Source organism: Mesocricetus auratus, unplaced genomic scaffold (assembly GCF_017639785.1).
Source record: "Mesocricetus auratus isolate SY011 unplaced genomic scaffold, BCM_Maur_2.0 Super-Scaffold_100031, whole genome shotgun sequence".
Taxonomy (NCBI): Eukaryota; Metazoa; Chordata; class Mammalia; order Rodentia; family Cricetidae; genus Mesocricetus; species Mesocricetus auratus.
This window is the reverse complement of record NW_024429212.1, coordinates 9,895,896-10,040,074: the sequence shown is the minus strand read 5'-3', so window position 1 is coordinate 10,040,074 and position 144,179 is coordinate 9,895,896. Positions and strand designations below refer to the sequence as shown.

General features: G+C 44.8%; 1 long non-coding RNA gene across 1 annotated transcript; it reads right to left on the bottom strand.

Moving 5' to 3' along the window:
* Positions 1 to 33,544: 33,544 nt before the first annotated feature.
* On the bottom strand, positions 33,545 to 34,382 carry LOC121135186. Its single transcript, XR_005872402.1, has 2 exons — positions 34,054 to 34,382; positions 33,545 to 33,978 (listed from the first exon to the last, which is right to left on the bottom strand). It is a non-coding gene; the product is annotated as an uncharacterized LOC121135186 (long non-coding RNA).
* Between the last annotated feature and the right edge of the window lie 109,797 nt (positions 34,383 to 144,179).

Genomic DNA, 144,179 nt, shown 5'->3' with positions numbered 1-144,179 from the left:
ATTTACATTACTCAAGTTTTAGGGTAATTTATTATTTACCATTGAATGACTAATGTACGAGCAAACTGATTTGCAATATATTGGCTTCCGGCTGTAATTTGAAATGAAGGATGCTAGTGCTGCCCCCCTCCCACCCCATTCATGGAGTAACAGGAGACGTCAGGGACCCAAAGGAAAGCACTTTGGTGCTTTGTCAGCCTGAAGTCCTGGCGATGATGTGTTGTGAAACTGGTTTGACATCCAAGGGACTGGTACTAGGGTGAAAAATAGGCAGAAATGATACCATGTAGCTGAGGAAGGAGTAACAGGTCCAGATCCTTCTCCAGTAAGATAAGATCATGTGGAAATACATAGATTTATAGGAACAGGTTGATAATTAAGATAGAGCTAGCCACTAAGAACCCTAGCCATTGGCCAACAGTTTTATAGTTAATGTAAGTCTTTCTGTGTTTATTTGGGACTGAAGGGCAATGGCACCAGGTGGGACAAGAAACTCCAGCAACACTAGGCCATACATCTTTGCAATTCCTTACCTGAATCAACGTATCTATTTTTGCAGTAACAGAAGATTTACTCTTTTGCCTTCCAGCTCCTTCTGGTACACAAACCCTGCTTGCCTTTATAATCAGCTTTTTATACCAGGCCTATTTTAAAACACAAAGCATTCTACATTTGTTTCTTACCCAGACTTGTTTTTGGTTTTTTGTTTTGTTTTATTTTTTAGATCTGGACAATTTAAGTCTGTCTATTCAGACAGAAACACCAAGTGGGATGATCAGGCAAGCACAGTGTACTGTTTCCGACAAGGTGGAAAATTCATCTGAAGTGACAGTCGTCCTGGGTAATGACGAATCTCTGAGGACTGTGTGTCACAGCTAACTAGCTGATTGGTGTGTGCAACTGAGCTACAGTTTAGTATCAATACTTATTCTCCCTTTTGAATTGAAAATAAGGCAATTAAAAGTTACTAAATCCCGTGTTTTGAGTTGCTTCTGATCCCTTTGGGCTTGTCACAGGCCTGATTTCACCTCCTATTTTGGGAAGGACCATCTTGCAAACCTGAAGTGTATAGACTTTATTTTGAAATGGCCTGCATTCCAGAAATAGGTTTTAACTTTATTATTTTCCACTCTCTCTCAGGACACCTTGACAAAAATGGCAAACCAGAAGACTTCCCGAAGGTTAATCTGTTCTCTGGGTCACATGATTCTTTGTAGCTTTCATCTGCAGAGGGCTCTCTGACAACAATAGGTTTGACTGCTGGTGAACTAAAGAAAATCCCGTTGCTTTACCATGAACAATGGGCAGGATTTGAGTGCAGTCAGGGTATTTGCTTAATACAATGGGAGTTGGTGCAGACTGGACTTGCAAGTGTCAAACAAACTGTGTGGGAAAAAAAATCTAAATTACCACAACTGAGTCAACAAACACTTTGGCCTGCAGGAATGCTGACTGGGTAGCAACAAGCGATTTGATTAACTTCATTTCAAAGATTTAGCTGGACCAAAAACCCAATCCAGACCAAACCAAACAACAAAACGCTATAAAGCAGTAGTTAAGTATTTATAAAGCAAGAGGGAGAAAGACTCGTGAAATGAAACATTAGGAACACAAACCATTTGCAATTAATAACACCATCCCAGAAGCAGGCCCCTTCCAAGGCAGAAACCCCTGAAAGAATGGATGATCAAAAGAAGCGGCCGAAATCTCCAATCTCATTGCTCACATGCATTGTGAAATGCAAAACAAACAGAGGTCAGATTGCAGAGCCATCTTCCAGCACTAAATCTGTTGAGTAAACAGTTTCCAAGTAGGTGTGACTCCTCTGGAGCCCGGTGCAGCTGAGTTGAGTGACCGGCACAGGCTTCCAGATGGGACTGGAATGTTGGACAAAACACCACCTTCTGTCCACAAGAACCCAGCCCAGCGATACCGAGAAGGCTGTTGGTCAAGGATGAGGAGTCAGGACACAGACTCTTGGGCTACCTGAGCAATGGGAAGGTCCATGGGATGCCACAGGTCCGTATTTCATTCCTGATGAATACATCCTCTTTTGTCAGGATTTGAACCTAGGGCCTTGAGTGCTAGACAAGAGTTCTACCACTGAGATGCAACTATGGCCATCTCTTATTTTATTTGGAAACAGGGTCTTGTTAGGCTCAATGGGCTGGGCGAACAGGCTTTCACTTTGTGAGCCTCTGGCCTCAGTCTCCAGAGGAATGGGAATACTTGCTTTACAATGCTGTTCTCCATTGTAAATTAAAACCTGCCCCCCCACATACACAGAGAGAGAGAGACAGAGACAGTCACAGAGAGAGACATACAGAGAGAGAGAAGATACACAAAGAATAGGATTTAGCCAACTGAACTTGATCAAAACAATGCGTATTATTATTATTATTATTGCCATTATTAGTTAAAGGATATCACTGCTGTATTTCTGTAAAATGATCCTGGACTTCTTAGAGGTTTTCATCCTCCATGTTGCTGGCTGTCGGCCACGGCTCTAAAGAGGATGAAGGAGGAAGGGTCTGGCAATAATATATAGGAGGTCAGGGTGAAATGTTATATTCTATGCTCTTATTTAGTCATTAACATGGAGGAAATCTGTGATCTCTCATCACTAAAACTTGTGCAGAGATTCTCCCTCATCAACGACCATATTAAGAGCTCTATAGAGAGATGCTACTAGCTGGAGATGTCATCTGGTGAACTCATTTCTGGCACCATATCTATCCTGGAGATGGCGGTGGAGGGCTCAGCCCCTCCATCAGACACCAATGACAGGCTATAAACTGTTCTGATTTATAAATTGTAAACCCAACTTGCTAAGACTGGAGTCCTTCTTTGGGCTCAACTGATTTGCCTAGACGGTTAATAATATGGACGGCGTTATGTTACAAAGGGAACAGGTCAAGAGGTGTGCACAGCAAGGTATGTAGGAAGAGGCCTCTAGGCAACCTGCTCTCCAGAAACCTCTTTGAAGCTCCTAAACTCAGTCCTTCTGTGTCTTCAATGAAACCTCACTGTATAGGCATAATTGACTGAATCATTAGTCATTGATGATTAACCTAATGTTTTCCTCCCCATAAATGGTACAAAGACTGAAGTATCAGACCTCTAGCCATGTCTTACTCTTTCCTACATCCTGAAGCAACCTAGTGATAACCAGTCAGCTTGTCAGCTTACAAATAACATTCATTTGGGATAGTTCGAGGATTATAAACGCCACGAGCCTGGAAAGTGGGATGAAGACCAAATACATATTTCACAACCACACAAAGGAATTAAAGGTGGATTTCATAAATACCAGGTGTGACAACCTCTTTAACACCTGTGAGTGTATCTATTGTGGATTCCTGTGGGATACTTGGTAAGGACTAAGGCAAAAGTCTCACCTCCTATGCACGGCAGAGCCACTGGCGAATAACAAACAGTATGTGTCCTGTGAGTATGGCTTGGGTCTTGAGTAACTACAAGTTCAGGTCCTGCTAATGGGAAGGTAGCTAAGCTTTGGTCAGTCACTTAACATGACTTATAAGTTGTTTCTCTGCCTTTGATCTGACAATGGATGTCATTGATCATCACGGGAATGAAGGAAAGCCCTCACCTGCCCATCACTCAGTACAGCTCTGACGATGGGGATCCTAGCCCTGGGAATCACTGACAGACTGGGTCCTGTGATCATCTACAGTAATGCCTACCTGGACGTTTTAGGGTATTGAGCAGCACCTAGAGTCCTTCTATAAACTCCTTTCACACCTGAATTTTCACAACAAAAAATGCTTCCATTTTGATTGTTCCCTTGGGTTGCAAAACTAAAAACCGTTGTTCTAAAAATGTTCTTGAAAATCATTGGAGGTCGGTGACTTACAGTGTATACATGCAGCAGCGAGTGGAACTCATATCCTGTATGCAAATTCTACATCAACAAAAGGTCAGCAACAAATTAAAGTATTTATAAAGCAGTTTCAAATTCGTGTATGCTTCGAATAGTGGTAAGAGTATTACCTTCTTATTAACACAGTATTTTATGTTTTAATCGATGAGCAAGCCATTCACTTACCGTTAACTCTTCTCTTAGATCTACTTCCTTCCTAGTAATATCCTGAAATAGAATAGCAAGAAACAGAGTAATACTACATAAAACCAAGTATAATAAGGTGTAGTAGCTAACATTTTTCCTTCACATTTTATGCATCCAAGAGGGCTTCACCCTCTGAACTGGCAGGGGCTTGTTAAAAAGAAATGAAGAAGTTGGGTGTGTCGGCACACACCTTTAGTCCCAGCACTTGGGAGGCAGAGTCAGACAGATTTCTGAGTCTAAGGCCAGCGTGGTCTAAAGAACAAGTTCCAGGAAAGCCAGGGCTACACAGATACATCCTGTCTTGAAACCAACAACAACAAAAACAGCACAGAGATGAAGATGAGTGGGTCTCCATTCTTTACACATCTCATAGAGTGGGAATGGAGCTGATTCAGACACATACATCTACATGTGTACATGGTGGGTGCACCTTCCTCCTCACAAAGTTCAAACTAGCTTTGAACCTCGCAGTGTGAGCTTATATGGAACTATGGCCACTACAGATGTCACCGAGTCGGAGAACAGGAGATATCATCATCCCAAATTAGGGTAGAATCTAAATTTAGCCACTGTTCTCCTTCCAAGAAGATCACTGGGGCCAGAGACATGGGCAATATGAAGACCAAGAAGGCTACCTGATGTTTCTGGAAGACAAGTAATGCCAAGGGTGACCTCTGACCACCAAAAGCAGGGGGAGATGGATGGAGTCAGTTCCCCAAGTACTATCAGAAGAAACCAATCTCCCGACTTTTAATTGCTGGCCTCTAAAATGGAAATGAAATGAGCTTCTGTTATTTAAGCCATCCAGTTTGTGGCAATCTGTTACAGCACCCTGGGGAAGCTAGTGAGCAGTATTTGTGGATATTGGCATGGCTTCTATTACCAGGAATTCCTGTGATATTAATTGAATCCTTACGTCTTTGATCAGTCTAGTGTAGTTTTGTTTTGGATCACCCATCTGTGACCAGAGTTAATGAACCATTCAGCACAGGAAAGGGATAGGATCCACCTTAGACATGAAGAACAGGGGATGGCTGAGGAGATGGAGGACTTTCCACACTAACTTGAAGACACGAGTTCAGATTTCTGGCATCCAGCCAGGTGTGATGTGTTCTGGTCCAGAGAGATAATCAGAAATGGAAATCTCGTTCCTCAGTTGTGGTCACTGGGGAGACTTCACCTTGAGGGAAGGGACATCTGTACCTAAGGTCGTACAATTTTGAGAAGTGGGAATAAGCAGCAGGGAAGGAGGTGGTAGGTATTAGAGAAAATAAAAAAAGGAATCACTGCGTAAAGAACTCAGGAGCTGGACCGAGGGAACGGAGCCCAGAGACAGTGAGCTGCAACCAGGCCCTCATCCTGCATCTTCCTTACTGATGGACAACATGAAGTCATAAAGAGCAGGCGTTCCCATCTGTGGATAATGCCTTCTTGTGGGGGTTCTTCCTTAACCTGGGATGTTCTGGACACTCATGTTGCAATTTGGAGGAGACTGGTTACTCCCGAAGGACTCCGCGGTCAGGTGAGGAAGTATAAAAAAAAACAACGGTAAGAAATTCAGAGGCAAACCTCAAAGTCAGTCTTCAAAGGGATTGCTGGGAAGGCCCATGTACATGGGTGTGACTGACTCTCCTGAGGGAATGAGAATTACAGGGGACTGGGTCAGCGGTCACTGTGGGCACACCAAGATAGTAGTCTATCCACTAAGTGATTCAATTATAATTAAGAAAGTGGAGAGGAGAATGATACTTTTTTTTCCTGTGTATGTGCACACATGTGATAGTTTGTGTACACATCTGGATACACATGTGTACACATGTGCTAGTGGACATGTGTTAGGTTGCTTCTTAGTTGATGACAACATTATTATTATGCATGGTCTCTCACCGGGTGTTGGTGGCACACACTTTTAATCCCAGCACTTGGGAGGCAGAGCCCGGTGGATCTCTTTGAGTTCGGGGCCAGCCTGATCTACAGAGTGAGTGCCAGGACAGGCTCCCAAAGCAATAAACAGAAACCCTGTCTAGGAAAAAAAAAAAAAAGGACATGGTTTCTCTTTGACTTAGAACTATCTATCTAAGTAGGTTAGGCTGATAATCAGTGAACCTCAGAGACCCTGTCTCTCTTGGCCTTAGGCAGGCATTGATATTACAATTATGTACCACCACATTTGCGGTGGTGGTCCTAGGAGATTTAACTCTGGTATTCATGTTTGCGAGGCAATCACTTTGCTGACTGAGCTCAAATTTTATTCAGAAATGAACACTCTCTTTTAAAGTCTTTGGCATCTTCAGGAAACAGAATCTAACGTTTGCCCATTTATCCTTACAATAGCTGTGATGGTCAATTCTGGTTGTCAACTTGACAGGGTGTAGAATACGCTACCCCCACCCCCACCCCCCGCGTGTCTAGATGGATGTTAGTCGTCACCTTTAGGCGTGTCCACAAGGGATTGCCTGCATTAGGTCAGCGGAAGTGAGAAGACCCATCCCAGATCCGGCCAGCACCACTCCCAGGCAGGCTCCAGCGTCCCTTGCTCTCCTGCTTCCTGACCCCAGATGTAACGTGCCCAGTCGCCTCAGGCTCCTGCTGGCGCAACATGTGCACCACACCCTGGAACTGTGGAGCAACATACATCTTTTTTTAAAAATATAAATATGTACTTAATTTTATTTGCAATTAGGATTCAATAAAAGTTTCCTGTGTTCCTCCATCCTTGGGTGACTATCAATGATATTCGATGCTATATGGAAAACAATATATTTATTTACCAGAGAGAGAGAGAGAGAGTCGCACAAACCAGGAGTTAGAAGCGTGGCTGGCTTCCAGGAGAAAAGGGAGGTTCCTTTTCCTTTCACTTCCTTTTATATCTACCTGTGTCAGTTTACATGTCCCCACCCTCATGGGCGGATAGCTTTGTGGGGTTCACTCCTACAAGTGACAATATGTTTACAATCTGAATTGGGAGACAATATTTTAATTATGCAACGTTTCTAATAATCTTATTATCTGAGCACTGGTGAGATGTCTCATTTGTGAAAAATTAGCCTGTTGCGTTCAAGGCTGGCAACCTGACATTGATCAACATATAGAGGTCCAAAACGATCCCCCAAAAGTTTTCATCTGGTCCCCACGTATCTGCCATTGCCCGCACTGTAAAGGGAAAGCCTTTTCCTTGCTGCTGTTTTGGTTTATCCCCCGCCAGTTTCCTGGGCTCTGCCGCGTTGTAGTCATCAAATAACATGCAAGACGCTGTATTAATTATGAAGCTGTTGGTCTTGCTTGTTTCTTACTGGCTAGTTCTGACTTAAGTATTTATCCCATAATTGCTAATCTAAGTATTTCTCTCACCGGAGAGGTTTCCGGGCTTCCTACCCCATGGTGTTACATCTTGACTCCTTGTGTTTCTCCTGTGTTTCTCCTACCCAGAGTCTTCCTGGATTCCTAGTCCCACCTACCTTGGTTCTCTATGGGCCAACAATGCTTTATTGACATATACACAGGACTTCCCCATCACCGCACCATCCATAACCACTGCAAAATAAATCTTTCTTCTTTAAGTTGCTTATGCCCAGGTATTTTACCACAGCAGGCAGGTAACTAACACAGCAGCTAACAATAAACAAGAGACAAGTCAAAATAATAAGAATTTAAATTATAATTTATAGTCTTATTCCAATACCCAGAAATTGAAAAAAAATATAATGTATCTGTTTTCCTGTGTTGCTCTCTAGTGATATATAAGGGGGCTCAGCTGCATCTCAAAGTCAACTTAGGAGGGGTTTCTTTCTTTATCATCCATCTATCATCTATAATCTATCATCTATTTATCATCATCTAACTATCACGTATATATGTTAAAAAATTCTTCACATTTCTTTTGATTTTCTCATTTGGGTGTGTGTGTGCCTACATGAGCACACATAACATGTTTGTAGAGGTCAGAGGACAACATATAGAGTCAGTTCCCTCCTTCCACCATGCGGGTCCCCGGTATTGAACTCAGGACACCAGGTTTGGTGTCAGCCACCTTTTTTCACAGAACCATCCTGCCAGTCGTGGTTTCTCAGGCTTAGATTACAATAAGACTGCAGAAAACCTGGGCAGTTGCAATGAAAACATCACAGTGCACTGTGTGAAGGTAGATGAAGTTGTGTTCTCTGACTCTTGTCAATAAGATGCACTCCCAAACCCGTGCTACTCTGCAGAGAGAGTGAGCAAGCCATGTCAGCATTGTAGTGATGAGGACATTTCCAGACATAGTCTGCCTGCGCTCCTAAAGGGCCGGAACTGATGAACGCTTGCTTTCCACGCAAAGTGCATTTCTGACAAGCAGTCCTCTGGATTCAAAGAGAGAAGGCGCTTTGCCAAAACAGGATTGGTGCTGGACACATCGTGAGGGAAAAGCTCAATTTCATTCATTTCCTCTTTCTCTCTATTAAAAAAAAATGTTAGCTCAGCTAGCTTTTTTTTTTGGTGCACAAAGAATATTCAGGGTTTTTTTTTCCCTTCCTTTTCTCTTTTTGTTCTGTTAGTTAGTTGACAGGACCTCCAGGTAAAAGAAATGTTTTTAATAAAATATATTCCCTCACACAGTGTGGAGTAGAAGGTAGCTGAGCAAGAATAAAGATGTTATTTCAGGCTCCTTGGAGACGTCTGCAACGTTTGCTTTAATCTATTTGATCATCCCTGAATGGCTGATTGCAGCTCTATTCTCTCCAAGGCACCAAAGAGCAACTTAATATATTTATACGTGTACATATGTAGACTGTGCAGCCCATGGTAGGCAGGCTCATTTGCTTCCTCTTTGACCTCTCCCTGGTTCTGCCTGTCCTTCTGCTGTGAGCTGAAAAATGGAAGCAATTTGCCGCAGTCATTCCTAAAATTCTCTCTCCCGATATCTTGAGTTTTATAATTGCTGCAATATTTCACTCACGCCCGCTGAAGTGAGTGAAAGCCGTGAGTGGGCTGCCGTGGGGGGTGCCGGGCTGTTGACGTGCCACAGGCGGTGACCTATACATATGCATGTCCCTGTTCTCCCTGGACAAATGTAAACAGCAGCCACTCCAGTGCCCAGCAGAGACATGTAGGCTTGGTCACATGATCCCCTATATCCTCCGGGACCTAGACATTACTGCGCATTGTTCAGATTGCTCTTGAGACAAAAATGAGTACTACAGGCTAATGATCCTTCAACCCCTCGCCCCTGCACAGAAACCCACCAAGATGGAACGATACCTTGGTTGTTATGAAAATAAACCATCCACTTGAGTATAAATGAGTTTAGCCATCCTGACTAAAATGTTGTGATGAAATCCACTGTATTTCTTGCTGCACTATCTGAATTGGTGGTTTGCTCCAGTTCTACAGTGCTCTTCATTACCGGGGGTTGTGCCGTACCTTTCTCCCTTCCCAGATCCATAGCCGCTCAAAAGTCCCTGTGTTGAGCTGCTCCACAAGGTACATTTATTTTCTGCTAGTTTCCGGCAAGTTGACGCTCATCACTATTTAATTAATGTGTCGACAGCTCCCCCAACTACACTTTACTCTACAGACAGTCCCTGGCCCGTCATCTCTCTGTCATATGGAAACCTGCTTGATCAAGAAGACTGCATTTCCCTCGATCAATAATGTAGTGCATCTCGCCTAAGACGAGCGAGCATCAGATTCCACTGTAAGTTAGCCAGCCAATCCCCACGAGTAGCTCCAGACATCTCGCTGCGTACCATGTTTTCATGACATAGGAAAGTTCTAGAAGTCTCCCTGCTCCTTCAAAAGAGGCTTGTATTTTTTGATATGTGGGAGCAATTTGTCTTCATACATGTATGTGTACCATGTGTATAGCTGAGGAGACCAGAAAAGGGCATCGGATCCTCTAAAACTGGAATTACAGATGGTGTAGCCAGCACACGAGTGCTGGAAATGAAACTCAGGTTCTCTGCAAGAGCAACAAGTGTTCTAAACCACTGAGCTCTTTCCAGCCCCTCACGAGGTTTTTTGTTTTGTTTTTATTTTATTATTATCATTATTATTTTTTACCCCAGCATGCTGAACTGCAGCCTGGTTGCTCCTGTTATAGAAGTCCCAACTGAAGTATGGTATTTATTTCAGATGCATGGGTGTCCCAAAACAATAGATTAAAGGCCAGTCATGAATATCACAAGTAAGAAAGCAAGACAAACATATTTCATATTTGCAAATACATGTAGGAAATCATACCCAGCATTATGTGTAAGCTGTTCATATGTGTAATGGGCTCATCATAGTAGGAACCCAGTAGGCTCTTTAGTGAGTATCTGTTCTTTGGCATTTTTTATGTTCTGGTTGAGATAAAGAGGATTTTATTAGGGGAAAAAGTAGTTTGTGTTTTTCTTAGAATTTGCATAGCAGAGACAGCATACGCATTGTATTCTTGAAGACATTTGTAGTGTGTGTCGGATATTGTTTGGCTTACACAGGTTCACTCTTGATCTGCTTTTCTGTTTTGTTCCACAGTTGAGCTTTCCCGTGAGCTTCTGTGTCCTCCTCACGCTTCTCAGTTTCTGCTGGCTGAGGCAGGGGTCAGACAAGTGTGAAGCAGAAAGATGGCATAGCTAAGCTGGTCACATGGTGGGACACAGGCATGTGCGCACAGGCCAAATGGAGAGATTCTCACGTGTGACAGGCATTCCTGAGACTCAGGGGCCAGGAGAGTTTATTTCAGAGGTTGTACTGTCCACACCCTGGCCTGTGGTCTGAGGCCGTTGTTGATTTCTCTGGTTTTCAGTTTGTTTCTAAGGACAATGATTACTTTGTAGATTTACTATAGGATCCCTACAGACGTGGTGGTCACATCTACAGTGCTAGCATGTGGGAGTCTGAGGCAGGAGGACTGCTATGAAGTTGAGGTTATCCTGGTTACATAGTGAATTCCAGGACATGTATCATGAACTACAGAACGAGAACCCAAAAAACAACAAGGAAATGAGAAAATACTGGGTATCACATACCAAATGAATAAAGGATGACGGAAACATGCTAGATACTGGGTGTTTCTTTTTTCTTTTACTTTGGTTTTTGAGACAGCGTTTCTCTGTATAACAGTTGAGGCTGTCCTGGAACTCACTCTGTAGAACAGGATGGCCTCAAACACAGAGATCCACCTGCCTCTGCCTCCCAAGTGCTGGGTTAAAGATGTGTGCAGTCACTGCCTATTTTACTGTGTGTTTCTTAAAGACAGGGCTCACCTCACTTTAAAACCCATTTGGGTCAGGGCTCCTGTCAGGAATTCCCTGAAAGGTCTCACCTTCCTATTACTGTTCTAGAAGGATGGTGAGCCACACAGTTCCATGGAAAATTGCTCCCGGTCAGGCAACTTTTGGACTTAGCTATTTTTAAATTTTAAAAATGGCAAAATAAATTTTAGGAAAGTTATATAACTTGACAACAGCAACAACAAAAGGCAAGCAACAGAAAAAGAAAGACAATAGAAGAGAAAGGTAATAAATAAAACACCACAGGGCGAATGGCATGAAAATTCAAGGAAGAGGAAAACGCTGTATACAATGCCTACTGACTTGAAGCTTCCTGTAGGTAAAGCAAAGAGGGAATTAAGCAATGCGATTTACTCTGAGCAGTTGACTGCTGGAGTTTGAGATGTTTGCATACCTACTTGATTTACCTCGGTCTTTTGTCTTGTTCAGCTGTCCTAGAGGTTGACACTGGATCCCGACCTAACCTCACCAAGCTAGAGTGACCTCTGTTGTCTTCTGGGTCAGGCTCTCACCCACCCTCTAGGCCCCACACTGTCAACCGGGACCACTGAAGCCCAGCAGCGTTGTTGCTGGCACTTCTTGTGTGTGTGTGTGTGTGTGTGTGTGTGTGTGTGTGTCTCTCTCTGTCTGTCTGTCTGTCTGTCTTTCTGCTTCAGACTCATCCACAGTGAGCCTCCTTCCCCCAAGGGCGTTTTCCTCTGCTCACGGCTGTTGGGCTGGGGGTTCCACCAGCTCAGGATTCCTGACCACACTTCAGTAAAACTGCTAATCTTGGGTCTACCAAAGACCGTCCTTGGAGATTTGGGGATCTTGACTTGAGGTCTTACAAATCTAGACATTGGTGCCTAGGACACCCACATAGAAAGAAGTGGGAACAAAATGAGTAACAACTCACCCAGGGGCGGCCACACAGTAGTAAAAAAAAAGTTATCACCTGATTGAATGGAGCATGGGGTAGGTGGGGCGATTCAGTAGCTAGATAATTACTGATAATCACTGCTGTGATTACTGCTGATTCCCAGCCCTCACCTCTGTGGCCTAGGCTGACAGAGACACTGCTTGCAGGTCTGCAATTAAACCAGAAAAGCTGGCAAGTGCATGAAGAGGCCCCTACCTTCTCACTCAGGAATGCTTCTGGGGCTCAAGTCAGCTGGAAGTAAACAACATCCTTAATCCTATGTTCTAGCACTCTGGGGAGGGGGCCATGAGTCAGATTGTCTCGGAGTGGATGCAGTTGAGTCTGCCATGGCCCTTGTTACATGATGGATGGATGGAGACAGGAAGCACCCACAGAAACCTGACAGAAGAGAAGATCTCTTGAAAATGCATTTTATTTAATCTAGTAATCTAGTCTGGGATTCCCTTTCAGAAGCATCTGTGTTGAGAGAGCTGCTACTAGTTTCATATTTGGAGTCAAAGTCAGGATGGTTACACACACACATACACACACACACACATACACACACACACACACACACACACACAGCATCCTTTAGCAATCCCAGCCTCCAGGAGCAAAAGGAAAAAGCGTGGTGAGTTCCAGGCCTGCTTTTCTATCTAGCAAGACTCTGCTTAAATCCAAGACAATCAAGCAGCATCTGGGGAGTGAACGTTGCCTGGTCCACAGAATATGAACCAAAGACATCAATCTGATGTTCACCAGCATTTCTTCAGTATTGTTTCATTTAGTTAATTTTTTATTTTATTAAATGCGTTTTCCTCTTAAAAATGTACTTTTTGCAACACAAGTGTCTCATTGAAAAAACTATGAACAATACAGAAGTCTGTAAGGTAGGATGGGAGACTGGACCATAGCCTTTGCTTTCTTTGTTCATTTTTATCCTTGTTCTGACATCAGAGCATACTTACGGTTAAAGTGGCAGGCATCATTCCCTAGCAAACAGCAGGCAGCTTTCTGTCTACCTGCATACACACCCCTGACTCTTTATGCTGGTATCGCAGTGTTCCATTGTAAATACTTAACCCAGTCACTGTGGATAACTGTTTAGATTGTTCTTGATTTCAGTATGATGTCATCTTCACAGCACAGGCATAAGAAAATAGCAAAACTGAGTGATTTCACAGAAATGCTTCTTGCCTGGATGCTGAAGGACTAGACTCAAGGTCAGTGTGGATGAGTCCCCTCTGCAGGCTCTGGGGAAGCTTTCCTTGGCTCCTCTCTATTTTCCAGTAGCTGTAGTGATTTTTGGTGTTGGTGGTTAGACGTGTCGTGTGACTTTTTCTATGGAGATGTACCATAGAGAGCACACCAGCTGACCAAAGCATTGGAATATAATCCATCCAATTCCAGTTTGATGAACCTATGAGTTTACTGGGACTGCCTTCATGAGCACGAATGACTCAGGCATATGAACCACTGGGGAGTCTCCTGACAAATCTGGGCAGCTGTGCTCCTGAAGAGGCCCCCAAGGCAAGTTGTGGCCAGCTGTGGTCCCCTAGAGTCCTACCCATAGCCAATGTTTTATGTCTTATACAACTTAAGGGAAGAGAGAGAGTGTCATGTGACAGTTTCTGGGCCTGTAATCTTCATGAACCTCTTTCTCTCAAATGGAAATTGTGTGTGTGTGTGTGTGTGTGTGTGTGTGTCCGTGCACGTGTGTGTGCACGTGTGCATGTTCACACACATCACACATGTATCTGGAGGTTTATATATTTTCCTTCTGTGGTCTTTGATGGAGTTAAAGACAGTTATAGTTTTCCTTAGTTATGATAAAAGATAAGTTACATATAAGACTTTAGACTCACAAATATAGGATAGATGATATTTTCTTTATTAAATCTTGCTAAATGTTAATGAACTAAATATTGTATTTGTAGTTCTTGCTTAATAACTGCCTTGCTATATATCTTACTATGTTAAAGTTAAAACCTTTCTTTTTATTTAGACAGAAAAGAGGAAATGATGGGGGAAGTCCTTCTGTGTGTATGTACATAAAGCACTGTCAGCCAATAGGGAAGCAAAATAGGTGGGATTAGGAGTTGAAGAGGATTCTGGGAAATGTAGTCAGGAGTAGCGAGTTGCCATGTGATCCCTCAGGAGGAAAGGACGTGTCAGGAGGGCATACTGGAAAAGATAAGTCCTTATAAAAATATATATTAGTAATTATAGGTTAATAATTAAGTCAGAGCTAGCCATTAAGAAACCATAGCAAATGGCCAACAGCTTCATAATTAATATAGTATTTCGTGTATTATTTGGGGACTGAGGCAGCAGCAGGATCCAGGCAGCTGGTAGGAAGGGTACATGTTACATACTGGTCAGTTCACACCCTGATGTTTCCTGGTTGGTTCATACTCCAATGTTGTCTGGTGGGTTCACACCCCAAGATTCTGCAACAGACCTGAATCCAACTGAGTTCACCAATTATACATAAAGCCCAATGGATAGAAGACAGGCAAACATCTGATTAGTTCCTAAAGGAAGGCTTAACTCAGGTTAAAATGTGTCATGTTTCCAAGGCTTGTTACATGTATCTCTAGAAATTTCTCCTGAAAGATTGCAAGCCCACAGAAGAGTGTGAGTGTTTTCTCTTCACTGCTGTTCTATGCCAGATGTTGTTACGTCTAAGCTGGATGTTAAGAATAGCTTCACCTTTCATTTTGAATTCTCTGGTTGAATGTTAAAACAAAAAAAAAGTTCTTGGTCATTTGTGTCTTTTTAAGCAATGTTTATTTTATTTTTACTTTGTGTGTGTGTGTGTGTGTGTGTGTGTGTGTGTGTGTGTGTGTGTGTGGAGTGCCTGCGTGCATGCATGTGCAACCACGGGCATACCTGGTGACCTCAGAGAACAGATTCTCTGGAACTGAGTTACAGGTGGTTGTGAGCCACCATGTGGGTGCTGGAAACTGAACACAGGTCCTCTGATGCAGTAGCAAGTGCTCTTAAGTGCTGAGACATCTCTCCAGCACCCATTGTATTCTTTTACAACTTTACTTATTAGCCATTATGCTAAAAACACATCTTTCTCTCAATATTTATATTGAAACCATTTAATATATCACTTCATATGTTAAAGGTTAGTATTTAAGGTAATGATTAGATTAAGGATATTTATGTACATTTATATACACACATATATACATATATATGTATACACACATACACATATATATTCACACATGTACATACACACACACACACACATACATGCACACACACACGTATGTACTTGGGATTAATCCAGGGCCTTGTGCCTGCTAAGCCAGCTCTCTACCCCTGAGTAACATGTTTGCTTTTACTTCTTGTTTTAAGGCTAAGTCTCACTAAGTCACCTAGGCTGTGCTTGAACTCACTCTGTCACCCCATCAGCCCTTGAACTTGTGATCCTCCTGCCTCAGCCTTTGGAGATGTTGGGACCTCAGGCCTCTGTCACCAGGTACAGAACACGTGTTAGGACTTTATCTGCCTTGGACAGTCAAGATGGCTCAGAGAGTAAAGGCATTTTGTGCACAAGTCCGGTGTAGAACCAGGATAAAGGTCAAAGGGAAGAATTAACTCCACAAAGTTACTCTCTGACTTCCAGTGTGCCAGCAATAGCAAATACAACTAAAGATTTTATGTCTTTTATGGAGCAATGATGTTTCTTACTGCTTTTCTTTTTTTCTTTCTTTCTATTTTATTTATTTTTATTTTTTTAACAGGGTCATTTTATGTAGTCCTGGCTGTTCTGTGTCCTGAAACTCATTATGTAGCCAGTTGGACCATAAACTCACAGAGATCCTCCTGCCTCTGCTCTCTGAGTGTTGGAATTAAAGGCATGAGTCCCCATACTCACTGACACTTTTATTTCATAGAAATGCGTATATTTAATGTGAAGCAAAATATATTCTTCTTTTTTGTTCTCTTTCCAGGAGATTTTCCCCCCAAGTTTCTGTTAGGAAAAAAGAATCCAGCTAACTTTCCAGTTTCAGCTGACCTTGCTTGTTTTAATTCCTGGAAGCAGCCAAATAATGCAGGAGGAAAAGTCATCCCCCACCCCTTCATGATTCCTGGGGCCTGTGTGTCTTGGATATTCTTCAAGGTTTGGGTCCCTTGATGGAACTGTGTTCTGCTTTCCAGGGTGGAATGGATTTCTTCTTTTCCTTTTCTTAATATTTTTTCTCTGATCTGTCATTGCCGTGCAACTTAAGGAAAGTGTTACCCTGGACTCGGTGCCATCTGGTAAACAGAGGCCGAGAATGTTAAACAATACACATGGGTAACTGCTTCTGGCCTGGGAAATGGATTTGTGTGGGACTTGTAGACTTTATTTGCTCTAGCGGAATTAAGTAAATTCTTCTCTTTCCATTTATAGTTTTGGAAGGGCTTAATGGGGCCTTGCAAATCTGGACTCTTCTTTAAAAATAAAACAAACTTAATAAACAAACACAGAATCCTGGTTAGGATGGTATTACAGGCTCTCAGTTGGGAAATGCAAGCTTCCATTTAGTCCTTAAAATAATAGTTGGCTCCACAGTAAGTATCTGGCTTGGCTTCCACTACATGAAGTTAACTGCCTACCAAAATGCTACTGTCATGTGCTTTCAATATGACCCGGCTTACCCATTCTGCAGCTCCTACTCAGAGGGTTTACAGCCTAAGCCAAGCAATTTCTGCTTTTACTTTAATTGCAAATCGGATTATGTCATACCCTGCTTCACCTTTTAATGGTTTCCTACAGCTCTTAGGCTTCAGGATGGATACCCACGCCTCCTCCCTCTCTCTCGCTCTAGAGAGCCTTTCTGAGGTGACTACATCTTTCTCTGGCTTTCCAATGCTTGACTCTGCATCAACAGCTCGTGACTCCTATGCTGGGGAAGCTTTTTGCCACAGTCTTTGTAAGCTTCCCGGGGTGGGCTCTCAGGCACACTTGGATTCTCCCTTCAGGGACCTTTCCTGGGAAACATCTTTGGGAAAGTCTTGCCAGATGTCCCCAGGCCGGTTGGAGTAGTTCATTATCTACACTCTTCCACCCTCCTCGCTAGCATTTATCAAAAACTAAGGAAGTTAACTATCTGAATGCCTGGACCAAGGTCGTGAGAGCAAAGGACGTTCCATCTTCGCTCCAGAAAAACTGCATAGCGGGCAGTGCAGATTCACAGATGTTTCGGAGTTAATAAAGGTAACCTAGGGAATAGAAGGTTGAGCCAGGATGGTTTCGTGTGTGCACACTCCTCCCCCGTGTGTTTTTGTGGGTGTGGCTGTATGTTGTATTGAGTGAGAGACAGTTAAATATTAAATATTCCAACCAGGTCTTCCATCTCGTTGAGTCGTTGTCAATAAGCCCCCTTTTCTCACCTTCAAATCACACACTTTCTCCCCGCTAAAGGCTTATGAAGGCCTTCCATACAAATACAAATAACAGAAGTTGGCATTTCCCCCTCAATATTCCTTTGTGTTCTCTCCATGGAAACATCTTCATTTCAGTATGAGTTACATGTTTGTACAATTTACTTCAAAAATCTATAGCTTTTATTTTTTTCTGAAAGTGCTTCCAAGAGCGTGTTTGGCACACCTGGAGGAGGCCGCGCTTGGCCTCCTCTACATGGCCACATCGCCAAACGGCTTTCTCCACAAAGACTAAGAGGTCACACAGCAAGCGAGAATCAGATAAAGATGGAATGTCTGGACTGTTGCTAATGACTTAGGCTTCCATAAGGAGCTGTTGACTCGTGGCACAGATCGGTCCCTCTTAGGGTTACACACGCAACATGGGAGTGAGGGGACGCATTTGGTGTGCCACCCCTGCTTCTGATCCTTCTCCCTGTCTGCACTGACCCCGTGCTAACTTGGGTTTTCCTGTGACAGCTGATGCCATTGCTCAGGAGTCATGGTTAAGCAAGGAATTGTGGCACATGGCTATAATCCTAGTACTTGAGAGGCTGAGGCAGGAGGATCATTCATGGGTTCAAGAGCAGCCTGGTCTGTGCCATGACTTTGAGACTAGCAAGTGAGGTCCAGTTTTACAGAAACAAACAAACAAGCCACAGTTCGTTTTTTTTTTTTTTTATTAGCTTTGAAAACCTGGTGATACTATTTTGGCCACATGAACTTGGCCACACTGAGAAACTTCACCAAGACAGCAGGCACATACCTCAAGCCAGAGCTCCCACAGCACCCCCAGGGCAAAGCTGGCGGTTGAGAGGAACTTGTTTGCTTGCTGATTGGTGCATGTGAGGTGCTGGGAGATGCTTCCAGGGTCTCAGGTGATATCAGCGCGTGTAGAGCGTCTTGATTCGAGTTACTGTTCTACATACATTTTCATCTGAGCCTTAATTTTAAATTCCAGGCCACGTGGAGACCTGGATTGTTTCTTGAGTGTGCATCTTTGATTCTGAGCCTTTGTTCGAGAAGGTCCTCGGGTGAAGATGCTGTAGGTCCTGATTCTGCAGCCTGGAGCAGGTTACCCGTCCTCCTGGGTTCTCAGTCTCATCATCTCCAAATAGAGACAGTGACTGCGTCTTTTCAGAGTTTACAAAGATTGTTTGAAATTACTACAGACACACACATATACACACATATGTGTAAAGTTGTGTTCATATTAAGCTTATAGTCATCAGTCAACGTTAACTACGATTATTCTTTTTGGAGTAATTTTAGATCTGCTGGAATGGTACCAGAAGAGGAGACTCCCTACATGGCTGTCACTCACTTTCTTCTAGTGTGGATACCTTCCAGAATTATCATTCATTCACCAAAACCAGGACATTAACAACTCTGCAAACCAAACCCCTCATTCTGGTAGCTTCTCCTGAAGGATCACCTGTTCCTCAGTCTGCTGATCAGACCTCTTAGTTAGGAGGGTCCATGCAGGCTCTGGAGTCTTCCTTTGTCTTTCATGAACCTGACACTTTTCTTAAGTAAGTCCCTTAATTTGATTTTGTTTTTTCACTACAAGATGGAGGTTGGGTATTTTAAGGAGGTTAATTACAAATCCTTTCTTGATGCCTCATATCACAGGGGAGGAACCTGATGTGTTACAGGATAGACTTCTTGCTGCTCTGGTTCAAAACCTGTCCTTCCCGTTTCTCCACCACAAACTAAACTATTATTCCCTTTGAAATTAAATAGCATTTTGCATGGAGTATCTTTCTTGAGAAAATTAGATATTCTTTTTGTTTATTAATTTTTACTTAAATTAAAAACAATCTTATTTTATATACCAATCCCAGTTCCTTCTCCCTCCCATCCTCTCATTCCCTCCACCAGCCCCTCATCCGCTGTGTTGCCCTCCTTAGCTTTCCACGCTGGCCTCTGGAGCCAAGAGGGCAGAGATGTAGGAGACCCTGTGTTGCCCTCCTCAGCTTTCCACGCTGGCCTCTGGAGCCAACAGGGCAGAGATGTAGGAGACGCTGTGTTGCCCTCCTCAGCTTTCCACGCTGGCGTCTGGAGCCAAGCCTGGAGTGGCATTTGCAGTATTTAGCACCAGGACTCCCCTTTGTTTCCATTCTGTTTACTGCAGACACAAACACATCCCACTTAGGCTTAGCAAACCAGAGGAGCGGCATGGTAACCTATGAGCTAAAACGAAGGTTTCCTAGATCCCTCATACTCTTCTGTAGCAGAGCCCTGCCCCAAACACGCACTTCTGAAAAGGTTCAGAGTGTATGGAGAAGATTCCAAGAGGCATGGAAACTCCAGGTCTCTTATTCTCTCCTCTGCCTCCCAAACTCCCAGCTCTGTCCTAATAAGAACAAGAATTCCATTTTGTTCCCCCGCCTCCCCATTACAAGATAACCAATTAAAAGTGAAAAACTGCTTGGCTATGAAAAGGTTCCAGCCCGTGCAGAAGAGAAGCCAGAACGAAAGGCCTCCTTTGTTCATCTTTCGTTTCTCTGGGAAAGCTACCTTTAAGGGCTGCAAGAATACAGCATGCAATTATTCTAAAAGGATGTGCCTTGAGATTTTTAATTCATTTTAATCGCCCTTGTATTATGAAAGCTATACTTCTTTTTAAGGCTTTCAGACAACCAGCTTAATTTTCATATTGATTCATTCGGGGACAAAACAAAACTTCGTATGAATTGAATGGAAAATGACTCTTTTGTGATGAACTGTGCTTGCATTTAATTACAATGCATGGAAGTGTTCCTCCCTAATTAAACATTTAAATGAAGAGGGGGTATAAATAGAAAATTTAAAAACAGAGTGAGGAGGACATAGTTCATGCATCCCAGGATGAGGGTCTTCATCTGTTTTGTTTTCGCCACACCCAAAGCAGTGTGGCTATGTGGGCTTCCAAAAGCTTGCCTACCCATTTTAACAGGAAAAAGCCATTATATTGTCAATTACTAAATTAACAATGCTCTTCACTTCTACAGACTTTACCAGGATAGGTTAAAGTGCTTTATTATCTAATTAAGTCTCACAACATGATGCGATTTTATTAATACATAAAGTGTGAGGTTTGGCTTTATTGCCTATGATGGAAAATGGATGAGAACATAAACTTGAATTGGGGAATGACAACGTACTTCTGTGGGAGGGCCATCGGCGGCCCCCATCTCGTCACACATGGGTTTCTCTTTGTTAGACAAGCTGGGACTGCTCTTGGAGGCTCGAGCCTCTAGTTCTACCACTCAGGAAGCTGAGGCAAGAGGATTGCTAAAAGTTTGACCTCATCCTGGAATAAATAATGAGTTCTAGGTCAGCAAGAGTGGTACTCCTTCAAAAAAGAAATCCCAAGATAAAAGAAAACTTTAGTGCCTCCAGCTTGGATTACGGGAACACGAACTTCTCCACAGTCACGAGCCAGGAAGAGACCAAAGCTGGTTCTCATCTGATTTTGTCTTTCAACTCAGATTGGGACCCCGGCACATGTGGAGGGGATGCAGAGTGGTTTTCCCCTCTTCCATTAACCCTCTGCGTGAACACACTTACAGACACACCCAGAAGTGTGTCCCATAGGTGGTTCCAGACCCTGACACGTTGACAATGAAGAGGAACATCCCCGTGTGCTGGGGGGACCGATTACCACCATCTGCCTCTTCTCCTGGCCTTTACATTCTCCCCAGGCTGTGATGGTTGGATCGGGTCTGTGATGTACTGAGAGACACACCTCTGGGTGGATCTGTGAGGGAAGAGTGAGCTGAGGTAGAAGGCGGGCCCCCAGAGTGGATGTTTCTTGGAGGCAGCTGGACCATGAAGATGCCTGAGGACAAAGTCGTGTCACTTCACAGCTTTGCTGGTGAGCCCCTGCCCTATCTCAGCTTCCGTCCTTCACCAACGCCGGAACCCAGCTTCTCAGCCTTCCAATATGTCCTAGAGACTAGAACAGCTTTCCAGAACCCTCCAGGCCTCCAGTCTCAGGTCAGGACTGCTGAGGCATCCGGCCCTGTGGACTGAGTCCGGGTTCTCGCCTCCCCAGTTTGCAGACGGGCATTGTTGGACTACGCAGACCCCCACTGCATAAACAGTCTAACACGTCTCCTTCATAATGTATATTCATTCAGTCAGTCCAGTTCTAGAGAACTCTGATGAACCACGACTTTTAGGGGAAGAGAGATTGGTCTAGGACCTCTGTTTACCAGACTGATGTTTGCTATATTCCATAAGAGGAGGATATATAAATCTCCCTCCCCTTTAAGTTCAGAGGTGTTTGGTTCCTGAAGCAGCGATCACATCCGGCTCCTCTGTTAAGCTCTTCCTTTCACCTTCTGCAGAACTCAGCACCAGTTGGAAAACTTATTTAGTGTGTGTGTGTGGGGTGTGGGTGTGTTTGCATACCCACACCACCCACAGATGCCAGGGTGCTGGGTGCTGCAGCTGGAGTTACAGGTGGTTGTGAGCTACCTGGTGCTGATACTAGGACCTGAACTCAAGTCCCCCCCCCTCTCTCTCTTTTTTAGACTTATTTATTTATTACATATATGGGATTATACCTGCAGGTCAGAAGAGGACACCAGATCTCATCATAGACACTTGTGAGCCACCATGTGGTTGCTGGGAATTGAACTCAGGACCTTTGGAAAAGCAGCCAGTGCTTTTATCCTCTGAGCCATCTCTCCAGCCCCCTCAAGTCCTCTCTTAACTGAGGAGCCTTCTCACCAGCCCCTAAGTGATACACACTGAAAGTAATGAAAGCCTTTCACAGAAACATCTAGGGGATGTGGGAGCCCATGTGATTCACCAGGTGGGAGACCATTCGTTTTAGTGTTCCACTCTAACCATGCCTAAGGAGTTCACCAAAAACCCCCAGTCAAGGGTTACTATGGAACGCGTTCAGAATGAACAGGGCAAGAAATGGCTCGTGTGTGTGAAAACCCAATCTACCTACCAACTGGTGCCACCACCGACACCTAGCTCCTCAGTTGCTTCAGATATAAGTTCTTGGATACATGAATCCAGTCAAGGAGGTCTTCTCTTCTGTGCCGTATATTCAAGGGCAGAAGGGTGTGATGCCAGCTAGGCTGGGGAATATGGACTCTTACCTCTGTGGTCCCTCACCCTTGAGCTGGGTGATCCAGTCTTGTTGAGGAAAAGAGCAATGGAGTAGGATTACACTGCCCTCTGATACAGCCCAGCTGTCTATTCTGCTATGTTCTCTCGGACAAAACAGTAAGGAGAGATTAGAGGTGTAGACGTAGAATTCAGCTCTTGTAAGAAGGGAAGACCAGGAACACAGGCAGAATTCCTCAGCTATCGCCTTCGGCATAGGCGTTTTGGGTCAGCCTGGGGAACTGTCCATCCAACAGAGGAAACAGGGAAGCTTCCAACCCTGAATTAGGGAAATAGCTGTAGAGATGGCTCAGATACTAAGAGCAAGTGTCTGCTCCTGCAGGGAACCTGTAATTCCAGTTCCAGGGGGGACTCGACTCCTCTGCCCTCTGAGGTCACTTGTGTTCATGTGCACATACACAAATATTAATAAAAAATCAAATTAAAAACCTTTTAATAAAACCGAGAGTAGAAGGGAAAAAACCCTGGGTGTTCTCTGTTGGGAGTATAGCATGGAGGTCCTTTCACCCAAGATCTCCAGGGAAAACCAGGAATGTTAAACACAGGATTGTCTTTTCCAATGGGAAGATTAAAAACCTGTTCTTTCATCCAGAAAACTGAGAATTGGAAGTAATTAATGGCCTGGTGATCTGTGTTATCTGTTGGGCCAGGCCATATCAGGCTCCCACAATCAGGACGGAGGTAGCCAGTAATCTAAATGACCCTGATAGCCAGGAGCAGAGGTGGCTAATAGCCCAAATGACCTCTAGGCTATCTGTATGACCAAGACCAGGCCAGACCTTTAGGCCCTTAAGTTAGTACAGATAGCATATCTCTAGAATCCATCTTCTTGGAGGGAATGACATGTACCCTGAACTGAGTTTCAATGTAATTATACCTCTTGGTGCACCCAGTGCACAGGGGATTGTATTATACCAGGAACCTTTTTTTCTTTCCCAAATGGTACTGGGCTTAAATACTCTGGGAATAACTCGCCTGGCATTAGACTCCCTGAAGTCTGGTCCAGGTTGATGAGGTCAATCTGCTCCAGGTTTTCATTCTTATCCTTTCCTGAGGTTCACTTCCCTTGTATGAAACCAGCAGGGACCCCCCCCCAGTTCTCAGGTTGACAGTCAAGATTGACCATCGAGGATGATTCAAGTGCCTATAAAAACGTGAGCTCATGTCTCCTAGGAATGTCGGAGACTACATCCATAAGGTCTCACTAGCATGGCTGCCTAAACATGACCTGAACAAGGACAATGACAACAGACATGGATGTGTGTGTGTGTGTGGGTGCTCCTGAGGCCTCAGAGAAAAGCAGGCAGCTAAGAAAGGCGGAGAGTGGGGGAGATAGTCCTTGCTCTCCCTCCCCCAAGACCATACCAGTTGACAGCAGACCAGTCGATTGTCCAATACCAAACTGTCAGCCCCCGGAAACATACATGCAAATTGAGCACGTTGTACTTAAATATTTGATAATACGTGATAACAGCGAAAGAGAGGATGTGAATCTGAAAGAGAGTCAGAGGAGTATATGGGAGATCTTGGAGGGAGGAAAAGGAACAGAGAAAATCACGTAATTAATTATAGCTTCACAAGAAAAGAAATACATAAAGTGGAGTTTAGAAAATGAAAAAAGTAAACAACCAAAATTTGGAGAAAAATGCATACAGCTACATCCATAATTCACATTTTCCTAGCTACGTAGCTGCAACAGATAAATTAAAGCCTCCACAAGGAATCTAAGGGACTACTGGGGAGATACATAAAAGGAGAAATAATAGTTTTCCTTTAACACACGAGGAAAGAAATGATTAAAACACATTGACGGGAAAGGATTTCACCTTCACACGGCTGATGTTTCCATGCTGCCAAACACCCAGGATGCAGCAGTGACTGTTCACTGTGGCGGTATCCTTCGAGGCTGAGGCTCCATCTGCAGACTACATGAGTACAGTTATACTGGTTAGGAAATAACTGGATGTAAGTCTTCTTCCAAGGGGTAATCACGCCTTTGCCTTCATCAGATGCCAGTTTGTAGCCGGCAAAGGGAAAGTTTCATTTTTCCAAACTGGGGGACAGCGAGGTGTGTCTACAAGACATGTTCAGCGAGGCTTGTCTGTAAGCCAGGTTTTTCGAGGAGTACCTGTAAGCCGTGTTTTTTTAAGGGGGTGTTCTTGGGTATTTGACGTCTTGTAGAAAAGCATTCTTCTTATTTTTAATGCGCTGTTTTTTGTAATCTGTAAGATTACAAAAGTAAAACACACACCACACCACCCTGTCCCATTTGCCCAAATTAATGAAATATGAATATCTTCCAAACTTAGTTGGTTATTCCCAGGGAATCATGCTTTTTTCCTACTTTTTTTTTTTTGGTCATCAAGGGCATTGTTCACAGTCTGGAAACAGCAGTTTTTGATCAGCTGTCTTATTCATCATCTCATTTAATTCTCATTATAGTAGCTTTTATATACCTGGACTTTCATAGGACAGAACTGAGACTCAAAAGTTAGCAGTCTATCCAGGTTTGTACACATAGACCATGGAAGAGGCTATAATTCTCACTGGGACCTTCCTCCCCACGGCATCATCATCTAGATTGATCATCTGTTTTCATGTGCACACATGATGCGTGTGGGCACTCCAAAAACAAGTTTTCAACTCTAAATGTAATTCATTTTAATAAAATTAAGCAGAATGCAATATTTTGTGATATCCTCTAAAACTTCAGTGATAAATTGAGTTTCCCTTCAAAGCCAAGGTGGATCTGAATAACCGTGAAACTCCTGGGGGACATTATCCCATTGTTAAGTATAAGATATTTTAATGTGAAAGTCAGCTCCCTTTTCCATGAGCTGGAACAATAGACTGAAATGGGGATCCAAGGGTGGTTTGTACCACCAGATGTGTATATGTAAATATATATGTAAATTATTCCTCGAGGATGAGCAAGACGATGTGAAACGACTTGATCCTCACACGACAGCACATCCGGTCTCTACTTCACCAGCTCAGAAAATGGATTTCACGTGTGGTGGAGAATAAGCCAGACAGCATTATAAATGTTGGTGCTTCCTTGCTGTATCTTTTTTAGAAGGGATGAGAACTTTTCATCTGCAAATGATTGTATGTCTTGGGCTGGCCCCATTATTTTCCCCACCAATCAGGAGTTGGGAGCCTTCGACAAGAAGGCTAATACGCTGGGTGGTGGTGGTGGTGGCACACACGGACACCTTTAATCCCAGCATTCCGGAGGCAGAGGCAGGAGGATCTTTGTGAACTGGAGGCCAGCCTGGTCTACAAAGCTACACAGAGAAACTCTGTGTCAGAAAGAAAGAAAGAAAGAAAGAAAGAAAGAAAGAAAGAAAGAAAGAAGGGATTGTAATGCTGTCTTCTCTGAGAGAAGATCTTTAGGGAGTTCTCCTTTCTACATTTCAAGTAGACAACTGGTAACTGTACACCCGCCTGCCCTCCTACCCTCCCTCCCTCCCTCCCTTCCTCCCTCCCTCCTTCCCTCCCTCCTCCCTCCTTTCTTTTACCTGTGGATATATCTATCTGTAGAAACAGCACCGAGATCTCTCTCATCTCTCTCTCTCTCTCTCTCTCTCTCTCTGTGTCTCTCTCTGTCTCTCGTGTGTGTGTGTGTGTGTGTGTGTGTGTGTGTGTGTGTGTTGGTGTTGGCCATATACCCTAGGGCCCCAAACATGCTAGGTACCTGCTATAACACCTAACCAAAACACCTCCAGCCAAAAGAACGTTTTTTTCATATGTATGCATGCATGGTAAGCTCTCACATATGCTGTTCATGTGTAGGCACCTGTGTATCTGCCTACGCACGGAGGCTAGGGTTAATGCTCTCCCACTTATTCTTTGATGCCTAGGTCTCTCATTTGAACCCAGAGCTCGCTGATATGACTGATCTACCTGGACTTACCCTGTGTAACTCCCGTCTCCATCTTCCAGTCACCACAATCACCTCAGCCAGTCAGCATTCCTATGGGTTCTGGGCATTGGAATTTCATTTCTCATACTTCACATTATCCGTTGTACCGTCTCCCTAACCCCACTTTTCACTGTGACATCCACAAAGTCAAATTAACTTCATACAATGACTTTTAAAATGTAAGATTCAACGTTACTTCAAGTAGAAACACCACGCAATTGTATTGAAGGCTCAATCCTGCTACGGTTCAAACAATATAGCTACTCATCTCCCAAAGCTTGGTGCGGTGGATATTGAGGTTGTTTGTCATCAGATACCTTCTGGCTCCCAGAGGAAGGGCATCCTGGCATCTAGGGATTATTTCCAGGTAGTGAAACATTTGGCTGTGTAACCACCAAAGCAGTACCAGTAGGAAGATTTTTCTGTCACAAACCTCTCAGATGCCTGAAGGGCTTAGAGAATAGGCAGATATCACTTCAAGCATCTTCTTACTTTTAAAAGACAATTATCTTCGGCATTTCTGGAGACAGAACCAATGCTACGGTGCTTCTTAGCAACAGCCCTTACATATTAACGAGCAGGATCCTCAGCGTGAGATGCATTTGCACGCTCCTCTGAAAGATTTGTGTGTTAAGTGTCTGTCTGCAGCACCCTCCTGTGTCTCATGGCGTGTGTGGGAATGGGGTTGCCAGGGGGACATTTCCTGAATTATCCTGCAAAGCCAGTGATTACCAGGAGCTCACCTAATCAGCGAGTCGTCTCTGCAGCCCGTTGCGTTTTGCAAATCACTAGCTCACAGATTTCAATTTGCTCCCATCATGAAAGAGGAAACTCCTGTGGACTTGAAAGGGAGGACGTCAGATCCAGGATGGCAGTGTTGAGTGATAGGGAACATTAGACCCCGAGCGCTGAAAATGAGAAGGCATTCCCTTTCGACGCTGTGTACACAGGCTTGAGGTGTTTAGCAAAACACATGATTTGTGAAGGGTACAACTGTGCAGCCATCAGCATGCTAGGATTTCATTGTCCGGCTCAGGTTTCAAGGGCTGGGGTCCTGGACTTTAGCCCCATTGCTTCAAGAGATTAGTTCATTTTATAAAGGACCCTGGGAGTAGTCAGCCAAAGTGTGGGACTCTGTGTGTGTGTGTGTGTGTGTGTGTGTGTCTCCATGGTGATGGTATGTAGAAACGGCAGGACCCTCTCCTACCAGGTTCTAAGCATGTCTCTCCTCTTCCGTGTGTGTGTGTGTGTGTGTGTGTGTGTGTGTCTGTCTGTCTGTCTGTCTGTCTGTCTATCTCCATGGTGATGGTATATAGAAACGGCAGGACCCTCTCCTATCAGGTTCTAAGCATATCTCTCCTCTTCCATTGTTCCTACTTGTTGCCTGGCTTCAGGACCGGGGAGTTTCCTAAGCCCCAGTAACTGACTTGGTTGCTTTCATCTTTCATTTCCTTCCCCTTCTCCTTTCCTTACCTCAGTCTAAGCAAAAGGACAGTGACAGGAAGAAAAAGGGAAACACACACACACTTGTATGCATGTGCACGCATGTACATACACATGCACACACATGTTCAATCACACAAATGTACACACACATGTACACATACATGCATGCACATTCTTGTACATGTACATTCATGCACGCACACACATGCACATGTAGACACATGCCTACACGCATATACATGTGACACACTTTCACACATGCATGCATGCACATGCACATGTACATACACTCAAATGCACACACACACATGTTTTCATCTGTGGCCTTTCTATTCTGTTAAAGCAGAGCACCCTTCACTCCATGTTGTCCTCTCTTTAAAGGAGACCAGAATGAGGCCGGTAGCTCAGTGGTAGGGTACTTGAATAACAAGCATGAGACTCTGGGCCTCTTCCCCAAAAAGAAAGAAAAGAATTAGGAAAAAGTAAGCAAAGAGGCTTACAAAATGAATTAAAACAGTGTTGGGTATTTTTAATTGGGAGGAATCACTCAGTTCCATTTTGCAGTTGAAGCCTCCATTACCCCACTGCTCCAGCATTTTCTACCTGTTGACCTCACTTTTGCACTGAGCTGCCCAGGCTTTGATAACTGCAGAGGCAAATAGTCACGTCCAAGAGTACACTAGGCAGGGGTCACGATGATAACCTCTTGGGTTCAAACTTGCATTTAACTTCTGCTATTGAGAGCTATTGAAAACAGGAAATATTTAACATGAACGTAGCCAGGCTTTGAGCCATAAAACGATAATAGATGCTATTCCTTGGGTCTACATAATACACTTGTACTTTTTGTGTAGAATATCCCATTAAATAAACTTTATGCAACAGGTGATTGTTGTGCGTATCTCACAAATAAAAATGAGGCCCGAAGAACTTCAAGTTTCTACAAAGTTTGCACAGTCTGGGTCTGTGAGTGGTAGACCTGTTCTACTTGATTTTGTCCGTCGTGGGTGTGAGCTTGCTGCCCACAGCCTGGACAGCTGTGCTAAAGTAAAACATTGGGAGGCAGGCAGTTTGTCTTTCTCATTGTGGTGACAGAATACCTGACCAAATAACTAAAGGCAGGGTACATTTTTGACCCAAGTTCTGGTGTGATAGAATTCCTGATAGCCTGGAATGGCCTGGTGGTGGGAACAGATAGAATGACTGAACACTGTCTGCTGCAGCTTGTATTTTGGTCTAGTACATCATGGTGGGTCAGGATGTAGAGAACTCTTGTAGGAAGCTGGGTCTAGCTATAACCATCAAAATCCACCTTCCAACAAACTGCCTCCTCTAGACTGGCCCCATCACCTAAGGGCACCATGGTCTTCCAACACAGCAGCATCACCATCTGGCAGCCAACTGTCCTCAAGCATGAGTCCGTGAGGAATATTTCACACTTGAGTGATACTCAAGAATTGCCCATTTGGGAAACTGTCCAGTGCTGGGGTCATCATGCCACAATGTGACATCTCGGCATTTGAGAAAACAGGACAGAAGATCACGTGCCTCCAATCACAGCACAAACATCTGCAGGAGCTATGCACTGTGAAATGCGGGGCAAGTTGCTGTTCTCTGGATCTGATCCCACCTTGAAGGAATTCTACCATAAATGGAAGATGACTTTAAATGCCACGTTTTACGTATTTATTGGATATGAATTGATTTTGTGTCCATTTTAAAGTTGACTTCAACATTATTGATCGCCAATGCGTGTGGGTATATATACTCTTTAAATTTATTTTTTTAACTTGACACTTGACTGGCTCCCTCTTTTATTAATGAGTTAAATAAAATCTTTAATGGTTTGTTTTATATGTGCATAAAAGTGACGGTCTTGTGTTGAAAGGCCAAGTGGCCTCATCATAGCTTTCTCAGTATGGTCCTGATGATACCTGAACTTTGCAGTAGTCCAGTGGGAAATGGGCGCATTCTCCAAGTTGCCTGTGAGGCTTGTATCTTTCCTCGAGTGGTGCATGGAATTACAGAACATAGTTAAGGTAGAGTTGAAGACTAGCGCTGGGAAATAAATGGGAGTCCTTCTCCAGATGTTTGAGTGGGCCATTTCCATCCTGTCTTCTTGGATTAGCAGTTGTCGGGCTCTGACTTACATTTTGTTGCTGTAAGAACGGGGCATCTTGTGTCTTCGTTTTGTCCATCGTACCTGCCGAATGTTGAGAGCCTGATTAGGTAGGGTGGCTTGGCCCTCTGAGGCACAGGAAACATGCTTGATGAGGAGAGGTAAGTGCTTCATGTGAGGCCTTCTGTTATTTTCTGGGCTCCTGTCTTCAGGAAGGTTGTTTAGACAAATATAGAGACAGTCTCATTTAGCTGAGGAAATGCCTCATGAATTAGAAACAGAAGCAAATCCACAAATCAAGAAGAACCAGAGTTGAGTCACATGATGACTGTTTGGAAACCCTAGAGGAAGCCTGAGAAACAGCAAAGGCTTTTCGAAGATCTGACATACGAACGCCATCCAAGTCTTACACATCTGACAAGGTGTAATGGACCGTAACTCTCATCAGGGTCTGTTTGGAATAGTTCTGGAGACCAGAAACTGTAACCATTAGCGGTTCTCAAATAGCACTTCCCATAGAGATGGGTCTCACATACCTCTGATATTCCTCAGACTGCCCAGAAAGCCTGTGAGTAGAGCTAGGGGCAGTTCATCAAGAGTTCACAAAAGTTCCCTTTAAGCCAGAGATACCTTAGCTACACTACAATTTTTCATTTCATTACTGTGGTCACTGTAATGCCAGCTGTAGGAGATACAACTAATGCAGAGATTTTCAAGCATGCCAGGTAGGAAGGAGTAGGAGGAGGAGGAGAAGGAGGAGGAGGAGGAGAAGAAGAAGAAGAGATACCAATAATATTATTAAAGTGATTATTACAGAAATTGGAAATTAGAAAAGTACTCAGGATGTGGAGTGAAAAAAAAGACATGACTGATTTATTGAGATTTCGGAGCCACTAAGAAAAGCAATGTGAAACCAAGAGGCTCTTACGGGTTGAAAAACCAGAAGGAAAGGTAAAAGGGTCATTTCTTTTAACTTAATTGTTTCCTTTCTATTCTTTAAGTTCATTTTAACAACACGTTATTTATATTTGGAGACAAAGAGAGGAAAAAAAGAAAAATAGGGGGAAAGGAATGAAAAGAAGACAAAAAAGAGGAGCCTCCCTTTTTAAAACAACAAAAAAGGAAGCTTCGACTAGACACAAAAGCACAAGACTCAGACAGAATGAGGGGCCTCTGTCCTGCAGGCCTTTGAAGCCAGAAGCTGCTGGAAGGCGTCTTTGCTGAGTGCAGGTGTCCACCCATTTGCTGGACCTTCTGTCCTTGAGATCCTGCGTAGCAGGGAAGGATCTGTTGTCTCTTTCCCCTCCTGACTGCAGTGTTAGCCCTCCCTAGGAAACCTTTGTCTTAGCTGATTGGCTTGTCTGAGCAGACACAGGCAGAAATCCAACCCTGAAGAGCCATCAAAAGTGACGCAGAGACGAGGCAGGCGAGGGTGGGAGTTCCTTCCCATCAAAGAAGCTTAGGTAGCATGGTAAACTCCACCTGCAGTGGGCTGGCAAACGTCTGCCCTGTGAAGTGTCTACACACTGGAGAGCTATTGCAGGGCCCGCACAAGTCAAAGTAATTACTGCATCTAGGAGACAGCAGCGAGGCGGGGGTTGGGGGGGGCTTTCTAGAACTTTATGTCTCACCAGGTAGTTACAGGTAGAGACTCCAAACAAAAAATTCCATATGTGTGCAGGTAATGGCATTTCAACTCCCTTCCACCCAACACTTGCCAAGAACTGCAACTGGCTGACAGGGCAGTTACAGTATTTACTGACTACGATTCCATCTTGGCAAGGCTGATTTTTAAATCCCTTGTTTGTTTTGGTGAGTAGTGCAAACTTCAACGTAGAGTCCTTGCAATTCTCATGGGAGACAGCACCAGTTGTAGTCTCTACAGTAGGAAGCTACTCTAGGGTATGATGCTGATGGGGTCAGAAAGAGGCCATCACCTAGGAAGCCCCTGACTCAAGAGGAGTATCCCTGACACTTGATCTAGCATTGTAACAGATGTGCGCTTTACAGTGAGCTGTTCAAGGTTTAGACCGAAGACCGTCACGTGGGGCGTCCAACAAACAGAATTTGCTAGTTAGCGACTATTTTCACAAAGGCATTTCAACAGCTGTGTCAGTGAGGCTTTTCCTTATCATTTTGCTACATAGGTTTTAATAGTCTTTTTTATATATGACACATGCATCTATATGCCTGCATTGAATAATGGAACAGAATATGAGTAGGCACTGTTAGAAACAAAATAAATAATAAGTTCCCCTTCCTCCCTCCCTCCTTCCCTCCTTCCCTCCCTCTCTTTCCTTTTTTTGCCAATAGAAGAAAGAAAATAGCCATCTACCTTCAAAGCTCAGGGAGCACATGGAAAATAGGGTGGAAAGAATATAAGACCAGGGGATGGGGAGACATCTTCCGGAAGTGACACAGCCACTGACTCAGGAACTCATTGCATTGAGGCTACCTGCACAAGACCTGTACATGATCATATTGAGCCCCTCAACATTTCATCATAGATGGCAGGTCACGAGGTCCCACCCCTCCCTAAGGGGCTACTGGTAGTTAAGGGTTGTTTGATGGGAGATGTCATTCTGAAATCTGTCTCTTATTGGTTGTTGAATAAAGCACTGTTGGCCAATAGGGAAGCAAGATAGGTGGGACTGGGAGTTGAGGAGGACTCTAGGAAGGAGAAACACAATGTAGTCGCCATAGGGGTAAGAAGTCTGGATCCTTTCTCCAGTAAGAGAAATACTTAGATTAACAATTATGGAGTAAATATTTAAGTCAGAGATAGCCAGTAAGAAACCAAGCAAACAGCCAAGAGCTTCATAATTAATACAGTCTCTTGTGCATTATTTGGAGACTGCAATTGTGGCAGGGCCCAGGCAGATGGCGGGGTAGGTTGCTCTCAACAGTTGTTGGACGAGGATGTCATTTTCTTTAGTGGTATAGCTACTGATAAGTAGCTATCACTCCACTAAATAACCTAATCATGCTCAACCTACAAATGACAACTGCACATAGTGGGCCATGCTTATGAGGGGTGGGGTGACACCTTAGCAATTAAGAGTACTGCCTGCTCTTCTAGAGGACCCGGGTGGATTCCTATCACCCGCAGGGTGGTTCACGACCATCTAAAGCTCCATCCAAGAGGATCCAATGCCCTCTTCTGACCTCCACTAACACCAGGCACGCAAGTCACGTACAGGCAAGACGCTCATACACATAAAATAATAAAATTAATATGTCTAGATATATTCACATGTAACAAAAGAAGATTTTATTTAAAAATATAAATTTATGAAATAGGAGAAAGACATTGGACAGGAGAGGAACTGGGATGAAAGAGGAGGTAAACATTAAACTACCAAGCAACAAAAATCAAAGCAAAGAAAACCAGAAAAAGGGAAAAATAATAGAGGAATGTGTCTAACAAGGATGCTGAGCAGTCTTTCTTAGAAGGCGCAAAACTTTTTGAAAAAAAAATGTAACATTACTAGAGATTATGCCGAAAATGTGTTATCCCGTTTTGTCTTCTATGCACTATGGGAAGGTATCGTCCTCACATTTGTCAAAGAAGAAAACGACTCAATGAGATTTATTGTCCAAAGCAAAACACCGGAGTGAACAAGGGTTCCAAGTCAGAGCATCAGTTTTCCAAGTGTAGATCCCAGGACTTCAGAAGCAGGCTCGTGAAACCTACGGAAGCATGTACGCGTTAATAGCGCACAGCACCACACACATAACCAGAGAAATATTTCCATGAGAACTTACTCATTCAAAACTAATCCAAAAATCACGGCGATGGGTACAGCTCCCACGGGGCTGCAGGGAAAGGAGGCTGCTTGCTCGCATCTATGAGGATCGGAAGGAAAGCAGAGGGCACAGGAAGCCTGGGGAGCCTGTGCACCTCAGGGCTTGCCACCTCCCTCCAACAGCACACTTCCTCCAGGTCAGCCCCACCTCCTAAAAGCTCCAGAACCTCCCCCAAATAGCGCCACCATCTGGGGGAACAGGTGCCCAACTACACAAATCCCAGCAGGGTATTTGGCACCCAAACTGCAGCAACTGAGAACATAAAAGGGGGTGCACGGGAGAGCAACTTCAGATACAAGTCTTCGGCAGCGGGAGGGGCACCCACCGAGACAACACGGAGGCTATTTAATGAAGTGTTGCCTCTGGGGAGCTATTTCAGGGCCTCGTGCATGCTCAGCAAGGGTTCTATCAGCCCAGTCACACCCTGAGCCGTCTTACGCAGATGTGACGTCATCTAGACTTAAGAGCACTGTCCTTGGGTTCTAAAGAAGGCCCTCTGCAGCCCGCTCTTCAGCTTCCTCACCAGTGACAACGCAGAATTCTGGCAGTCAAAGCGTGTGTCAGACGTCACCGGTTCCGACTGTGCAGTCTTTATTGTAATCATCCACAGTCTGTGTTTATGGCATTTGCCTATATATAATCTGATAACAGATCACAAAACAATGCATATTTAAATGTGTTATAAATGTTATCCAAATACACTAAAAACGTTTGACAGTTCAGCCCTGCTGGATTTCTCTTCTCTTTGGACTGTTATTATCAGTGGCCTTAGGCAAGTCACTTCTGATTCAGTTTTCAGTCAAACACAGCCTTATGTAGAGCTATAAATGACTTTTCACTAAGTACTTCCCTATAGGCAAACTAGAAAATAATAATACTTTACAAAATTGAGGTCATAGGTATTAATTATTTCAAGTTCTAAGCAGGGACGTGGCCGTGCTCTGTTTCTAGGACAGGATGCTTGCCTGTCACAATGCTTTGTTCTCCTTGGTAATTACATATCATTTAAAAAGTATATTTTAAACACGACTTTTCTAAATACCATGTTCAAAGGATAACAATTTCATTATGGAAACATGGCTTTCTCTATTATCATGTTCTTTCCTGCAAATGCTGGCTTGTGAGAACCTTGAATTCATTCATGAATGTTACTATTCAACATTCATTCTGTTCTACACCACTTATTATTATTCGTGATTTTTGTCAGTTAATATAATGAGGTTGATTTTGAAAGGCTTACTCTCTTGTAGGTGTTGTTTATTTCTTTTTGGTACAGTGTTGGCATTTTCAATAGCTACCACATTTCCTGTTTCTATTAGGATAACCCAGGATTTTCAGTTAACATAAGCTGCCAGCCATGGATAATTTAGAACATTTATTAGCTAATTCATTTCATGCTACTTAAAAACATTTAAAAACCCTTGGCTGCTAGTATCTTCGGTATAGAACTAACATTTGTAAATAGCGATGTTTTTACTATACTAAAAAACCTAGAGAGCTGGGAAGCCCTGAAGCATTAATCACGGCCCCCAAGGGACATGACCTGGTGTTTGCTTAACCTTTGGGCACCCCAGCCCACCTTTTCCTGGGATTGTCTCTTTGATACTTGTCCTGCTGTGTTGGCTCATGGGACTAAGAAAAATACTCTCTTACTTCTGACCAGGGATCCCTTAATTGGTTGCTTATCTAATTACTCCACAGAACTTAACACATTACTGTTAGTTTTGGGGATCTTAAGCCCTCTTAGGAACTGGCCACATCCTTAAGCACCTTCCTTCCTGTTTTGTCTTATCTCGTTGCTGTGTGGGGGAGACACCAACCTGGCTCACTGGAACACTGGCACCCTAGCAGAGGCTCCACCTTGACAGCAGTACAGTTAGATACAGTTGCTCTACTGCCCCTGGCCCCGCCCCCCAACTTCTCTGAAAGGACACTGGGAAGGGCATGGTTAGAGCACCTTCAAGTGTTCATAGGGATTCTAGGCGTGTGAGAGAGTACCATAGCTGTCATGTGATTCAGAATCCAGACCGGTTGGGAGGATCTTCCCAGTCAGTTTATTTTCCTGAAAAAAAAAAAAAACATAACAAATTTTTCTTATGAGACTCTATCAAGGACTGAGTTGCAAAAGAATTGTCAAATGCTCATTTTAAAAAAAGCACTCTATTAGCAAAAAAAAAATTTGAAAAGCCCAAACTCTTACTCAAGTACAGTCACATATTTTAGACATGTGGTCTCTGGGATTGACAGAGACAGAGTTGTGAGGCTCAGGTATCATTCTCCAGGTCTCACCTTCATGGAGATGGATGAAGGAACCCCCTTCTTACCAATTACATCTTAAAAGAAACTTGAGTAACCTCATGTGATCTCAGCTCTTTCTGGCAGAATGGGGATGTAAAAGATTCAGTGTGGTTACCAACCTTTCCCTGATTCATTATGTTAAAGAGAGACATGTCTCCACAACCAGCTTGTGGGATGAGCAGAGTGGGCATTAAGCAACCCCCACAACTGAAAATCAGAACACGTCTTAGACCTTTAAGGAGAAAGGAGGCAATTTTTCTACAGTGCCCCACCAATGCCCTCAGCTCTGACTTCATCCTCTCGGTGTTAAGGAAGTAGACACACGAAAGAAAGAGAGTCAATTAGGACATACGCCTTTTCCGAGTTAATAGATCAAGGAGTATAAACCCAAATGCGCCATTCTTAGTGTCTTGGCTGCATCATTAAATACGTGATCCAAGAAAGGAATCCGGGAAGATCAGAGGAGGAAAACTGAACCCCAGGGACTGGGAAAGCCTGCGGTGGCTGCCTCTGGCACCCTCGTGTCCTCATCCAGAGGAGGCAGCTCACTGGCTGGATGTCCTCCATCCACCCAGATCCTGGGAGCACTCCCCTGTTGTTCAACCTAGCCTCATGGCATCAGCTCCATGCAGGAACAGACCAATCCCCAACTAAGGCTTCCATTCAAGAAATCCAGACTCCCTTAGCAAGGTCTGCCCTGAATTGTTTTGTTTCTAAATGCCTGACTTTGCTACTGACTGTCTTAAAGGATCAGAGGACTTGAGAGGAGCAACTGGGGTCCTTGTGCCTCCTGGCTCCGAGCTGTGTTTGGGAGCCCTGCAGCTCCTCTAGGGAGGGGCCAGGTGCAGAGGGATGGTTCGGTTACTCTTCTTCCTCCATGTTGACTGAAGGCAAGCTGAGGTCCCTTCTAGCCACACTGCCCTCACCCCAGCTTGTTTTTAACTTCAGGAGAGTGGAATTTTCTGTTTGGTAATTTCCTTTCTTGTTCAAGGGTTGTCCTTTTTATTTATTTATTTTTTTACAAGGTTTTACTTTCTTATCAGCTCAGCCACTGTTGCTGCTACTGTAGCTCACATGTTGACAAGGAGGGTGGGGGCAGGACTCTCCAAAACAAAACCACAGAAACAATGTGAAAGTTTTTTTTTATTCTTCTGGCATGTTGCCTTCAAGAGTGCAGTTATGGGTAACAGGGAAGCAAGCAAGTCCCAGGGGCACAGAGGGAGGAGAGAAAGGATGCACTGACTTTCATCTTTTTGAAACTAACTGGAAGATGACTCTAAACGCCTGAAGTTACTTACAGGCTCAGGGAGCAGCGTCCCGGAGGAAAGAGCCGATTGCTCGGCGTCGGTTTGCAGCTTCACTTCTGCTGTTTTTTAATCTTGTCATCTGCTAACATGTCGGAAAGGGCACCAGTGGGCACTGACTTCCAGCCACATGATGGATGAGAGCTTGTCTGGGAGTTTCTGATCTAGATCTGGGCACACTGGTCTGGTCTGAGAGTTCCGATTTCCTCTGGGCATGGGATACTGCTGGAAACCACTTTCCTTGGAGTGGTGATGTGATCTTCAGCCACCTGTCTGGGATCCTGCCGGACTCTGGCCCTGAGAATGAAGCCTCCTTTCCCTCCACCTAGAGTTAGTAATGCCAAGAGATAAACAAGGGATTCTCAGGAAGTCCATGCTGAAAGACAAGGGACACAGCGTGCTCTGTGTGACAGGCAAGCATAGTTCTCACAACAGACAGGGGGAGTGCATGGCTTGGCTTTGTTTGTCCCTCTGGGGTCAGGGAGGATGACATGAAACATCTGGTTGGGAAGGACATCCCCCCCTAGAATACCTTATCCAAGGTACGAATGAAATTCATGGTGGACTTGAGTTACAGGCCCAAGATTGTTCGTGTAGACACAAATCTTTGAACTGATGAAAACCCAGACTCTAAAAACAGCTATGGCTCCAAGTATTTTGGATGAGGATCCTAAATATGGAATTAGTTGTGAGAACTGATAAGGGGGAAGCAGAAAGACACAGGTTTGCAGCACTCCTTGTCTGTGTTGTGGGCTCGGTCTGTTCTAGGTATGTCCTCAGATCGTTTGACCAAATCTGTGTTCCAATTTTGAGTAAGACCAACTTCCCAAGGAAGCTGGAACTCACAGAGACCGTGGGCCTGTCCCAGGATCCCAGAATTTATAAGTGATAGGGCAGAATTTCCTTTCAGGTGTGTGCTCAAGTGACCAAGTGACTCTGATTGTCATTCATCCAAACAGAAAAGAACGACAGTTGTAACAGGAGACCACAATGCTGCCAAGTGCTTACAGTGAGTTACATACGCAGTATTCCAGGCTCTTTGGAGTCTTCCCCCTCCAAGGAGAGCAGAGATAGGTTAGGTCACTTGACAAAGGTTGTACAGCTCATGACGTAGAACGAGGGTTTAAACCCTGACACTCTGACTGCAGAACCCACCCTTTTCGAGACCTTGTTGAAAGTACAGAAATGCAATCTCAGGTGCAGAACTTCATCTGAAGATCCACATATTCAAGAAAGATCAAGAAAGATTGATTAAAATTCACCATAGTTGTGTGACCTCAGGTGGTGGGTTTGGAAGTCAGTACCTTATATGCACAATTTGATGTCATGAGTGTCCATGAGCCCACACGGGGCAGGCAAATTCTTGAGTTCATGGCTAAGCCTCTCTGGCTGGTGGAGTCTCCATCACAGAGGGTGCCACCTCACCCTTCTCAGAGACAAGTGATCCCCTCGGCCTCTGGGCACCAGCCTTATGTGTGTGAATATTTGTCTGCATAGAGATATGCGTGGGGAGACCCCGCACTGTAATTGGTGTGGTATATTCTTGTTTTGTCTCCTTCAAGCTTCTCTTGTCATTGGTTGTCTATCATATTCTGTCCCCGGAAATGTCAGGGTTTATAATAGGAATGAAGTAAAGAGCTGGACAATTGCATAAAATTAAAAGTATCGTTTTCCAGGCGGTGATATTGGAGACTAGTCTTTGTTTTCTTTTGCTTAAGTATATTTTTACTTATTTTTGACTATTTAGCACACATCTGTGACATATCTTCATTGCATCCACCCCAGTTCCCTCCTTCACCATCCGGCCCTCCCCCACATATTCTCCTGCCACCCCCAGCCCCGGCAGACGTCTCCCTGCCACACTCCTAACCCTTCACGTAGTCCCTTCCCACCCCAAGGCCCTCTCCAATATCTCCCCTACCTATCCCCCACCTTCCCATAATTTCCACGTGTCTCCTACCTTCCCAGATCCCCCAACTACCCTTGTGTTTAATACTATCTCGGTTTTCTCTTCTCTGGCTGGTGCGAGGCACCTATGGCAGCAATGTGGTCTTTCTGAACAAAACCCACCCACTTGATGCCACACACATGCCACAGAAGATATGAAGCAAATGAGAACCGCCCCCCCCAGAAGCCTATCGTTTCTTCAGAAAACAGCAAAGGCTCAACAATCTACCGAAAATGACCCGAATGTTTCAGAAAATGCTTCTGAAGTACAAAGGCAAGCATTGATTCCGTGCCTTTCATGATTGACCTAAATGACACTGAAGTGCCCATAAGGAGGCCAGTCACCAAGCAGAGGGCCATTTGATTTATGGGAGATTGGATCTTCCATTTGATTTATGGGAGATTGGATCTTCCATTTGATTTATGGGAGATTGGATCTTCCATTTGATTTATGGGAGATTGGATCTTCCATTTGATTTATGGGAGATTGGATCTTCCATTTGATTTATGGGAGATTGGATCTTCTCCAACTGAGGTCCATTCTGGTCCTTCCTCTTGTGTTTGGAACGCATGTGAAACACGGCCTCAGAGGCTGAAACAGGTCCCCATGGTGTTTTAAGCTAGCCTCCCTGGGTCTTTATTTCTATGTGTCGGGCCACACCAAACCCATGACTATAAGTGTAAGGGAATTTGAACAGCAGCTAAGGCCACACCAGATTTCTTGTGTTAAGGTGTCTTTCTATCGGCAACAGCCATCTGGGGACAGACGAGTTTTAAGGCAAAGTCTCATTGATGAGCTTCCCCTGAACCCATGCATCTATGTGGCACTTCTAATTCACAGCCCAATGTTGGTGACAGTCTTCTCTACTTTTAGCTGTCAGGAGTCAAGACTACAAGGGACAGATTGTTACCCTCACGGCAATTATCGCATAGTAGGACGAATGCCTTGGGTCTACATCAGAAGAGCACCAGGTCCTTTTTGCTTCCGCGTCTAAAGATAATGTCCGTTCTGAGAAGAGTTTGCAGTAAGGGTGCATTGTTTGGTCTGTTACTTAAACCGTAGGACCTACCCATCCCCTTCTGCAGTAGGTGACTGCTACTTCAATAAAAAGCAGACTTCCATGGGCTGGAGAGATGGCTCAGCGGTTAAGAACATTGGCTGTTCTTCCAGAGGTCCTGAGTTCAATTCCCAGCAACCACATGGTGGCTCACAACCATCTATAGTGGGATCTGATGCCCTCTTTTGGCATAAAGGTGTACATGCAGATAGAGCACTCATATACATAAAATAAATTATGGTAACCCACCCGAGGAGAGGGAGCTCTGAGACAGAGCTGGGATCAACTCTTAGGCTTCAGAAGGAAATCAGTGAAGCAGGTGCGCTGCTTTCTCCTGCTGGGCCCCCAACTAGAGCTTGCAGCATTTCCTGGAATGTGTATGAAGCTCCAGAGGGCCTGTCCTTAAGATCATCAGCTCAGCCCAGGTGACAGGAGTCCTACAAGGGCAGGCAAATTCAGCCTTAAAGACTTTATGTTCAGAGTTAGCAGCCCGGGGTACCTGGTGGGTAATACTCAGCAACTTCCCTAGAAATAGATCTCTTGGTAAGCATGTTGCATTAGTCAGATTTGTATGGTTGAAATACTTACAAGGAAAAGGCGTGTTTAAGACCAGGGTTTCAGAGATTTCTCTCTGTTGCTTCACCCCGGGGCCAGGCAGCTGCAGGTGGTCAGAAAGGCTGGGCACCTCCTGTCACAAGACTGCCATGGTGAGAGACCAGGACAGTGCGTAGTCCCAATAGCGTGTCCCCAGTGGGATGCTTTCCCCTGCCATGTCCCCAGCTAGAGCTTGCGGCATCTCCTGAAAGAGTACCTCCATCTGGGGACACTTCTCATGTATCTCCTGCTAGATGTGAAGATTACTGTGTCATGGAAAAGGTCAGAAAGAAACAGAAAACCATGTCTGCCGATAACATTGAGGGAACCGGAATGACTTCCTGTTTTTCACTTAGAGCATTGGAAATTATTGTTTGCTTCAATTAAGAGTCCATTTTGTACAGACTCACCCCTTTTTACTCTTATTTGTATGCATGTGTTACGTGTGTGTTCATGCATGGGTACATCATGGGTACATATGTGTGAAGGGGAACAAACATACATGTGCATGCATGTGCATACACAGGCCAGAGGTCAATGTTAGGGACTTCCTCACTCATTCTCTATGTTACTCTTTTGAAACAGAGTCTCTCACTGAACCTGGAGCCTTCTGACTGGCTAGATTGGCCCGCTGGTAAGCCCCTGCATCTTCTTCCCGGGGTCAGGGGACCAAAAGCAGGTGCTATTACATCTGTGTTTTTTGTTGTGGTTGCTGTTGTTGTTTTTAGCATGGATTCTGGAGGTGGTCCTCAGGGCTTCATGCTTGCACAGCTCACTTGTACCAATGAGACTTCTCCTAAGTCTCCTGGTCCTGTCTTTCAGCTCCTTTCGGCACAGGTCTTGCTGCCCACCTGCCTTAGTCAGCCTCCCAATTTCACACCAGAAAGCCCTGCTTCCCCAAGTCTGCAATCATGACATTTACATACTACAGATTTGGAAAAGGAAGTGCTAACCTTCTTGCAGACAAGGCCAGGAACATGAAGGAGAAATGAGCTACCACCCCCTCATCCCCAGCCCCCACCCCTGCTCCAGGACCAGAAACCCACGGTCTACAGAGCAGGAGACTCTTTGGTTCTGAGTGGCTCAGAACCCAAGGTTTAATATCATGTTTCTCTTAAAACTTTGGGTGGATATGAGTTATTCATGCATCTATGTACTCACATATAAACACATCTACATTTTCTATATATAAGCAACACAGCTACTTATACAGTTATTCTGATACTCATATATATGTTCCTGTGCCAAACAATCTATACTGTCTTGAATATATGCACTGGGACATTCCTTGGTGTTTTTTCCTGCTTCAGTAATACTAGGGGATATGCCAAAAACAGAGCTTGATTGTTGGATTGATTCTCAGATCAAAACTATGGTAGGTTTATTATTATCTCAAGACTTTTAAGGGTATTTTAAGATCATATAAATAATCCCAAGGTTTCTAAGAACAAGAGCTAGGAACAATGCCTCCAACTATTTCAGGTCTCATCCCTCCACACTTCTCTAGTTCTGCTTCCAAAACCCCGAGTCCTTGCTCAATCAATCCCCACCCCTACTTCCTAAAGATAGCTTGCACTTTTCTTTGGTAGGCTTATAAAGATATAATATTACTCTTTTTTAAGTTTATCATTTTTTTCCAAGCGAAAGACAATGTGATTGTTGTTAGCAAATACTAATTTTGGCTAAATTTCGGTTTCAGCTAAAACCTTGGCCAGAATCCTGAAAACCATTAGCAAACAGAAACACTTGATGGCTTATGTGTATTTGTTTTAAATCCAAAGCTGCTTGTCTGTTGACAAAATACACTGGGTCCCTTAAGATGACTTCCTGGAGTCTGTGCTCGGTGTTGGGTTTCTTAGCCGGTACATACAATGCCCTGGAATTTAAAAAGTCCTGGATTACCCAGTCAGCCAAGCAGAAGAGGATGGGTTAAAACAAAGAAGAAAGAGCCTGGAATGAAGGGCCTTCGGGCTTTCTCTCTGGAGCGCTCTCCTCTCTTCATTACAGGAGAGGGCAGAGGTCACATTCTTAGCGTTTAGAGAAATACAAATAACTGTTGGTTACTTCGGACGTTTCCTTTTGTCAGATTCCTAAACTCACTTTTGTTGTCAACCATTTTGAGGGGACAGTGGTTCATGTGTGGTAGCGCCCACTTGTCTCTGACTTGAAGCCTCCCCTTCAGTTTCCCTTGCCTATTGGAAAGTTTTCTTGAGTTTCTTCACAGGTGAAACCTCTCGTCACCTTCAGGTAGGAAAAAAAAAAACCAAAAAACCAGAACCCAAACTGATAATGTTCACAACAGAGGATGGAAGACAGCAGTGATATCAAAATGTTTAGAGAAATGACAACCACCCATAGAAAAGTCAAAGAGATAAGAGTTTTAAAAAGTGTTGTCTGTGGACGCAGGCCCCGTGAGGGTGAGGATGGTGCTGAGGGTTTGCAGGGGTGATGGTGTGAAGGGGCGAGGGCCGGATTGCATGGCAGCGGGACACAGGGAGCACAGTGTTCAACAGCTTTTCATTGCCCTGTACATGCTCCTCCTCCTCCTCCTCCTCCTCCTCCTCCTCCTCCTCCTCCTCCTCCTCCTCCTCCTCCTCCTTCAACTGGAGATATTGTGTTGCTTCCACTCCAAAAAAAAACTCACTTGAAGTTAAATTCTCCCGTTGTTTGGGATTTTTATTTTCATATGCCTCAGTCTGTTCTTCAGGTAAATATAACATCACCCAAATTTAATGATATGAAGACATTTTTCTCATCTATAGGTGCTTAGCATTCAGGCCCCAGGTATATGGTGGTAGAAACCTGTCACAGGCACTTTGGGTTCAGACACTTGGCAGAAAAGTGGTATTCAAATGAAAGAGAAAAGGGAGTGACAGGGAAAAGGGAAAACACTGGGCATTGTACTCAAGTTCCTTCCTTCCTTTCTTTTTTTCCTTTTCCTTTCCTTTTTTCCTCATTGTAGAAACATTCAGTGTACTACACGGTTTAATTGCAGCATGTGGTGAGTTTTACACTTTTATCACCCCGTTAAAGCACAGGAACAGACCGACTGTGCTTGTACTAGGCAATAAACGCAGCTAGACTCACGCACATGGAAGAAAGACCAGCTCAGGTCCGGACACCGATTCTCTCACACAGTTGGGTCTCCATGCTCGCTCTTCCCATTTTCATAAAGCACATTCGAGCACAGTACCTAGCCACAAGTTTGTCATAAAAATGAAGCGAGCGTGTTGTTTAAAGGGCTTAGCACAAAACATATTAAAATGATCGACAGGCTAATAATTCAGGGCATACATTCGGGACGATGAGCGGGCCTAGGGAAGCACACATCATGTATCACATCACTGTGCTGCAAAGCATATTGCTGCAATTGTTACATGTGTTTGCATACATCCCAGAGTCAGAGAGGATGACCTTTCCCCTATGGAATGTCGGCAGTCCTCACCAGCCAGGTGTTTCTGTGAATACCAGAAGCTCACTCTAGCAAAGTGGCTTAGTGGAGGATATTAATCCCCACCAAAGCAACACCAAAATAGATTTTCCCCCACTTTATAGTTTTCTAAGGATAATTTTACTTCTCAGGAAAACAGGAGAAAATCCCTTGTTGATGTTGGTAGCTGTGCTATAACATTCAGCAACTCATTTAGAAATTGGATCTCCAAGAACAAGATTCCTCAAACTTAGCACTCAAGGGTAGATTGTCTGTCTTTTTTTCTTTTTCATCCCAGTTAAGAGGAAACTATTGCAGGTTCCTTGCAGACAGATAGACAGTCTGGGATAGAGAAGAGTTTGATGGTTCCTGACGGTTTTATCCTCTTTCCACTTCTATAGGACACTTTCAAAGGTGGTCTCTAATAGCTCTAAGAATTAGGCTGAGGCACACACACACACACACATACACACACACACACACACACACACACACACCACAAGCACGCATACTGCACTTTTGGTGTTCAAGCCCCTCTAACAGTAGAGAACACACATGCTCCTGACTCAGCACCGAAGCAAGTTCATTTTGGCAACTTCTGACTTTGCTATGGTCACAAAAGTATTAAAATACTTATTCAGTGGAAGAAAACGAAAGTGAATAGACACGTGGGGATAATGACAGCTGGCGGCCACTGTGAACACACTTGAGTTCTTCCTGCATTCCTCAGAGCCTGTACAGGCACGTGAGTGTTGATGGCTCTGGCCTGACCCGAGAGTCGTCTAAAAAAGCAATGGCTTCTTCACGTGTCTTTTTATCTAGAGCGCTCTCTCAGTAACACAAGCGATGATTCTGATGTGTAACCTCACACTTTTACTTTATTTCCCCAAAGCTACTTTAAACCAGGGTGTGTTGAAGAGGACCTCTGTTGCACTCCAGTCCCTTGTCCTCTCCCAACAGCATCTCCTCCTCATCCCTCGCATGGATTGCCTCTGACATCAGTCATCAAAAAGCAGCTTCCCTGGCCCTCTACTCTGTCTGTTACGCAAGCTGCTTTTCGTGTGTGTGTGTGTGTGTGTGTGTGTGTGTGTGTGTGTGTGTGTGTCGGGGGGAGAAGGCACAAAAACCTAGGATTGGGTTTTAAATAACTTCAGTAGGCTGGAGGTACCAATTTCAGACTATATCCCCTCAAAGTGGAAACTAAAGTAACCGTCTCTTCCCTTAAATCACCGCTTTCCCTTTGGGGGGTCAGCCTAGACTACAGTTTCCTTTCCACCAGTGGCTGCTACAGTCTGGCCTCTCGGCACATTGGCCTGTGAACTCTTGCTTTATTTTCCCTCTGCTTTCAATTCCCAGTCCCTCATTTGTTCCCACTAAAGCAATCCTCAAGCCAAGATGGCTTTCATTCTCCACTTCAAATTGCAGCGAAGTTTAAGTGAATAAAACAGTCCCAGCTCCACTCTGAACTAGGTCAGTTACATCATCTTCGGGGCCTGGTGAGGTAGCAAAACCCAATCTCTGCCACCCACAACGTTCCCACAGCATGTCCCCCCATCTGACATCACTGCCGCAGTACTCTTAGTGCCTGGGTCATCGGCAGGCAAGGGGTCCTCTCAGTGCTATCCGCGGAGTCTGCCATGGTGCTACCCACCGAGCTAGGGAAGAGCCATCACCTTGACCACTTGGGGCGAGGCTCAGCTGCAACCCGGTTGAGAAGGAGAGGCTGGGCGCTGCCTCTTGCAGGAAGGTGGGGAGCTGGTCACCGTCACTCATCTGGGAAGTGGGAGGTGCCACCTGCCCTACAAGCTCACCTGCATCACTAAGCAAGCCAAACGTCAATCATAAAACACTTAAGAAGGTGAAGGCAAGAAGAGTGGAGCTGGGAGAAAGAGAAACTTTTCACTCCACCAGCATGTTTGTGGGTGGGATGACTGCCATCTTTCTTCTCTACCTCGGGAATCTAATTCTTCCTCCTCGATTTGAAATACCTCCGTTATAGCCCCTCTCAGAGTTCTAACTGTCACCCCCATTATGTCCCAGGAGGCATTCCTGTGTGATTGTGTCCTTTGTTTTGTCACCCATCAGGGTCTTTGCATCCCCAACGTGTGCCCCATCCTAGACTCCAGAGCCTTGAGTGTAGATTGCGGCTCGCTCTTGAGTATATACTCTGTGGGTCTGTGCCCACTTCTCTCTACGTGTTGCTTTTGCATTCTAAGTTGGGAGCCACAAAAAAATGCTTTAGAAATTATTTTGCTAAACCCTCACACTGGGTTTGTCAAGGGATCTCCTGTTCAATAAACATTTGCATTACTGGGCTCTGCAGTGATCCGTGTTTTAAGTGCAGAAGCAGCTAACAGAAAGGCGGGCAGAAGAACGAAGTGGTAAGTAGATGTCACATGAGGAAACCCAACACGACTGCTGAATTCAAATTCATCGTAGAGCCGGGGAAGATAGCATAGTTACGTAACATAGTGTGTTATGCAAGCATGAGGACCTCAGTTTAGCCCATACAACTCATGTTAAAAAAGCAGAACCCAAAAAATGGTCATGGTAGCCTGCAATAACCCCACTAATGGAGAGGTAGAAACAAAAGAATTCTTGGGGCGTATTGGCTACCCAGCCTAGCCTACTTTGTAAGCTCCAAGCCAAATCAGAAACCTTGTCTCAAAAAACAAGGTGGACTGTGTCTGAGGAACAACACCGGAGGCTGATATCTGGCTGCCACACACATGCATACATGTGCACTCATAGAAACACACATAATTAACAATTATGATATTTATCACCCCTCTCCCCTTAGCCTAGTTTGAAGCTGGCATGGAAATCTTGGAGACTCTCGAGTACTGAGACTACAAAAACGAACCAGAATGCGCATCTCCAGAGTGTACCTAAAATCCACTGTATTTATTGTATTAAAATGCTTTTTCAAATTCACCATTTATGTACTGAGACTTCCATCCTTGGGGGATGAATCATAATGTTTTTAACCTAACATTTCAGCTGCCTTTTCCGGTCAGTTGGTGAATGCATAGGTCCTCCGTGATCTAAGGAGAACAGAAAATAGAGGAGTGCCTTCCTGGTTCTACATCCTCCCCACATTCTTTGGAATTCCATCCGCCGTGGAAAACAAAATCTAGCTACCTGCCAGTGCCTTAAACTCAAACCAAGGCCTGAAACAGAAGGGGTGTGTAGGCCTCAGTGTTCGAAGCCAGAAACAGGGATTGTAGACATCAATGTTTGTGGCTTCATGGGTGGAGCCCCACCACCTCCGCCACCGCCACCGCCACCGCCACCGCCGCCGCTGCCGCCACCACCGCCACCGCCGCCACCGCCACCACTGTATTCAGTTAGGAAGTCACTCTCTTCCTCCAACCTTACTCTTAGTTTTCTTCCTTTTGTTCAAATATTTAAATTTGAGCTAGTTTGGAAATATGACTTCTGACAAACATTATTTGGAAAGAATGACTGCTTTTATTTTTCTGCTCAAGTTCATGTAGGAAGTAAATTTATGCTTAAAAGCAGGGCAAAGTCATCCCCCTTGGTTTTCAAACAAGACTGTTTAAATGTTTTGAACACCTATTTGTAGTTTGCTGTTTGAATTCCCTCATTCTTCCTAATAGCCTGGATGGATAAAGAATGTCAGCCAAGAAGACAACATCCATAGGTAAATTATGTGTCTATGGATTGATCTATCTGTCTGTCTGTCTGTCTGTCTGTCTGTCTGTCTATCTATCTATCTATGTGGATATATATCTATAAACACACATATACATGCCAACACTTGTTCAGAGAAGGTAATCATGGATTCCCATTACTTCAATGAGGAAGCTATTTGGTTCCTTCATTTAGTAAGGGTACATATCAGCCAAAGCTAAAAACTCTTAACAGTTTGTGTTTATTATTCCCACTACTGTGAAAAAAATACAAATATTCTCTCCACCTCTATATTAAGCAAATGTAATGAGTGTCTACAGTATCGTGTCCTTCTTTCTTCTTTTTCCTGGTACAGAACAAAAGAAGGCAGTAAAGGCGTTGGCAGAGTGAGTCCGGCCTATTGACCTAGTCTGAGTGTAGTTGAAGAGGGAGTAGGGACGGAGCTGTTTCCTATCAACAACTTCCTCTCGGTTTGTTCCCAAATTCTTCCTGCTGTGTTCATTTCAAGGCTACAGCACCCCACCCTTTTCCTTGTGGATTCATGTGTAACAGTACAGTTTAATAAGACATTAATTAGAGCTGCTTCCCTGCATTTTCCCCTCAGTTTTGATGAGAAAGTGGCGTTGGCCCTTCTATGTCTGAAGCAGACACCTGTAGCTCCCCAAACCTGGCCACATCCTCAGAAACCTGTGCGTGTTCCCAGGATGATGGGGTCTGTTCAAGACAGGACAGCAAAGAAGTCACCTTTGCCTGGAAGAAGAAGGGGCGTGAGATGTTGACAGCACTGCAAATATCATGTCCCTTAAAGGACACGGGAGCCCTGGAGAGAACTGAGCTCAGAGAGTGGCCGGCCACAGGAGCTATGACCACAATGTCTGAATCAATGCTTGCTCACAAGGTCGCCAGCTGCCAGGGAGCCCTGCTTCCTGGGCCAATGAGCTTGTCAGTGGGGATGAGGTCAGGGAAATGACTGGGGGACTCTTCATAATGCTGGGGTGGTACAAGCTTTGGACCATCCCACAAAAACCGAGGTTGGGGGCACAGAAAGTGACAGAGTACCATCAACGTGGAGATAGAGAAAAGGGTTAAAATAAAGACACTGAAATAAAATTCAGACCCGCTAAACAGATACTGCTCTTTCTTGTGATCATAACTTTAATATTTTTTAAACCTGTATTCGGTAGTGATTATTTCTACATTAGAATCACCCACGTAATCAATTATGTATCAGTACTCACAGAATGTTTGACAGTTAACAATCAGTTCTGGGGAATGAATGTGTCTTTAATTTCTGAGGAATAAAGTTACCTTTATGGAACGAGGCTTAATGTGAAAATCTTAGAGTAGGTGATACGTTCTTTCTTGAGTCTTAATTGTGATTACACCAAGCATGACCACAAGGCACTGAGGCCGACGAAAGGAGAGACAAGTTGATGGCAGCTGAGTGGATTATTTTTTTGTTTGTTTGTTTTTTGGTTTTACGAGACAGGGTTTCTCTGTATTGTTTTGGAGGCTGTCGGTCCAGGCCAGCCTCGAACTCACAGAGATCCACCTGCCTCTGCCTCTCGAGTGCTGGGATTAAAGGCGTGTGCCACCACCGCCCGGCGAGTGGATTGTTTTCTATAGCTTGACTTAGTGACATACATCTGCAATCCTAGCACTTGGGAGAATGGCGAATTCAAGGCCATCTTGCGCTTCATAGTAAGTGTCAGGTCAGCGAGATACACAGCAAGGCCATGCTTAAAAAAATAATAAAGTAATAAAAAGAAAAGTAGGGGCTGGACAAATGGCTCTGGGGATAAGAGCACTTCTAAAGGGTTGAGCTCAGTATCCAGCACCCACACCTCAAACTCTACCTTCAAGGGAACCAATTTCCTGTTCTGGCCTCTGCAGGTACCTATACACACTTGGCATTCACTTACACAAACACACACACACACACACACACAATAAAAATAACAGCAACAATGGCTGGGCAGTGGTGGCTCACATCCCAGCACTCGGGAGGCAGAGGCAGGTGGATCTCTGTGAGTTTGAGGCCAGCCTGGTCTACAGAGCAAGTTCCAGGACAGCCTTCAAAACAATACAGAGAAACCCTGTCTCAAAAAACCAAAATAAATAAATAAATAAATAAATAACAGCAACAGCAAAAATTAAACCATAAAGAAAGGCAAGCAAGCAAAAAGCAGTCCCAGGATTTGAAGCCAGCTTATACAAAACGAGGGAGGCCTGGGGCTCCCATCTTGGAGGGACTGAGTCTCCAAGTTTGCCTTTGTTCTCCTTCTGCTTCAGTGTCCTTGAAAGGACGAAGACCACGAGGAAACAAGATCCTGCGAGGTGTCCCTGGCTGCTTTAGGCCTAACATCCTCTCTGTTTCCACTTGGTGTCTCTGTGTCTTCCACCATCTCACTCACACGTTTGGTTTCTGTTTGGGGCTGGAGTGCAGAGAGTCTTCACTCATACTGCTGACGCCCAGGTTCGCCCCCCTCTCCCCTTCACTGTGAGTCTTTCTGATCAGGTGGACCAGGTTCCAATGCATGGAGGCTCTGCCGTCTGTCTGGACGTTTTTGTTTCTGTGCCAGAATTTTAAGCAATATGACTTCCAGTCGGTTTTGTTTTTTTTTAATGCATCACACAGAGAAACTTCCCACTTTGATGTATTTTTTTTTCATTTAAGTATTAAAATAAGCTTATGTTATTTTGCTCCAAATTCGGTTGCAATTTAGATCAGATTTGCAACAAGGATTATGTCATTTCATTTCTGTTTGGCTTTTCCTCTGTTGAAAATGATACCGTAATGCTAGTAATACTACTACCTTTCTGTCAGTATGCTCCTTCGGCTTGGATTGTGATGGGGGAAGTCCTGTACATTTGTCAATAAAGTACTGTTGAGCCAATAGGAATCTAGATAGGTGGGACTAGGAGTCCAGGAGGATTCTGGGAAGGAGAAACACAGAGAGTTCGAGATGTAACCGCCATGGGGTAGGAAGCCCGGAACTATTATCCGGTAAGAGAAATAGTTAGATTAACAATTATGGGGTAATTACTTAAGTCAGAGCTAGCCAGTAAGAAACAAGCAAGGCCAACAGCTTCATAATTAATATAGCCTCCTGTGTGTTTATTTGGGACTGATGCGGATCTAGAACCAGGCAGGCGGGAAGGCTCCTCTCAAGGAAAAAGCTTCTCTTAACAGGATTGCTTATTCCTGATGCCTTCACACTAAGGACCATGCAATCAGCAGTGGAGGTTCCTTTCCTCTCTTAAAAGGAATGTTGGCTTAGCAGGTCTCTCCTGACTATTGGTTTGGAGACAAAGTTGTTGTTGTTTTTTTTTTTTAATCAAGTTATAAGATTTCTGGCCCTCACTGCCTCCCTGAGATTTGGTTTCCATTACTATTTTATGTGGAATGTCTATAGTTTCAGCAATCTTTAGGGTTATATGCTTGCAAAGCTTTTCTTCTACTAGTAATCTAGCATGTGTTCAATACTTTCTCAGTGAGACGGGCTAAGGAATAGAACTTCCAGTTCATTTCTGGGAACAGACCCTGATGGTTAAGAATACTACATTTGAATGCTCGCCAGAATCCACTCGTGTGATGGGACTCTATGTGTGGTTCTACTCCCCGCCATCGGCTTTGTATATCCCCAGCACAAACATTGCCATTCTTCATGTTACTAGAAATATCTAGGTTTAGAAATTCACTGGTATGGAAACAGTACGGCTTGTTCTAGTGTCAACTTGCCTCAAGTTAGGATCAAGTGGAGAATTGCCTTGATGGCCTTAACTGATGTGGAAGACCCTCCTGAAATTGGGTGGCACCTTTCTGTAGTGTCCCACACGAAAAGGGTATGGTTAGGCTCTCGTAGAGAATCCTGACTCAAACAGTAAATATTCCTAATATAATTCTCACCAACTGTTGCTTCATGTGTTTCTATTTAACAACCCGTGTGCTCCTTGTCTGTAACTTTTCCATCCTTCACCGTTGTGGCCTAAAATCGGTTCTTGTTGAATCTTTTTAATGATTTGGACTTTAGTTTAGCTCTACCATGGTTTTTAATTATTTATTTATTTATCTCTATGTGTATATTGTTGCTTTTCCTCCCTGTTCCTTTAAGTTTGTTCTCTCTCCTTTCTTCAAGTTCTAGAATTGAAGGGCCAGTTCATTTATTTTCTAATTTGTTTTTGTCTATCAGCAAGTTTGTTAGATACATGCTGTTATGTGGGCTAAACATGTTTAGAAATTTACTTAACTTAGTCAGTAATTGTTGTGGGATATTTGTATACTGCGTGAAGGTGTATTGCTGTGGTTGTTGTGTTAAAAAGATGAACAGAAAATAGCTAGGCAAGGCAGGTGGTATGGGTGGGACTCTGGGCAGAGAGAGGAAGTAGAAGAAAATGATCGAGGTGTAGAGAGAATACCAAGGAGACATGGAGGGAGTTGGACACACAGAATGAAAGGAAGGTGAAAAGCCACATGGTAAAACGTAGATTAGTTGAAGCAGGTTGATTTAAGTTACAAGAGCCAGTAAGGTAAGCCTAAGTCAAGTTTTCATAGTTAATAAGAAGTCTCCATGTCATTATTTGGGAGCTGGCTGGCTGGAAAGAAAAAGACGCATTACAAATAAATTTAAATATTCAATATTTCCTATAAACTTTGTCATTAACTTAGTCACCCACAAGTAGTTAAATCATTTATTTAGGTTCCAGCTTTCTAGCTTTTCACATGTTTTTCTTCTGTAATTGATTTTCAGTTTTACTAAACTTAGAGTATAGGTCATTGGTGTCTAAATGAATTATTTCAAAAGAAATCATAAAATAATGAATTTATAATTCAGGGATCCTCTCTGCATTTATTAGGTGCAATTCTTCCTTAAACAGGAAACATGTCTCATTAACTGTAATTTTTATTGGAATAGGATTGATAAAAGAAACTCTGGATGAAATTTTCATCTTTCTTCAGAATGGTGGCGGCCAATGTGCTAGATCTCATACATGACAACTCTTCTTTTTATTGATCATGTGCCATTTTCCATCCAACCAGTTGCTTGATTACATGCCATTAATGACTGTGTTATGTTTCATGCTGTTAACGTTTTATGAATTTACTAATCATGGTGTTTGTAAATTTTGAGACATGATTGGTTGAGAGTCTTAAACAGCATGGGCGTTAATTAAAAGAGATGATTAATTTAGCTGCTTTCAACATATGGTTTGCTTCTTGAACAGAGGTTGACAGCGGACAGATAACTAAAGTAGGTACGGATGCTCACTGAAGATGGAACTAGTTGTCATATTCATGCTGCCTGGGCTTTGTTTTGTTTTGTTTTGGGTCAACTTGACACAAACTAGGGTTGTACAGCCTGGGGGGGGTCCTCAGCTGAGAAAATGCCTCCATCAGATTGGTCTTGGGCATTTCCTTGGTTCATGATTGATGTAGGAGTACCCAGCCCACGGTAGGGGCTACCACTCATGGGCAGGTGGTTCTCAGAGATGTAAGAAAGACAGCTGAATACAAGCCCCAGAGCAAGCCAGCTAACAGCATTCCTCCATGATTTCTGTTTCAGTTCCTGCTTCCAAGTGTCTGTCTTGAGTTCTTGACCGTACTTCCCTGTGATGGAGTGTGACCTGAGAGTTGTAAGCTAAAGTAAACCCTTTCTACCCAAGTAGGTTTTGGTTGGTGTTTTGTCACAGCAACAGAGAAACAAACTGAAGTCACAACACACACACACACACACACACACACGTAGAGATTGCATTGAATTAGACTGTAGCTTTTCAATATGTTGTTAGTATTCGTAAGATTTAAGAGCTTACCATGTGTTTGGGGAAGTCCTGTTATGAATACCCTACCTGTGATGATATAGAGGCCTGGGTACGGAAGGCAATCTCCAAGAATTTTAATAGGCATAAAGATGCAACATGCTTTAACTGTGGTAGAATGGGACATCTTAGTAGGAACTGTAGACAACGCATTCCTAGAAATAATGCTTTTGCCAGGAATGCATCAAACAGAAGGCCTAAGCCTCCTGGTCTATGCAGGAGGTGTGGGAAGGGGCGCCATTGGACTGATGAATGCTTTTCCACAATAGACAGACAAGGTAGATCTTTAAAGCCGGGAAACGGGGTTCAGGGGCTCAATGGAGTCCCAAAAAGGAAGATTATCCGGTCATTCCCAGTGACAGTGGAGGACAGCCTCTCCCAGGACAATTACAAGATCCACTGCCCATTGTAAATAATATGGCACTGGATAATACATTAGCTCCAGAGGATGAATCAATTACATCAGGAGGAGATACAAAACATATATTTTGGCAAACTTCTATACAATATCATAGACCCAAGCTACCAGTTAAGGTAAATAATAGGGTGATTTATGGATTACTGGACACTGGAAGTGACGTCACTATCATTAATCAGCAGTCCTGGTCCCCCAACTGGGCTTTAAAAGAGGTTAATGTTCAATTCTTAGGGATTGGAACCCTATCTGAAGTTAAACAGAGCATTAGATGGATTGACTTTATTGGGCCAGAAGGACAGAGAGGAAGGTTAAAGCCATATGTTGCAGATATTGCTATAAACCTCTGGGGTCGTGATCTACTCTAGCAATGGAATACACAGATTAACACATTCCTCCTGTATCAGCTAGGAATTATAGACAAGCCCTTAGTGGTATAAAGAATATAGTAAGGCAGTACAGAAAACAGATGAAAAATGTACAGGCTGTACAGAAGCAAGATGCTAGTGCCAAACCTACAGAGCAACCAAAAGCTCTACCATTAAAATGGCTGACAGATGAACCCGTCTCGGTGGGTCAATGGCCTATGACATCTCAGAAGTTAGAGGCTTTGGAGAAGTTAGTTCAGGAACAGCTAGATGCTGGACATATTGAGGAATCAACTAGTGCATGGAATTCACCTGTTTTTGTTGTCAAGAAGAAGTCTGGTAAGTGGAGAATGGTTACTGATCTTAGAGCCATCAACAAGGTAATTCAGCCTATGGGGTCTTTACAACTTGGGATGCCGTTACCTTCTCTAATTCCTAAGGATTGGCCAATTATAGTTATAGACTTAAAAGATTGTTTCTTCACCATACTGTTACAAAAAAACGACAGAGAAAAGTTCGCCTTCACAATACCTACCTATAATAATTCCCGTCCGGTACAGAGATTCCAGTGGAAGGTACTACCTCAAGGTATGTTAAACAGTCCAACTTTGTGTCAATATTTTGTGAATAAACCTCTAGAAATAATTCGTAAAAAATTTCCATATTCGTTAATATATCATTATATGGATGACATATTACTATCTGATTCAAGTAATGGTACTTTGGAAAAGATGTTTGAAGCAGTAAAGGAAATTTTGCCTCGCTGGGGATTACAAATAGCCCCAGAAAAAATATAAAGAGGAGATTCTATTAACTATTTAGGTTATAAAATAGATGCTCAGAAAATTAGACCACAGAAAGTACAGATCAGAAGAGATCATTACCGGACTCTTAATGATCTTCAACACTATTAGGAGAAATCTCTCAATTACAGACAATTATCGGTATAGAAGGACATGATTTAAAACACCTGAAAATGGCTTTAAAAGGAGATAAAGACCTAAACAGCCCATGAGTACTATCAGCTGAGGCTGAAAAAGAATTAGAATGGGTAGAAAAGAGAATATTAGAAGCACATGTGGACCATGTGGATCCAAATCTGGACTGTATTCTGGTTATTTTACCATCTAGAGAATACCCCTCAGGAATATTAATGCAGAGGGAAGACATCATTCTAGAATGGGTATTTCTGCCACATAAACAGAATAAAAAATTGAAAACATATATAGAAAAGATCTCCGATTTGACATTAAAAGGTAAATTAAGGCTTCGTCAACTGACTGGGAAAGAACCAGCTGAAATTATTGTACCTTTAACGAATGAGGAAATTTCCTCCTTATGGAAGGATAATGAGTATTGGCAAATAGCTTGCAGTGACTTGTTGGGAAGTATTAGTAATAACTATCCCAAAACAGAAAGAATCAAATTCATCAAGAAAACAATTTGGATTCTTCCATGTATCGTGAGACAAACGCCTATTTCTGGAGTTCTTACCTTCTACATGGATGCAAACAAATCAGGTAAGGCAGGGTATAAATCAGGAAATATAAGTAAAGTAGTTCAAAGCCCTTACAACTCCGTACAAAAGGCAGAGTTATATGCCATTCTCATGGTACATAAAGACTTTACAGAGCCTCTCAATATATTCACAGATTCTCAGTATGCAGAAAGTGTTGTCTTGCACATTGAGACTGCAGAATTTGTTCCTGATAATACAGAATTAACCTCATTGTTTTTACAATTGCAGGAAATCATCAGAAACAGGACTCATCCTATATATATAACACACATCAGATCCCATACAGGTCTGCCAGGTCCTCTGGCACAAGGCAATGATGAAATTGATCGTTTATTAGTAGGTAATGTGTTGGAAGCTTCAGAATTTCATAAGAAACACCATGTCAACAGCAAAGGTTTAAAGAAGGATTTTTCTATCACCTGGCAACAAGCCAAAGAAATAGTGAGAAATTGTCCCAGTTGCTCATTGTACAATCAAACTCCATTACCAGCAGGTTGTAATCCTAAAGGTATTCACAGAAATGAACTTTTGCAAATGGATGTATTTCACTTCCCAGAATTTGGCAGTTTGAAATATGTACACCATACTATAGACACGTTCTCAGGCTTCCAACAGAAAACATCTCAGGAGGAGGAAGATAACAGCCCATCTACAAATTCATATACCACCATGGGTAAAGTGACCTCCTAAAAGGAAAGAGAAGTGTTTTGTTTTTTGTCTTCACAGGTAAACTCAGCAAAGAATACTGGACATATGGATTCCTGTAGAATGAATAGCTACCCTGAGGATCATCAAACAAACAAAAACTCACTGTGTGGGATCAAAGTCTAAATCTGTCTATATTGTTTTTCATAGTACCCTTTTATCTTTATTTCTTCACATACCTCAGTCCCCATTCATTTAACTGAAGCTGGCTTTGGAGTTGGATTGGCTCTCCTACTCTAAACTCAAGCATATTATTTAAATACGATTCAGAATTTCTGTATTATATCAAAGAGCCATTGATATAAGACAGAAGAAATAATATTAGGGACTGTTATCTGTGGATTCCTTTTTCTGAACAGTCTAATTTCCTCCAGGTTTTCCATCTTCCCTATTGTCACCTCTTCTGTATGCATACATATGAAAGTTAAAATATTTCTTTGTTAACATTAATGTTTGAGTTTTCCAGAAAACAAGGGATTTCCTGACAGCAATCTTCAACTGCTTCTGAAAGAGAATGAGGATCCACTTCCTTGACTTCACCTGATTCAACTGGAGGCATCTGAACTGCCCCACATCATCAACTCCACCTGACAAGCACTATCCTGAAACTGGCTTAAAACTACATCACTCTACACAACTCCGGACCAAGAAACTGAAACAGCACATCTTCTACAATCTGGCCAGAGCTTCAAGATAAGAGCTTCAATCAACACTAGAACCCCAGTCAGGAACTTCAATCAAGCATCTCCTGCCATACTGAGACTGTCTGATCTACTGAGATTTTATTATACTAACATTTTCTTTTCACAGGTCCCCATGAGATTATCATCGTCCCATCTCAGCAGGAAGTAGTTTTGAGAATTCCACGCCCCCTCTCCCTACTATTGATATTATGAGATAGTTTACACCTGTTAGTGTTAGTTTTCAATTATTTTAGAGTTTGGATTGGAAGGAGGTGTTCATATTTGGGTGTTTCTTTCAGATAAGTTTAGGTAGATAGAATAGATGTTTGATACATTTTGTTCATGGACACAAATTAGTTGTCCTTTTTAGACTAAAAGGGGAATTGTAGGAGGAAGTCTGATGCCGCCATTAAACATGTGACTTAATAGAGGCGCATACAGATGAGGTAATAAAAGGGCGGTTTACCACACTGCTAACCACACCCACTTTAGGCAGGACTAAAGACATATACGGCTGGACGTAAGGACGTATACGTATGTAGGCAGAACTACATCACTAGCCAGGCCCACTTTTGGGCATGGCTAGGGGGTGTTAAGGGGGAAGGTATAAAAGACAGCACACAGGAAGTCTCGCTCTCTTTTCCCGGAGTCTGGCTTACAGTTCGAGCGGAAAACTGCTTGTCTCCTCTGGGTTACTTGTTTGGTATCTTGTGAGTAATTTCTACAATAAATACTTAGTTTTACTTCCAGTAAGTGTCGCTTATCGTTACAGAGTCCGTTGAAGCCTACAGTTTGGTGTCAGGAGTGGGATCATGAATTTCCACGCAAAACAACAAAAGCTTTCAAGGAATTTTAGAAACAGAAGAACAGAGAGAAGCACAGATTTTGGTAGCAGCATTTTTCTCAGGTGTGCTCTGTTTTGCTAGCCACAAGCCGAGATTCACGCGGCTCGCTTACTGGAGTCTTCCTGACTCGGCATAAAAAGAAAAAAAGAAAAAAAAAACCCAGCAAGGTTGTTTTAAGAGACTCTGCTAATGATTGATTGGTGTGTACGTACAGCTGGAAATGGCAACTTTTGCTGGATGTCAGCATGGACTGAGGCGGTAAGCTGAAATCACGCTTATGCCCGCCATCTTGACAAAACAAAAAAAAACTGGCAGTTTAAAACAGCCGCGGTTTTACAGATAAGACACGTGGCCAGAAAAACATAAAGATTTACAGTAAAGTCAGACTTGGATGAAGAAAATCTCTAAAGGTTTACAGTGTGTTTAAAAATATATGTGAGATTGAGAGCGAAAATGAAACGGCAAAGTGGTATATAAATACAAAAGCCGGTGTTGTGGTGGCGCACACCGGTAGGATTTACTCCAGAGGCAGAGGCAGGTGGATTTCCAAAGAGAAATCCTGTCTCAGAGAAAAATAAATAAAAGTAAAATAAATAAAGTAATAATAGATAAATAAATAAGCCACATAAAGATGGAAAATACACAGAGAATCTGGATACTGTACGCTATTGTGTTTTTCAGTTTTATAATTGCTCAGGAAGGAACAGCTGCTAAAGTACACTTGATTACAAATGCTGCTGAATTAATCCAATATCTATCTTTTGAAAATGCCTTGACTTCAAAATTTAAGTATAAGGATATGTTACTCGGAAGAGGAGTTTTAATTTATGTTTCCACAGAACATAAAAAGCTGAGGATTTCTTCCAGGCTTCTGTGGTTTGACGAACCAAGACCCCCGGAAGCAGTGGACCAGATGTTCCAACAATTGAGACAGCTAAGATGATGGAGCTTTATAGACCCCGAAAATACGGACTTATACAGGTTTCTGAGTTTTGTCATGATCCCCATGGTATGAACAGCGCCCCCTTCCAGCATGAAGCAGTTTGGAATGAGCGACGTCCTAATTCCCATCTTGTTTATAAATCTTTGTTTTCATTTAAATGGGGTTGTTTATAATTGGCTAATGATCACAGCCAATATTTTTTTAATGGTAAAAAAGGGAATTATGGTATGGGTATTGTTTTTCATTTATTGATACAAATTCAAGGTCAATTTTGCGATGCTTATATTTCTCCTCTTGATTAAGTATTGTGCTTATACTGATCTTTTAAAATGTAATGCATAATTGAATATAGATTATAGATAGTTACTTATAATAGTCAGAACTTATAGTTAGGTAAGTTAGGTTTTCTAGATATACAGAAATATATTTGACATAGACAGTCTTCAAACCTTTCAAAGACCTTCAGAAAATGGCATTTAAAATGGTTTAGGGTTTTTCTTGACAATGAGAAATGTCTGCTCCTGGCAGCACCAATTACGTCTGAGAGGAAGATGGGCATCAAAGAAACTCGTTATGGAGTTTGCTTTCAACATGGCAAGATCAGCCATTTGGGCAAGAAACTGCTCTTGCCTAGACTGACTGTTGCTGTATAAACTGGACATGCAGGACCCACAGAAAAGTGACTGCTGAACTCAGTCTTACAGGGTTCCTGCTTCATGGAAGTGTCTACCAGACTTTCTACAGGACAGAGAAATGACTGACAGACTGCCAATGCAGATGGACAGTTTGAAATTTCCTGCTTTGCTGAGAAATCTTCTGGACACATTGTGGCCTATGGGCTGAAGATGGATGCCCCAACGTTACAGAGGAACTTCGGGTGACTGTCCAGGCAGTAAGATGTCTCTGTCAATCCTAGTGTTTATATATTATCCTTCTGTGGTCTTTGATGGAGTTGAAGACAGATAGTTATAGTTTTCCTTAGTTATGATAAAAGATAAGCTACATATAGGACTTTGGACTCACAAGAATGAGATAGATGATATTTTCTTTAAATCTTGCTGAATGTTGATAGACAAAATTGTAACTGTATTCTTACTTGATAACTGTTCTGTTGTATATAATTTGACTATGTTAAAGTTAAGACCTTTCTTTTGTTTAAACAGAAAAGAGGAGATGTTGGGGAAGTCCTGTTATTTATCAATAAAGTACTGTTGAGCCTATAGGAATCTAGATAGGTGGGACTAGGGGTCCAGGAGGATTCTGGGAAGGAGAAACACAAGAGAGTCAACATGTAACGCCATGGGGGTAGGAAGCCTGGAACTATTCTCCGGTAAGAGACATACTTAGATTAACAATTATGGGGTAATTACTTAAGTCAGAGCTAGCCAGTAAGAAACAAGCAAGGCCAACAGCTTCATAATTAATACAGCGTCTTGTGTGTTTATTTGGGGACTACAAAGCAGCAGAGCCCAGGTAACTGGCAGGGGATAAACCAAAGCGGCTAGCAAAGAAAAAGCTTCTCTTAACAACCATGCTTTTTTGTTCCACTTGACTTGGCTAGCAAACATTTTCATGTGGTCCTGAGACTTTCTTGGAATGTATAGAGGAAGTGAAGCACCAAGAACACAAAGACTCCATTTTTAAATCCACCAACTATCCCAAGCTGTTTTTAAAGCTTCAAGCCTAAGTGTTGATGTCTTCATTTCCATGCATCAATAGCCATATTTAGAAATTTTAACTGAAATCAAATTAGAAATGTTTGAAGCCTCATTTGTCTTGGCTAATGACATGCCTCTATACCTGCTGGTTTATGTTGTCTGTCATGGAAGCAAAAACCAATCAATAATTGTTTTTATTTAATTTTTAAAACAGATTTATTTATTTATTATGTATGCAGTGTTCTGCCACCATGCATGTCTGTTGGCCAGAAAAGGGTATCAAATTTCATTACAGATGGTTGTGAGTCTCATTACATGTAGTTGCTGAGAATTGAACTAAGGACCTCTGTAAGAGCAGTCAGTGCTCTTAACCTCTGAGCCACCTGTCCAACTCTTTATTTAATGGCTAACTAGTGCAAAATAATGTTTTAAAAAATACTCATTCTTCTATCCATGAAAAAAAATCAAATAATCTAACACATGTCTTCTGGAACATATATTGTATATGTTGGTGTCTAAACAAAAAGGTAAAACCAATAGAAGATAAGTAGATATTTTAATGATTAATGGATAGTGTGCTGTTAGTTTTATGTCAACATGACACAGGCTATAGTCACCTGAGAAGCAGGAACCTTGATCGAAAGAATGCCTCCATAAGACTGGGCTGTAGGCAAGCCTTCAGGGCACTTTCTTAATTAGTAATTGATGAGAGAGGACCCAGACCACTGTGAGTGATGCCCCCCCTTGGCTGGTGGTCCTAGATTCTATAAGAAAGCAGAATGAGTAATCCAGGAGGAACAAACCAGTAAGCAGCTCTCCTCCATGACCTCCACATCAGCTCCTGCCTCCAGCTTCCTTCTCTGCTTGAGCTCCTGTCCTGACTTCCTTCAACCATGAACAGTGATATGGAAGCATACACCAAATAAGCCATCTCGTCTTCAAACTGCTTTGAGCCATGGTGTTTCATCACAGCAACAGTTACCTTGACCAGGACAGAACTTGGTGCCAGAAATAATGCTGTGACAGACCTGACCGTATTGTTGTAGGGAGGATTGTGGGAGGACTTTGGAACTTTGGGCTGGCAAAGCCTTTTAGTGTTCAAAGCTTGGTGAGCTGTTCTGTGGAAGCTAGAGCTCGGAAGATAAGAATTTTAAGAGAAATGCAGAGGATGGAAGCCTGGCTTGTGAACTTCCAGAGGGAAGTTTGAGAATCACTCAACCACTCCATCAGGGCCACTGAATATTTAAGTTAAGAATCTGTAGGCATGCTCATCTGGGCCTGGAGAATTAGGTGCTGAATTAAAACCTTCACTTAGCTGTGACAATCGATGCTGGTCAGCTGGAGCTAAGAACTTGTTGGTGATTAAGAAGAGACTAGCAAGCTGGGCAGTGGTGGTGCACGCCTTTAATCCCAGCACTTGGGAGGCAGAGGCAGGCGGATCTCTGTGAGTTCGAGGCAGGGCTGGACCGATAGCCTCAGAAACAATACAGAGAAACCCTGTCTCGTAAAAACCAAAAAAAAAAAAAAAGAAAAAAAAAAGAAAAAAAAAGAAAAGACTAGCACTGTCAAGGTAAAATTTGGGAAGTGCTTACTCAGAGCCAGCACAGACAGACAGACAAATGATAAATACATGATCGATATATAGATGTGTAGACAGATACATCAAAACGTAGTAGAGTAGAGGAGTAGATGGATAGGTAGACAGACCAAGAAATACAGAGATGCTAAGTAGGTGTGTGTGTGTGTGTGTGTGTGTGTGTGTGTGTGTGTGTGTGTGTGTGTAGGTAGGTAGGTAGTAGGTACATAACTAGGTAGACTGAAAGGTGCCAGGTAGGTAGATAGATAGAGTTTAGATCTATTACAAAGAACCGGCTTGCATGATAGTGGGATCTGTCTCAGAAACCCTGAAGTCCATGGGTCAAGCATGGAAGGGATGCCACAGGCTGCTTACAACCCCCAGGAGCTAGAACACACAGCCATCAGCCTCCACGAGGCTAAGCCAGATCTGAACAGGCCCACTTGACAAAGTCAGATACCACCAAGAAACTCCCTGTACTTCCCTCCGTGTCAACCAGACTCTAATCACATTGTCTTAGCCCTGTCACAGAAGGGCCTGGGTCGGTGCTTGATGAAACAAGTGAACACTAAGTTTACTCAAGCTCACACTCTAGGAGTTCACTGTACATGGAAACATAAAATATTGGATTTATTTACAGTCTTGCTTTTAGTGCTGCTTGAGAGACGTCTGACCATCTTGTCTGCTGAAAGAGTTGGTGGAGACAGACAGCCCAGCTGCCGTCCTCATCATTATTCCTTAGCTTGTTGGGTTTGTATGAGGTGCATAGTGGGAAATATACACATTTTATATACCCTTATTGCCTTTGTTATTGACTTTTATGGTTCTGTAAGCTCTTAGCCATTATTTGCATTAATATTAATATTTAATCCAGTTGTGCCTAATATTATCCTCCAAAAGCTTTTGTATAATAATAGCTTTGCATTTACACAATGCTTCTCCTCCCCAGAGCTGGGAGTGCTTTGTCAACAGTGAGTCGGATTTCTCCCCACCAATAAGCTGTTCTCCCTGAACCCCTAGAGATGTATTAACACTTTAGAGCAGGACTCCATCTGTGCTTGTAGCAGAAACAAAGTAATCAGTGTCCTTACAGCAGAAAATACACCTCGAGACAGTCCCAGGAGGATTATTTCGTGTCTTAAGCACTTCTTGGAGTCTTACATGGAGCAAATTATTCATCATAGTTATGAAACTGAACACCGGACGCTGGAAAAGTCAGTGTTGCTTTTTGCTAAATAAACTGTGGCTGGAACTTTCTAGTGCACAGATGTGGGGTGTTTTCAAAGTGGCTTTAGGAAAGCCAGGCCTGAGGTTTGGTTAGGATAGCTGTCTTCCTACTATACACGTAGGAGAATATTTCATATCCTGCAAGAGGAATGCTTTGTGTTGTAAAGATGGCCATAACCTAAATACTTTCTCTTTGGCTGGAAACACCAGAACCAATGGGTAGCATCTTAGACACGGAGAATGCCACCACACTCCCCAAGGCAAATAGCATCACTGCATAGTCAGCCAGTCTGATAATACGGCGGCAAACACAACACCAGTGCGTCAGGAAACCTCTTGTTGGTGCTATCCCAAACAGCCTGCGGCTTAAGCAATCTATTCATTTCTGAGTCTCCATTTCCTCCTTTATATGGCTGGAGAATTGATCTGCCTTTCCTCAAAGCTTTTATGTCCAAAGGCTTAAGAAAGAAGAGATTAAACATGTTGAGAACAGCTAAAACTACGTAGAAGGAGAGTCAGGGTGTGGCTTTTCCTATCTGATAACTTTTGTGTTAAGGAGCCAAGGCATCAAACGTGATTCCATACAAACACACGAAGTCAGCATCTACTCAATAAGTCAGTTAGTTCTAAATGTTTTAATATTACCACGGGCTGGGGTGGCAGCTTACTTGGTAAAGTCCTTTCCTTGCAAGCCCAAGGATCTCAGTTTGATCCCACAGAACCTATGTTAAAAAAGAAAAAAACAGGTGTAAACTGGCAAGCATGAGGACCAGAGTTCAAGTGCCCAGCAAGCAGGTGTGGTGACATGAATCTGTGACCTCAGACCTACAGCAACATAGAAGGCTGAGACAGGGGAGTTTCTGGAAGCTCGAGGGCCAGCGAGCCTGACTTACGTGCCTGTAAAGAAGAGATTCTGTCTCAAACATAGCAGAAGGCAAGACTTAAGTCACAGGTGGTACTCTGACCACCACATTTGAATACATGCTGTAAGCTCTCTCTCTTTCTCTCCTCTCTCTCTCTCTCTCTCTCTCTCTCTCTCTCTCTCTCTCTCTCTGTCTCTCTGTCTATCTCTCTCTGTCTCTGTCCCTGCCTCTCTCTCTCCATCTCTCTCTCTCTCCCTGTGGATGTGGCACCACATACTTAAATATCAGTTCCTGGGAGGCAGAGACAGGTAGAACTCTGGGCCTCATTAGCTAGACAGCGTGATCACTCCTTCCCTGGCAGGTTCAAGGCCATTGAGAGACTCGTTCTCAACATAGACAGCACCTAGGCAATGAGAGCTGCATACGGAGTGCCCAGTCCTGCACAGGAATGTTTTGAGTCTGGGCCAGTATGTCAGTTACAGTCCCAGGGCTAGTCTTCTGGTGCTTTGCTGTGCCAGTTCCTCGTAAACTTGGTAGTTTGTTTAGGTACCAAACACACAGATTGGTATCCTTAAACTTAGCGCTCTGTCTTCACATTATGGATTCGATTGAAGTCACAACAAACCTCTCTGGGGTACCTTCCGTCCTCCGTTGACTGGGGACCATTTACTGCCCTGTGTGCTATGTGTGCTATGATCCACAGGTTGACTTTGCGAATGTAGAGACGGGGGCTGGAGTCCGCAGTGTGGGTGAACGTCTAGGGTGAGTTTTTTCCTCTAAATTGTGAGCTATGGGCCGAGGTTTCTGGGGGTAGTCCCTTTGTCACACTGCATTGTGGGTCTATACCCTATGGGGATAGCCTGCACTGGGATATGAATCTACAACTCCCTGGTCTGGGGCTCTGGCTGGGCCCGTGGACACTTGCTAGGCTAGTTCCCCCTGAGTTTACAAACAACTCAGCCTTTGCTGCTGAGTTTCACTTCAAGTCTCTGCTCCCAGCTATTCTGAGGCTATGCAATTAGATTTCATCCCACTATTACGGCAGCTCACAGGCTGGCCATGGAAAAGCCACAGCTTTTTAAATCGACTCTGACGACTGCATGGGCTCAACGTTCCGATGCCCAAGCCCTTTGCATCTTGCTTACTCCCTCTTATGAAAAGGACAAATGTTTTTTTTTTTTATCTTTTCTATTCCTAACATTTCTACTAAACTTTGCAGCTAGCTAGGGATTTCATGCTACACCTCAGATTTTTCTAAATGAGTTAAGTACCGAGTCTGGTTTTAAAAATCTGCAATGGGAGAGGTCTCTAAAACATTTTCTGTAACTTAGATAGATAGACCCATTCCCAGGTATCCACTCCCAACCCCAATGAATAGAAAGTCAGAATTCAAACTCACTGCTCAGGACATGAGCTTTGAACTGTAAATTTGGTTAGTGAACTCTGGGTCATCACCTGAGAATCTCTGTCAGGGTTCAGTTCGAGCAGCCTGTCCTGTGGTTGGTTTGTTCCTTTTAGGGTAACTAGGACCACGCTGTAGTCATCGCCTGTGGACCATTCTAGTCAAGCTGGAGAAGACTGGTGCATTTATATTGACTTCTCCCAAACCCAACTCACTTCTTCCTAGACCCAGGTCAAAGGCTCCAAAGCCCCTATCCAGAAAGGTGAATACCTGACCCCCCCCTCCCCAGACCTTAGCCTTTCCCAAATAGCCTAGGCTAGATTAGGCTTCAGAATCCCCAGAAACTTCTGTTTTGCCTGCTTTACCCCTCCCTATGCTCGCACATACACAAAGCAAGAAGACGTCCGGTCATTACTAACATAGGGGCAAGCAGAGGAAAACAGAGGTAGGAGCTAGTAAGCCAACAGATTATTCTGTTGCATTTTGAGTTAATAATTACTATTTTTCTAAGTGCCTTTAATTCAAATAGTGTGACATTTTATAAAGTGATTCATAATTCATTTGTGATAATTATATTTAGTCCTCCTAAATACCTGGTCAAGCAAGAAATTACGACCCCCTATTCTTTAGATGAGAATCTTTAACCTCAATGAGTTATGTGCTTACCTTTAGGCTCAAAGGTGTTTGTGAATCTATGTATGTGCATTCACATGCCTTTGTGTGTGTGTGTGTGTGTGTGCTCGCACACAAACGCGTGCTCGCACGTGGGTACACCCATGGGTGTGTCCTTGTGTGCATGCCTGTATATAATGGATGATGCTTACATGTTAGAGTCAACAGGGTAGTGTTGAAATAATGTCCATGCTCAGTCCTCACCTAGCTGAGCCAAATCATTGTTGCTGGAGATTTTATAATAATTCTAACGTGCAAAGATGAATGAGTTACAGGACCACAGTGCAACACCGTTCTTATATCTGCCATGTGTTTATGGGATGTCATGTGGTCATGTAACTATGATGGACAATGAGGATGCTCATTTTACTTGTTTCTGTGAAGCACAGGGAAGATGCCCTGGTTCTCCTGGACATTCCTGGAGGCCCAGGCAGGCAGCAGAGGATCCTCAGGACACAGTCAGGGCTGTGACCGAGCAAGGGGCTCCTAGGAGTTCTGTAGCTGGAGCCCATTCTGGGGAGCCATATCCTGCTTTCTATGGTAGGGAGTCAGTTACTGTAAGGAACTTAGAATCTTGGAAATGAGCTCACCCGGCTCTGTTGGTTAAGGATGGACGGAGAGTTACAGGGGAAGGAGCTCTGAAAGGAGCACACTCATGGAGGGAGCTGGGATGTGAGCCTCACGTGGGGATGGATAGTATTCTGACCACAGCTTTGGGCTTAGATTTCTCTCCGATGCCCTATTTATCTTGCATGCATTTACATGGTAGGCGGAAGTGGGGGGGGGAGAGATTCCATGCTGAGGTCTTGCTGCATCTATTGACAACACAGGTGCTGGGGAGGAAGTCTAAGACCCATGCACCAGGCTGTGCCTCATGCCATGCTGTGGGGACAGGCTTCTTATTTATATCTCCAGACATTTTTAAAATTTATTTACTGAGGTGGCACTGACTTGTGTCAATGGAAAAACACATATGGAAGTGCAAGCTGAATGAAGTTTTAACTGTACCTGTCCTACTGCACAAAGGACAGAGCGTCATTTACACAAGAGATAAGCCAGGAGGTCAGAGGACAAAAGCACTTAAAACGTGTGCTTTGAGCTCTTTGAAGGTTTGGTTGTAGGAAAACGAGAGTCACTTTCACGGACTGGGTTAAGACCTGATGGCGATAGGGCAGTTAGTGAGAAAAGCCATTGTTTGTCAGTGAAAGACCCGATGAGGCTGCAGGGTGAAACCTGAGGGGAATGTCTCAGAAGGAGAGAGAAAGAAGACAGCCCTTTGGGGGACTGGGGGGAGGTGAGACTCGGAGAGTCAGATAAAAGACAAGCTGGTTTCTTGTGATGATAATTGCTTCCTGCCCTCAGGTCCCTTGCAGAGAAGCCAAGAAATCAGAGGGAAGAGAGAAACGTGCTGGAATGGGAAGAGACACACACAGACACCGGCCTCTTAAATATTGCAAGTGGGCTTCTCTGGAGCAGAGTGGACCATGGTGGGTGGCAAGGAGAAAAACACCTTGGTGGCTGTGAGCTCCTGAGGTGGCCCAGGCTGAAGAAACGCCTACTGTCCCCTGCCCTAGGTTTCTGAAGCACAGGGGCCCTAAAGCCTGAGATCACAGTAGGTAGAAAAACACTTCCTAAGAAGGGTTATGATATGGTGACAGTGCCATTTGGCTCTGCAGTAGGGGTGCTGAATGCTGGGAGCAAATCTTCCACTTAAGTATTTAGAGGGTGTTTTAGCTTCTTGGTGCACTTGTTGCCTCTGCCCCCGTTTTCCTGTGTCCTGTGCTTCACTCACGAGTACAGACACGGGGGTTGCTTTGTTTCTGAGCCAGGGTTAAAATCCTGATGGTTCCGGCCTCTGCATGAAGCTCCCACCTTTGGTACCCCCAGGAAGAGCCTGCTGTGTCAGTCAGACACTGACTCCTGCCCCACGCCTCACACATGTGCTTTGCAGAGCCAGCCAGCTGCTCAGAGGAGACACCTTGATCCTCCCAAGCAATCATTCTGCCCTCCCTGTGCCTGGTACCTGCTGAGAACCAATGTTCAAGCGACACAGGGAGCTGATATCAGGGAGTTGGGTCAGCTCGCCATATTTCCTCAGAATGCCATGCACGGTGGAAGAGGTGTGCGAAGTTTCCTCACCACAGTATATGTAGGTACAGCCAATAGTCTCCTGGGGTGGGGTCTGACAGGAGATGCCATTCTGTGTATATGTTTCTCTTACGGGTTAGTGAATGAGGCAGGGAGATAGGCGGGACTAGGAAATGAGAATTCTGGAAGGTATAGGCAGAGGAGGAGTCGTCGAGTCAGGCATTCTCCCGTGAGATAAGACCATGTAGAAATACATAGATTAATAGCTATAGGTTAATAATTAAGACAGAGCTAGGCAGTAAGAAGCCCTAGTCATTGGCCGACAGCTTTAACATAGCGCCTGTGTGTTCATTTGGGGCTGAAGTGGCTGTGGGACCAGGCTGGTGAGAAGAACCATCCACAACAGAGGCCTGTCCTGTCCTTCGGTAGCGCATGCACGTAAACGGTATTTTTAGAGGCCTGAGCGTGGAGGTTTTAGACTATGTGGCTGGAGCATCATGAGTATGGAGCTGGCTTCGGAAAGAAGCCTGCCTGCATCCATGATATAGACATGATTGCCTCCAGCTCGCACGGTTGCTGGGCAGAATAAGTCAGGGCACGCTGGTGAAGCGGTGGCAACGGGACATGGCAGAGACTCCCGCACCGTGGTCATCAGTGTATCTGTCACCCCGTCCCCTCCTGCCATCATCTCACCCGGTGACGCCAATGCCTCCAGGTCTGTGGTTTGACAACAGTTCCTCAAGCGTGTGATGCTAGGACGAAAACCCACAGCGGACTCCTCTGCGGGCAGACAGCCTTCCTCTCCACCCCCCCTCCGCCCCCTCCCTCCCTCCCTCCACCGTGGGAGGGGCGGACTCTCACACACGTCACTCCACGCCCCTCAAGTGCACTGCCCATCCATCCGCTCCCCTCTTCAGCTCAAACTTTAATAAGCGTTTTATGCACAAAGCATCCGTGGAAAAAATTCCCTGGCTGTAGGCCCCTTCCGAGACAACCAGCACGCTCCCGTTTAATGTCTGGAAAAGTGGGTGATGCCTAGGTGATAGGAGGTCTGTCTCCCGTCAACATGCGTGCTTCCTAGGGGGTCCACATTTGTTTGCTGCGGGTCCCACGCCAGCGGCAGATGCCCCTCGTCTCTGCCTTGCTCTCAAGTGTGTTGGTGAATTCTTCCTTCCCTTCAGTGAAAACCGTGTGGTGCCTGCGCTGCTGATAATCAGAAGCCTCCTTGCTAGTACTTCGTCTCTATTACAGAAGACCTCGACATTGATTTGCCATGCATCACGATTTGAGTCTCACGCTGCCCTGTGCGTCCTTGTGCTGCCTGTCCTGACCTGTGTGGGTCTCTGCGGCGACATTTCCGTTCCATCGTCTGGTCCTGCTGATGCCCTCACTGCCTGGTGACAGACACCCGGGGCCATCAGTAATTACTCCCCACCTTGTGATTTGCTCTGCGCTGCTCTGAGGTCCCAAGTCATCCCGTGTCCTTTGCCGATAGATTCTGGGACTACTCTTACGTGCCTGTCCATCAGAATTATCAGTGTTTACATCATCTGTGGTGACCTAACTGCTAGAAGTGTTTGGAGATAGTCTCCGGTCTTTGGAAACACAGACACAACTTCTGCTGCCTCTCCCGGCTGTTCCTCTGACTGGGTGGAAATCTGTGGATTCCCCACCCCCAGCGGAATGTTTGCAGTTCTTCTCTGAAATGCCCTTTCCACAGAGGAGTGTAAGAGTTACTATTTTGTAAAGCTGCTTGTGTCAATTTTTCAGATGTACTGAAAACAAATTATTTTCATGCTTATTGTTATGTTATCATGTTACATTTAAATCCTGATACCATTCGGTAAGACTTCCCATAAAACAAACATGCCACGTTTTTTTTTTTAACCACCTTGTGAGCACAGTACCATGGCCATACAACCCATGGCCACACAACACCATAGCAATCATGTGGCCACACACCACTGTAGCCACACAAAATCATGGCCACGTACCACATACTACCACGGCTGTACACCGCCATGGCCAGTGTTCACACCATGATGGTCACGCAGCATGATAGTGGTCACACAGCACCATGGCCACACGACCCAGCGATCACAGGGTACCAGGGTCATAGTACCCTGCCCACACATGATCTGTCACATCTGGCATCTCTAGGTCAAAAGTGCCTTGTTCTTGCCTTTGGTTACTGTCTGTTATTTAAAATATAACCAGCCTTTCTGCTTTTAGGTCAATATGAGGTCCTCAAGTCTCATTTCTGGTATTTTCTAGATGACTAGAATCACCAGTTTCCTCAGTTCCCTCTCTTGTTTTCACAAATGAGTTTTTGTTTGCGTGTTTGTTTATGATCCTCTCACTGTGTGGTTCTTTTATTTGCCTTAGATTACAATAAAATATTGTTAGCCGGTACTCTACAGTTTTGGTACTTAGGTTAATCCGGAGTACTGAAATTTGAAGTATTCCTTTGTTCTTTGACTAAAACACACGCCAAGCCCTCAGCTAACTCTTATCGGAGTGTGTTGAGAGCAAGCCTTTCTGCACATCCTTTCTGTGTTTAGCCAGTGCCCGGGTGAAGTATGACAATCTGTTCAGTAGTGAACACTATTGCCTTGACGCCCCACCCTGCCACCCATCACTCAGAGCAAAGCTTTCCTTCAGTGAAAATGTCCTGTGTCACTGACTTAGTGTTCCCCTGATGTGAAGAGACACCATGACCTAGGCAACTCCCAGAAGAAAGCATTTAGCTGGGTGCTTGCCCACAGCTTTAAAGGCTTAGTCATATTCATCATGGCAGAGAGTGTGGTGGCATGCAGGTAGGTGTGGTTCCGGAGAAGTAGCTGACAGTCCGTGAGGGGGGGGGGAGATAGGGAGAGATACATGTTGGGCCTGGGTTGGACTTGGAGACCCCAAAGCCTGTCAGTCCATTCCCAAGGCTCATGCCTCCTCCAACCAGGTCCTACTCCTTTCAAACACACTATGTGGGCCATTCTTATTCAAACACCACAGTCACCAGTCTCTTAGAGTCCTCCCTGCTGGGCTGGCTTTGGCATTATCACCTGTTCTCAGCAGGAACCAGATCCTCTCAGAATCCAGCCAACAGCCATGTGTGTTTTCTTGTGCTTCATGAACCTCCGGGACAGAACATGACATTGGTCCCTTCCTTGACCCCCATTTCTGCTTTGAAACTGCAAGCCCGCACTTTGACAGCTGTGAAGATGGGAGCAGTAACTCCATCTCACCCTCGCCATCCCTCTTCCTGCCGGTGGCTGTCACCAAGCCACCCCATGACCAGGGAAACAACACATGGCCATCTTCTTCCCAGACAGCTTCTCATTTGTGAGGATGACCTCCGTGCTCCTGACCATTCACCAATTAGTCCTCAACCCTTCTTCTGTATCTCCCACTGTCAGAACCAAAACAGAGTCACTTGCCAAGCTGCTTCCAAATAAATAACTGAATTTCTGAGGCCTATGAGAGGGGTGACATGTATGTATGCCTGATAACAAGAATTATCTAGAAATGATGTCAGAAACATGGCCTGTACAAAGGTACCACAAGCTTAATAAACAAGCAAAACAACAAAACAAAACAAAAAACCAAATCATCAGAAATCTGTAAGGCTGCCTACCCAATTAATCTCAGACTGACCTCCCTCTAGTTATGGGTCCATGTAGCCAAGGATTATTATTTCAAATGTCAATGTAATCTTCATTTCACCTGTAAAAAACACCCGCTGGCCCTTAATTCCTTGGTACATGTATTCCAGCTACAAGGCTTTTCTACTTACAAGTAGATGTTACACTTTGAAGAGCTTCTTGTGTTGTGTAGTTTGAGCCTTGTAAGCTTCTAGAACAGCTCCAAAGTCATTCATTCGTTCATTCATTCATTCTCTCTGTGTGTATGTGCACATGTGGTGTGTACACATGAATGAGTGTGTGTGCTGGCTTGTGGTAGATGCATGCCGTGCCCGCTGTGCAGCCTGTGTCCGAGAATGTGCAGAGGGTGTCGGGGATTGACAACACAGAGACCCAAAGGCTCCTCAAGAAGGCTCTCTTTTATTCCTATTCTGGCTCGTTATTATATACCCTGACACCAGAGGTGGAGGTGGGTGGGTCTGAAGAGGCGATTAGTCTTTGGAAATGGTCAGGGCAGTTCCTGTGGGCCAGCCCTTTCCAGGAACTTATTGCCCCGGGCATTGTATTGTTGTTAGTAAACATGTTTTTAGTAAACAATGTCTTACAGCTGGCTACTCCCAGGCTGATAGGGAAGTGGGTCTCTGAACAAGGTCTGGTGTTCCCACAGATGCACATGACTCTGCCTGCGTGTGTGCATGCGTGCATGGTGTGTGTGCGTGTGTGTGCATATGTGCACGTGCATCTGTGTGGTGTGTGCACTTGAGTCTGTGTGTGTGCGTGTTCATGTATGGTGTATGCACATGTGTGTGTGTGCTTCTGTGTGGTATGTGCACTTGAATGTGTGTGGGGGCACTCATGTACGATATGTACACATGTGCGTGCTCATGTGTGGTATGTGCACGAGTCTGTATGTGTGTGCTCACGTGTGGTGTATGCACATGTGTGTATGTGTGTGTGCTTCTGTGTGGTTTGTGCACACCAATGTGTGTGCTGGCTTGTGATGCATGCACATGAGTGCACGCATGTGTGTATGTGTATATGCGTGTTCATATGTGGTGTGTACACACGTATGTGTGTGTGCTGCATACACACGGATGTGCAGGGGTATATGCCCTTGTCTGACCATGTATAGGCCACAGCAGTGTTCCCAGTGTCTTGCCCTCTGCCTTATTGTCTTGAGACAGCATCTCAGTGAACCAGAGCCTGTTTCTTGGTTCGGCTGAGCAGCCAGTGAACTCATGGAATCTACCTGTCTCTACTCCACAGCATTTCACAGGAATGCTAAGGATTAAAACTCAGGTCCTCATCCCTGTGCGGCATGTCCTCTTAGCCCCAGAGACATCTCCCTACCTCCCCCGCCCCACTGGTGACTTTTGTTCACGCATTTTTCTGTATTTCCCACTAACTCGTTCTTTCACAATTTTCTCCATTAGCCCAAGTCTTTCACCCTGGCTACCTGTTGGATTAGAACTTGGCAAGCTGTGATGCCTCTTGTCTTCAGATCTTCTATGAGCTGTGGATGAGGATGATGGAATCCTAAGGCACTGGCAGCCAGGGTTGGCTATTGTCAATGCTCTCATACCAGTTCTGACGGCCAGACCAGAGCTTCCATTGTTGCGTGTCCTAAACTTTAGACTTAAATATCTGCTGTTCCCCCCGGGCCCAATCTGGATGGTGCACTCTCTAGGACCTCCTGCCATGTTGGAATGCACCTCTTCCTTCTCTGGGTTTGGGCTACTTGTTCCCTCAATTCTGTGATCTTACCCTCCCCCACCGGCTTCTGTCGGCCTATGCTGGCAGGGATTTCCAGAGAAGAGAGCAGGGGAACTGAGACTTCAGGCCCCTCAACAGCTCCAAGGGGCACTTTCACAATGGTTTGGGGATTTTGAGTCCCCGAACATTTTTTATAACTCGACTTTGATATCCTTGAACCCACACAGTGGAGGTAAAGAAACAGTTCCCACAAGCTGTCCTCTGTTCACATACTATGTCATGTGTGCCCACACGGAAATCAATTAAAGGATAACTTTACAAAGAAGAATTTGTCAGATAGGTGGCGGTGGTGGTGCATGCCTTTCATTCCAACACTTGGGAGGCAGAGGCAGTTTGATCTCTGTGAGTGCAAGGTCAGCTGGTCTACAGAGTAAGTTCCAGAACAGCCAAGGCTACACAGAGAAGTTGTTTTTAAAAAACCAAAGCCCAAACCAATACCTCTCCCCCCCCACCGCGTGTGCAAAAAAATTGTTCTGTTGTGACCAAGGGTTAGCGTTAGCGTTAGGTGTGTTTTCCCTTCTCTGTGGTGACTTTCCACCCTCATCCCGCACCTCTTGCTTGTTTTAAAACTCTTACGGTCGAGCGCTGGGTTTCCTGTGTGCTTTCTCCTTCTGCTACTCTGCTCCACGCTCAGGGATATTTCTAGACTTTGCTTTCTGTCCCCTATGGTCTTAGTCAGGTTCCTATTGCTGTGGTGAAACACAGTGACTGAAAATTATCTGGGGAGGAAAGGGTTTATCTGACTGACACTTCCACATCATGGTCCATCACTGAAGGGAGTCAGGACAGGGACTCAAGCAGGGCAGGACCCTGGAGATGGAGACGATGCAGAGGCCATGGGGAGGGGCTTGCTGCTCACTGGCTTGCTCCCCATGGCTTGCTCAACCCACCTTCTTATAGAACCCAGGACCACCAGCCCGGGGATAGAACCACCTACCATGGGCTGCACCCTCTCCCACCAATCACTAATTAAGAGAATGCCCTGTGGGCTTGCAGACAGTCTGATCTTATAGAGCCATTTTCTTAATTGAGGCTCCCTCCTCTCAGGTGAGTCTAACTTGTGTCAAATCGATATAAAACTAGCCAGCATGCCTGCTTCATCAGTCACATGGTTCCTCAGCTGTTCTCTGATTACAATTTTTGTGACACTCTCTGTTGTAAACAGGACAATTGCTCAGGCTTCTCTGATTCTTAGCAATGAGCGGTCTTTTTAAAAACATTCCGTTTCAAACTGTGCGTTGGTGGTGCACGTCTTTCGTCCCAGCACTAGGGAGGCAGAGGCAGGCGGATCTCTGTGAGTCTGGTCTACAGAGCGAGTTCCAGGACAACCTCCAAAGCAATACAGAGAAACCCTGTCTTGAAAAAACAAACAAACAAAAACAAAACAAACAAACAAAAAACAAAACCACTCTGTTTCAAATTCTTGTTTCCTAAATGGCTTTGTCTCTTGGAGTCCATGTTTCTGTTCTCCTGGGTATTGCCTTCTCATTCTCCTCCTCCTCCTCCTCCTCCTCCTCCTCCTCCTCCTCCTCCTCCTCCTCCTCCTCCTCCTCCTCTTTCTCCTCCTCCTTCTCCTTCTCCTTCTCCTCATGCTGATGAGTTTCCTTCTTAGCAACCCACTCATCGATGAGACTGAAATCCCGGGGAGTTGGCTGGGACCGTCCCCACTCAGAAGGGAAGCCTCTGCTCTCCCCTGCTGCTCTCAGACTTCCTTCAGGAGACAGACTCATGAGGGACCCTTTAGATACATTTCTTGTAGGGCTGTCTTTAGTGAAAAGGGCGACCCCTCTCTCTAGCTCCCCCACTCCCCTGAAAGACAAGACAGCATAAGAACCACAGGACTTTATTCCCAGTGTCCCTGTTGCTTTTCCTGTCATCATTTTACTGGGAGCAGATCCCTAGTGAATCACCCAGCCGAAGATCCTCAGTGAAGACGAGCAGAGCAGTAGGTACGGCATGGCTGGTAGTCATACTGGTTTCTTTTTTCTCATTCTATAAGAACCTGCATCTCCCTGTTACCCCACAGCCTCTTCGTGGGGGCGCATGCTTTTTCCAAAGCCCCTTCATAGCACCGTGTTCAGGCTTTGCTCCGTATACTTATAGACTTTGCTTTCTGTCTTACAGTAACTCACCTCTGAGATGACTTCCTTTCCCTTCTTTATAGCTATGGATTTATCTCCTTTTATGATCGTGATGGACTTAAAGGGAAACAAGAAGCAATCTAGGCCCCTGTTTTTGCCAATTTGAATTTGAAGCTCTTACAAGGAGTTAAAAAATTCATGAATAAAGACTTTTTAAAGGAATTATTAATTATTAAACACAGCTCTGAGAACTTGTACTTCTTATCTCATTAACCCCTTGTAATGTTCCCATCTCTCCATTTTACAAGTGGGGAAACTGAGGCTCGTGCTGTCTATCCATTTGCTTGAAGCTGTACGTCTGGTAAACGACAGATCTAGTATTTAGATTTGGGTCTTTCAATTCTGTGTTTAGGCTTCCTATTACAGCTGGAAAAAAATACCAGCCATTATGATTTGGGGGAAGGTATATAATGAAAAACCTCAGTGAGATACAGTGGCCAGAGTTGTTGTTGTTGTTGTTTTACACTACAAATAAATGAGCGTCAGCCCCTATCATGGGAACTTACATAAACAGACTGGACAGTAACGTACTTGACAGTCAGGAATGGAAGCAGTGTGTTTAAGAGACATAAACATTTGAAGAAAGTCCTAAGATCCCAAGTGGCCACAGACAGTCTAACTAGAAAAATCACATCAAATCCAGACAATTCGATAAGGCAGGACTGCTGAATTCTGTAAATATGGGGCAGATAGGCAAATTTGAATTTTGGAGAGGAAATAGATATTTTTATATAAATAAGCCCTACTTATTTCTCTCTCTGTCTCTCTCTCTCTCTCTCTGTATTAGCATTCAGATTTAATGGGTCCCTTATATTTTACCTGTCAGCACTCCACAGGATTAAATGCAACATTCTTTAACTTATCCTTACCTTAAAGTTTGTATCTGCCATCAGGGGCATCTGCTAAGGGTTATATGGGGTGTTCAGGCTGATTGACATCAATGTAGGTCTTAAAGCACAGTAAAACCAAAGAAGTAGATCGCAGGCCACATGAAAACAAATGGGGCTTCTAAAGAAACTCTTCTCAAAATACACAGTGTTTGCTCATAACACTTGGTCTGTTTATTTTAAAAAAGCAGCTTTCTGGGTCATTAGAAATGAGAGTCTCTGAGGAGAGGGCTTGGATGCGTCTATTTTTAGCCGGTTCCCAAAAGTCATTCAGGTATACATAAATGTCTTAGAATTGCTGACACAGGAGGTGAGCCAGTGTCATCAGTCCATGCCAGCCAGCCAGGCAGGCCACGAGGAACAGACTGCTCAATTACCAGGGCTGTGAGCTAGGAAGACACATGACCTTCGTGAGGCCAGGGTGCTGGCTATGCCACCATGTACACAGAGAGTGGAGGTTGTTTAGCCTGGAGAAGTTTCAAGACGACATGGCTGCATTCTTCAGATACTCCTGCTGAGGAATGCTGGCGAATGTTTCCACCCTGCGCCCAGATGTTAAAAGTTTGACCAAGGAAAACGAAGATGAACAAATCTGGGCTTGAGACGAGGGAGTGGTCATGGACCAGCCATTCTCCCATCTATGATAGAATTAGCCTCCTTTGGAGACGGTGACATCTCCAGCTCCGGGCACGTTTAGACAATGACAGATGAGCCCTTGCACACGAGTCTGTGCTGCCTTTCTCTTAGAGGCTGGCCTGAAGGTCAAGCCTTGGAGTCACCGCCAGACACTTCCTAAGGCCCTGGCCCCATAAATCCCCCTTGGTATCCAGAGCCAGCCTGTTTCCCCTGAGATCAATGGAAATAATTACAGCTTTGGAACTCACAAAACAGAGAAAGCCGACAAAGGCACCCTCTGGAAACTGCTGATAGCGATGCCATGACTTTCAGAATCACCCTAGATGCCAGTGAGATCCGCACCACACCTGGGAGCTTCACTCAGATTCGAAAGGGGCAAAGCCAACAGGTGACTTCTACTCATGGTCCTGTGCTCAGGGGACAAACAGGAAAACCTCATTTGGAGTGAGATCTCGCTCAAACAGCCAAGTCTATGGGAGTAGGGTGTGGAGAGAGAGGGCTTGTCAGGCCATGTGAGTTTGTGTAGCTCTTAAAGACTGCATGACCCTTATCTATTTTTTTTTCTTTGAAACTAAATAGGTATAACCAGAATTTCTTTGAGGAATACGAGTTCTTCTCCTTTTTTTTTTCTTTTTCTGAGTTGGAATATTTCAAAGTGCTGGCTTCGCGTTGTCCTTAAGTTCAAACCAACATGCCATCCAAAAGACACATTTAAAACCAAAAGTGCCTTTTTTCCCCCTCGAGGAAACAACTTTTAAATCCTTACAGTTTCGTGTCGACTTCAGCGGGAGAGGTAGGCAGCTACTCAGAAACTCCAATTTTCCCCCCTTCTTTTCATAATATAATGAATCTTTAAAGCAAGCCCACTCATTACGAAATTACCCTAGTCCTAGTCACCAAAGTCAAGTTGATTGACTATGGTTACATAAGGCGCAGGTGCCTTTGTTTCACGAGCTACTCCTTGTCCTTTACCTTTTGATTTGCTCTCCTAGGAAGAGACCAAACTGAGGGGGGCGGAAAAAAACCCCCAAGTGATAAGAAGTGAGACTCAGGAACGAGAAGAGGAGGAGTGTCAGGAGTCAGGCCTCAGTAGAAGGAACCAAGTCAGGCCAATGCCCTGCGGCAGCCGCCCATTTAATTCCAAAGGGCAAGAGTTTCCAAGGTGAAGTCATGGTGGCTCTGAGCATGAAGACAAAGCTGGTGGCGTCTGTGGGAGGGAGGGCCTCATAGGTGTCACTGTGTCCACTGCCAGAAGAGACGGGAGCATCTAGTCCCAGTCCCAAGAAAGAAATCTTGTTCTAATGCCACGGCTCAGTTAAAAGTCCATGGCTCTGTTGAAGTCTATAGAAGAGTCGGAGGCCTAGGGGTGGGCCTGAAGCTTTGTTGGGAATTAAACGCTTTACTTGTCCCTTCTGGTGGGTGCTCAGAGGCTCCAGTGATGTCAGGTGAAGGCCTAGGCAGGGAAGACAATAGAGCCGGATTCATGCCATGGGGGAGCAGGAGCTGCCTCCCGCAGGCATGTGGACACTAAGCCACCGGTGGTGCTGGACTTACTCCTGCTAGCTGCTGCTGCAGCCGGTTAACTCTGAGCAAAGAGGCCCGGTGCTTTTTCAGAACACAGCCCCTGGACCTCTCTGTTGCTCCGTGGATTGATGCTAAATTAAACCAAAAGCTTGGGAGGGGAAGTCAGTTTCTATTTTTGGCTCTTTTAGACAATATGGAGTCCTGGGTGGGAAGGTTCACCAACAGAGTGGATTTTCCAGGAAGTCTTGAGGTCTTCTTCCTGCGTTTTGACGCCAGAATGTTGGCAATAGCTTCATGTTGGGACTTTTTTTTTTTTCCTGCTAGAGTAAGTTACCTTTTAAGTAAATAGAAATTTCCCTGGGATGTACTGCCCTCTGCTGGCCGTGGTAGATACTTCCCTTCTCTTTCATCATCAGCAGAGGATATGAAATGAGTTAATTTAATAAATGCCCTCATGGGCAATGAAGAAGTCACACGTGAAATCCCTTAAATAAAAATGTACTGAGCTTTTAAATAAATTAATAACTAATTAATTAATTAAGTTGGATTTACCCCCCCCCACAAATCCCCAAAGCATCAAACGATAGCAACCCCAAATTTTTACTCGCCCTTCTCCTGTCCCGCTTAAAACCTAGGGATTTATTATCTATAATAAACTGATTGAAGGATCCTGTTCAGGCGTTTACAAAACGTTTACAGAGCAAGCATCGTGGCGTTTTGTTTTACATAAACTCTGGCTGCCTCGGATGTATGCTTTAGTGAGTACTCAGGTGGGTCCTCATGTATCCAGCACCTCCTTGGTTTCATTAATATTTATTAAAGACTGAACCATCCGACTTCCCTAAACACCTGATTCTATCAGTACTCCTCACTGCGGGCAGAAACGGCCCCAGTCAAACGAAAGAGGAAAAACCAGCGATGCTGTGAGGCGTCTTCGGGGGGCCAGCAAAACTTCCCCAGGCTGATCCCAGTCAGAGGCCTTCAACGCCGCAGGGTCCGCGGAATCGTCCACCTGCAACCAGGCTTGGGTTGTTCTGCTCTGCTCAAACAAATGCTCAGAAACTGGAGTAGACCCAGGCTTAGCTGTTAAAGGAACCGGGCTGTAGCGAAAGTCAGCTGCAAAACCCGGATGAGGGTTAATCATCTCAAAAGCCCCTGACCCCATCAGCTGCAGAATGCTGCCGTGTCTTTATTAGCAAGCAGGAGAAGGAATTTGGTGTATCACACACTTTATCGAAAACCCGCAGTCCGTCAGCGAATTCCAATTAAAGCCGTTTCAGGCCTTAAAGGAAAAGCCAAACTTGGAAACATTTTTTTTTTTTTTGATAGGGAAGCTGCTAAAAGACAGATGTGAGATGATCTGTTTGTTTGACGGAGGTCCGCTCTAGAGTCAGTTACGTTTGCAATTATTTGGGGGTTTGGAGCAGCCTCGAGTGGCTTTCTCCTCCCTTCTTTAAATTAAAGAGCACCGGGTTTGCTGCCTCACTCGGTTCTGCTTGGGTAAGCTACTACAGTGCATTGGGGTGTCCCCCCACTTCCTGGAGGAGCAGTTGGCTCCTGAGAGGCAGGGTTATTTAAAGCAAGAAATTTCTTTAAATAAGTCTTTGGTCACGCTGTGGAGGGGGCTGCAATCTCAGCCGGAGTGAGACTAGCCATGCATGGGGAGGCCAGTAAAGGAGTCTCTGCTTGTCTAACTATATAAGTCCCAAGGAAGGCTTTACTTTAAATGCAAGACTTTATGTTCATTTTATTATACACAGTCTTAATTTGCGCCTCAAAAGAAGGGCTCCAGGGCAGACATAAAATTAACTCCTTTTTCAACGCGCTAACCTTTTTGGTTTTAATTTATTCACTTGTCAATCTTATGAATGCCTGGTGAACTCGGGCTATTGATTTCCGTGGCCAATGCTATTTTTCCTGTTTATTATAATATATTGTCCCATTGTTACTGGCGTTTGCACTCAGCTAGATTTCCCACACAGTGGACAGGAAACCGGTCCATGGCATCAGACTTCCTTAGATTGATTTCCAGAGGCTGGGAGGGACCTGCCCACTCCTAGCTCTTTGTGCTGGGACTGTCCAAGGGCCCCAGCAGGCCTCCTTGGACACTTCCTCCCAGGCCCCAGAGTGGGGGTGGCCTGTCGCCCCTCCCGCGACAGTCCCCACAGCCCTGGGAAACGCTCCTTATCGGTGCCAAGGTTATGTCATTTCTTTTTACATACGATGTTTATTGTTTTTAGAGCCAGCACTGTGGGAATGTTCTTTCTGAGCGCCACAATGGGGGAGCCACAGAGGCGCACTGGTAAACCCCAGCCCTGGAGTGGCTTCCCAGTGCAGCAAGAACAAACCTTAGCTGGATAGGGTGGCTCTGTGCAGGCTCCTGAATGATCTCAGTCACAGCTTTAGCCCTGGGGTTTTATCCAGGACCCTGCCTGGGTTGCTTGAAAAACCAAGAACCCTTTTAAGGTGGGCCAGGAGATGAACCTGTTCTCTCCGCCCCTCCTCTTCTCTCCCTGCTTTCCCCTTTCCCCCTCCTCTTCTCTCCCTGCTTTCCCCTTTCCCCTCCTCCTTCCCTCTCTTTCTTTTCGCTCCCTCCCTATCTCCTTCCATTGCCCTCTCAACACTGTTTTTATTTGTTTTTCTAAATACCCCCAACCTTTGAAGACAAGCAACAACATGCACCCTGTGATTTGGGATTTAAGAGACACCTGCCCTACATATACTCAGCTCCCAGTTTGAAGTGATTTGAAACTCAACAAATTGCCTGAGATGACACATGTGAGGTTTTCATATTTAAAAAAAAAAAGCAGGTCACTACAATTATTGACTCGCTTAAGTATGCACCATCAAACTAAAAATCATTATAATCATTATAATTTTACTCATCATACATTTGCTTTCTTAGGAATAAGTTCTTTGTGGAAAAGACATCACCCCTATCATGTAGTAGATAATGTTATTAAAAAAACTGGGTGCTGTCTTTTGGAAGGAGTTATTAATTTGCAGCCAGAAATCATGTTTCCCCAAGGAACTCATTATCAATTAGGAAATCTCCTGCAGGAGGCAGGCAGATGAAAGGGCTCTGAGTACTGACGATGACTCCGTCCACCAGGCCTGGTGTGAAAGGCACTTTGGAATCTACTGATTCCTGTTTGGAAGTGTACGGGTGAAAAGGAGAAGGAAGCCCTCATCCCAGAGACTCCTGTCCAGAGAACCCAGGTTGGAGTGCTGTGGATGGATCTCAAGCAGGAGTGGGGGACGCAGGGCCTGCCTGAAGACTGCAGTTGCTCAGCAGGAGCCATTGCAACCCTAACCCTGGGAGCTCACTCAGATTCAGATCAGTCTAGAAACACATCTCTCTTGTTTATTTCAGCAGTGGGTGGCACTCACAGGGTCTGGCTGAGTTTCAGTGAGTCGGGTTGTAGGTTTAGACTGAGGAGAACTGGTCAAATTGCAGGCAGACTTTCGGATGTGTAGACACTGGAGATTCTTGAATTCCTCTTTGGCTTGTTTGGAAGACATAGGTATCCGAGTCCCACTTTTGTCTTAGGAAGAAGCCATCTGGGTGGGAGGAGCTTGGCATCCTTCATCTGTGCCCTAATACACAGCTCTTCTCCTATGGGAGTGGGTATTTCCTTTTCAGTGAGCACATACGGTGAGTCATATTGGATTCAGTTTCACTTGACTAGGTACTGGGGAGCGTTCTGGGTAAGTTCTTCTTCACTGCAAAATGGGAATATAGACAAGATGCTGCCCCTGCTTCCATGACACGACTCACAGATTTGGTCAGATTAACAGGAGAAGGCCAGAGAGGAGGTCATCTGTGGCTTTTAACACTTACTCTCTATTGGGAATTCTTGGTGTTGTCTTTCTCACTTTTTTTTTAAAAGATATGTTTTTAAAGATTCATCTTTTATTTTCATTTATATGTGTGTGTGTGTGTGTGCGTGTAGCCCATGGGTGTGCAGATGCCCACAGAGGCCAGAAGAGGGTATTAGATTCCCTTGGCAGTGGAGACAGGAATGGTTGTGACATGTCTGGCATGGATGCTGGGAACAAAACACCAAAACACCAATTCTCTTGAGCAGCTGAAGAGCCAGCCTGCCTCCACTATAGGCTTAAAAACCATCTTATAGTAAGGACAAGCTAGGTGTCATTACTGTTCATGATTAAATCTCTGTTTCTCAAGGATTGGGCGATGCCCCACCTGGAACCTTAACTACAATGGTTTCCTACTGCTTGTTCCAGGAGTGGCAACATGTCTTTGTTTCAAGAAGTTGTTTATAACAATCTTGCACCCCTACCTTTGTTTTAAAAGGTTTTACATATATATGCATATATGTACACACACACACACACACACACACACCTACCCTGTTATGGCTGCCTTGCTATGCCCACCTCGCAATGATGTCTTTGTTATGCTTATGCCCTCATCCTGTAACCTCTCCTCTCTGACTGCTCAATCCCACCTTTGGAAAGCCCACATCTTCAGCCATAAAAGCCTTGTCTTCCTCATATCCAGAGCTGACCTCTGAAACCCCACCTCAGGGGAGGGCAGGCCCATGTACAAGAATAAAAAAAGTTTGCCTTAATTAGTTGTTTGCTTTAACTAATTTGGCCATGGTGATTTGGGATGGTGGTCTTTCTCCTCCCATATTTGGGGGCAACTGCTCTTAACTGCTGAGCTGCCTCTCCAGCCAATTGGCCTTATTCTTACTCTGTAGTTTTACTTTTAAATAAGCCTTGAGCAGAGCAGCCAGGCTGACACCCATCTACAACCATGGCTCTTGGGAGGTGGAGGCAATGCCATCCGTCCTTGGCTATGTAATCAGTTTGAGGGCAGCCTGAGCTACCTGAGACTCAGAGAGGAGGAAAAGAGTTGGAAAGAGAGAAAGGCCTTGGCCAGCGTCAACAGATCAGCAGATCATACAAGCTGGATCCAGAGGTTTTGTTTATGGTTTTCATAGCATGGACCTCCACCCGAAGGCCACACAGATGCCGTCTAGAGGGGCTTCGTGTAGTGGCCGCCGTTCTCCTGGTAGACTGTGCGGGGCAGATGTCCACCTCAGGTGTTTTCTTTCATCTGTCATTTCTTATTTCATCTGTTGAGATTAAAGGGTGGCAAGGAAGGGCTGTTGGAGCACGGTGGGGGCTAGGATGCACCTGGGGACACACAGTTCTCTCACGGTGCTTGTCTTACTCACAGGGTTGTTATCTAGACTTTTCTTCCCTTCCCGTCTATTCCCCACCTTGCTCCACCTGGAGCATGGAGAGGACACTGGGAAGTCCCTGGGAGGCACTGGCTTTGGCTGGGCCTGAGGCTGATTCGGTGCTGGTGGACCTGATGTTCTGACTGCAGGAGCAGAAGACTCTGGAAAGAGAGGGAGCTTCCAACACTGTGGGTGTCGTAGCCTCCAAATTATGTGAGATTCCCCTGGTGGTGGGGGCCGGGTGGGTCGAGTGCGGTCAGGACAAAGAATCCAGGGACCATGGAAAGCCAAGCAGGCCCACTGAGGAAAACAGTCTCAGTTAAGGAACGGGAGAACAATACAGCAAAAGAACCTCAAGGCTTCAGCGAATTCGGTGGAACCCTGACCAAGAAGCCTGTTTGTCACGGAGCAAGTGTCTTTTATTATCTGGGGATCTGGGTAAGGCCTGCAGTGGGAGTGCAGACGGTAACACTTGACCCATGCATGCTGCCTTCCGTGGGTAATTTATAGGAGTCGCACAATGGAGGGAGGCTGTCTTCAGAAAGTAGGGGGTTTTACCCACTGCTCCGGGGACTTTCTTCGTGTTCCGCTCTTCATACCTTGTTTTGCTAAAGAATAGAGGAAACCCAGACCTCAGAGCCCCCAGACACGTACAAAAGGTTGTCATACCATATCCTTAACTGAATCATCTCAAAGTCAAAACAGGAGGCAGGTCACCTCGGGGAGCAGAGCATCTGCAAGGCCAGATCTACCAGGACTGGCAGCAGGCAAGCCTCTTTCCTTAAATAGCCTTTCCTCTGCCCTAATTATAAAATCATCCAGGGAAAGGGATGCCCCCACAAAAGGAAGCGGGACCTGCTCAGGCTCCTCCGGGAAGTAAACGGAACGTGTTAAAGACAAACACATCTGACTGACAGCTCTCTTTGACGCTTCAGCGTCTGCCGCCAGCATCCCTAAACAGAACGGGCTAGTTAATACCTGGACTTCGGAGAGGAGAGGGTTGTCCAGGGGACGTTTTTAAAATATAAGGGTGGTGGTGTCTGGGAGGGTAGGGTCTGGAAAGTGTTCGTGGGCTCCCATGATAAAGATGTCTCAGCAGCACCTTCCAGAATCATGACAAGAGCCTTCCAGGCAGAGAGTGAGGATGGGGAGGATGGTCCGGTGTGGTCCAGTGTCAGCTTTATCACGGGGAAGCAGTAAGAGCTGGAGAGGGTAAGCTGGGAGGGCATACAAAGCTGGGTGGTTTGGTTTATTCTATGTTAGGGGATAATGGAAGATGCTTAGAAGCTGGGATAAGAAGGTATGGTTGAGAGGGAGAGGAGTAGAGGGACAGGAAAGGGAAGGGAAGGGAAGGGAAGGAAAGGAAAGGAAAGGAAGGGGAGGGGAGGAGAGAGGAGGGGAGAAGGGGGAGGGGAGGAGAGAGGAGGGGAGAAGGGGGAGGGGAGGCTGCATTTCCAGTCCACTGATGTGGTTATAGCTATAACAAGAGACCATATGAACTGAGTCTATCCTAAAGAACATGAATCTATTTTTCTCCATTCTCAACTCTTCAAGATCAAGGACTACTCTGTGACGGACGACAATGCTCTTTGGTTCATGGATATAATATCTGACCACTATCTTGAGATGGAATAAAGGCAGCGGATTGTTCTGTGGTCTCTCTCAGAGATGATGATGCCATTTTATCAGAGTTTATTATCGCTCCCCCCCTCCCCTTTTGCGTCTGGAACCCTCACGGCCCACTCACTCACCCAAGGCTCAGCTTCAAATCCTGTTGCACCGGGGGAGACAGGATTTCAAACATTCAGTCTGTAGTATTCAGTCCCTGCTTTGCCTCAAATTTATGTCTTTCCCACGTGCAAAATAGATGTTACCTCTCAAGGGCTCTCCCAGTTGAAACTCATTCCAAAATCAACCCAAAACTCTAAGATTTTGTATAAATTTTGAGCTCCATTACAGCAGCAGGACACTTCTGAACAGTTGTTGTAGGCTCCAAAGGACGCTGTAATGATAAGTGACACACAATTACTGAAAGTAAAACTAAGTATTTATTATAGAAATTACTCACAAGATACCAAACAAGTAACCCAGATGAGCCAAGCAGTTTTCCGCTGCCAAACCGGAAGCCAAACTCAGGGAAAAGAGAGCGAGACTTCCTGTGTGCTCTTTTATACCTTCCCCCGTAAGGCCCCCTAGCCATGCCCAAAAGTGGGCCTGGCTAGTGACGTAGTTCCGTCTACGTACGTATACGTCTTTATGTCCAGCCATATACGTCTTTAGTCCTGCCTAAAGTGGGTGTGGTTAGCGGTGTGGTAAACCGCCCTTTTATTACCTCATCTGTATGCGCCTCTAGTAAGTCACATGTTTAATGGCAGCATACAGACTTCCTCCTACAAGTTGTACAGTTGTAGTCCAGAAAAGGACGAGGAGAGCAAGAAACAGAAGTAACGAGAGAAGCCATGTGTCTGTCGCACTGGAGAACTGTCCTCCTCGGCTACATGTTAGCTCCACGATTTAGGAGTCCTGGCCCCATGGCAGGTCTCTGCTTACTCTCTGTCCATGGGTTTATTTTGGCTTACAGCTTGAAATAATGCAGTCCGCTGTGTTAGGGAAATCATGATGGCAAGATGGCGGAGGTGCTGGACACACTGTGTCCATAGTCAGGAAGGAGAGAAAGCAACACCGGTGTCCAGCCTGAGTCTCCTTTTTATTCTGCCTGGGCTCCCAGGCAGCGAGATGGTGCCACTTACATTTAGGGTGGTTCTTCCCCCGACAGTTAAAACTTCTCTGGAAAGACCTTCACAGACATGTCCAGAAGTGTGATTCCAACACTAACGAGTGGAGGTGGCCACACATCTTGGGTCTCTGCATACTGTGAGCCAGCAGAGGGGACCACATGGTGACACCATTGCTTTGAGGTGGCCCTGTGATTAAGACCTATTGGAACCAAACTAAAGTAGCCAAACGTTCTAGTACCACGGGTTGGGAATGGAGCTGGAGATACGGGGAGGCACTGGGTAGGATGGGCAAGATCGTGGGTACCGTGTTGCTTTTTCCTAGAAACTGTTCCTGCCCTTCCCTTTCCCAGCTCCAGGCTTCTGCACTCTGGGCTGTGATATGGGAAACGTCTCTGAGACTGTGGTATGAGGAAACTCCTCTGTGAGTCACCTTCAGGTCACTCTTCCTTTGTCTGAACAAGCCACATGTGATCTCTGTTGAGATGGCTGATTCACTCCGATCTCTCACCCAATGATTTTGGGCTTCAATGTTCTCACCGTGTGAGAAACGAGTAAGTGGAAAAAGCCCCAGTGTTTAAATTTCTGCTTCTATCTTCAAATCATTTTTTCCCCCTACCATTTTGCTGTAAACATCCAGGGACCACCCGTTCAACACTGGGAATCAGTCCGACTTAGTATGTACCGTCCCTGCTTTCGAGTTACGCCTTCCACAGAACACTAGAACACAGACACAGCTCATCGCTCTCTTCAGGATTGCCGAGACAGTCTCCAAAAATGACTGATGCTCTCTCTGCAGATATCTTTCCCCTCTTCTGAATTCCATGGTATACACTGGTTCATTCTCAAAATACAGAGGCTTCCCCCCAGCACACACCTCAAACTCTTCCCTTCTTTGTGCCTTGCTCACCTCCAAAGGTATTTGGATCATTTTTAAATATGACCCAGCATCACCCACACTGCTTTTTTCTCAATCCGCCAGGCATGTAGCCGAATCCCACAGGCTAAGTGGCTTGGAACAAAAGCAATTCATAAGGAGTGTTTCTAGGAGCCTGAAAGCCCACGGTGAAAGCGTGGACAGAGAGCATCTAGCGAGGGTTCAAATCATGTTTGGGAGATGCTGTCTCCTTGCTGTGTTCACACAGTCACACAGCGGAGAAGCCTCTCCCGAATGTTTTGTGGAGATCCCCGCAATCCCATTCCTAATCACCTACCAAAACACACTTTCAAATGCCTCCCATTAGGAACTAGGATTCAGCATATGGGCATGGGCTGGGAGGCCACAAATGTTGGGTCTATAATGAGAAGGAGAATGTCTCAGTGGGTTACTCTGAGGGTGAAGCCTTTCATTAGGACCCTTTCCCTTTGCCCTGAAGTACATGCCCTAACTTTGCTGACTCTACGTCTCCAGCCCAGCTACTCGCTTCATAGCAGCTCCAGGCTGTCTCCTCCTGACTAAGGCTCCATCTCTTCAGGAACTAAGCAGAGGAAGATCTCACTGGGTCTGAGGGAATCAGACAATCTTCCCCTCGATCATCCTCTGATTTCCATACTCACTTGACTAAAGAATGTGCATATCTTGCTGTCACAGTTACTTTTCCTGTTGTTGTGACTAAAATATTCAAGAAAAGCAACTAAAGAGGGAAAGGGTTTCTTAGGACTCAAGTTTAAGGAAACTGTCCATCCATGCCCATCATGGTGAGGGGGTCAAGGCCATAGGAGGCAGCTGCACACATCGCACATCCAGTATGGAAGCCAAGAGAGACAAATCCAGTGCTCAGCATGGGACCCAACCACATTGAATGATGCCACACACCTTTAGGGTGGGTCTTCCATCACATTTAACCTGGGGACTCACATCCTAGACAATTCTAGGTTCTGTTGAGTTGACAGTCATAGTTAACTACTTCAGCTACAAGGACAACTTTATTACAATTCTTTAGTTCTTCGTTGGCTGCATCTGGATAAAGCATAGTTTCTTACCTTGGGAAAGACAAGGAATATTCCTCCAGCCTCTTCGGGAGTCTTGTACCCTTCCTTCTCACTCATCTGATTTATGGCCATGCTAGACTGTTTTTAAGCATGGTAGCTAGGCCCTAAAGATTGTCAACTAGGGCCAGAGTTCTCTCTCACTACCTGTAGAGTTAAGCAAGTTAAACGTCCTACCAACTTTCCTTATCTGTGATGTGAGATATATTATAGTGCCCCTATTGAATTGGGAGGAGAATTACATAGATCAGCCAGGCTCAAATGGTGAGCTTCCATCTCAGGGAGAAACTCTGTCTCAAGGCAATGAGATAGAAGAGCAATAGAGGAAGACACTGCACCTACTCAGGTAGAGGTGCAGAAAGTCCACACTTATGGGACAGACACCCCACACTCATGGGGAAGGAACCCCACACTCACAGGCACAGAACCCCACACTCACAGGGACAGGAACCCCACACTCACAGGGACAGGAACCCCACACTCACAGGGACAGGAGCCCCACACTCATGGGGCAAGAACCTCACACTCATGGGGCAGGAGCCCCACACTCACGGGGCAAGAACCTCACACTCACGGGGCAGGAGCCCCACACTCACAGGGACAGGAACCCCACACTCACAGGGACAGGAACCCCACACTCACAGGGACAGGAACCCCACACTCACAGGGACAGGAACCCCACACTCATGGGGAAGGAACCCCACACTCATGGAGCAAGAACCCCATACTCACAGGTACAGGAACCCCATACTCATGGGGCAGGAACCCCACACTCACAGGGACAAGAACCCCACACTCACAGGGACAGGAACCCCACACTCACAGGTACAGGAACCCCACACTCACAGGAACAGGAGCCCCACACTCACAGGGACAAGAACCCCACACTCACAGGGACAGGAACCCCACACTCACAGGGACAGGAACCCCACACTCACAGGGACAGGAACCCCACACTCACAGGGACAGGAACCCCACACTCACAGGGACAGGAACCCCACACTCATGGGACAGACACCCCACACTCATGGGGAAGGAACCCCACACTCACAGGGACAGGAACCCCACACTCATGGGGAAGGAACCCCACACTCACAGGGACAGGAACCCCACACGCATGGGGCAAGAACCCCACACTTACAGGAACAGGAACCCCCACACTCACAGGGACAGGAACCCCACACTCACAGGGTTCCAGACCAACAAGCAGACATATAGACAAGAACCTTGTAAAACTGATATGTCTCAATTTTCTGTGGCCTTCAGAACCGTATTGAAAGCAAATGTTTCATCCCTTTGATGAAACAAAACTGAAACAAAATCCAGTGTGAATCCTGTAGATCAACAGCAGAGTAGTTAAGAGAAAAGAATTTGGGAGCATGGGCCAGTCTTCTAGCTCTACAGAGTGAAAGTTCCTTCTCTGGAAAATGTCACAGTGCATGCATGTGCACAGCAGTTAATCCAGGGGCCTGCAGTTAGGGATTTCCAATGCTAAACACCCAACACAGGTGGAAGGAATCATTTTAGGAAACTTCTCTGCATTGTCATTTCCCTGATCTCTCAGCATCACGTAAGTCAGTCTCACACTCAGTGTCACTCAAATATTAGATAACGCCAACTCATCACCCCCTCTATCTCCACGCTAAGATTTGCGTTCATCTCTCAATGTTACAAAATGTTTTTCTGAGTATGACTAATGGTGACAGCCAGCATTGTACGACCCCAGCAGGAATAGGGTCTAACATGCCAGGTCTTTGTACCTCCTTTTTAAAATTTTTATTTTATCTTATGTGTATGTTGTCTGTGTGCATTTCTGTGCATCACATGCATGCTTGATGCCTGCAGAGGCCGAAGAGAGCATCTGATCCCTTAGAAATGGAGTTATAGGTGGCTGCGATCTGCCAGGTCCTCTGCAAGAACAGAAGGCTTGTCTGCTTGAGCCTTACTTCCAGCCCAAGGTCATTGAGGATATCTTTCCACTTGAGTCTGTGAAACACAAAGTAATCAACACTGTGATTTAAAGGAGTATACACAAGTGCGATTGCTCTCACCAGAAAATAATAAGGAGCTTAAAACTGGACTCAATTAAAACTTGGAATGAACAGAAACTTTGTGCAACATCGATACCTGTGGTGCTAAAAGCCTCTTTGTAGAGGCAGCGATGGCACCCAGTTCACCGCTGCGCTTCAGGTCGGCTTTGTCAGTACCCACAATCCCTTGTTCTCCTATCATCACGGGGACAGAGTCAGCCCCTTCTGAGGACATCAACCAGAGCTACTTCTTCTAGATGGACAGCTCCCTGGGATCAGCCCATGGTGGATAGCCAGATGGCTTCCTTTGTAAGCCCGACTCCAGTTCCAGGAGAGCTGTGTGACACTTTAAATCAGCAGGCCCTAGGGCTTTTCACACAGCTCTCATCAGTCTAGGTGCTGCAGTTGCCAGCTTTACAAATGCCGAGGTTTGAATGTGATGGGTCCCCTTCTTGGCCCCTAGCTAGTGGCACTGTGTTGATGGGAGAAGAGAGTCACAAGGGTAGGTTTTGGGAGTTTTATAGCCAGGACTCACTTCAGGTCTAGACTCTGTCTCTGGTTCGGCTGAAACGTCAGCAGGTTCGTATCTATCACTAAGGCCGTGAGCCCTGACCCTGTGCTTTCTCCAGCATGATGTACTGACCACAAACATGAGTGTCAATAAACTCCCCTTTCCATAATTGTTGCTGGTCGGGGGTCTCACACGATTGAGCCGCTGACCTGATTTTACCCATTAAACCTTTATAGGCAACTAATTATTATGTCTCTCACCCACAACACATTTTTTTCTCTTAAATATAATTGTTTCCAACACAAGGAAGCACGCAAGAACTTGGATTTTGTCACAAACAATACCCCCGATGTGAGGTGTAGCGGGACTCTTCCAAACTGTCCACATAGACAATGACCTTAACTGACCAGGAGTGGTCGTGTGTGCAAAAAATCCGGGAGCAGCATGCCAGCAAGCAAAGGACAGCCACGCACTGCATAGGACGACCACAACTATAACCGCAACCAAGTAAACTTCGAGGAAGAAGGAGGGCTAGGAAAGATGAGGGAGGGGCTGGGGGCCCAGCTCCAAGACAGAGTGTTTGGTGGGCATGCATGAGGCCCTCCATGCCCGGTGACACAGAAAAGGGCCACTGAGGGGAAAGTCATTTTTTTGCTGGCAAATGGATCAACATTGCCAGCATGGCATTAAGAAGGGGCTGGTTTTATCGCTCAGCTTTAGTCTGGAAGCTTCATTTTCTCGGGAAAGATGGAAGCTTCTCCTTACAGAAAAACAGCGCCTCGTGTATAGGCAGACCATGAACCAGTCCATTGGAATCTCCTGCTTGCCCTTGGGCAAGGCAGGCAGGGCGAACACAGACAGACCTTGCATCAGGCTGCACAGGTGGGGCGGGTTGGGAAAGTCATTCGGCTGAGGCATGCCTCCTCAGCGCCCCTGCAGGATCACCTGCTTGTCATCCCAGGCTGTGAGAAGCAGCCCAACACTGGGCCAGCTAACCAGCCAAGGCTAAAGCCATTAGGTCTCTTTTGATGTCCTGGAAAAGACAGGATGAATGTGAGCTGCCCCGTGGTTCCGGGAGTGTCATTCCCTCTGACTACAGGTATTTTATAGCCCTCAGTCTTTAGTTTGGAACTCAACAAACAAATATAAGATTGGCCTTGCGGCTGGGTGTTTTAAAACATTTGTTCCTGGACTGGAAATTGGGGTGTTTGTTTCTATGGCATGCACTCTACTGATGAATCCATTTGCTTAACTCAATTTTTGTACCTCGAAACATTACAGATGCAGCACCCATTTCTAAATATGTCTTGTTCCTTATTACTTTTCTAAGGCTCTGAATTTGCTTTTAAATCTCCTCACCATGTTGCTGATGAGTCTCCTTAAAGAGTAGTCTCCTTTAAAAAAATCATAATTTCTTTTTCTTTCTGGAAGTGATTGAGGGCCTGAAGGGTACTTGAAATATTGTAAGGATATTAACTGGATAAAATGAGAAAATGGGAACTGAGCTATGAATTTAGAAAGAGAATTTGCAGCATATGGATATATGCCAACCGGAGACGGTGAGGGGGGATCAAGTATTTGGTGCCATTGTCTCTACCCCTCTGCTTTCCCTTTTGGAGAACTCTTCCTTTGGGAAAGAGTGTTGCTCCAAATTCTTATTTATGAGCTGAGTACGGATTACTTTTAGTTTTTGTTTAAGGTCAAAGATCACGTGTTTTCACTACTCAATTTCTCTTTGCTTAGTAGCAAGACAACTGAGGTTTGGATTAATCCACGGTATTGGTGACATCATTAGCTGGTGATGACATGCAAAGGATGGTGACATTATCTCTCCATCGTTCATATTACTCTCTTCCAGGTATTCCGCAGTGCAGCTGTTGATTTGATAAATGGAAACCCTTTCTTTGAACTGGACAGTTTAGGGAGAGACGAAGATGGATGTGATGTGACAACGGATTCCAGGCCATCTGTGAGAAGTGCACAGTAAGAAGACAAAGGGATTGGCCACAGCATGGCCTGGACGATTCAGAGATAGAGAAGTTTTCCTTGGATTCTTCCAAGTCTAGCAAGAGGCATCCAGTGTCATCGTTCATGTCCACCGGTGTTCTGAGAACAGTGTGTGTGCCAGTTAAGGTTTACCTCAGTTGTCAGCTTGAGACTAGAATCGTCCGAGAAATGGACGGAGGGAGGGTTATTGTGATAGGTCTAGGTGGGAAGATCTATCCGCTGTGGTGGCACCATTCCTTACTTTAGACCCTGGACTGTATAAAAGAGCTGATAACAAGTATTCATCTTCTCTGCTTCTTGACTATTTATCAATGTGACCAACAGTTTTAAGCTCCTGTTGATGTGGCTTCCCCCAGTGATGGACTGCAACCTCAACTATGAGACAAAATCAACCCTTTCTCCCCTAAGCAGCTTTTGCCAGGATCTGCAGTCACAGACACAAGAAGAGTAACTAAGACCTGAGCTACTGGTGCTGAAGTGACCATGGCATGAACTTTGATATTTCAAATTGATCTTCTTGTGAATATAATGACGATGCTTACATTTTACCCCACTCAAAGGAATCAAGATGAGAACTGAGCAGATGTGAAGGAGAGAAAACCTAGACAGTTTATGGTATCTCCACTCTGTTTTATTTTCTTAAAAATTGTCATTCCAGGATGTCTGTGACAACTTCTTGGCACTTTCTTTTCTTTTTTTTTCTTTTTCTTTTTTGGTCAAAAGACAGATATATTCACTTACTTTTGTGCGAGCATCACTTTCCATTAAACGATGAGGGAAGAGGACCTGTGGGTGATTTAGCTATCAAGCCACCTTTCACATAGTTTTAAAGTCTCCATTTGTGTGTGTGTGTGTGTGTGTGTGTGTTAATGACTCAAAAAACTTACCCTCATAGTCAGGGAAGCATAATAATGACTATACTGAATTAGAAAAATAAGCTTTCACCTAAGGCCTATGTAGGACTTGGAAGGATGCTCGCCCTCAACTCTCAGAAAAGATGCTACTTAAGAAATGGACTCATCCCATCCCTCAACTGGGAAAGTCGTCTGAATACCGACAATGCCCCTCAGCCAATCTGGGGCTTCCTTAATTTTCCTACACAAATTGTTTTCCAAATTTTCACCGTGTATATTCATTGTATACAACACGGTGTCACTGACGCTGTAGCACTTCCGTACCTCAGAGTCTGTACCTCAGAGACTCGAGCCTATCTCCCACGGCCACCCCATAACCCTCTGCCCGCCCTTTCTCACCCTTCTCCTGCTGCTAACCTGTCTTCCCCAGAGACAGTTTTGCTTCTACTTTCATGTCACACACATACATACATATGCGCATACATGCTTTTACATGTCTGTGTAGGAACCACACAATAAACTGTCTTGACTCAGCATGATTATCTCCCATTGCACCAGCCTTCCCCGTGTTCCTTTATGCGGTTCTCACACCACTTTGTCTTTTCCCTCTGATTGGCTACGGCCACAGAGCCGAATCAACGGAGAGTGGGCTTGCTTCCGAGTGAGACAAGCGGACCTGAGTTCAGGACCGTGGACAGCTGAGTTCAGCGATTCTAATAAAGCGCATCGGGTCGGGGCTACGGAAAGTACTGTCCTTCAAACGTTTATCTGAACAGCTTCCTTTTTCCAGGAGATTTTTCACCTCTCCATGTGCGGCTTTCAGACGTCTCACGCTCTCAGGCAGGCAGTCAATCAGGGGGAGAGGAGACTTTCCCACAGAAACATTTACTTCCCCAACGTTCCCCTTGAAGACGATTTCCAAGCAGTCCCTTGGCTCCGTGAGAACAGGGTCACTCGGTTTGTCCTTGTGGCCACTCACCCCGATTTCAGGGAACAGCAGAGAAACAACAAAGCTGTTCGGGAGAGCTGGAGTCCTAACGTGAGGGGAGAGCTGTGGAGTAGAGCAGGGAGGGACTCTGCAGACACGTGGGCTCATGACGGGGGGGGGGGTGGCGGGTGGGGGGTGGTGGTGGCATGGCTTGAAGCAGAAGGGAGAAAGAGGAGATGTCAAAGCGGTGGTAAAATGAAGGATCGCCTGATCACAGTTTGCATTCAGAGGAGCCCTGTAAGTATAGATTAAAGAGTGTTTTAAAAATCCAAATAGGCCAAGTCCAGAGTACGAGCAGATGCAGGGAAAAACCCGGAGGTATGCCGTGAGCAAAGCCACCACACAGCAATGCCTGTGAGCTGCTACTGTGGCAAAAGTCCTTCCTTCTGCGTGAGCATAACCTAGGAGTACATAGAGCACAGCTATGATGTATGTGCAGATGTTGGGGAAATCCACACACAGAGCAAAACTTCCAACACCGTCTGAGGACGGGGAGTGATGGTTTTCTTTTGATTCAGTCTTCAAGTTACCTAGGACCCCAACTCACTGCCTTCTTGATGTCTGTCCTATGTTTAGAAGCCATCCTCCCCTCTCATGATTCCTCTGGCCGACTCACACTGGGCGATAGGACAGATTCAGACTTCTGCACATAGACTGAGCTCCCTGTTCACCACCCTTGATGTTGCCTTTTCTCTTTCTGATGACTCTCTCCCTCTCTCTCTCTCTCTCTCTCTCTCTCTCTCTCTCTGTGTGTGTGTGAGAGACAGAGAGAGAGAGACAGACAGACACAGAGAACATGGCTGATCCATAGTTCCTGTATACTTAGACAGTGTTCCAGATGTCTCTATGGGCAAGTTTTTGATGAGACTAACATTTAAATCAGTAGATCTTTGAGGGAAGCTTGTTGCTTTCTAGAATGTGGGTGGATCTTATCTAAGGTAAAGGTCTAAAGGGCACAAAACTGACCTCTCCCAAGCAGGATATGGTTAGTTCTCCAGACTGACAGCCTTCGTACTTGAGCTGCAACATTAGCTCCATGCTCAGCCTGAAGTCCTCGCTCCCTCCTCCTCCTCCCCTCCTCCCCATCTGTGTGTATATGTGTAACACATGCACACAGACATATTCACACACACACACACACACACACACACACAGGCACGCACACAAGTATTTGATGGTTGATCCCAATTGTTAAATGACGACATGGAGCACCACCCAGAAGGGTAGCCTCTGGGCACACCTGTGAGGGATTAGCGTGAGGCGAGCTGGGAAGAACGATGCTGAAATCAAGAGCTCAGGTGTTTAAATAGTGCAGACCCTGAAGAAATTAGGAATGAGTGAGATTAAAAGCCCAGAAGCCAGATTTGCACCAGGACTAGAGCTCAGTTCTCTAGCCCTTCCCATCTCCAAGAAGAGGGTGTCAGAGCAGGTCTAAGCTGAAGTCAGATGAGACCATTTCCAAGAAACAGAATTTTCCATCTGAATCTCATTTGTAATCTCTCTCACAGGCAAAATGCAGAAGAGTTAACTTTCCATTCATCTCAGTGTTTGAACCAGGGTTTTATTTTGGCATGATAAACACATTTTTCAATCAAACTTTTTTTTTCTGGTCCTGGGGAAGGATCGAAGGTGTCATCCATCCAAGGCAAGTGCTTCACTTCTGGGCTTCATCCCAGACCCAGTGGCCACCTGGTATGAGAATTAATTAAAGCTGGCTTCAAACTACTAAACCAAGTGAAGAAAATCTGTTATGTTCTGGGAAATATCACACTTTTTTCATAGTTACTAAGATGTAGTTTATTTCATGTTGAGCAAAACCTGGAATTGACTGTGGTGGAGTTACCAACAGTGTACTGGCTAGTTTTATGCCAACCTGACACAAGGTATAATCACCAGGAGAAGAGAACCTCGGTTAAGAAAACCGCTCTATGGGATCAAGCTGTAGGCAAGCCTGTAGGGCATTTTCTTAATTAGTGATCAACGTGGGTTGGGCCATCCTTGGGTTCAGCAAGGAAAAGCCATGGGGAGCAAGCCAGGAAGCAGTTTCCCTCCATGGCCTCTGCATCAGTTCCTGCCTCCAGGAACCTGCCCTGTCCTGAATTCCCTATGTGATGAACTATGACCTGGCAGCGAAAACCAAATAAGCTTTCTCCTCCCCAAGTTGCTTTGGTGATGTTTTTTCACTCTGCAACAGAGTCCCCAGCAAGACAGAGAGTAAACACTTTCTGCATTCTGGAGGGAAGAGTTTGTCTTTGTGGTTCTCTCCTCTCTGGGAAGAAGCCTGATGAGTTTGGCATCCTGTCACGTGTCTCGGGGGGACTGGGGTCAGCCCTCTGCTTTGAGTGGATTCTGTGATCCTTCACACCGGCTGCAGGGCAATGCCTGCCTCCTGTCCTCACAGGTGTGTGTTTTCCTACAAACGGAGTTGTCCTCTCACACCTGGGAAGGTCGTTCTAGAGGGGCGTGCGTGTGAGCCTGTGGGTATGCATGCGTGTCTGCCCGCACACACTTGCCTTCTGCCAGGTGACCATGGGGACCCACAGGGCACTAGACAGCAGCAGGGAAGGAAGGTGAGGCCCCTCCAACCTCATGCGCACAGGAGACCGTGCTGGGACAGCGTGTGCCAACCCCAGATGCGAGCTCACTCGTGTTCACACTGGCTCCTTTGTTCTCCTGCACAGGAACTTACAGATGTTTGCCCCGCCCCCAGCCAAGGCTGCTCATTTCAGTTCCCCTCATCCACTTACAGCCCTCCCTCAGTACCCCAGCAAAACCAGAGCCCGCCTGTGCACAGTGACGGCCTGTTGCAGCTTGCCTCCGGTTACTGTCCTGTCATTTGCATTCCATTCAAAGACCGTCTAATGTCTAATGTCTCTTTCCTTCTCTCTCTACCCTGTAGTGTGATCTTCACAAGCAGTCCTGCATATACCTACCAGATGAAATGCCCACATTTTGCTGCAAGTGAAATCATCAACTTTTCCAAGGCTGGCATTTCCTCTTTAAGTGTGCACACTCCAGGACCAGGCTAATTGAGATTTCCCCATCTCAGTCCCTCTCGTTGCTGTTTCTCAAGTACTCAAGGTAACCCGGCCTCAGGGCCTCAGGGCCTTTGCTCCTGCTGTACTTAACACTTGGAGCCCTCATCTGCCAGCTGTGTAGAAACCCCTTCCTAGCTCCTGGGTCTTTTCTAAGCAGAACAAACTGAGAGAGTCTTTTTCCAGGCAGTTCCGCAAATACCTGTAACCCGCTCTGATGGATGGCCTAGTGACTTTTCCTGCTGAGTATAATTATTATCGTACTCAATATTGCACTCCTCTCATTTTTAGAATGTTTTATTAAAATGTAAGCTACTAGGGCACCGATTTTAAAATTTACTACTGGAACCTACTCCCCAGGTTTTTGTCTGTTTGTTTACTTATCATGTTGAATAAATTGTACTGGACAAAGTAACGTTTCTATATTCCTTTCTCTGAGACTCTTAGATCAGAGTTGGGAAGCTCATAGTTTAGCATGACAGAACAAGGAAACGTTTTACCCTCATTTCTCAAATGTGTCTTATGCAAAGCTCTGTAGAAATGTGCTGAAACTCTCTGACGAGGAAGGGAATCCTGTGAGGTTCTTAAAAATCACACCATGTGGGATGTTGATGTTTCCATCGCTGAACAAAGCCAGATGGATTCTCTCAGGGGTGTGTAAGGGAGGCTGTCCTGCCTGAGTCATGTGGTACCCTGGATAGAACCCGACTCACCTCACTCGGGAAGACCAACTTCCTGTTGATGGGTCAGCACAGTAGGCAATTCTTCCATATGTGTTCACCCCCTTTTTCTCCCCAGCTATTTAGAGATTATATTGGTATCTGGAGAAATGCATAGCATATAAAGTTTGGGTGTGTCTCAATCACAAAATGGCATGCAAACAGCAAATGAATAGCTATAAACTCACGGCGTTATGGCTGCTTCACAGAATCAGGAGTATATTGCAACCAAACTCCAAACCCCAGAAATCACCAAGAGACCCGATCTGATGCAAAAGCAAAGAGTCTGTTCCCCTGTCCATCCAGACACAGCGGGTGAAGCAGGTGGGGACCAGCGGGTTAGGGAAGACATTGCGGTAGAACAAGGAGAGTGTCTCGGGTCTGCAACAGTCTCAAGGTTGTGCACCTCCGGGCTTGGGTGACCTGTCCTGCATTGATTGGTCAGCTGCAGCTGCAGGTAGGTTGCTATGCTCAGAGGCCCTCCCAGGAGCCTGCCAGCTAGCTTCTGACTGATTCCTCACCACATGGAGGGCAAGGTCGGGGAGCTTGTTGCTGAGTCAGGAGCTTGATCTTTTTTGCAGCCTGTCATGGCAGGGGCTGGGTGAGGGTCTGGTCCCCGCAGTAAAGACTTTGCAGGCTTCTCAGCCAGGATGCTGGAAGCTGGAATACTGCAGTAGGTAAGGCCATCTCATTCATTCTCTCTCCTGTTGACCTCTGTCACCTCCAGGGATCCATACATGGGGACACGGAGACCTAGTCTACTGATGGCCATGTATTCCCAGGGGTGTGTTTTGTCTCAGGCCCAGGCTCTGGTAGCGGCTGCAAAGGGACCTTTGTCCCCTCCTGGGTAGGGCTCTTGCATTTTGCAGCACACTATGGACACTCAAGATCTCCTAAGCCTGCAAGTTCCAGAGGCAAAGAAGCACATAGAGAAGTTTTGGTGACGTCTTAGAGGACAACTTAACCCAGAGGAGAGGTCAGCCAAGACCTGCAAGCAAGATAAACAAAACAAATAAACACCATTTCACATTAAAGAAACATACTAGCCATTATTTTAAAATACGTTAAATAGCTACAACCTTGAGGAGAAAGCAACCAGAGGCACTATGGCTTGAATTTGAAACATCTCCCAGAGGGTCATTTCGAACCTGCTTTTCCTACCTTGTGGTATACTGCTTGGAAGCATGAAGATTGTGTGTGTGTGTGTGTGTGTGTGTGTGTGTGTGTGTGTGTGTGTGTGTGAGTGGGGAGGGTGTGGCTGGTCATACTTGCTCCTGGTTCCGGTATGGTGTCTCTATGTCTCTTCTGTCACCATGAGAAGCTATCACGTGCTTCTGCTGTGTCATTGCTTGCCTCCTGACTGCCAACGATGCACTGTGACCCTTGGAAACCGGAAGCCCAAGTAGACCTCTCCTCCCTTAAGTTCTTTCAAGTATTTTTTAAATAGCAACATACAACTTACAGCAAATATTGACACAGGAAATGAGGTTACGGGTGTCATAAACTTGGCCATGTGTTCCTGGGACCTTCAGAATAAACTATGTGGGAGGAATTTGGAAAAGTTAGAACCTGTGGACAACAGACACCTGAGAACACTGTAAGCACAGGTATTTGTGATTCGGATTAAGAGTCCAGAAAGACAAACTTCTGATAGGTATGTGGACTGTGAGGGTCCAGTATGTGAGATTAGGTTAGAGGTCATTTATGTTAGATTCTTGCAATGACTATTGCTACATTCTGCTTGTGACCTGAAATTTTGAGACAGGTTGAATTAAAACAATAACGGATTCATTTTTTTGGCAGGAAGTTTCAATACACTATATACTATATTTGAATATAGTATAGTGTCAAGCCTATGGTTATTGCTTTCTTCTTTTAGCTATGTTTATATTTACAACAGGGAACAAAAAAAAGGTAGATGAGAATAATTTGAAAAATATGCAATTGGACAAGGAAAAGAGCTTGAGTTCATTTAATTGTGGGCAGCATGGGTGCTATAATTGTCAGAGATAAGTACTATTTGAGAGAAGCCACTCTCTGTTAGGATAATACAAAAAAATGAAGCTTTATGGGTGAGAATTTACTCATAAAAGTTACTAGCCTATAGAAATGAACACAAATCTGAAAGGTTTTCAGGTTGAAGAAGAGTATCTACTGATGTAGAAATATTGAACTACACAAATGTAGGGCTCTCCTATGATATTTATTGAAAGAGAAATCACTTATGTGAAAGCCAAGAAAGCTGAGAACCAAAGGTTCACGCACTGCTCTCCAGGTCGAAACTGAAACCCAAAGGGAGAGAATCTCCTCCCCCTCACTCTGTTTACCTCGTATGTTCTATGTCCTCGTGAATTCACACACACAGGAGTGATCAGCACTTACGGATATGTAAAATCACTCCCTACAATTCCCCTTTTAGTCTAAAGAAAAGATTTAGACTTAAAACTAAATTGTATCAATAAACAAAATGTCTCAAACATATATAAAGCATGTATACATAGAAGATGATAAATTATAATCTACTTATATCCTATCCTACGCATATCTATCCCATCTAAATCCTAAACTTATCTGAAATAGATGCCCTAGTCTGAACACTTGTAGCTCCAGGAGAGAGCTGGTGGAACCTGGCCATGTGGGGATATGTTTTTCTTGGTTTGGATGCCTATGCACTCAGAGGTCGTTGCAGCTGTAGTCAAAGAACGCTGGAATACTTCTCAAACTGGAGGTAGATCCTAGCGTCTTCCGTATGGTGCTGGTTTTGCAGACATGCAGAATGCAGGAAATGCACTATAGTTCCAGATAAAAGCAGTGCATGGCAGGGAGCCCTGAGTGTGCTGGGCATGAAGCTTGAGGATGAGACTTAAGTTTCAGCAGAGATTCCAGGATGTTAGAGGTACAGGGAAGGTGGAAGATCTGCCCAGGAAGGCTGCAGGCAGTGAGTGCAGTCAGCGGGAAGGAGAACTCATGATTTGCAAATGGCACAGACGCAGAGGGGCTTTCCAAGACCACGAGGACTTAGATGATGGGCACTGCATGGCTTTCAATGCCGGACGTGGATTTACGACTTTGGGATTTGTCGTGCTGGTTTTGAAATGTCCCCTTGCAGGCTCCCATTCCCAATGCTTGGTCCTCAGCTTGCAGAGCTAATGTGAAACACGCGGGAACTTCCAAGGCAGAGCCCAGAGGAAGGCGGTCCCTGTGGTGGGCTCCCAAAGTCTGTTCTTCATCCTGGACCTGGTGTAACTCTCCGAGTCCTCTCTGCTGTTGTGGGAAAAGTTGCTGCTGTCCACTCGCTTCAACTGGTCTGCTTCATTTTCTCACCACAGGGGACAGAAACCTCTGAAACAGGGAACCAAAGCAACCTCCTCCCTATGTTCTTTTCGTTAGACATTGCCACAGAGCAACGCCAAACTGATACATATTCAGGAGAGAGGAAGGGAGAGAGACGGGGAGGGGTAAGATGGAGAGAGACGGGGAGGGGTAAGATGGAGAGAGACGGGGAGGGGTTAGATGGAGAGAGACGGGGAGGGGTAAGATGGAGAGAGGCGGGGGAGGGGTTAGATGGAGAGAGGCGGGACAGCGGGGGCAGAGACAGAGAGACAGACAGAGAGGGAGACACAGAGACAGATTGAGAGAGGAGAGACAGACAGAGACAGGTAAAGAGACACACATACACAAGAGATAGACAGATGGACAGACAGACAGACAGACAGACGGACAGACGGACAGAAAGACGACAGACACAGGGAAGCAGCGGGAAATCAGAGAGGAGTCACATCCTCCCATTTCTGGCCCCGGCTAAAACTGGGGCCTCAGGCTTCACAAGGGAGAGGAAAATTTTCCCACTCATTGTCAGCTGAAATTCAAGATACCCTAGCAACATTTGTTCACATTATAAAGTCATACAGGGCTTTACACCTAAATCTAGTGAGATCTAAGATTTCTAAATCGGAAGTCACCGGCCTCTCCGTTTAAAGTGCTAAATTCCCACATGTCTTAGTGTCCGGGAGACACTGGAGTCACAGTGCTGCTCCTTACACTTTCCTCTGTGAAGATTTCACTGTTGAATCTTTTTGGATCTGCGTGAAAATAGTTCCAAAAAGCCGTTACTCTCATGGCCCTCCACCAGAACCCAGTGACTCCGGATGTCTACTGTAACTGTTGACCCTGCTTCCAGCCCCCTTCCTTCTGCTCTGAGCTTTCTGTGTCTAAGTCCTGTATCACTCCGAACCAATCGGTGACCGTAACACACTCTCATATTCCGGGCACAGCCATATTCCCACATGCTTCAACAGAGACACAAAACCTGTACTGCATTGTTAATGCCATAGCTATTGAAGTGTTTTAAAAGCATGGAAGCAATGGCATCAATCATTTGTAGATATCAGAGTGCCACTTAAATAAAACAAACAGAATTTTGATTTTAAACATTTTAATTTTCATATGAAATATTTCAAACATGCAGAAATCAATGGGAATAGTATAACAGACAGCTAGGTTCCGACCACCCACACTCAACAGATGTTAACTTTTTAAAAAAAATATTGGCTTCAGGGATCTCTTTTATGTTTTAAAAGAAAGAGTGGAGATACAATGAAAATTGGGCTTCCATCCACAACTTCATCTTCCCTCCCTGAAGGCCAGAGTTTTGTATATCATTAATGTACATAAATTTGAGCTACTTTGTATATTTATATTCATAAGTGATTTATATTATTACTCTGCTTAATTTTTTGCTTCAATTGTCTCATACAATCTTTACCCTATTTCATTTTGCTCTTTATAGTGAATGTAAGTTTATACATGTTGACGTAGTTAATTTAATCACTCCTCTTATGGAATTCTGAAATTGGAATAAACCAGTTTATTTATACATTCTCCCAGATGATGGTTAATCATCTGTTTCAATTATCTCGTAATTTCTTTGTTGGAAGTACTTCCTTTTGTGGGGGGAGAGCTTTAGGGAGAAGTTTATTGTAGATTTATAGGAAGAAGAGAGACAGACAGAGAGAGGCAGACAGGCAGAAAGACTCTTGCATAGCAGAGGCGTCTGAGGATATAGGCTACCAACAAGCTGCTAGTATGGAGTCCATCGGAAGGACCAATGTTTTAGGTGAAGATCTCATTTTATTCCCAGTGGTCATGTACTGCATGACTTGATCACACCCGGTGAAAGGCCTGCGACTTCATGTTTTCTTACAGACATGGTTTTCTGTTTGATCCAACATGTATTTCAACGAAATAATCTCAGGCAGAAGCAACCCTAGCATGTACATTTGTGCTTCGTGTGTCTTCTGTAGACACACATTGTGTTTTATGGTGGAAGTGTCTGAAGTACAAGCAAGCTGACAGTATTTAACAACTGCACAAAGCTGTGTCTGACTTCACGTGGAGTATTGACTGCATTGTTTCAGGGTTAACACGTCTCTCATCACAGGAGGGGGATCTGCCAGTTTCACACGAATTCCTTCCCTCTGACTTTTGTTAGGATCATTCCTAGACATCAGCTAATCTAGGCATGACTTACAGTGAAGGGTGCTGGATGGGTACTTCAGATTAAAATCAGGTGTAAGCCCAGCAAGTCATATTAGGGCATGAGCTTCAGCCTAACCGTGACGTCTTTTAACCAGTGTTGTGTCGTAGATGTGATCACCGTGAACAGCCTAAATTCCTGAGAGCACCTGAAAGTTTTGTACACCAGACAACTTGAATGCACACAATCAGGGAGACATTACTACAGTCCACGTTTGAGCGGAGATGTTTATTGTTCCCCGAATGTCCACGAGCTCCCCTCATTTACCTACACCCTCCCGGCTGTGTGTGATCACGTGGCCAGTTCTAGGAAATGGGCTATGAGTGATGAGCAGTTCATTGACTGTGAGCACAGCATTGGAGAGCCCCTGCCTGACACCTTGCTGGGGCCCCTCTCCTCTGGTGTCACATCCTGCAGGCAAGGCCAGCAGTGGGCACAGAGCCACAGGACAGGTCCCTGGAAGGACCCCACCACCACACTTGAACTCCCAAGGCCACAGTGGTCTTTGTGCTGCTCAACACTCACACCGCAGAGGTTGTTCACTCACTGAGAGCATCGTACATGAGTCCCTTGTTCTGCAAATCTTACTAGACTGATGCAAATGTGGAGGTGGGAGCTTCATGAAGTCGTGATGACTAAGCGTTTCTATCACCTAGAGAAGCTTAGCATGCACACTCTGGTTGCCACCATTTGGGCCTCACTTTTCAATACAGAGCCGGCTGATGCCATTTCACTTGGGTGGGGGTGTGTCCAGACCTATGAATCTGCATTTCAACGAGATATTCAGGTAGTTTTTTTGTGTACACTGGAGACTTAAGGTATGCCCAGGCTTTTGAAGTGGCAGCATAATCTCGGCACCTGCAAAGTTCTTGCTTGATAGTTGCCAAGCTATCAAAATCTCGTGGGAACCCCCCAGAAAAATGCTCATGACATTTCCAGGAAGCTTACAATATGTGTTGAGGTCATATCCTGGGGTACATGTGAGCCATGGGACGATGTTACCGCAACACTACCATCTCCAGTCACCATTAGGAATCTGCATTTCTTCTCTCATTACTGCTCAGCAGAGTCACTTGTTCTGTCTGGGCTAACACGGACAGATATATGGTCTCTCTGTCTCTGTCTCTGTCTGTCTCTCTCTCTCTCTCTCTTGCTGTGTGTGTGTGTGTGTGTGAGAGAGAGAGAGAGACAAAGAGAGAGAGACAGAGTGACACAGAGAGACAGACAGAAAGAGAGACAGAGAGAAAAAGACAGACAGACAGAGAGAAAGCTAGACACAGAGAGAGACAGAGACACACAGAGAGATCAACTAGAGAGAAGATTTTACCCATCTTAGTTAAGTAGAGCTTAACAGTTAAACCAACACCTCAAGAAACATGCTCAAAATGCCAGCACCGGCTCAACTTCTGCATTCACATTTCAGTGCCATCGTTAATAAGTTTCTCTGGTTGTATCATCTCTTTCTCCCTCTGTTTATAAGTTAAAGAGGATTTTGGAGACATTTAGTAGACGCAAGAGAAATAGATTTTAGACATTATTTGACACTTTAACATCAACTTTATAATCAAGATGATTCTTAACTGTCTTCATTTCCTGTGGGTGTTGTAAGAAGTCTCACACATTGGTGACCCAACACAAAATTAATTTATTCTTTTGTGGCTATGGACATCCAAGTTTCAATCACTGTCTCTGGGTAAAGCCATGTATCTCTGAGACACAACTCCTGCCTCTTTCAGTATCTTCCGGCTATGTGTCGTTGATTTGTGGGGGCAGATTCAGTTCTCTTTTTTTTTGGCTTCATTGTACCTTCTTAAAGCGTGTGTCAAGTCTCCCCCTCTGTCCTTCTCTGACACATCTCTGTGTTTGGATCCTGTCCAGATGATCTAGGATCACGTCCCTGTCTCAAACATCTCAACTTTATCACATATCCAGGCCATCTTTGTCCTTTCTGTCATTTATGGTAATTATTTATAGGCTCTAGAACTCAAGGCGTGTGTATTTCTGGGGGGGGGTCGGAAGTGCAGTTTTCAGACCACTATAGTAATGTTACAAAAAAGAGTAGGACACACACTAAAAAAAAATGTATCATTTGTCAGTTGACATTGGTTTTTACTTCCCTGCATCTTAGCTCTCACCCTGTCCTTGTAGGTCCATCTTCTTTAGTGAATTACATGTCTCCTTTCTTTCCCATCACTTCGTCTTCCCACCCTCATGGACACCAGGGTTTCCATGCAGGTAAACACGGTGTGAGGCAGCATCAGAAGCAGTTTAAGCCAAAGTGTACTGATCCAGTTATCAGGAGAGGGAAGGAGCAGAGAAGCCAGAATAAACTGAAGGTTTAAGCATCAGAGTCGGAAGTGAGACTGGACTTCTGCAGACAAGATAGACTCTTTGATGCTTGCAAGGGAAAGCAGAGATCCCACCACCATTCAGAGTGACTGTTACAGACTACATAAGCCCTCTCCTCATGGCCCTGAGGGAAGAGTTTTATGCCGACGATGGACATTTCAAAGGAGTCTCAGACCCGTAACAGAGCCCAACATGCATTCACTTTTGGATTTTTAGTTTGTTCACCTCTGCTACCTAGGTATTTAGAGGACAAGTCTTTGTGAATTTTCATAAAATAAGAACCAATCTTCCCTGTGCTCTTATATCTAGAGCTACAAAGACTGAAGTGCTTGGCACACAGTAGGTGCTCATTAAAACATTCTCATCGGGCCTGGAAGAGAAGCTTTAAGCAAAAACACCAAGAGAAAGTGTGACAGGAAGGGGGGAGTAGGAAGAGAAGAAGGGGGAGCAGAGGTGAAAGAGGAGGAGGTGAGGAAGAGGAAGAGGAAGAGGAAGAAGAAAGCTCAGTATGAAACCCAACTAACTATATGGTCCAGAGGCCAAGTTAAACTGTTTCCTTTTCATGGCAGTAATTTATGTGTTTTGGTCAAGGTCAAAGACGAGCACTTCAGCTATTTAGAGACATTTATGTCAGGTGTGTGGTGTCTATATTGAGTATGCCACCATTGAACCTGCTCTCTTATTTATCATGTGAGGCTTTGCTGTCACAGACTTTGGGGTAGAACACGGCCCAATAGAAATTTATTTCAGAGGAGACACGGTGCCTCCTCAATGTCCTACAGAAATTTAAACATTAAACCAAGGCTAAAGCATCTTGTCTAGAGCATTGACTCCAGGTCCCGTCTGTTTTTACTCTCGAAGGTGCTTTCAAGATTTGTGGTCCCTTAACAAAAATATTCATGGTTCAACCCAAGCCTTTTTTTTTTCTGACCACTGAAAGGGAGTAGAATCCATAGCTTGGTGTGATTCTGTTGGCTCTCACAGAAAACGATGTGGTGAGTGTTCATTTGATGTTGTTTTATTATACATCACACGCTTCACAGGCAGAAAATGACTCAAACCTCAAATGCTTCCTGAATTTTCTCCCAAGAGCACTTAACACAGAGGCCACACAAAGATGTCTTCTTTGGAGGGTCTGCCACAGCAGCCAGGCACGTGTAAGGGAGGGGGACTCTTGGAAGGGGGAGGAGTCTTTATGGGGACACTTGCCTGTTGGTTTTCCAGGGTGTGTTAGTGAAGATCTGGGCCAGGTGCCTTCAAACAGTTCAAGATTTGCTTTGTTTTTCTTACAGTTCTGCAGGCTAGATAGAAGGCCACGTCAAGGTGTGGGAGAGCTTGCTTTCCCCCAAGGGTTTTGGGAATTATCCTTCCTTGTTGCTTCCAAGCTCCCGCTCATGGCCAATGCTCAACCCTTATACACTCAGTGTCTGCGAGTGTCCTCCCTGCGTCTCTGCTGCCTGCCGCAGGACTCTCTTAGGTCCGAGCCTTCCCTTGACACACTCAGGGTTCGTCTTAACCTAATTAAATGGATCTCTGGTGACTCTATGTTCAACTAAGGATGCTTTTTGGAGCATGGGTTTTCAGCACCAAACACACCTTTTTGGTCACAACAGCTGCACTTCCAGCAATCTCTGGTAGAGGCTTCCCGTTTTATGAGATGCCTGTCTTGACCATTGGAGTGTTGTTGTTCATGAGGAATCTTTTGATACACATGTCGTGACTGGAAATGAAAGAAAGATTTACGCATGAGTTAAAGAAAAAGGAATTAGAAATGCTCAGAGCTGGAAGGACCTCCAGGAAAATTCCAAGCATGGTGGTTTATTCATTTTTATTTAAAATGATAAATGCCACCACCAAAGGCAAAACAAGAAGAGCTGTTTATATACAGTCCTTCCCCCTTCTACCCTATTCTTGCTGTGGGAGGAAAAAAAATCAATGTTAATTTTCATGTTCATTTTTCCAAAATACTCTGTTTATTCAAGGCTATGCATGTAGCTCATGTATGTACATTATATATGTATGCATAGGTGTCTGCATGCATGTGCATGCACTCAGAAACATGCACATAGAAATGTTTGTGTGTATGAATGGAGCTAAATATAGTTTGTAAAATGTATCTTCTTCTTCATAAGGCTTGCTGCTCAAAGGTGTATGGGATGGCAGTTTTCAAAATGAGCTTTGCTCAGCCCTGGGCTCTGCACAGGTGTTTCTGGGGCTATGCAAATTAAATATTTATTTTTTCGAAGAAATTAAAATGCATACCGCCAGAGGGTCTCTTTTTATCAGTTTTATCTATTTTTTATATTTGGGGGTTTCTTAATAAATTTTCTGCTTAAAATTAGAAATGCTTTATTACAAAGAGAGGCAAGGTAGAGAAAGATAAACAGAATTGTTGAGAAGGGTTTGTCTGTTTTAATCTTCTCACCATATTGCCCAGGAGCTGGAGAGCTACTAGGGTCCATGGGTGGTCTCTGCTCCCCATAGCATCCCACATAGATGGTGTCTGGTGGATGTCCGACGGCATGTCAGTGAAACCTGATTTTATTTTGTTGTCCAGAAGCCTGGGGGAGTACCAGGCTCTGTGAGTCTATGAATGTGGCTTCGAGGTTCTGTAGGAAATGCCGGGGCTTTGTTAGAGGGGACATCTCGATGAAAGTGAGACAAGGTCTCAGGTTGTCACATGTGGACATTTCCATGGCTTGGGCACAGATGGAATGTGCTGGAGACGTCACGTCTGGTGTAGCGTTGGGAGGTGGATCCCACTGGAAGGTCAGTGATGTGGTGATGCTGGCAGAAGGGATTGGCGTAGCTTCTTTTTCTTCTTTCCTGGGTCCCTGCCTGGCTCTCACGAGTACAGTCTGAGATGGAGAGAATGAGGGTGGCCACAGAAGCTCCACGGCACAGTCATGCTTCTGCCATGACAACCTGTCATGTCACGATGTTGGAAAGCCCTCGCCAGAGGTCAAACTCATGATGTGGCCTAACCTTGAACTTCGGGCCCCTCCACTCGGTTGGACAGGCCTCTTCTCTTTACACACCGCCCAGCTTTCTGCATTGTGTTACCACAACGGGAAACACACTAATACGCAGACTAAGCTAAACTGTGGAGGAGTCAAGAAGGTACTAGGGGCAAAGAGACAATGACAGCTGAGGAGAAGGGAAGCTAGGAGAAGGTCAGAGTGGGTGCAGAGGCTAAAAATTTGGAAGTTGAAGATGTGTGGATGAGTCATTGAAGCTGGAGATCTGATGGACAAAAGTAGTCTTAGATGGCGAGGGTATCTCAGCTTTGGTCACAGTGGTGAGGGATGGATGGGAAGGGGTGGAGTTGGAGTTCTCATCAGTGCCTGTGCAGGGGGAAGCCCTGATACCAGAAGACTATGAGACATACATCAGTGTGGTCACCTTCTGATGGGATAACCGAGGGGGTGGGGCTTTGTAGACGACACTGACCACGTGAGGGAGGCAGTGTTCAGACACGTACGGAAACAGGAATGGCACAGGGTCGGTGAAGAAGTAGAAAGGTTCTAGGGAAGTACTCAGCACATCGGTTGATTTCTTGGTGCAGAAACTTTGGAGCAGAGTCCTAAGGATGACTATGAGCACCCGATTTCAAGATGTGGCCGTGGAGACTGGAGGAGAGAGTCAAGAGGGAGAAGACACAGACAAGCGCATCCCAGAAGACACAGTGAGAACCGGGAGCATGGAGGATGACTCTGAGACGGCGATGTCATCGTGGGAAAGCTGAAGACCAGGATGCGACCACTTAGCGGGAAGAGAGACCTACACCCAGTGAGGCTTGTGCCTTGGGCCTCAGGATGTGTGTGAAGTAAGTTGGTCCCCAGGTTCCCGGGGGGGAGGGGTGTGTAGAGATTCACCACACACCTGGCTCAGTTTGCTGCATCCAAGCCCAGAGCATGAAGAAGCCGTGTTCTGAGGCACATGCACCCGCCAGCATGTGGGGGTTTCTCAGGACTGCGAAGGGGCTGCATCTGATGCCAGGCTGTGGAGGTAAATGACAAATTGAAGATGCCACATCAAAGTGTGAGCTTGTCACAGGGGTGTGTAGAGCAGTTTTTGTCGTTGTTTGGTTTTGTTTGTAATACGGCCAGGCCTTCTGGAAGGTTGTTATAAACTCAGCACGATACTAGTGAGCTTGGAAGGAGGGATGAGATGGGGTGAGGATGATGTTGGGGTAGAGGGGGGGGGGGGGTGCCGAGCAGTTAGGGCACTTGGGTGGCCTGGAAAGAGACTGGCAGGTGCCGGAGTCTTACGCAGTGGGGTGCTTAAAAGTAGGTTGCAGTTTAGGGACAACCCTCTAGCCTTGGGCCTTTGAGAAGAAGCAGGATGAGTCTTCTGAAGTGTTTTGGCAGGAGTCAAGTGGTAACGAGGTCCTGACACCCTGCATAGGAGACTGTGTTTATTGTACGCAACTGCTCTGTGTACACCCACGGAGAAATGGGAGCAGAGCTTACCCACAAGTCTTCAGGACTGCCCCTGGTTCAGCTGGGCAGGGCATCTACCATTCAGTTCACAAAGCTGAAAGAGTCTGCAGGAGAAGATCAGAGCCACCAAGGCATCCTCTGCCCTTTATCTGAGAATTCTACAGAGTGCTGCAGAGAGGGTGGCTGGGACCAGGGACAGGCTTTCACACAAGGTTGCTTGTGTGTGTGTGTGTGTGTGTGTGTGTGGTTTCTCACAGTTCTACCCATTGTCTTCAGCATGTGGGAAACCTCCCATTATGTTTTGTTGTGAAGTGACGTGTCGAAGACATGGCTTTTGATGAAGAGTACCCTCTTAGTAGATCAAAGAAGGTGCCAATCACTTCTGCCCCCAGTAACCGGCAGTGAGGATCAGTGCTCCTCTGTGGGCCTCTCCAACTGAGGTCTGTGATGGGATGGTTGATAAGAATCAGATAAGGGGAGACACAGAGACAGTCTGGGGGTGATTTCAGGCTTTTGATCCAGCCAGCTCCTGGCAACTGATCTGCAGCGGTCTTCAAGGTAAACAGGGCTTCTTCCGGGGCTGCGCAACTGTCTAATGCATAATCTTTAGCATGAAGATACTAAAACAGCCTTCTGTGGCCATTGAGGCTAAAATGGGTATGTCTGCTGTAAGTGTTCTGGAAGACAGGGATATATTTTAAAACAACCCTGAAGAATTAACAAAAAAAATGCACCATGGAACATCCAGGTGCCGAAAGAGACAATTTCGTATTTATAGATTTATTTTGCATTGGTTGAATGCAACCAACACTTGAATGATGTTCACAACGCTGAATCTTTTTAATGTTTCCCAAACACTGCAATATTTATTTTTTTTTTCGTTTTCTGGAAGTGATATTAAATAAACCTGCCACACAGTTAATATGGCAGAACTTAGTTTCTTAGTTTCCCTCCCCCCAAAGCTGGCTTCTCAGCTTATTCCTTTACCTCCAAATATCTGTGGTGAAAAGGTAGGACTTTAGATTTCAAAGTCTTGCCAAAACCGTGCAAATGAAATGGCATACGGGGAAGACAGAGCAGAAGAAAAGGAATACAAAACACAAGTGTCTTTAAAAAAATACCACATTCAACAGACTTTACATCACTCAGTCAAGCTTGTTCTCAGAGTTTCTAAGCAACGACCCAGTCACAGGTCCTGTCTGGGGGAGGAAGGTGAGCGTTCTGTGGCAGCATCATAAACTCCCCGAATAGGAGTCAAAAGTCCTTCCTGTCCCCCAGTGACTGAGTCTGGTCCTCCCAACCTGCCACAGTCTGGGGCTGAGTATCTGATGCATGGCACTAGCCAGCCCCCCAAACTGAGGCTGAGTTTCTGATGCCTGGTACTACCCCCACCACACACACACACACACACACACACACACACACACACACACAGTATGAGGCTGAGCTTCTCATCCATGGCACTACCTGCTGCCCCACACAGTCTGAGGCTGAGTTTCTGATGCCTGGTACTACCCCCCCCCAACTCCCTCCATCCTATCACAGTGTGAGACTGAGTTTATGATCCATGATACTCCCCCCCTCCCCCACACAGTCTGAGGCTGAGTTTCTGATGCCTGGTACTACCCTCCCCCAACTCCCTCCATCCTATCACAGTGTGAGACTGAGTTTATGATCCATGATACTCCCCCCTCCCCCACACAGTCTGAGGCTGAGTTTCTGGGCACTAGCTACCTCAGTCTGATGTAACTTAGCTGGAAGTTTCTCTCATTAGTTGATTAATTTTAACATCAAATTATGAGTGGTAGAAAAAGAAACAAACAACAGTAACAACAACAACAAAATCCCACAAGGCCTTCACACCTCCGCCATTCTTCTCCTTCTAGAACAATTGTGTTGTATAACCATCATCACACGTTCTTGTTTGAACTTAAATGTGTTTTTTCCGAAGTGTATGCTTGGGAACTGTCTGAGTGTCCTTCCTATGGGCTCTGTGTTCTGTGTTCCCCCAGCCTGCAGAACTCCGCTCTGTCCATTATCTCAGAGCTATTTTTTTGAATTCTAATATTGTTGCTAAAAGGGATAATTGTACTTCTCAGATTATTGTTAAATTAACAAATGATAAATCTATGTGGTAGAATTAGATATATGAACTGGTCTTTGGCCTCAAGCAGACCCCTCACAAAATCCTACTGCAAAAAACAACAACAACAAAAAACGTAAATATGAGTACAAACGGATGGGTGTTTTTGTGAAACACTGCCACCAAGCCTGTGCCCCGTGACTTTATTATGACCTCCCGTCCTAGCTCAGGGTGATTCAGACTACGTGAGAATGTTACAAGGGGCAATAAACTTTATCGGTGAAGGAGTATGATGGCGTTTGTGCCCTCTAATTTACCAGGCTATCACGATTGCAGGAAGAAATTATAAAGCCCTGACAGCCCTTCTCCTCACCACAGCCCCTGAGTTATTACACAGTCGGTTGTGTTCTCCTCAGAGCTTGCAAATTGATTTTTGGATGATTTGTTCCCGTTTTTCCAGGTAAGGAAAATAGCAGGCGCCCGGAGTTCCAGGGTCACTGTTCCTCCCATTTTTAAATATAGACACACTTGCCCTTTCAAAGTCCTCTGGAACCTCCTTAGTGTCCTTCAGGAGGAGTTCTTAAAAAAGAGTATCTGGTAGTGTGGTGAGTACTGCAGCTGTGTCCTCAGCATGGCACATGGAGTTGCTACTTCCGTGAACGCGAGCACATTTATTTACTTGTTAAAATTGTGACTCTTCCCCCCCCCCCCCCCCTAGTCAAAGGTAGCTGGCTGAACACACAGAGTAAAGAGAACCATTTAATGGTGGCTTATGCCGTTCCAAAGACAGCACAAGGCAAGCACCGTTGTAAAACTCCCAAAGACGCCATTCCTGCTGTTCTTGGACAAGCAGAATTCTTGTACCACATCATGGTACGATCGCCTTGTGCCCCTGTGATGATAACTGAAAAGGTAACCTAGCTCTTACCATTTCCATCAAAACTTGTCCCAGATTACAGATCTTGGAGCCCAGAGAAGCCCAGGCTCTAGGCGAACACTGTCTCTGTACACAAGAAGCTCAGCTCGAATTCAGAGCAGAAAGAGCTGTGAGGGTAGAAACCGTATTTGGGGGAGGGCACTGAAGTCCAGGTCATGAGGGGAACACTGGATGACTCAGCTTGGAAGGTCATCGCTGGCCATGGTGGCCCAGGTAACCATATGTATCACCTGTTCCCAAGGGCTGCAGGAGTTTTGGAACATTGGGGCATCACAGGAAGCGGTTCCAGGAACCAGCTCTGTAGCTATCCTAGTAGTGGACAAAGCAGACTAGGCAGTCAGTTCATGACTCAGTGTAGATTTCCCTTGACCTATTGAGACCAACCTAATGGATGGCTTGGGTTCCGGAGACCCTGGTGTGTTCATGCAACTTCAAGGCGGTTCATAATCCCTACCACAGTAAGAGCCCGAGGTACCGGGGACCCCAAGACTTAGTTCCATTTCACTGTGTTTTCTGAAACCTATTCCTGAAAGATGTTGAACCAGTCATTTGGCAAGCTCTGTTTATGGGTTAATTTGCTTATAAAATATTTAGGGAAAGAATATCTGTTTCCTGAAGCATGTAGACATCACCATACATAAATCTGGCTGCTTGGAGCAGATGCTGTCGCAAGAGTCTTCCTAACTCTGTGCGTCTGGGAGACACAGCATGTGCACTTTCTAGGTTTTCAAGCCATCTGGAGTCTGAGGGAGCGAGAGTGTTGAATTTTCCCGGGAGAAGTGCTCAAGCCCTTGCCCGAGGCCAGCCTTTCCCCCTCACCTCCTCCTCCCAGCAAAAGCAGATTGCAGGTGCACACACAGCAAATGCCCCTTCTGCAACATCCTCAACGCCAGTGAGCGCACTGCCTACAACCGGTTCCACTCAGATCCAAAAGCAGGGCATCGGGCACGTGCAGTCAGAGCAGGCCCACTCAGGCGCTTCCTGCCCAGCCACGGTTCAGTCAACCAATCAGCACAGTTGGGCCACGGCTCTGTGGGGAACCGCTGAGGGAGTTCAGATCTGGGGGCTCACCGGCTTCTGCTTTCACCTGTTAGCTGGCCCCACATTTCCTTCCTTCTGAGGAAACAGGGAGGCCTTGTGGACACACCACCCATTTTGTTTCATTTGGTACCATATGAGGAATATGGATTAACTTCCATCCCTGCCTTTAAATCCGAGTGCCGTTGGTCAAAATACAACGGATGCATTTCCCCCCAAAACCTTTATGTACAGAAAATACATGATTGTAACCCGGTACTGCTTTTATTGAAAGTATAATCAGAGCTGTGGGAAGGCCTGTAGGCATCAGTTTTGTGTTACCATGGGAATCGGAAGGAATAAAAGAATAAAGGCAGAGGTAAAATGAGAGAGGCAGAGGGAGGAGGACAGAGAGGGGACACAGAGAAAGGAAGAGAGGGAAGGAGGGAGACATGTTTTTATCTTTTATCTATTTGCATCGGGGAGAAAATGAACATTTGACATGCCTTGAACTGAGGGTGACCTGCCAAGCCAGCAGCGAGCCTTGGTTTTGTTCTGTCATTTAATGATCCCCAAATACTTCTAGCAAGGTGTCTGAGGCACTTTTCCTCGTTCATAGAAATCTCGTGGCAACCTTTGCTCCCCAGTGGTTTAAATCACGTTCTTAAGGGATTAAACTGTTATGACAAAGGAAGAATGTTTAGATACCGCTCCTTTGCAGCTCAAAATTTGTCAGATTAGAAACTGTGTACTTTATAATCTTCAGATCAAAGAAGCTCTCCATCAAAGCTTTGTGTCCACTACAATATTTCCCCAACCTTTGCTGAACCTGAATTGTTTTGGATTATCTCACATTGGGTTCACTGAGTCTGCCTAGACTAACTGGAAGAGAAAAGCTTTCTTCCAGGTATTTTAAACACTTCGCATGCACAGGACTCGGGTGCTAAGCCCCAGGAATTACTTTGCAGACCTGTGTAGCCTGCCTTGACAGTCTTTCCAACTCTAGTTTTATACGAGATGCTTTCTGAGATTAGAATGACAGATACAACCCTATAGGGCAACCATTCATCTTCCAGTAAGAACACTGCTTACTTTCCCTAACTGGCTGCCTGGGAGCTCTGTAAAAGGCCTCTTTATAGAGTTTTTACATCCCGATGGATTAAGTATCATTACCCCGTTGGAAAAAGAACAGTTCAATTTCCTCAGAAGAATGGCTCGTCAGGGTACAGCTGTTTGTCTCCAGCCATCTCTAAATCCAGCAATCATGTTTCCCAAACAAGCACAAAGCAGTGGCCACTCAAAGTTGAGATTGCCAATGAGTTTAGAATCCGCTCCCAAATTCCTTTATTATTAGACTGCCCTGCATCCAGTGAGGGGAAGAGAAGGCCAAGTGGATGGGATTGGTGATAAATACCTGTATGCAAAAGAAAAGCAACCAATGTGATCTTCCTTTCAATGGAAGACAGGTTAAGAGTCATAACTGACACAGACGAAAGAATTTAAGGACAACCCAATTTAACATTCTGTGCCTTAAATCCCATTATTTTTGATATAATTCAAGGGCATAGTCTAACACCTAGAGAATATGATTCAGTGCAATTTATTTCTTCAGCCGTTCACTTTCATATGCAATTATTGAATACTCAGCATTGAGAGGTGAATGAATGCTCACCCTATTCCAGAACAGCAAGAATTGCAAACAAGAGTAGCTTCTTCTGTGGTCAGTCCTCTGCACTGTGACAAGCAAACGCGTTTCTCGGAGCATCAGTAAGGGCCGGTCTTAAAAGGACACTGTCCATCCGTGCCTTCTATTATGGATACCGTTATGTCTACCTTGTGACTCTCACAGAAGGTCTGTCTGTCTTTCTGTCTTTTTTTTTATAATCAGAATGGATGTGACTGATTTTAAGCGACTGTTTCGCTTGTAACCCAGGAGCACTGTGAGTCCTTCCTGAACAGCTCCTTCCATCTACTCCCCGAGCATCTCAAGTTAGGCTTGGGTGAAAGTTTCAGCAGGTAGAGGAATGGATGACACAAGCTCGGTCGTCTTCTGCTTCGTCCAGTCTTGGTTTTTGCTTTTCATCCTTCCACATCCCACTTACGTTCTTTCCTTCTCATTTGATGCTCTGAAGATGGACTCTTTTCATTACCCAGGCTGTATTAGCAGAGTACATAAAACTGCATGCATCTTTGGAAAAGAACACACAATTGAGAGCAAAGGAAAGGGTGGGTAATAAAGAAAAAAGATTTTCATGTGGATCATCATGTGAAGTAAAAGGTAAAAACTGACCATGCCAAAGTGAGGGCTGGAGAGATGGCTCAGTGGTTAAGTGCATTTCTTTCTCTTCCAGGGGACCCAAGTGTGGTCTCCAGCACTCATGCTGACAGCTATATGACTCTAGTTCTAGGGGATCCGGCGCTGTCTTCTAGCCTCTGTGGGCACCTATACACAATCACACACACACACACACACACACACACCACACATACACATACATACACCACACACACCACACACACCACACATACCACACACACACACCACACACCACACACACACCACACACATACACCACACACACACACACACACACCACACACACCACACACACCACACACCACACACACACCACACACACATACACCACACACACACCACACACACATACACACACACCACACATGCATACACCACACACACACCACACACACATACACCACACACACACCACACACACACACACCACACGTACCACACACACACATACACCACACATACACACAAACATACACCATACACACACACATACACCACACACACACATACACCACACACACACACCACACACACACCATACACACACATACACCACACACACACACATACACCACACATGTATCACACACCACACACCACACACACACACACCACATACATACCACATACACACCACACACACATACCACATACACACACATACACCCACACCCACCACACACACACACACACACACACACACACACACACCCCACACGAATAAAGGTGAAAGTAAATCCTTGAAAAATAAAAGAGCAAAACTCTAGTGGCATATGTATAGCACGGGAGGCTATGCCACCCACTCTTGTATCTTAGTACCAGGAGCTGGACACGATCTTTGGCCTAGCCAGAACCCACCCAACAGACTTGAAAATCTCGTCAGCCTGTTGGGTATGAAGAAGCCATATTATGTAAGTGGCTGTGACTGTAAGAAGATTCACGATGTCAGAGGATTCCATTTACCATGGAATACAGTGTCCCTACTTGGAAAGGCAGCCTGGAGATGCAGAGTTGGAATCAGTGAAGCAGACGTCTACACAAATGGAAACGAACTAATCAGAGTTTGGAAGACACACCTTATACTTACCAGAGGGGAAAAAAAAGCACTGAGATGGCCGAGGGAAAAGGAACTGGGGCATCATTGTGTGAAATGTGGGGACGCTAATTAGAGGTCAAGGAGAATATGAGAACCCCCAGGACACCTGCCATGCCCGAATGACATTGCCAGGCTTAGCACACCTGGGCCTTCTCCATGATGGGAGTCATTGAAAAGTAAAGCTGATTCAGTTTGGGAATCCCCAACCCCCCCAAAAAAACCCCACCAAAAACTTCTATAGAGGATTTCTCAAATTACAGACCATGGAAAGGATCCACTTGCCAATTTGAAAACTAATGCCTGTAGCAACTACTATTTATTGTACTGTGGTTTCCATTTCATAATCATTGTCATATGTAATTATTTAGCCTGCTCTGAGAATTAGCTAAGGGTGTTTTGTTTATAGGACGAGGAGACAAATACATAGGTAGTGTCGCTGTGTTCCTCGGAGTTCTCAGGAGTAGGATGGATGTACAGATACGCTATGAGACAGAGGCTCACATAATTATGGAGACTGAGAAGCCACACGGTATACTCTCAGCAAGCTAGAGCACCAGAAAAGATTGTGTCGTAGTTTGAAGACACAAGAGTGGAAGAGCGAGGGTTTCAGGCTCCTGACTGCGTCCGTGATCCACAGGGGATGGACGCAGTGGCTTGTGCCATGGGACAGAGATTCTCAGTGTGTTGCTTCTATTCAGGACCCATGTGGGTTGGATGCTGGCACAGAGCAGGGCGTGAGAGCCCTTGCCGTGCTCAGGATGTGATTGGAAAGCTCTTACCCTCCTCTTTATTTCGCTGCACAAAGAGTCATTGATGCACATTCCAAGAGTAAATTTTAGGTGTCTCTTCATAAAACAATGATAGGCAAAGGAAGTGTGGATATGCTAATTAGCACGGTTTAATCATTCCACGTGACATTTTTAGTAGTTGCTTTTCTTGTGACCATGACTGAGTATCAGGCAGGAAGAAAAGGAGGAGGGAAGGATTTATCTGGGTTCACAGATGCATGAGGGAAAAGGCCACGTGTTGGTGGTGGTGAGTCCATGTGGTGGAAGCTTGCTCATTTCCCAGTACACCGGGGGCAGAAGGACTGGGCTGGAACCAGATAGACTACAACCCATAAGGGACACCCCAACATTCCCCTCTTCTCCCATCTCCACTTCATCTCCTCAAGGTCCTATAGCCTCCCCAAACAGGACCACCATCTGCTGGTCAAGTGCAAGACTTGAACCCAGACTCAGCATGAGCAGCCTCGTGCTGACATATTAAAGATGACTGGCATCAGTAAAGGGTCTGCACCTTCCTGGTGTTCTTAAAGAATGAAACTCGATTGAATTTGCTTGCTCTGCGTACTTCTCATAAATTATGTGACAGATAAACTCTTCCATGGGGTATATTCTCAGTGTTAGTCTACTAAGTATCACACATCAATTTATTCATTTTTTTGTTTCATTTTCAAATAAAATTCATTTTAGCCACCTTAAGAAATCACACCCCTTGCACCTCTTCCTGGGAGAACATAGGTTTTCAGCATGCGCATGTCTTTGGGATTCTCAGATGAGAGGGAGCACATGGGTCTCCTTAAATATTGATCAATTCCTCTTGTCGGAGGAACACAGTCTGCATCCTCTCCCCTAGCTTTGATGAGCACAGGACAGCATAGCCAATAGCAGAGCAGAACCTCCCGTTCCGACTGCTGTAACCAAGACCCACCTGGAGTCCTTTCCCGACTCTCCTTCATCATCTCCTGCTTCTCTTTCAAGCATATGGTAATCACCTCCCTCCCATTCACAGCGCTGAGACACCACTTAAAAATTCTGCCTATGTCTTCCTGTGCCTGGCTTACTTCACTTGACATCAAGATGTCTGCTTTCATCCAAGTTGTCATAAATAACAGGGTTTCATTATCTTTCATGTTGTGTAGTAGTCAGTCATGTGTGCATGGCATTTCCTGTATCCATTTGTAGGCTGGAGAACAACTAGGCGTGCCTGACATCATCATATTGAAACACTATATCACGTATCTCCAACTGGCCCATTTAACATACCAGTGATGCATATTCAAGCTATTCCTAAATTTTTTTGGTAATTAATAAATAACTCTAGTGTAGGTGTCTAAGTTTAAAAACTTTCTCCTGACTATAAACTTAGGGGTGGAAATGGTGGGGTTAGCATTTTAGTGAACTGTAAACCTGTTTCTAGATATCTTCAGAAGTGTTTGTTAGACCAATTGTGTCTTGGCTACCTTTCTGTTGCTGCGTGTGTCTTCTTTGTAGGATGTCTAGTATTTTACCTACTTTTGATTGGATTATCTGCATTTTGTTCTTTTAATGAGATATGCATTTCATACTGCAGTATCTACACTACATATGCTTATATGTAAATCTTGTGCTCTAAGTTTCATGGATATGAATTCTTTATCTGATAGATGGTTAACTCACAGTCTTTCCCAGACTTCCAAATGTATTCCACCGCGTAAGTAAGGGTGGGCTTTCTCCTTTGCAGGTGAGGGCTTGATTTCATGTCATCCTACTTGTCTGCCTTTGCTTCAGTTGTCTGTGCTTAGGATGTCACCTAGAGCAGGGGGACTTTCTGCCTGGTTTCTTCTAGGACTTTGGATGATTTTTATTTCACAGTGTGAAACACAAGGGTCTGTCTTCATTCTCTTACACGTGGACAGCTAGGTATCCCGACACCACTTGCTGAGTATATCCTTTCCCCCATTATTCAGTCTTGGTATCTTTGTCAAAGGCCATGTGACCACCGACATTTGGTTCTGTTCACCTATTTACCTAATTTATGTCAAGGCCATGTAATTTTGGTTGTAGTAGCTTTGTCATGTGTTTTTTAATTTTTTTCTTTTTTGCTATAGATTCTTGACTCCTTGGGTTCTTTTGTGTTTCCATGTACCTTTCAGATTCCTCCCCCATGTCTCTAATGTCAAGCATCAGAGGATACATATAGCCTTGGGTGGTCTCTTTGTAATGCCGGTGTTCTGCTCATCTCAGGGAACTTTGACCACCATTTTCTATGGTCTTCTAAGCTGTCTGGCTTTGCTGGTATCACACAAAGATTCTAGCAATGAGATTTATCACATATTGTGGTGTGTGTGTGTGTGTGTGTGTGTGGTGTGCATCCATCAAAATGTTTGCACCAGTAGCCTGCCTGCAGAGTCTCATCCAATTTGAGGCCCTTTGAAACAATCTTTCAGGCACATTGCATCTCTTGTCCATTGCTTTCTATGGTTATCGCTGATGAAGCAGTTGGTCTATGACTTTGCTCCCTCTGAGATGCCACCTTCTTCTAATTAGTTCCCCTAAAATATCTGTTGCCTCTGTCAGTGTTCTTAGACATTACACCCTTCTGGCTCTACTGCCTTTCAAGTGCACTTTTGTAAGGAAAAGTGCAGAAGGGTTCCACCTAAAGTGGCCTGTAAGGGGTTATAAGCAATAACTCCTCTGCCAACATGATCAGGGATGAACTTCCAAACACATCTTAGTACTTCATTATCAGATTTGCCAGCTCTCCATGTAGTTCATTAGATGCAAATTGCATGTGTCATTGACCCCAAAGTTATCTTAGCATACATTGATATTAAACTGCTAAGTGGCCCCTTTGTGGTGCTGGCACTGGTTCTAACCTGTGTCTGGTCACCTTGGTATGTACTCACTCATATATGGATTTTAGACATGGATCAGGGGAGTGCCAGCCTACAATCCCACTGCCAGAGAGTCTGGGAAACAGAACCTTCAACCAGTGACTGATGGAAGCAGAAGCAGACACCCACAGCTAAACACTGAGCTGGACTCAAGGAACCCAGTGACAGAGAGGGAGGACAGGTCAGCATAGGGGTCAAGACTGGGCTGGTTTAACCCACAGAAACAGCTGACCTGGACAAGGGGGGAGCTCTTGAATCCCAGACTGATGGCTGAGAATCCAGTATGGGACTGATCCAGACCCCCTGAATGTGGGTGTCAGTGAGGAGGCCTAGGTAATCTATGGGGTCTTAGGTAGTAGATCAATATTTATCCCTTACATACAAATGGACTTTGGGTGCTCATCCCACATTGAGAGATGCTCTCTCAGCCTGGAGTCTTGGGGGAAGGCCTAGGTCCTGCCCTGGATGAAATGACAGGCTATGGACAACCCCCCCCCCCCCCCCCCGAGGGTCTTACCCTCTCTGGGGAAAGGAGTGGGGATTTGGGGAGGGTGTGGGAGGGGAGAGGGAGCTGAGATTGACATGTAAAGCAACCTTTTTTCTAATTTATATTTAAAAATAAAAAAGACTTAAAAAAAGAACTCAATGTACTTATGAAAAGAGTTAAACTCTTATGGCCAAATTAAAAAATAACCAATTTTTAATGTTGTTTATTAAATTTTATATCACTTTCAGTTTGTACACATCATATGTATGTTCAAGCATTCCCCCAACATACTGGTCTCATGTTTTCTATAGCTTACTGACTCAATTGCTGCCTGAGACTCTCCTTAGAAAAGTTACACTATGAATGCATGTGTGTGTATATACATGAGTGCGTGTGTGAGCGCATTCATGCACACACACACACACACACACACACACACACCACTTGTCTCTGCTTTCCCTTTTTCTTGGCGTAGTGGTGGGTGTGTTCATCATTTGCGGAAAATCCTAGGAAGGAAAACCAAAGGTTTCTTCTGGTTCACTATTGTTGGCGTCTCCTCAGCTCTCTTTTCTGAGGCCATCCCAGAGCTTCGAGACAATGAAAATTAACTTCACCGTCACAGAGAAACAAAACATAGTTAATGACTCTGCAGGCAAATGAAAGCTCTGAGATTTGAATTCATGCTTGGGATAAATTACAAAGGCTGGTGACTTTTGCTGAGTTGGAGCCAAAGTGCTAATAAAATACGGTGGATATCAGGTGTAGAAAAGCCTTGAATGCCATTCTTGGATTCCGGTCTTTAATTGTTAAGTTTGAATAAAGAGAAACATCCTGTAGGAGTGGATGATGTCACCTTAGCTACATTAATTGCAGACGACACTAACATGGAGCAGAGATGGACAGCAGGTCAAAATGGCAGAAGCCTGAGGGACGAGAAGAGTTAGCCCTCATATACACAGAGCAGATAATTGAGGTCCCAGTACTTAATCAGAAATAGTAGAAACAGAGGTCACGCGTGCACGCACACACACACACACACACACACACACACACATGCACGCACGCACGCACATGGATTTTCTGTCCTTTACAAATGAAACTTCACTTCCAGTTTTGAAAGAAGAAAGGGACTAGAGGAGATCCAGAAGGCTCTAGAAATCTCCAAGAAGGATTCTCTTCAAATCCACTCTTGCACCACCCAAAGTCTTCACGGGACAAAGATGGGCTGTGGTCACATATAGTACGTGGCCTTTGAGGCATAGTAGCTCACATATATAATCCCAGAGTCTGAGAGGCTGAGACAGGAGGATTGCTGCAAGTTGGAGGCCATTCTTGCCTAAAAGTGAGATCTAGTCTAAATTTATGTTGTGATTTTATGGTAATGGTGTTTGTGACCAGAAAGATGCAATCCTACTCTCCTGGAAGTCAAAGAATCGTGGAAAGTCTTCCCTGAAGCTACTTCTCTGTGATGTTGCATTATGTCAATTTGAATGAAACTGATAAGAAGAATAGCCTATTAAATAATGTCATGTTTTATGTATATAAATCCCATATGCCACTGATGAATATGTAGGAAGGTTATTTTATAACTGTCAAAAGTAATAATGCCTCAGGAAGATTTCCATGCTAAACAAATACCAAATCTTAATATCATGATTTTTGTCTTTTATATATATATATATATATATATATATATATATATAGTGGGTTTCATCATGATAGTTTCATACATACAAATGTATTTTGATCATTTTCACCTCCCGTTTTCCCTGACTTGCTTTCTCTCTGCTGCTGCTGTAGTCAAAGCTTTTCCCAACTAGTCCCCATTCTGCATTCATGTCAGTTTTTTATTTCTATTTATTTATTTTTTACTGACCCAACAACTGTCAGGGTTGTTAATGATCTTTAATGAATATTCCACTTTTATGCATAGCATATCTGTTTCTGTCCCCATTTAATGACTTTATCTGTAATGCAAATGTAAAGAGAGAACATCTGAATACCTAGGCACTAAAGAAATGCTCTATGCGTTTATCAGCATTGACAGTACCTGGGAATTGTCGGAAACACAGATTCTTGTCTTGACCCTGGTTGAACACACATATTTCAGCAGTCTCTCAGCTTAATTCTGCCTTTAGGAAGCTTGAGTGCAGCAGCTACAAATGATCCCGGAGGTGGTGGAACAGCCAGGTGGGCATGACACAAGGATTGCAATCAGATTCACTCAGGGACCTGATGCTGGGCTTTTCATGGTATGAACAGGTTCTAGTTAAGAAACTAGCTACCCCATGTAAGGCTAGCTAACTCGTTGAGATAGCTGGTAGGTACCTGTAACCAGCCATGCTGGTTTAAAAGGGATAAAACGTGGAGAGAGTCTGAACTTGCTTCCACTCGGGCCTCAGGTGTAGGTGACCATCTGCTTGATGCTCCCCTGTGCCCCCGCCCCTCCCCAGGCCTCCAGCCTCCAGACGCTCTACTCATGAGTGATTAGATGCGGTTTCCTCTCTGCGGCTCGCGTTGTTGCCCACACTGAGAATGGGTGGCCTCCGATTAATTTTTCTGGTTTTCCAGACACATGCTCAGCGTTCCCAGACCTGATTTCATCTTGTCTATGTTCTTCCTCTTGAGTCTTCAAGAAGATTGGAACTGACTCAGTTTCTGGAACTGTGAACCTGGTTCCACTCAGCAGGGCCAGGGTGCTGGGAACCACTTGGCCCCACTGCTACTGTCCATGTGTAGAGTCCTGCACTCTCCTCTCTGTATTCTGGCACACTCGCTGTTTTCCAGCATATTTCATTGAAAGCCTGGGATGAGATGATTTTATATCTTAATTTTAGCATTTTATGCCACATTTTATGATGTGACATTTGGTGTTTTGCCTTGGACTTTGGATTCAAACTCTTCTCTCTTGAACAAAAATAAAAAAGTTCACTACCCAGAATGCACATGAGGGATGGAATGCAAGGGATTCGGTCACATGAGCATTTTTAATCAGACTATCCCAGTAGTCTGTGAACAGTTACTATGAAAATAAGGCTATGGAAATGTGTATAAACTCCACCATCATAGCAATAATGTGTGCTGCTTCTGGGTGAACTTAACAAGATAGATAGATAATGGCAACCCACACCAGCAGAATAGTCCAGAGAAGAACTTTCTTCAGATGGCAGGGCCGATACCAGCACAGTCTTGTTTCTTTGCTCACTGGTAGAAATTTTAGTTCCAAGTTCTTAGCAAATGTTAGAATATCTCATAAAACAGAGATCCTTTGCTTCCATGTGATAAACAAAGTCTTGTGTTGACTCATAGGTTTGTAAAGCTGTTAGCACGACTTGTCAAGCAGATGAGATCTCGTGGACTCAACATGAGCTATCCAGTGAAGACAACGCTTGGGCCTTCCGAATGTTCTCTCTGTTTGGGAAGAGGCGTGTACTCATGATTAGAAATTCACTGGGAAGCCAGGCGGGGTGGCACACGCCTTTAATCCTAGCACTCGGGGGTTGGGGGGGTGGGGGGGTGGGAGGGGGGCAGAGGCAGGTGGATCTCTGTGAGTTCGAGGCCAGGCTGAACCGACAGCCTCCAAAACAATACAGAGAAACCCTGTATTGTAAAAACAAACAAACAAACAAAAAGAAATTCACTGGGAAATCTGCGAAGGAAGTTAGAGGCTTGCTAATACATTATTGGGTACTTAATTTTTGAGTAAGAAAAATAAATTTCCAAATAGCTATTGCTACCTGAATGAAAAAAATTGGGAAACTGTTTCTCAGAGAGCTATTTTCCCATATAAATTTAAGTCAGTGCACATCTCAAGTACTTTATTTTTCTTTGTTTTAAGATTTACCTTTTAGACTCAGAGGTGTAATTATCCCTGTTTGTGCATAAGTGTGCAGATTCTGAGGGCATCAGAGCCATCGGGTACCCTGGAATTGGTGTTACGGACTGTTTGGAATTGCCTGACACAGATGCTGGGGACCGAACACGGAACCTTTGTAATAGCAGTGCGTACCGCTGAGCAATCTTTCCAGCCCCTTCTCTCTCTCTTTTTTTCATTATTTTTATCTGAGGGGGAAAGCTTATGTGCAGTGCACACCTCAGAGCGTTCTCACCAGCACATACAGGAACACCTTCTCCCGCCAATGCATCAGAAGCTGGCTGCCTTCATTGAGAGGCCGTGATTGACAGTCATCTTGTGCAAATCTGCCTCGAAACCTCACCAAACATCCACACCTTTAGAGGACTTAGTAATTTATGTCTGCCTGTGCTTGTGTCTCCCTGAGTATCTGTCATGTGTGTGTGTGCGGGTGCCCGTGGAGGCCATACGTGGGGGTCAGATCCCCTGGAGCTGGAGTTACAGGCGGTCATGAACCACCCGAAGTGGGTGCTGAGAACTAACCTGGGGTCCTCTGCAAGAGCAGCTCTGACTCTTAACCGCTGAACCATCTCTATGGTCCTGAACATTTGCTCTTCTAAAGGCCAGACAAGCTTTACTGGATTTGGGCTAAAACTGGGGTTGCCCTAGAGAAACGGAGTTGTCTCAGGACGATTAACTGTGTTGAGATTTTGTGCATAATCTCTGGTCATGGATACATACCTAGTCCTTGGGAGGCTACTCAGAGGTGGATCCATGTATTAGTTACTGAATTGAGCTATGATGAGTGTTATTGCGTCTTTCTGTGTTTAGAAGAAGGCTTTGTTGTATTTTCCTTGCTTGTTCTTCTGGTATCATGTCTGGTGTTTGCATCCGTTATCACACACATCCCCTCTCAAGCCTGTCGGCGTTGCTAGCCAGAGTGTTGACAGAGAGGCTCTATCTGGCAATTGTATATGCTTGCTACATAGTACTATATCACCATTGAGATGATTAGAATCTCAGTGTTGACAGATGTAATATATATTCAATATATATGTTTATGAACACGTATTATAAATACAGATATACACATCTGTATTTATGTCTTTTTAGGCCTTTTAAAATTATAAATATTTAATGAAACATTTAATCAAACCTCTTTGAAAGCAGAATATAATGTCATACCAGAAGGGGTGACAATAATAGCCCATGTAAACAGTAATTATTTTCTTTTTCATTTGGAACCTAAGAGAGAAATCTCAAAAAGGAAGGGGTGCCCAAGGTCAATAGCATCAAAGCTCATGCATGCTGATTGCTTTGTTTAAGAAACAAAGAAAACATGGCTATTTGATCAAAGGCTTTTGAACTGAGCCCGAAATTCAGAGCAAAGAACACAAATCATTGATCCTAGCTGGATGGTCATGTTCTGTGATAAGTTAGTACAGCCCCAATTTCCTATTATCGGAATGCATGAAACACACGCCAAGCCCTTATCATTCCATGAGTGCAGCGGAGATAATGAATGACCTCCAACTCCTCCTGGGTGACAGGCACAGCATAGGATGGTGACTTAGTGACAGTTTGACCCTCGAGATGCTCCCTGCTATAACGTCTTCGTGTTTAGTGTCTTGGATCCCAACGTTTACGTGGAGTGCAGCAGCACTCCAGCAAGCATTTCACTCAACAGCTTCGAAACGCTCCTTGCCTGATATCACCTAGGAGCCACTACCAAGGTTGTTTAGATAAGGCGGCCCCACCACCTGCAAGCCTGACCTTAAGCTGGGCTGGAATGATTAAAGGGCTTTAGCCTATGGTCAATAAATAATCTTGGTGCTGAGGAAACTGTCTCAGGCCAGCCTTGGGTGAAGAGCTGGACCAAGTAGGACATCAACATGGTGTTCTATCGTTAATTCACCTTCTTGTCCTCGTTCCCAGGCCCTCAGTCTCCGATTAGGACAGATAAGCTATCTGTGTTTATAACTGCACAACAGGCGACAGCAACCGAGCTATGCTTACTTTGCTGAACCCCCCCCAATTTAATTCTCTTGTTGATAACAGTCTCTTTGCTATCAAAAAGGGATAGCAGGAGAGTGTGGTTGAAACTACAGTTTTCTGGGTCTCACCCCTAGAATTTCTGAGTCAGTAGGTCTGCTTGGGACCTAAGACTATGTGTCTCTGACTGTGTTCAGGTGGTTTCAATGGTTTGGATCCCTGGAGAGCACTGGTCCTGAGGACGGCTGTGCTGACCATGCATGGTTGCTAGTACCATTGGTCTAGTTATATGGCATGTCCACGTTCTGTTGTAAACAACTGGGTATTGTGTTTCAAAAGGAGGTAGGGCTTGTTTTCCCCCACCTTCCCCACAAACCAATCACAGAATGTTCCTGATGTTTTCATGTACACTGCCACTCCGTTCTGTAGTACCCAGAAACATACAGTACAATTTTAAGTAAAATTTCAAGATGAGCACCAAATAGTTTTTTAAACTGTATCTCAGTGATTTGCTGTATTTTAAAACTCCACTGAATCATAGAGAGTGAATTCCATTCTGTTTTGTCCTATAAAAGTATAAATAACCTCTTCAATGCCACTATTTACAGATACACACCTTCAGTCTGGTGTTATGTCTGCCTCTGCAAACTGTAAGACGACATTCAGGAAATTTTGGAATTGGAATAATAATAATAATATGAATGTCAGACAATCACTTTGAGTTAATTGTAAGGTCTAATTTTAGTCCTTAAGCATCTTTACCAAACGGCTCTCTCGGGGTTTAAGCCCACACTGCGCTGTTGCAGACTGAAACCAGCATGTTGGTTTAGCTCTTCTTACAGAGCTTAGACCATTGAGAAACTTGTCAGAATGGAAGAGTGTGGGAACCCCTAACTGCACCTCTGTGGTAGTCAGCAGCCTCTGAGGGGCCTGAGGAATCCACGGTGTCTATTTTGCAACCGGTCGGGTGGGTTTCACGGGAACAATACTGCACATTTGGTAAATATTAGACTTCAGAAACTCAATGCTGAATTGGTGCTCCTTGATCATAGTTGAGTTCATGGATAACAATCCAGGTTACAAAGGTGTTGCCATGTGCACTTGAAATGATGATTGAGTAGACGGTCCCATTTCCTATTGATGTGTAACTTCTAATAATGTCGGTGGGAGTTTCAGAAGTTAACTTACATCAGGTCCATGGTTTCTGGAGTGAATCACAGTCCCGTTGCAGAACTGTGTTGTCATACAGCCTTGTGTATTTCATTCATGAAACAGAAGGGACTATTATTAGAAAGCTTGCACTCTCAAGTATGTGTGTGTGTGTGTGTGTGTGTGTGTGTGTAAAACATGTGTTCTTCAGTAGCTCTCCTCTACAGATTACCTTTCTGTTTATACTTTTGCAGTCCTAAGTATAGTATCTTCATTTTGGCATAAATGTTAAGACTCGATCACTGTTTCTATTAGTTTAAAAGTGTCTTCTGACTCTTTGTCCTAAAACTCTTGAGGTTGATACCTTTTGTTTTCTCAGATTACAAATCTGAGCACTTCTGGGCTCCAGACGTTTTCCATGGCCAGTTGTGGGAAGTGAGGGAAATGATGCTGGTTTCATTCTTTGGTACTTGCACTCTAGAGGATGCTTTGAGATTATTCCTTGTGAAATAAAGATACTAGCTTTCTAGGATTGTTTCGTAATCGCCTCTCCACCGTAACTCACAAGAAAACTATTCCTCCAGCCTTTGGGGCTGCAGGACAGGTGGTGTTATTTTGAGTGTCCCCGTGTAAGGAACTTTGCCACAAGAGCCTCTGGAAATGAGACAGCAGCTGTTAAGCTGTTCTTGTCACACCTGGGTCACGCGTGTGTCCCTTATTTTCCAACCACTCGATTTTATAAAAAGAAAAGCTCTGTTGCCAAGCTACTCAGCGCACAGAGTGTGAAGAAGGGCAGTCATGATATTTAAAAGCCAGCTTTGCCTTTCTCCTTTCTCCTGGATCTCCCGCCACTTCCATCCATCGGGTGTGTGTGTGGACAAGGCGCCACCAAACGCATCACTGGACTGTGTGGCCTGGTGAATCACCTTTCTCCGCACTGATCCTCTATCAGCAGACAGGGCGCTCTGCTTTTCTTCTCTCTCTGCTGTCGATTCTGGCGGCTTCATCACTTCCTGAGCCACGTGTTTCCTTCCGTCTCCTCTTCCCCAGGCTTCTCTGCAGGTTCCTCTGTCTTCCGAACCTCTCCCGTGGTCAGCGTTTACACTCATCTCTTCCTTGCTTCCCACCTGGGCGATTGTGTCCAGACCAATGACTTCCCCGGCTCCTCTTCTCATAGCCAATCAGCTTCTAGAGACTCCGTTGGGGAGTTTCTGATTGGTCCTGCCTCTTGACCTGGCCCTCAGCCCAGGTCTCTCAGGGACTTCCCATCGCTCCGCGTTGTCATTCTCAGGCGATCTTACCGTTTTTTCCAGCCCCTGTCCATTCTGCTTGGCATGACCTCTCAGACTTCATCCCGACATTCTGCGTTTGCATTTAGTGTGAAGGATCACCGGATGTGCTGTGCTGCTCGCTTTTGTCTGTCTTCCGCTCACCATGGAAATGAACTCCACCAGAGCAGAGCCTTGTCTCTGCCGTTCACTCCTGACCCTAGGGCCAGGGACAGTTTCTCGGGAGTAGCCACAACATGTTCATTAAATAAGCAGGTGAACGGGCAGTAAACCACACCACAGGCCACCGTATTAACTGGAAGTAAAACGCTACAGCTAGCTAAACAAACACCAGAGAAGGAGCATAGTGGTCCCTCGCCATCCCAGGTGCCCCCTCAGATGCTGGTGTTGAACAAGTGAGCTATCAAAGTTAGGAGGGACACAGGAAGTCACTATCATGAGCAAAAGACTTTACAGTGGACAGGGAATCTGTCCCCCAACTGCTCCACCAGGGACCCGATCATCTCTGTTGAACTCAGAGAATCCTGTAGGTTTCTCCGGACCCTTTAGTCACTGACTCTTTTTATCTGATGTTTTTACAGAGGACATTAATATTGAAGCAGAGTGGTTTTACTGCCACTTCAAGGACATACGGAATTAGAAGCAATTAGGGGAAAGTGCTGAAACCACAGAAATATGGCAGATGATGGCTATGTCATTCAGTGACATATTTGAGATGGAGCTTTGATGAGGATGCTGTACAAGGAACATAGCCACCTTGATTAAGGGATTTGACCCCATCACAGGAGTGCTGAGACATAATTCCAGGACCCAAACAAGGGAAGACATTCTTCAGACTGAGGGCCCCATCCAAGATGGCCATTTCCTACGCCATGTTTCCCGTTTTGAATTCTGCAGCTCGTTACTTACCACATCCGTCCCAATTTTCCCATCTCATAGATGCTCTTAGTGAGATGACCCTGAACTGAGTGCATGGTTTCTATGCTGCTGGTTTCCTCAGGAGGAAGGTGAGGAGCTTTCCTACAGATTATCAAACAGAAGATCTCTTATTTAGAGGGACTGCTCCTCCATGAATAGATGATGATGGTTAGACTGCTCAGATAAAACCCATGGGCATGCTTAATGAGAAGTAGATAATGAGACTTCTTGCTCATTGCTCATCTTGATCAGCAGTTAGTCACACAGTAGGCCTACTAGTGTCAGGCAGATGTGTACAGTGTGAGCCGGTGCAGGGGACAGCATGAAGGATTTAGGTTCCTAGGATCTGCTTCGAGGACAGTTTTCTTTCCAGCACCACAGATCCCCACCAAGAGTGGGGAGAATGGTTCTTGGGGGTTGGAAGTACAGAAAGAGGGATTCCCGAACAGATCCCAGGGGAAGGAGCACTGTGCCTGTGAAGGGAGGACCCATGTGGGAGATCTACAAATCCTTAGCTTGATCAGAGCCATCAGAGACTACCATGCAATAAGGTCTAGACACCTGTATGTATTTAACTGTTTTATGAGAGAGTCTCTTAGGCTCAAGTGTCTCAGTGTGTGGAATAGTCTTCAGTCGTGTGGCTATTTGATTGACTCTAAAACAGTAAACTGTTGGGCTAGTTTTGTAATGACTGCATGGATCTGTCACCTGTGATGCCCACCAGGCATGGCTTATTTAGCCTCATCCTTGTATCTTCTTTACTATTCATCAAATGCCATTTTTTCTTGAATATTTAAAGGTATTTTCGCAGAAGCATCTCCCCATCTTCCCCGAATAAGCCCCTTAGCTACAGCAGACAGAATGTTCAGCATCACGGGGTGTAGAGACGGCTTGGTGATGAAGAGCGTTTGCTGCTCCAGAGGACTGGAGTTCACTCTCAGCACCACACGGCAGCAGCTCACAGGGACTTGAAGCCCCAGCTCCAGGGGATCTGACATTGTCTTCTAGCCTCCATGGGCACTTGCACACATGTGGCCTGCACACACAAAGACATGCTCGTACAGATAAAAGAGTAAAAATAAATCTTACAAAACTATGCCACGCATCGAAAGACTTGACTCTAAGATAATCCGTCATTTTAGATTGACTTTGTAAAGCAGATCTCTGCTTCTCTTCCTGTCCCCTCCCTCGCCCTCCCCCACCCCACTGTATTGTGCCGGGCAGTGCCCTGCAGACCGAAGCTACCTGACCTATGTTTTCATCGCACATTTTTAAAGCATTTGTGAGGTCTGTTGTTGCTGCCAATTGAAGGAAATATGAGTCCTTTGCCCATCAGTTCTCTCTTTCTGAGAGTTAAGCGTGGGCTGGTTTAACCCACAGAAACAGCTGACCTGAACAAGGGGGAGCTCTTGGACCCCAGACTGATGGCTGTGTGGAAAGCATGGGACTGACCCAGACCCCCTGAATGTGGGTGTCAGTGAGGAGGCCTAGGTGATCTATGGGGCCTTGGGTAGTATTTACCCCTGGCAAACAAATTAGATTTTGAGTGTCCATGCCACAATATGGGAGGCTCTCTCAACCCGGACTCTTGCGGGAGGGCCTAAGCCCTGCCCTGGATGAAATGACAGTTACTGGAGATCCACCATGGAGGGCCTCACCCTCCTTAGGGATCTGAGTGGAGATTGGGTGGGGGACTGGGGAACCTGGTGGGGAGGGAGGGGAACGAGGGGAGGGAGAGGGAGCTGGGATTGACATGTGAAACAAGATTGTTTCTAACCTAAATAAAAAACCAAACACACACACTAACACTAAAATTAAAAAAAAAGAAGGAAAGTCTTTTTTTTTTTTACAGTAACTTGGTGTTATTGCAAAACTCAGGGATATATATTTTTCCTGTTGAAACATTTCTAAATTAATATGTGGCACTTTGCTGGATATCACTTTGAACACAGCGATAACTTCTGAGGGAAATAAATCACTGACCTGGGCTGTGTTTATTAGCCTGTGAGATGTGGCTTCCTAAAGCACCCCTGCACCCCTACCCCGTGCGACGGAATTGGCAGCCAGAGGAGAGGAAGGGCACACGAAAGTGCTACATCCTCGGGTCCCAAAGAGTCAAACACGCCGTGAGTGCTATGTGAAAATGCCTGTTCATTAATTTCACCTAGCAGCCTTGGAAAACACGATTTAAAGAAACCCCCCTTATCTTCTCTCTACCTCTCTTCAATTAAAACGTTTTACAATTAGGATATTAAGAAAAGAAGCCAGCATCTGCTCATTTTCCTCGCTTCCCTCCAACAACTAGCTCCTAGGGTTTGCAAACCACACAGCAGTTTCTTATCTGGCTTCCACTCTGTGTTCTGCAATAATTATTCACGTGGAAACACTGCTGTCTCTTCAGTCGTGGTGGCGTATCTCGGGTGTACGATGCTTGGGGCAAAAGAAGAACCCTTCAAATGCCAAGAGGCTCTGGCTGGTGAATTGCAGACAGCCACCCATAGTAGGAAGGACACTATGCAGTTTGACCACCCCCCTCCCACCGAGAGGTTCAGTAATGTCACTCTATACATTTTAGGTTCTGGTAACACTTGTTGTATTGGGAAGCTCAATGGGCATATAACTCAGCAAAGCAAGTCGCAAGAGCACAGGAGAGGCTAGCTCGGTGGCCCTGAGTGTTCTTGTCTGCCTACCGCTTTTGCAGCTGCCTCCGCAGTATCTCAGTTTGCCTGCATGCCTTGGTAGCACCTCAGTTCTGTCCCCATTTTTCAGTCAGCTGTTCTCCTTCATGCCTTTTCTCTCTGTCTCAGAGGACTGCAGGATCACCGCAGCACAAGAAACACACACTACAGCCAATGTGTTTGGATGAGCACGGGTGAGGGTATCAAGGAGTTCCCACATGCAGTGGTAGGAGGCCACTCCACACTCAAAGTTAGATGACACATTGACCTTAAGAGAAATATATTCCTTAGCATCAAAAGCATGGATCTCAGGGCGGAGGCGTCTGGCTGTGCTAATGGGTGGTATGTCTCTGACACTTTCTCAGAAACCAGTGGTTCATGGCACTGGGGAAGTTGTCAGGTCATCACCACGAACCATTCAGATAAGACTCACTCTCATTGTACCCTCTGCGTTTTTAAATACACAGGCACTTCTCTGGATTTCAGTCAAATTCACAGTTCTTTGTTCTGTTTTAAAATATTTCCATAAATAGTGCTTTTTTTTGCCAGAAGCAAACTAGCTAAGCTGGCTCTCGCTGTCCTGAGCCTTCCTGAGAGGCAAGCAAGATGCCGTTGATTTCCTGGCTGAGTCTGCTTGGGCTCATGTTGGCTGCTGGCGGCACCCGCAGCAGCGGGCCCATTTACAAGCCTCATGGCATGTGTCGGGGCTGGGATCTCTCCCATCGTACTCCACTCACAGCTTGCCCTCTCGAGCGCTTCTGCCATCTCTTAACCTTTTCCAAACGCAAGCTCCTATTCACAATTGGACCTCATTTGTAGGCAGCCTGCTGTGTCACAAGGAGATGCTGTGTGGGGAAGCTTCTGTTGCTGGATGGAGCTGGAGCGGGGACGACTTGGAGGCGGGATGGGCAAACAGCAACAGTTCCTGTCTTTCCCTTCGCATAGCAGCTGGGAGGAGTCAGTTCACTCTCTAAGCACAGGCTACTGCTGGCAAGGGTGCTGCCGAGCCAGAGCTGCCAGATACTTAACAGCTGCATTACCGCTGATCCGTCTGTAGAGCACACCAGATGCCAAGCCCCAGAGTGTGTGCTAGTGTGTGCGGGTCCCTCTAAAAGGACGTTCTCAGAGCCACGCACAAAAAGGCGTTTTCTCGTGACATGCCCAGGCTTTGATCCCATGCCCAGGCTCCCATTGTCCTCTGTCCCCAGGCTGGTGACCATACATCCCTTAGAGCTCGTGCAGTATAGTGATGGGATGGGTTGTTGGGCTGTCTTCAGGACGTCCATTTCTTTCTTTCTTTCTTTCTTTCTTTCTTTCTTTCTTTCTTTCTTTCTTTCAGGTAACCTATAAGGAAACCTAATGTATCCATTTTTTAAAAAAACTTTTTAATAATGAGAATCATTTAATCTTTTAATTCAGAAAAGCTTCTTGAGAAGCTTAAAAATCATGGTGTCTTAAATGTCCTCATACTGTCACAGCTTGAACTTTGAACAGAGCCCTTCAAGTACCTTTGGGAAATGCTCTTGATTTCTAAATCTCAGTCACTTTAGAAGTTGGTAATCCACAGCGAAGGAACACTATATCCCAGAAAGACCTTCTAAGTGGCAGCCCTTCCTTTCCAAGGTCACAGGAGATCGTGAGAATGGAACTTGTGTCACAAGTTGACCAGATATCCTATTTTGTAAAGATAGGCCCCTTTGAGTGTGCGCGAATTCTAGGATGAAGTCTTTTCAGTCAGTCAGTCATTGGATTATTTCCTCCTGGAGAGGAGAGGAAAATACTTTCCCACTTGAGGAACATCCCAAAACACAGATGGCAAGTGGCCAGTGTTCATGAGAATGGGAACGGGAAGGCAGTGGTCACCTTGAGAGGGCAGTGTCACTGTGGGACTCGGAACCAAGTTCTTGTGCGGCGCTGGCCAAGGTGTGGATGGAAGCACAGTGACTGCCTGTCATGACCTTTGACACTGTAGTTATGGTGGAGGGAGGGTGCCAGCGTCTTCAAGGAAGATTTTTTTCCCTTTCCTTCCCTTCCCTTCCCTTCCCTTCCCTTCCCTTCCCTTCCCTTCCCTTCCCTTCCCTTCCCTTCCCTTCCCTTCCCTTCCCTTCCCTTCCCTTCCCTTCCCATTCCCTTCCCTTTCCTTTTCTTATTTTTGTTTTGAGACAGGATTTCTCTGTGTAGTCTCAGCTGTTCTGGAATTCCCTCTGTAGACCAGGCTGGCCTCAAACTCACAGAGCTCTATCTACCCTCCTCTGTCCCCCGAGTGCTGGGATTAAAGGCATGCACTATCACTTCCAGCTGGTCATTGCTCCTTTTGCTTTTACTTTTTACTTCAAATTCTGAGTTTCCTGTCTCTATTAATAGGAATATTTCATATTTGTACCTTAAATACACACACACACACACACAGATGCAAGTGCATGCATGCTCATCTTTCAGTTTAAGCATAAATTCACATATGAAAACTAATGACTATAAATGTTACAACATGTTATTTATCTTAGGATGTTAGAACTGCAAGCATTTGTCTAATATTTATTTTCATTTATTCTCCCAATTCCTCCAATGGGTATGCTGAGAACGCGCTCCGAAGGACAGGTCTTCATGTAGCAGAAGCAAAAGTCATTATCATAGTCACAAATCGCCAGAGTTAAGGATAGCTGTAGGAATATATCAGTAGGCCAATATAGCCAAGTAAGGCACCAAATGAAGGAGATGTCACCAACCACATGTCTAGAGAAGTTTGCATAAAGCCAGCAGTATTTTGGTCTGCTGGGGCTGCCATAATTACATGCTATAGAAGGTGGAAAGGAACCAAAATTGTTTTCAGGTAGTTCTGAGGACTGGAAATCACAGAACAGGGTCCGTTTCTGGAAGGTGGTCCCCTTGTTGTTGTGTCCTGGAATTACGGGAGTGGGCACAGTGGGGAAGAGGGGTTGAGGCAGAGAGAGAGATAGAGACAGACAGGCAGGCAGACAGACAGACACACGTACACACACAGAGCATCGTGTGAATCCACACTGATGTTTCTTCATTTATTTCTGTCAGATCCAAGCCCCGCATACTCAACTACACACAATGTCAATTACTTCCTAAGATTCTCATCTACAAATACTATCTCTGTGGGGTTCAGACTTCAGCATGTAAATTTGGGACAGTTAGTTGTGACAGACACGTCCACAGTTCTACTTAGCAGCGTTTGTAGGTCACCCAGGGTTCTGGGTCAGTAACAAGTGTAGGCTTGTGGGGCATTTTTGCTGGTGGTGTCCAGTGACCAAAGAGCAACATAAAAAATATGGAAATAACATGAATATCCTTTCAGAGCCTCCTGGGGGTGGCAGGTAGTGTTCCTCTAGAAATAGCAAGGGACCCTTCAACTCAGTACATTATTTTCAATTCAGTGCAGACGATAGGGAAAAAAAACAGGCGCATATACAAATTAAAAGAAAAACAAATTCAAAGCAGATGTCAGGAAATGCTTCGTTCCCTAGAGGAGAAGAATATAGATGAGAAAACTGTTTACACAAAGCAATTTACTGAGTTAAGAAATTGGGGTCATCATTTAGAAATGGAGACTGACGGCTGGGCTGGGAGTGCAGCAGGCAGGTACTGAAGTCAGAGGGCACCAGGCATGACCTCCGTAGAGAGAAACGCAGCCGGTGCGAGTTGGCCCTATTTATTATACCGCTTGCCCATGGCTGAGGTCTCCTTGGGTGTTTGGAAGGTATACTTAAGGCGTGTTTATGAGGCAGGAAATGCAGGCTTCAGCAGAAGATAAATCTGTCCCTGCAGACACGGACGGCTGTGTGTTTCATTAATCCCGAGCATTGTGGCCCTTTCACCCAAGTTCCCACTTCAGCCTCTGCCTCAGTGACTGAGTTTTCCAGACGAGAGTCTCAGGGCTGATTTCCCGAACGACTTCAGGTCAAGTTTACAGACCAAAATTTCCTGAGTGATTATCACGGGTAAAGTCCTCAGGCGGCTCTGCGTTTAACACTGTCTCCTGTTTCAAGTGTGAGAGTGGTGTGGGTTCAAGTGGAGAGGAAGTTTGGGGACCGAAAGAATGCTCATCTATTATAGAAAAGCTTGTTCAAGGAGACCAAACACTGTGAAGTGCCCCAGACACAGCACCGTGGGTATCAGGAGGTCATTGCCTCTAAGTGACACAAGGGATCAGGTTGCTTATTGATGGTGCATGAAGGGTGTATCCTGTTTTAAAAAAAAGGAAGGTTTTCATGAACTCTGCATCAAATGGAAAACAATGCATTGCCAAAAATACAACATGATTAAAAACCAGTAAAGCACCTGCACCCTGTGATTGTAGGTCCTGTAAAACTCCGCATGAAACACCATCTCACTCTGAGGCTTCCTCTCAGTGCCTTAGGACAAAACCTGGCGTGTTCTACAGAACGCGACGTGCGATCACATCCTTCTGCCTGTGTTCTGTGTGCTGCTATTTGCTATTTCCAGTGTCCATAAAGTGCATTTCCTGGAAGTACTTAAGGAAGTAGTCCCATGCTCCCATTGCTCCTACCTTGCAAAGGATTTATTGTTCTCTCCTCCTGAGCTCTCATAAACCACTATGTGTGATCCGTCACAGCCATTGTACTATTTTGTCTGATAATTCATGTATCTGTCTTCCTCCTACAAAACAACTTTGGGATGGGGGATGCTCCAGAGTGCAGGTTATCTGTGAATTCTGATATTCTACTGTAGTCAGATTTTTCCCCCCTTTGAGCCACCATCATACACACACACACACACACACACACAAATTACATGGAAACTTTTTTTTTTTTGGTTTTTCGAGACAGGGTTTCTCTGTGGCTTTGGAGGCTGTCCTGGAACTCACTTTGTAGACCAGGCTGGCCTCGAACTCACAGAGATCTGCCTGCCTCTGCCTCCCGAGTGCTGGGATTAGGAAACTTATTTTTAATTATGAAAGCTCAGCCTATAGCTTAGGCTTGTCCCCACTAGCTCATAACACAGATTAACTCATTTATTTTCATGTATGTTTTGCCTCATTTTCCTCTCTTCTATTTTGCCCCTCCTCTTTCCTCCCTGTGCCCTCTGGCGTCTCCTTCACACTTAGATTCATCTCCCCTTCTTCTCTCTTTCTCTCTGCTTGGAAGTCCCACTCTCTTCCTGTGTAGCTATTGGCCTTCCAGCTCTTTATTAAACCAATAAGAATGTGCCTTGGCAAAGACATATCTTTACAGCGTGCAGAAAGATTATTCCATAACATTCTACTGTAATTCTACGGTAAAGTTAATGACCAACAGAACTCTCTGAAATGGTTTGAGAAATTATCTTGGTTTGAATACATCTAAAGAAGAGAGGCCAAGATAAGGCCTTGGGTGCAAGAGGCCTTGTGACAAAGCTCATTCTAGGGTAAATCAATAGAGAAGGAGAAGGGCCAGTAAAACAAGCTTTGTAAAGTCTGCTGTGATTACCAACTGGGGTTTGAGTCCTGTGGGGGCCCCCAGAAAACTCACAAAGCTCAGATCAGAACTCTTTTCCCAGGGAGGAGAGGCTACATGAGTCTTATCCTGTCTTTGGCATGTTATTAATGGTAGCTTACCCTTTTTAGATGCTCTGGATGACTAGTTTCCAAGACTTCAGGAGAAAACCAAGTCATCAAAGCTAAGAGTCACACAGGACCACTTAGAATGGGAAGCTGTCAGCAATTAGGGACAACACATTCCATCTGCTTTTGAGGGTATTGGGAGGATGAGGGTAAAATAGTATCTAGCCAATCTTTCATACACAGTTTCTGAGTAAGTTGGTGACTGGAGAATAAATGAAAGGTATGGAGAATATCAGATAGTCATGCCCAACCAGTATCATGTGATGACCACAGAATTATAGACCTCATATAGATGTGGGTAGACACAATCTTATAAGAGGGTTGGAGCTTTAAACAATAAGAACAACTGGTCAAAATGCAGATGAGTACACACACACACACACACACACACAAAGAAGAGATAAAGAGGGGCATACTGTGTGTCTCACAAGTTCACAAACATCAATTTAGTTCCAAGTTCATCACCCTCAGGCCTCTGATAACTAACGCTAAGTTGTAGATCATTGAAGTCTGTGTCATATTTTGTCTGGTGGTTTTGCAAACTTACTGATCCAATCATGTCTTCTCACAGACACTTGCATAGGAAATCTTGGATGGGAAACACTTGATTTGCAAATGGAAGATACACAATACGATCATGAGAGAAACACTTCTAATTTTGTTGCTTTCAACCAGAGTCACCAAAGACACCGAGGCAACAAGCAAATCTCTTCAAGTCACAGGGAAGGATCTTACTGAAAAGAACTAGTGAAAATTTCCCTAATGGTGGACCCATGTAAGTTTTTGGTTTCTGTTCATGGTAGGCTTCTCCAGCCATTTTATTTGTAGAATATCCCCACCACCACCACTGAAATCATGCTTGACTTTGGAAAGTTGATATTTTACTTGGTAGAGAATTAATCTGACTTAGAATTTAAAGGTTAGGATTACATGAAAAAGCAAGAGTGGTATTTAAAAGAGAGGAGCTCAAAGATTTGGAGAGCTGTCTAAGTTAGAGTTGCAATGCTACCTTTAAAAAACAAATGAGTTATGTCTTTTCTGCAAAAGGCATGCAGAATAATATCATGTATTATCATGTTCATATTGAATCAGAAACAAATTACATTAATAATTAGGATACATCATGGATGTCATGCAATAGAGAGCAAGTAATGCTATGATATCAAGTTTCCTTGGGATCACACTGCAACAAACCTAAAAGCCTAGAAAAATTTAAACAAAAAGGCACAATTTATGAATGGCCTAACTCAAGAAATAAGGAACACTTGCTAAGAGTTAATCTTAGAAGTTTTCTTGGAATTTTTCTTTCAGGGAGTCTTCTCAAGGTAGCTGTATCAAGACAGTGTTATTGATGGGACATTTCTAATCACATTCTGAGCAGTGACGCTCTCGTGGGTAAAATCGAGCTGTACAAATAATTACGAACTTGGTAACAGAGATTAAGGCTATTTAGAAGAGATAAATTCTGGGCTGGTAGAACAGAATGGTCAATAATTTACTCCCTGTATCTGCAGGAGCTAAGCAGGGTGAATATTTGCCCTGCTATTAAGAGGATGAGATAGTGGGAGCTCACCTGGGTTTTGCAAAAGGGTTCTGACTTGCTGATGCACATATTAAGTCTAAATACAAAGTACATGTGTAGGTCATCTTCTATAAGATTCAGGGAGCCCCTTCTCCTACACTCTTTTAATCCTGCTCTTACACATGGCACATAGAGAGAAAAAGATGATCACCTGAAGGAATTTCATCTTCTCTGAGTTACAAAATGCACTGACTTTCAAGTTTAATTGCTCCTATGAGCTTCAGGGCTCCTCTATGATATGTCCAGTAAGTGGTCTTACTGGAGGTTCTGTGTTATTTCAGAATTCTCTATTCTTCGGTAATATATCACATGCATTATAAGATAGTTTATTTTTTTATTGGAACACATGAGTTCTCTGAGAGTTTAAAGTCTTTTGAGCATTTCTCAGCACATCACACTCCAGAAGTGAACTGGTTATTTAGAATATTAGAATCATCCTATTATAGATCCCACAACTCCTAATGCAGCAGGCAGCAAGTTTGCCAGGCTGTGGCAGCTGCTCACATCACACTGTTAATTTATAAAGAGCTTAAACCACTTATGATCTCATAAGGCTCTCTTATGCCTGTCCCACTGAGCTGCGAGTTTTCTACCATCTCTTCGCAGACGTTTTGAAAATCAAAGATTATCTTGTAATTTTGAATCTGTATGGCTTCGTTACTTACACTCACGTTGTCCTGTGTCAGCCTCTCTCTGAGCATGGTGGCCTAGTCCCAGAAGATGTGGCTGGCATTGGAAACATGACAGCGTCCACTTCTTGATGTGTTTGTCTTCGTGACAAGCATCGGGCTTGCACGTATTTGAATCACCGATTTTGTCCCCCGGGGCCCATTTGACAATGTCTGAAGATGTCTTTGGTTGCCACATTCTAGAAGGTTGGGAGACTACCGGTATCTAGAGGAGAGTCGAGGGACACAACAGAACACTGAAGTGGACAAGTTAGCCCACCACAGAGTTACACGGCCTAATATGAACAGACTAACAAGTCCCTGATATCACTCATCAGTATTATGATCTATAATTTAGTCAGGTTTGTTGACTCATGCCTACAATGTCCCAGAATGTGGGAAACCTAGGAAGGACGATCAACCATGAGTTTGAGAGCAGCTTTGGCTTTACACTGAGTCCCAGGCAAGCCTGGACAACAAAGTAAGAAGGTGTCTTAAGAAGCCAATAGTACAAAACGAAACAAAATGAGGGCCTAATGTTGATCAGTGTCCCTCTGTAAACTTTACTGTCCACTAAGGGCTGGAATTAGTACCATCAAGACATTTATGCTCCATAGCAGCCACCTTTGAGCTGCGGAGAGGAGGTGTCGGCACTGAGCAGCGCCACAAGAAGGCACAAAGACATGCTGAACACTGC